The 144,179-nt window shown below is 41.5% G+C and overlaps 1 protein-coding gene and 2 pseudogenes across 1 annotated transcript; 2 read left to right on the forward strand and 1 right to left on the reverse strand.

Moving 5' to 3' along the window:
- Window positions 1-17,322: 17,322 nt before the first annotated feature.
- LOC118641248 (phosphoribosyl pyrophosphate synthase-associated protein 2-like) lies at window positions 17,323-95,626 on the reverse strand. The gene is given in 12 exon segments (XM_036278351.1): window positions 17,323-18,076; window positions 26,059-26,205; window positions 30,148-30,218; window positions 41,211-41,359; window positions 60,640-60,695; window positions 70,233-70,348; window positions 73,041-73,138; window positions 73,140-73,210; window positions 76,943-77,013; window positions 79,655-79,707; window positions 80,572-80,722; window positions 95,499-95,626. Coding segments are annotated over 11 exon segments (1,110 nt in total). The 5' UTR covers window positions 80,691-80,722; window positions 95,499-95,626; the 3' UTR covers window positions 17,323-17,917.
- Window positions 89,198-90,497, forward strand: LOC118641246 (annotated as a pseudogene).
- An 11,617-nt stretch (window positions 95,627-107,243) lies between the features above and the next one.
- Window positions 107,244-108,340, forward strand: LOC118641219 (annotated as a pseudogene).
- The last annotated feature ends 35,839 nt before the right edge of the window (window positions 108,341-144,179 follow it).

Raw genomic sequence — 144,179 nt, forward strand, 5'->3', positions numbered from 1 at the left:
AAGAAAGCCCCCTCTCTAGCCCTCGCTCCAGTGCCAAACAGCTCAGTTCTTCCCTGTATGTCTCTGGCTCCCCTCGAGCTGCCTCCCCTCCAAGCTTAGAGGGAGAGAGTCTGATAAGTTTGTGCCCGGGCCCTTGAGGGAGCTGCCTGGGGCTCCAGCCACCAGCTTCCCTGAGCCTCAGTTCCCGCTGGTTTTTCCAGGCAGAAGTTATGGGGACTTCTCTTCCTGGCACTGGAACCCTGAGCGGGGCACCTGGTGTGGTATGGGGACCCCTCAGTCCTCAGGAAGGACCTTCCAAGCCGAGGGATCCTCCTGATTTTTATCCACCACACGTGGGTGTGGGACCAGCCCGTCACGCTGCCGCCACCACCCCTCGCCTCCTTCCCTCCTACCAGTCTGGATGTGGCTGCTGCTTTAATTCCATGGCTGTAGGACTTCCATTCAGCTTGATTTCAGGCAGTTTTGAATGATGGTTGTTCTGTAGTTTAGTTGTAACTTTGATGTGGTTGTGGGAGGACATGATACCATGTTTACCTACGCCGCCATCTTGACCGGAAGTCTCCCAAAGTACTTTTCTTAGGCACGAACTTCCAACTGTTCCCCACCAGTGCTGACCTGGAAACCACTCTCTTCTCTCCTTTTCCCTAATAAGACCTGCTGACCTCAGCCTAGTTCTCACCGCATCTCACCCAGAAAGCTTCCACCGCCCATTCTGTGCTGTGCACATGCCCCCTCGGAATGCCCCACTCTCCCAGGAACATTGCTCTCCATGGGTGGCACCAGATACTCATATCCACTGGCCCTTGTGCTCCTTGAATAATCCAGGGAAGTGGGTCGCACAAACATCCACATTGTGTGCTTGAGGAAACTGAGGCCAGAGAGATTAAGTAGCGGGCTCCAAGTACATAGAGACAGTTAGGCTAGAGCTCAGCTTTCCAGATGGCCACCACTGTGATTTACCACGTGATCACCAAAGAATCAACTTCAGTTACTGCTCCTGTCCTTGCTATTACTATTACCAAACTATCACCACTAATATTCCAACCACTACTATCACCAACACCATCACAACCAACATGACCACTGAAACCACCTCAACGACCACCACCCCCATCTCTGCTACCATCACCATCACTACTCCCAGCAAAACGACCACCAACGCCAACACCACAATGACCACCACTACTCCTACCACAACCACTAACACAACCACTACCATTACTCCCACCACAACCACCACTCCCACTACTCACGTTGTCACAACCACCACCACTACCACCACCAACACAACTACCACCACTACCACTACCCCCATCACAACTACCACCGCTCCCATCATCACCACTACCACTACTCCCACCACAACCACCACCACCACCACTACTCCCCCCCACTACACTACCACTACCACTACTCCCACCGAAACTACCACCACCACCACTCCCACTACTCACGCTGTCACCACCACCACCACCACAGCTACCATCACTACCACTACTCCCACCACAACCACCACCACTCCCACCACCACCACCATTACTACCAACACAACTACCACCACCACTACTACTACCACAGGACTAGTATGACTAACACCAACACCACTGGCACAACCACCACCACCAGTACCATTAATACCAGCACAACTACCACCACCACCACCACCATTTGTCCTATTATGGAAACAGCATATCAGGGGTTCATTTAGATAGACCTCCCCTGACTTTAGGTACTTGGGACTAAGGACAAGGTAGTTGGTGTGTCTATCTTACCAATCAAAACCCTAAGGCCCAGAAAGCCAAGCAACTTCCTAGGATGCCAGAGCAGGGGACACATCATTCCCCCCTCCCCAGCCCTCACAGTCAGGCCGGGAGCCTGAGGAGATAAGAAGGGATCTTCTTTCTCCTTAGGAGATGAAGACTATAACATGTCAAGGCTCAAGGACACTGGCCTGGGGACCCTTGGTACATGGAGTCTACTTGACCTCTGCAGACCCAAAGCTGGCTGGCCTGCTGTGTGCATCTCCTTGTCAGGAAGTCTGCAGAGACCAGCATTACAAATAAATAGGAGCTCCTCCCCTGTGTGCAGGGCCCTGGGGTTCACTGTGCAATCCAGTTCCCCAAACCCCCGATTCACCCCAGTGAGGCTGTCCCTGCCTGGAGCTGTTGGAGGATGCATGATTGGCATGGCACCTGCATAGCCTTCTGCTTCACTGGATTCTGTGATGTGCTCTAATCATGCCTCTTTCTTATCAAGGGCAAGAGAAACTAGCTCATGAATCGAGCCAGGTGGCAAACACTGATGCCCTAGTGAGCTTGTTAAGAATCAAAGATAGAGGATTCCAAAATAGCGGCGGAGTGAACGGAAGCTACACAGACCGTCTCCCAGAACCAAACTGGAATTACAACTATAACACAGACAAATCAGCGGGAAAAACCAACAGAAAAGCAGCTTGCGAGGACCCTATAACCAGGGACACTGACTCGATCCTGGTAGGCTTGTGAAGGTGCGAGACGGGGGCTGGGAGCCCACGATCACCAGCTCGGCAGCGGCCTTAGCTGGGAGCAGCACCCTCGGGTTACACTCCCAAGCGGCACCACAGTGCAGAGCTGGGACAGAGGCTAAAAAAGGCAGAGCCACTCACCTTCGGCAACAGCAGAGGGAAGGCAGACTGGACTGGAACTGTGTGGGGACACTCAGGATTTGGAGGGCACTCAGAGATTTTGCTGAGATGCTGCGACGCAGGACGGTTGACATATTACTCCTTCCCAAGGCTCTGGGGAGAGGCAGCAGCCCCTCCCTCGGGGATCCAACCCCACTCTGTGGGCCATTGAAGTGCTAATGGAAGCTCATTAACAACCAGCATCTGCCCCACCCTCATAAAATCCCCTTATGCTGAGCACCTGAGGGAGTTTTTCAATCAACTGACAACTCAAAACCCATCAAGTAACCTCAACTGCTAACCTCCAGGCAAAAAGCTAGAGGATAACAGTACCTTTCCTGGGCTAGCAACACTAACCAGGAAAGTAAGACTTGACAGTCATGTTTAACATGGGTCCTCCCTCGCTCATCTAAACACAGGAGAGGGAGCCACAAACAGCAGAACACCAACACCCACAGGGAAAACTTGACAGGCTCCAAAGGACACTGTGATAGCCAAAATGGTGAAACACAGAAACAGAAGCCAAATGAAAGAGCAAGAGACCTCCACCGAAGATGAGATCAATGTGGAGCAGTTAGGCATGTTAACAGAGCTAGAATTCAGAGCCATGATCTTGAGAAAGCTCAACAGCATGAGTAAGGACATAGAGACACTAAAAATAAGCCAACTAGAAATTAAAAACCATCAAGAAGAGATAAAAATGACATATCAGAAATGAAAAACACATTGGAAGGTCCCTGGCCGGTTTGGCTCAGCAGTTAGAGCGTCAGCCTGTGGTCCACAGAGACCCGGGTTCGGTTCCCGCTAAGGGCACGTACCTTGGCTGCAGTTTGTCCCTGGCCCTGGTTGGGTCGTGTGGGTGGCGGCCACTCGATGTGTCCCTTTCACATCGATGTTTCTCTCTCTTCCTCTCTCTCCTTCCTGCTCTATCTGAGTAAAGGGTGGAAAAATGTCCTCGGGTGAGGATAAAAAACATAAAAATAAAAAATAAAAATAAAAACACATTGGAAGGTTTAAAAAGCAGAGTAGAGGAAGTTGAGGACCAGATCAGTGAATTAGAAGACAGGGTAGAAAAAATCAACCAATCAGAAAACCAAAAGGAAAAAATGATTAAAAAACAGGAAGACAGCTTAAGAGAACTGTGGGACAACTGGAAATGTAATAATATTCGCATCATAGGAGTCCCCGAAGAAGAAGAAGAAAACGAACAACGGATAGAGAATATATTCAAAAAAACAGTGACAGAAAACTTTCCTAATTTGGTGAAGGAAGAAGGCATTCAAGTTCAAGAAGCACAGAGAGTCCCAAGTAAGAAGAACCCAAACAGGCCCACACCAAGACACATAGTAATTAAAATGCCAAAAATTAAAGACAAAGAGAGAATCCTAAAAGCAGCAAGAGATAAGCAACAGGTTACCTACAAATGAAACCCCATAAGGCTCTCAGCTGACTTCTCACAAGAAACACTACAGGCCAGAAGGGAATGGCATGAAGTAATCAAGGTCATGAAAAACAAGGACCTGAATACAAGACTACTCTATCCAGCAAGGCCATCATTTAAAATAGAAGGTCAAATAAAGAGCTTCCCAGACAAAAAAAAAAAAAAAAGGTTAACAGACTACATTAGCAAAAAACAAGCACTCCAAGAAATGTTAAAAGGACTGCTGTAATTACCAGGAGAAATGGAAAGAAAAATAGAGCCACACTAAACAAAAATGGCAATAAATAAGTACATATCAAAAATCACCTTAAATGTAAATGGACTGAATGCTCTCATAAAAAGTCACAGAATAGCTGATTGGATAAGAAAGCATGACTCATCTATATGTTGTTTAAAGAGACACACCTCACACAAAATACGCACATAGGTTGAAAGTGAAGGGATGGAAAAATATTTTCCAAGCAAATGGAAAGCAATAAAAAAGCTGGGGTAGCAATACACATATCTGATAAAATAGATTTCAAAATGAAGACCATAACTAGAGACAAAGAAGGCCACTACATAATATTGAAAGGGTCTATCCAACAGGAAGATATAACCTTGATAAGCATATATGCACCCAATATAGGAGCACCAAAATATATTAAAAATCTTCTGGAGGACTTCCAAGGAGAAATTGACAGCAATACAATCATAGCAGGGGACTTCAACACCACGTTGACACCACTGGATAGATCCTCTAGACAAAAAATTAGCAAGGAAACAGAGACTCTAAATGAAGCACTAGACCAAATGGATTTAATAGATATCTACAGAGAATTACACCCCAAAACTACAGAATACACATTCTTCTCAAGTGCACATGGGACATTCTCAAAGATAGACCACAAGTTAGGACACAAACTAAACCTCTACAAGTTCAAGAAGATTGAAATCATATCAAACATCTTCTCAGATCACAATGGCGTGAAACTAGAAATCAATTGCAACAAGAACATGCAAAGACATTTCAACACATGGAGGCTAAATAGCATGTTATTAAACAATGAATGGTTTACCGAGATCAAGGAAGAAATAAAAAACTTCATGAAAAACAATGAAAATGAACACACAACAATACAAAATCTATGGGATGCAGTAAAAGCAGTTCTGAGAGGGAAGTTCATAGCACTACAAGCCTACCTCAAGAAACAAGAAAAATTTCTAATTGACTGTCTGACCTCACAAACTAAAGAATTACGAAGCAAACAAAAAGAAAACCCCAGAGCAAGTAGAAGAGAGGAAATAGTAAAGATTAGAGCAGAAATAAATGACATAGAGACCAAAAAAACAATTCAAAGGATCAATGAAACAAAGAGCTGGTTTTTCGAAAAGATAAACAAGATTGATAGACCCTTAGCTAGACCCACCAAGAAACAGAGAGAACCCAAATACACAAAATCAGAAATGAAAGAGGAGAAGTAACAACCGAAACCACAGAAATACAAAAGATCGTTAACAGCTACTATGAACAACTATATGGCAACAAATTCGACAACCTAAGTGAAATTGACAAATTTCTAGAAGCACATAGTCTCCCAAAACTGGACCCAGAAGAGATAGAAAACTTGAACAGACCAATAACAACTAAGGAAATTGAAGATGTAATCAAGACTCTCCCAGCAAACAAAAGCCCAGGCCCAGATGGCTTCACAGGGAAGTTTTACCGAACATTCAAAAAAGAACTAACACCTATTCTCCACAAACTATTTCAAAATATTCAAGAAAAAGGAAGACTTCCAAACACGTTTTATGAAGCCAGCATAATTCTAATTCCAAAACCAGAAAAGGACACTACAAAGAAAGAAAACTACAGGCCAAAATCCCTGATGAACATAGACGCCAAAATCCTGAACAAAATAATAGCAAATTGGATCCAGCAACACATCAAAAAAATTATTCACCATGACCAAGTGGGATTCATTCCAGGGATGCAAGGCTGGTACAATATTCACAAATCAATAAATGTGATGCACCACATAAACAAAATGAAGAATAAAAACCACATCATCATATCAATAAATGCTGAAAAAGCATTCGACAAAATCCAGCATCCATTTCTGATAAAAACGCTCAGCAACGTGGGAATAGAGGGAACATATCTAGACATAATAAAGCCCATATATGAAAGACCTACAGCCAACATCATACTCAATGGGCAGAAACTAAAAACATTTCCATTAAGAACAGGAACAAGACAGGGATGTCCACTTTCGCCACTCTTATTTAACATTGTACTGGAAGTCTTAGCAACAGCAATCAGACAGGAAGAAAAAATAAAAGGGATCCAAATTGGAAAGGAGGAAGTGAAACTGTCATTATTTGCAGATAATATGATATTATACATAGAAAACCCTAAACACTCCATCAAATATCTACTAGACTTAATAAATGAATTTGGAAAAGTAGCAGGATACAAAATTAACGTCAAGAAATCAACGGCATTCTTATACACCAATGATGAACTCACAGAAAGAGAAACTGAAAAAAAATCCCATTTACATTGCGGCAAAAAAATTAAGATACATAGGAATAAACTTAACCAAAGAAGTAAAGGACCTATTTGCAGAAAACTACAAGACATTGAAAAAAGAAATAGAGGAAGATGTAAAAAAGTGGAAGCACATATCTTGTTCATGGATTGGAAGAATTAACATCATTAAAATGTCCATACTACCCAAAGCAATCTATAGATTTAATGCAATCCCCATCAAAATACCAATGACATATTTCACAGAACTATAACAAATACTTCAAAAGTTCATATGGAACCAAAAAAGTCCCCGAATAGCCACAGTAATTTTGAAAAAGAAGGACAAAGTAGGTGGGATCACAATACCAGATATCAGGTTATACTACAAAGCAACTGTAACCAAAACAGCCTGGTACTGGCACAAGAACAGGCATATAGACCAATGGAACAGAACTGAAAACCCAGAAATGGACCCAAGGCAATATGCTCAATTAATATTTGACAAAGTTGGCAAGAGCATACAGTGGAGTAAAGACAGTCTCTTTAATAAACGGTGCTGGGAAAATTGGACAGCTACATGCAAAAAAAAAAATGAAACTAGACCACCAACTAACACCATACACAAGAACAAACTCAAAATCGATAAAAGACTTAAATGTGACTTATGAATCCATAAAAATCCTAGAAGAAAATGTAGGCAACAAAATTTTAGACATCACATGCAGCAGAATTTTCACGCCTAAGGCAAGAGAAACAAAGGAAAAAATGAACACATGAGACTACATCAAACTAAAAAACTGCTGTACAGCAAAAGAAACAAGCATCAAAATGGAAAGAAAGGGAACCCACTATATGGGAGAGCATAATTACCAATGATACATCAGATAAGGGTTTGATTTCCAAAATATAGAGTGCTCATACAACTCCACAAAAGGAAGACAGATTCCAAATTTAAAAAATGGTCAGAGGGCCTGGACGGTTTGGCTCAGCAATTAGAGTGTGGACCTGCGGATCAGAGAGACCCAGATTTGGTTCCCACTAAGGGCATGTACCTTGCTTGCAATTTGTCCCCAGCCCCGGTTGGGGTCATGTGGGTGGCAACCAGTCGATGTGTCTCTCTCACATCAATGCTTTTCTCTCTCTTTTCCTCCCTCTTTTCCTCCTGCTCTATCTGAAGATAAATGCAAAAATGCCTTCAGGTGAGGATAAAAAAAAAAAGGTCAGAGGACCTAAATAGACACCTCTCCAAACAGGACATACAAATGGCCAAGAGACATATAAAAAAATGCTCAAAGTCACTAATCATCAGAGAGATGCAAATTAAAATGACTATGAGATATCGCCTCATACCTGCCAGAATGGCTGCTATCAACAAATCATCAAACAACAAGTGCTGGCAAGGGTGTGAAGAAAAGAGGACTCTAGTACACTGCTGGTGGGAATGCAAACTGGTGCAGCCACCATGAAAAACAATATGGTGTTTGTTCAAGAAATTGAAAATTGAACTGCCATTTGACCCAGTGATCCCACTTCTAGCAATATATCCTAAGAAGCCTGAAAAACCAGTCAGAAAGAATACATGTACCCCTATGTTTGTAGCAGCACAATTTACAATAACTATGATCTGGAAACAGCCCAAATGTCCATCAGTAGACGAATGGATAAAAAAGCAGTGGTACATATACATAATGGAGTACTATGCAGCTGTAAGAAGGAAAGATCTCTTATCCTTTGAGATGACATGGAGGGACCTGGGATGTATCATGCTAAGTGAAATAAGCCAATCAGAGAAAAACAAATACCACAAAATCTCACTTATTTGTGGAAAATAATGAACAAAAAATGCTGAGGAACAAAATAGGCCCAGAGACATATAAAGGAGTATGGTTCAGACTGACAAACTTCAGAGGAGAGGGTGGAGGGGGAGGGATGAGATAAACCAAAGAACTTATATGCATGTATGTATAACCAATGGACATAGACAACAATGCTTGGGGGATGGGGGGAGGGCAGTGAGGGATAGGGAGGAAGGTCTGGGGGAAAAAAGGAGAAACATCTGTAACAAAAGTAAATTAATTATTAATAAAAAAAAGTAGATAAACATATCCTCGGTGAGAATTTTTAAAAAAGGATTAGGTGGTTTATATAATGACAGAGAGGATGATACACTTTTAAGTGAAAAATGCAAATTGCAGAAAGTATGTATACTTACCCCCCAAACCATGTACAAAAAAAAAAGTGTGTCTAAATGACCACAGTGTTCAGAAGGGTGTGGATGTGCACCAACCTGTTAATAGGGGGGAAGGGGGCTGTGGGGTGGGGAGAGATGAACACTTTCTCCACCAGACCCCAGGGCCACCCCAACCCTTCTTCAGTTCCCTGTCATGGGCCATTTTTTAACTGTGTTCTACCATTGAATAGAGAAGCTCTGCGGAGCACAAGATGTCGGAACAACCTAATAATCTAATCCTTGACATGGTACACCTATTTAAAAGTTACCTTTCAGTGACCTTCATTACTCACAAGATCAAGTGTTATACCTTGGGCCCAGCACCTGCCCAGCTCCATTTCCTGTTGCTCCCAACTTCACACCAACCAGACTGTTATACATCCAACTTCAATGTCCTTCTACTATGTGGTCTACTGGTGAACTTTAGCCACCCTTCAATGCTGTGCTGAGCTGTCATCCTTCTGTGCATCCCTGTACCTGTCTGATTCATGGGCTGTGTCGTTGCATTGCTTGGTAATTGCCTGTGCTCTCATCTGTTCTTTTTCACATCTCTGCAGGATGCCTGGTGACTGAGGGGTCTTCAAATGCCAAGGTCTCTAAGCCTTTAAGTCCCAGAAGCCAATTCTTTTATTTTTAATAGTGATAAAATACACATAACATAAAAGTAACCATTTTAAGTGAACAACTTATTGGTTTTTAGTATATTTACAAGTTTTTATTTATTCCTATTGTTGTAAGTATTATAGATGTCCCCCCTTTTCCCCTCATTCATCCGCTCCTCCCTGCTCCCACTGCCCTCCTGCCTTCCCACACTATTGTCTGTGTCCATTAGTTATGCCTATATGCATATAAGTTCTTCGGTTTAACTCTTCCTGTATCGCCCCCCCCCCCTCTGAGATTGGTCAGTCTAACAACCAATTTGTACTTCTTAATCCCTTCACCTTTTTTGTCCATCCCCTCAATCCCCTTCCATCTGGCAACCAACCAAAAGTTCTCTGTGTCTAAGTCTGCCTCTGTTCTGCTTGTTCATTTGGTTTATAGATTCAATTGCTAATAGATATGTATTTATTGCCATTTTATTGTTCATATTTTTGATGTTCTTCTCCAAGAAGACCCTTCAACATTTCCTATAATACTGGTTGGGTGGTGATGAACTCCTTTAGTTTTTTTCTTGTCTGGGAATATCTTTATATGTCCATAGATTCTAAATGATAGCTTTGCAGGATAGAGCAATCTTGGTTGTAGGTCGTTGCTTTTCATCACTTTGAATATCTCTTGCCCACTCTTTTCTGGCCTGCAAAGTTTCTTTTGATAAATCAGCTGACAGTCTTATGGGAGCTCCCTTGTACATAACTAACTGCTTTTCTCTTGCTGCTTTTAAGATTCTCTCTTTGTCCTTAACCTTTTGCATTTTTATGATGATGTGTCTTGGTGTGGGCCTCTTTAGGTTTGTCTTGTTTGGGACTCTCTGTGTTTCCAGGACTTTTATGTCTATTTCTTTCATCAAGTTAGGGAAGTTTTCTGTCGTTATTTTTTCAAATAGGTTTTCAATTTCTTGCTCTCTCTTTTCTCTGTCTGGCACCCTTATGATGAGAATGTTTGGTACACTTGAAGTTGTCCTGGAGGTTCCTTACACTATGCTTATTTATTTGGATTATTTTTTCTTTTTGCTGTTATGATTGGGTGATTTTGTTTCCTTATATTCCAAATTGATGGTTTGATTCTCAGCTTCACCTACTCTACTGTTAATTCCCTGTAAATTACTTTTTTTTTTTTTTATCCTCACCCGAGGATATTTTTCCATTTTTTGTACAGATAGAGTGGGAGGGAGAGAGAGGAAGGGAGAGAGAGAGAGAGAGAGAGAGAGAAACATCGACGTGAAGGGACACATCAAGTGGCTGCCACCCGCACGACCAACCAGGGCTGGGGACAAACTGCAACCGAAGTACGTGCCCTTAGCGGGAACCGAACCCGGGTCTCTCCGGACCGCAGGCCGACGCTCTAACCGCTGAGCCAAACTGGCCAGGGCTGTAAATTACTTTTTATTTCAGTTAATGCATCCTTCATTTCTGACTGGTCTTTTTTTATGTGCTTGAGGTCATCACTAAGTTCCTTGAGCATCCCTATAACCAGTGTTTTGAACTCTGCATCTCTTAGATTGCTTGTCTCCATTTTGTTTAGTTCTTTTCCTGGAGTTTTGTTCTTTTCTTTCATTTGGGACATGTTTATCTCCTCATTTTGGCTGCCTCCCTGTGTTTGTTTCTATGCGTTAGGTAGAGTTGCTACATTTGTTCTTATGCATTAGGTAGGCTTGGTAGGGTTGCCTATTGTAGTAGTGTCCTGTAGTGTCCTGTAGGGTCCAGTGGCACAGCCTCCCTGATCACCCAGCTGGGTCCTCGAGTCGCACTTCCCCACCATGTGGACTATACGCCCTTCTGCTGTAATTGAGTCTTGATTGCTGTTAGTTCATCAGTGTGAGGGATTTACTCAGGCTGATCAACTGCAAGGACTGGATGTGCCCACTGACCAACCTCTGACAACCTTGGAGGATCAGCTCTGCAAGAGCCCACCACACAGAGCAAGACTCACATCAGCAGGGCTCTGGGACCCACTGAGTGCACACCTTGAGTGTGTCAGTTGTGGAGGTGGTTGGATGGTGGAGCTTTGAAGCGGTCTGAAGCTGTCCATTGGGTGTGCTGGCTCTGGGGCAAGGTCAGCCACTGCCTGTGTTCTACCCAGGGCCATCAGGCATAATCTACAAAGCAATCTGCAGATAGCTTCTGCTTATGCTGGGCTTGGAGATGCCCAGGAAAAGCTAAACTGTCAACCAAGGCCAGCTGCTGCTAGTACTGGGCTTGGGGCCACTTAGTGAGATGTGTGGGTCTTGCTGAGATCAGATGCTGCTTGTTTGAGATTTTAGAAAAATCTGAAGCGTGAGCCCAGACAGGCCATTCCTAGGATAAAGCCACTGGAACCACCTTGGGTGGGTCCCAAAGTTGGGTGGGGCAGAGCCTCAGGAATTCACCAGAGGGGTTGCTGGAGTCCCAGATAGGCCCCTCTCTGCCAGTGATGTGAGGAATGGCTCTGCAAAGGAACAAAGGCCTCAGACAGCAGGTTTGTCCATGAGAAACTGCCTCTCCCACTCTCGCCCCTATGCCAAACAATGCAGTTCTTCCTCATATGTCTCTGGTGCCTTTCAAGCTGCCTCGCCAGAGCCGGAGCCCAGATAGAGTGAGTCAGAGTAAGATTGTGTGCAGGCCCTTTAAGAGGAACTGCCTGGGACTCCAGAAGCCTCAGCCTCCCTCTCTAAAAAAATCAATAAAAACCTATTTAACAAAAAAAAGAAAGAAATTTAAAACAATGCCATTTAAATTAGCACCACAAAGTGAAATACTATAAATCTAACAAAATATGGATGAGATAGATCTATATGAGGAAAAATACAAAACTCTGATGAAAGAAATCAAAGAACTAAATAAATAATTTTTTGGAGAGAGAGGAAGGGAGAGATAGAAACATCAATGTCAAAGAGAAACATCAATCGTCTGCCTCCTCCACGCCCCCCACAGGGGATTGAGCCTGTAACCCGGGCATGTATCCTGACTGGGAATCAAACCAGGAACTTTCAGTCCATCGGATGATGCTCAATTCACTGAGCCACACCAGCCGGGCATTGTTTTAAATTTCAAATTTTACTTCTTCATTGCTGGTATAAAGGAAAGTAATTGACTTATATCCTGCAACTTGCTATAATCACTTCTTGGTTCCAGGAGGTTTTTGGTCTTTTCTTTCACATTTCCCACATAGATGATCATGCCATCTGAGAAAAGGAAGTGTGATTTCTTTGTTCCAAATTTGCATACCTTTTATGTCCTTTTTGTGTCTTATGGCATTAGCTATGATTTCCAGTATGATGTTGAAAAGGAGTGGTAAGAGGGGCCATTTTTGTTTTTTTCCTGATCTTAGAGGGAAAGCTTCTAATTTTTTACCATTATTGTTTGTGAATATTCTTTATTAGGTTGAGGAAGTTTTCTTTCTATTCCTAGTTTTCTGAGTTTTTATCATTAATGGGTGTTGAATTTGTCTATTTCTATATCTATAGATATAATCATGTATTTTTCAGCCTATTAATATCATGGGTTATATTGATTTTCAAAAGTTAAAAAAACCTTGTATACCTGGGATAAATCCCCCTTGGTCACAGTGTATACTTCTTTTTATACATCACTTGTTTCAATTTGCTAATATTTTGATGAGAACTTTTGCCACTTTGTTCATGAGAGACATTGGTCTTTGGTTTTCTTTTCTTGTAATGTTTTTGTCTTGTTTTGGTATTAGAGTAATGCCAGCCTCATAGGATGATTAGAAAGTATTCCCTCTGCTTCTATCCTCTGAAAGAGATTTTAGAAAACTGGTGCAATTCCCTCTGTAAATGTTTGGTAGAATTCACAGAGAACATATCTTGGCCTGGTGCTTTCTGTTTTGAAAGGTTCTTTTTTTTTTATCCTCACCCAAGGACTTTTTTTTTTTTTTGCATTTATCTTCAGATAGAGGAAGGGAGAGAGGGAGAAAGAGAGAGAGAAACATCTACGTGAGAGAGACACATTGGGTGGCTGCCACCCACAAGACTCCAACAGGGGCAGGGATGAACTGTAACTGAGGTACGTGCCCTCAGTGGGAACTGAACCCAGGACTCTCTGGTCCGTGGGCCGATGCTCTAACTGCTGAGCCAAACTGGCCAGGGGGAAAGGTTCTTTTTTAAATAGGCATAGGCCCATTCAGATTGTTTATTTTTTATGTGAGTTTTAGTAGATCGTTTTTCAAGAAATTGGTTCATGCCCTGGCTGGATGGCTCAGTTGGTTGGAGTGTCATCCCATACACCACAAGGTTGTGGGTTTGATTCTTAGGGCACACACTTAGGTTACAGGTTTCAATCCCCATTTGGGGTGTGTATAGGAGGCAACTGATCAATGTTCCTCACATCAATGTTTCTCTCTCTCCCTAAAAATCAATTTAGAAACATCCTCAGGTGAGGATTAAAAAACAGAAATTTGTTCATTAATCTAGGTATCAAATTTGCGGACATACAGTTGTTTATAGTATTCCTTCTTGATAGTTAGTTTCTATGTCCATGGGATCTAGTTATGTCCCCTCTTTTGTTTCTGGTATTAGTCATCTCTCTTGTTTTTATTAGTTAGCCTGGCTAAAGGTGTATTGATTTCATTCATTTTTTTCAAAGAACTAGTTTTTGGTTTCATTGATTTTCTCTACTGAGTTTCTGTTGTCAATTTCATTGATTTCTGCTCTAGTTTTTATTATTTCTTTTCTTCTGCTTACTTTGGATTTAATTTGCTATTCTTTTTCTAGTGCACACTCTCCTTGTCTGTATCTCTGTGATCAGAAGCCACAATCAGCACAGTGACCACTATTTGGAAAACAGACCATTTTTACCTAGTCTGGCTTCCACAAGCATGTGTGGATTGCTCCAGGAACACATGCACTGCTGCCTGCCACTGGGCTGGGCTGAAGAATAAGTATTTGCTGCTTTGCTAAGAGCTCAAATTGACGAAAATTAACCACAATTTACCATTCAAGATTTCTGGAGGTTGCAAACATTTTAAGCGACTCCAGAGTTCCAAGTGTTGTATTAGACGGATTTTGCTACTGCAGTTTTTGTGTAGATGGGGAGTCAGATTTCTGGTGCTTTCTACTCTACCATCTTGCCCCAAGTCCTGTTTGGTTCATTTTTAGTGTTTCTATCTCTTCATTGATATTCTCTATTTCGTGAGACATCATTCTCATGGTTTCCTTTATTTTTGAGCATATTTAAGATAGTTGATTGAAAGTCTTTGTCTAGTAAATTTGACTGGGTTTCCTCAAGGGTGGGCCCAATCTTGTTATTTTACATGACTCAGAATTTTTTGCTGTTGAAAAATGGACATTTTGCAGACTATAATGTGTAAAGTCTGAAAATCAAATTCTCTTCTTTCCCCAGGGTTTATTGCTGCTTATAGTTGTTTATGTTTGTGTGGTGGTTTTTCTGAACTAATTTTGTAAAGTCTGTAATGTTTGTTTGTAGCAATTGAAATCTGTTAACTGAATAGTCAACCAGGGTCATCACAGACTTCCTTAAAAGCCTGAAACCCAAAAAAAGAAAAAATCTCTCTCCTAGCCTACAGATGGTCTGTGTGCGTCTGGGAACAGGCCTTCAGCACCCAGCCAGGCAGTTCACAGCTCTTAGCCCTCACTTCTTGTTTGTGCAGCCTGAAGGTCAGCAAGAGATGTCTTAGTGCTTTCTCATCCGAGTTGGGATATGCCTGAAATGACTGGAAAGAGCATCGTGCTGTGAAGCAGGATGCTTCCGTCTGAATCCTCGCTTCCTGAGTCAGTGTTGGGACTTTGGATATAATAAATTATGAGAACCAAATGAATACCATTCTGGCACACAGTAGTGGCCGAATCAGTGTTCATTTATACATGCATTAATTCCAAGAGCATAGTTCTGACCCACATCTGTCTGCGAGTGGTGACATCATAATCAATCAAAATTAGACACTGTTAGTGTTTTTCTGTTCTAGAAATTTCTAAGCTCAACTCCCCATTTTTCTGGCTGATTAAGTGGAGACAGTAAGTAGTTTGGAGGGTACTTTTCTGGCACAGGAAAAGCCTACAGTACACAAAATTCTGGTAACCCTGATTTTTGTTTTTTTCTGGGAGGGGACCTAGGTGACTGAGGGGCTCAGGTGAGACTTATTTTTCCATGCTGTTTGGCCCTCAGAACCCTGTGCTCCTAACACAGCAAAGCCCAACCTCTTACACTTTCCCTGAAAGGCCTCTATCCTGCACCCCCACCTGAGCACCTTTTCTCCTGCTCCAGCCACAATGGGCTATGTCGTGACACTTACCACATCTCTGAGCCTTTGCTCACGTTATTCCTTCTTCCCATTCTCCACCTATTTTCCTAATCCTTACGTGGAATAGCTGTTTCTTCTCCTTGCACCTTCACTCTCTAAGGCCTGCCGAGTGCCTGGGTCTCAACCCCCACTTCATGGTGGGTTCTTTCAGGTGTTCTTCACATCCCCCCAGAGCCAGCTCTGAGCACACACCCAAGTCTCTGTGGATTTGAAAGGCCCAGAGCCAGTTTTACAAGTTCATCACACAGAAGAAAACATTTTTTTCATTCATTTCTCTTCTATACATTTGACTTTTCTTCATGGAACATGACACATTAAGAAAAACCATGCAGGCCAAACCTCATGGGACACAGCCACTAGAGGAAATTTCCTACTGAATGAGCTCAACAGTAATATGGTGCCAAAAGGGACAAAATATGGGGTTTGAGGAACAAGATCGCAGTCTTGAAGATGTGACACTTGCTGTGAAGCTGCTTCAGCCCACTTCAGAGAACTAATTTCAGAAGGTCCAACAGGCATGGGTTGGCTCCTCTCACCGAAGGTGACACCTGACAACTCAAAGCTCTTCTTCCAAATGTGGCAATTGGTTAGATGATGACAACCTGCTAGTAACATGAGCTGCACTGGCCAAAGCAGCTATCACTAGGATGTTTCCTAAGCTCATCTGTGAAGATCTTGCATTCCCATTTCTAGGAACAGGTTCTCAAAAGCAAGAACACATTTTCAACATGGCCATCTCGATTATTAACTGGATTAGAAAACTTAAAGGGTGTGGAAACCTTTCTCTGCTTGGTTTCCTCAGGAGTGACCCATGCTGGGCCCGCAGGGAGCTGGGCACTGGCAGATGTGATAAGCGAGGAGGGGATCTGCAGACCACCCAGTATTCCAGGCAGCTGCCGCAAGTGGGTCTCGGTGCTCTGCACACAGGGCCCCAGGCTGCTCCAGGGGAAGCTCCCGTCAGTCACACTGCTTTCTGGGGAGTGCCAAGAAACCCCAGCATGGCAAACAGTAAGCGACTAACTTTAACTCTGTGCTAAGTCAACAATTCTATTCCATGTTCTACCATAAACAGGCAGAAAGCAAAAGTTTAAGGCTTTTTGGAAGAAAAAAGTACTATTTTTCTTGGTGACAACATTTTAGTTTTTAGCCCATTAATTGAATGGGACTGCCACGTGACCTTCGTGGACGAACACCCTGCTGTAACTCAGGGGACTTCAGTGTTCCAGTCTGATAAACTAAGGTACAAGTGTTGAGTTCTAAACTCCAGGACAGACAGGCTTACATGCTTGACATTGACAAGAATCATATCACCTGCTCTTTGTGACCCACTCCAGCATCTCATCCCCAATTCTGTTTGGAGAATGGCTGTGCAGTCAAACAAGGAGCACAGCCCCCACCCTCCCCAGTCTTGGATTCAAGTTCCTCTCCTGCCACAGTCAAATGACTGCATGTAGGAATGTGCAGGGTTCTGGACAGGTAGAACGGGGAACATTACATCCCTATGAGGCTCCCATGTCCCCCAAAAGGCTGCCACAGAGAAAACTTCATCAAGGTGATAAACATTTCAACATCCACAGCATGTATATTCAGCTTTCATTTTATTTCAGTTATAAAACAATTGCCAAAACACAAAGTGTAAAAAAATCACAAACACAGTAAGTTTTTATTCCTTCTTTTCTTGCAGAAAATAAATAATGTTCACATATTCCATATGCTTGTCTAGAAAAGCATTTCTAAATATGTCATTTACTGGATTCAACAGTATAGTTTTTTTGGCTTTTTAATTGCAGGTAGCATACAGTAGACCATTGTATTTTATTAATTTTTTTAAGCACTTGGGCTCTAACAATTTTGAAGAAAGGCTGTTTGAGCTTAAAAATCTTATTCCAAGGTATATTTTAAATAGTTAAACTAAAAACAACAAGATCTTAACTTATTTAAGAGGAGAATATAGTTTTTCTTTTATAAAATTTGCCTCAAAACTCACAAACACCCAAATCAAAATAAAAAGTTGATCTATCTTCATAGTAATGAACAAAAAGGAACAAAACATACGAATGGCCCCTGGGAAATGCATCACATCGGGCGTGAGCTCTCACAGTCCTCGTTCCCGTGTCTCCAGTTTGGCCCTTGGGAGTTTTAAAGAAGAGAAGCTCCTCAGTCATCTAAGCCTATGTTTCTGAACAGGTAGGACATGGACTCCCCGTTGTGAATCCGACGGATGGCTTCTGAGAGGATCATGCTGATATCCACAGTTTTAATTTTGGGGCACTGGAGCTTCTGGATTTCATGTGGAATTGTATTGGTAACCACCACCTTTGAATCAAGAGAAAAAAACCAAGAGCATCATAAAACCAAGTAACTTTCTGGTGTGATCTGGAATCTGATACATTCTCAAATCTCCGAAGAGGACAGTGGGTCTACCATAACTTCAACAGTATTTTTAGTCAATGTGAACACTACCTTTGTTTCTTGGAGTAAGATTTGATAAACCTACACCCACTAGAACAGCTATAGGAAAAAGTGAGAAAATAAAAAGTGTTGTCAAGGATGTGGAGAAACTGGAACACTCCTACATTGCTGATAGGAATGGAAAATAGTTCAGCTGTGTTGGAAAACAGTCTGGCAGTTTCTTAAGAGTTTAAACATAGAGTTACCATATGACCTTGCAATTCTACTTCTAGGTATACACCCAAGAGAAATGAAAATATATGTTCCTACAAAAGCTTGTACACAGATGCTCTTAACATGATTCACGATAGTCAGAAAGTAGAACAATCCAAATTTCCATGAAGAGATAAAAATGTGTTCTTTCTATACAATTCAGCAAAACAAAATGAAGTACTGACACCCACTACAACATGGATGAGCATTATGCTAAGTAAAAACGCCAGACAGAAAATGACCAGTCTTGCCCTGGCCGGTTTTGCTCAGCGGTTAGAGCATCGGCCTGTGGTCCGGAGAGACCCGGGTTCAGTTCCCGCTAAGGGCACGTACTTCGGTTGCAGTTTGTCCCCGGCCCTGGTTGGTCGTGCGGGTGGCAGCCACTTGATGTGTCCCTTTCACATCGATGTTTCTCTCTCTCTGTCTCTTCCTCTCTCTTCCTCCCACTCTATCTGTACAAAAAAATGGAAAAATGTCCTCGGATAAGGATAAAAAAAAAAAAGAAAATGACCAGTCTTGTATGATTCCTTTCATATAAAGTGTCCAGATCATGTACATCTACAGAGACAGAAAGTAGATTAAGGAAAGAGGCTCCCAGGGCTGAGTGGACTGAGCAGAAATGGAGAGTGACTGCTAATGAGCAGGAGGTTTTCTAGGAGGGTGAAATGTTCGAAAACTGATGGTGGTGCTGGCTGTACAATTCTCTGAATGTTCTCAATATCACTGAATTATACGTACTTTAAGTGGATGAACTGTACAGGATGTGAATTATATCTCAATAAAGCTGTTATTTTAAAAAGTTAATATTTGATAAAAATGAAAAGGAGAAAAGCCCTTTTCAATAGCTACAACACATGGAAAAAAACAGCTTCTTACCAAAAAAACAAAAACGGGATGGGAATAATTTTTATTATTATTTATCATTTTTATTCCCTTCTTCCAAAATAAAACTGGAGACAGTGCAGAGTAAAGAGCACTCCCAGAGGAGGCTGCTGACCCAGAACAGTGAGAGCCCACTCAGAGCCAGCACCGGGAACACGAAAGCCTGGTCTAGCAGCATCACCCACTCGCCATTTGGCATTTGAGCTTCTTGGTAACTAAACAAAAATGGAAACATAAAAGGTTACATAAGCCTCACTGCCTGTACAAAGAACAGTTCCAGAGGGAAAAGAAATACCTCCCACTGGTATCAAACGGAGCCCACCGCACCCTCCACACAGAATCAGTGTGCAGTGACAGGGGCAGGGCAGAGCCTGCGCTGTGTGCACCGCGGCTCCTGGAGGGTGTTCTCACTAAATAATCACCCTCATGGGCAACGGATTTTCCAAATTTATTCTAACCATTTTTTAAAAAGTAACAGCTTTATTGTGATAGAATTCACATACCATACAATACGCCCACTTTTTAAGGTAGACAAAGAATTTTATCCTGTGCATGCAAATCAAGTACTGCCGCTTCCTCCCATCAGTTTTCTCGCAAGCACTGAAAACCGTGATGCTGTATTCTGGGAACAGCCCCATCTACCATTTAAAGTGTACAGTCCCAGGTTTTTAGAGCATTCAGAGTTGTGTTCAGTATCTCCCCCAAAGGAAGCCCGACACGCACACCTTCACTGCCACTCCTCGTTCCCCCTTTCCCAAGCCCCTGGCACCCACTGGGTACTGCGTCTGTCGATGCCATTCTGGGCACTTCATGTTAACTACTTTCAATTCTAAAAAGGAAACAGAAACAATTCAAATAATCACGTATCAACTCCAAGCACTAACGACTGGCTCCTACTCTGAAGGAAGGGCCATCAGCCTCCTTCCACTCCTCTCAACACCCACCTCCCCTCACTTGCTGATCCTGCCATTGCTTTTACACCGTCCAAAACTTTTATAATTTACTGTTCAACTGTATTTGGTGTGTAAGTTTACATGAAAACCCTTTGCTTCCTAACCCGAGTGAACACAGGAGCCCGGTTTCCTGCGGGTCACTTGCCCGACTCTGCTATGCACACCCATGAGAGGGCTCCCAGGGGCGCAAAGGCACGGCCAGGGCGGCCTCTCCACGGAAGGGCTTCCACTGGTAACTCCCACCTGCCCTGCGGGCTCTCTGCTTTCCCTCCAAAGTCCATTCTGCTCTCAGAGGCCTGGCTCCAGCTCTGCCCTCTCCGCCTGCATCTGCTCTGCCCTTGCTAACTGACCTGCACGAGCACCCGAGAATCCCACCTACTCCATGTGGACAGACCGGTGAGAGATGCCCTGGGCCTGAAGTCTTCTCACTTTACTTAGTGAATTCAGTACTGTTCATTGTGCCTCCTTAAATGCCTCTCATGTCATCTGGGTTCTTAGTCCATTTTGTCCGGCTAAGTGAACAGGCTGGGTTGATCAGAGCCATGCAAGTCTGGCTTTGGTCTGTACTAAGGCATCTTGAGCCCATCCAAGATGATAAACATAGGGCCAGGCTCAGGAGATCTAATGTAAAGAGTAAAGATGTGAAAAAGACACAGAGTAGCTGATTGGATAAGAAAGCATGACTCATCTATATGTTGTTTACAAGAGACCCACCTCACAACAAAAGACTCACATAGATTGAAAGTGAAGGGATGGAAAAAAAATCTTTCAAGCAAATGGAAAAGAAAAAAAAGCTGGCGTAGCAATACTTATATCTGATAAAAATAGACTTCAGAATGAAGGCCATAACTAGAGACAAAGAAGGCCACTACATAATATTGAAAGGATCTATCTAACAGGAAGATATAACCATGATAAACATATATGCAACCAATATAGGAGCACCAAAATATAGTTAAAAAACTATTAGAGGACTTCAAAGGTGAAATCGATAGCAATACAATCATAGCAGGGGACTTCAACACCCCACTCATATCACTGGATAGATCCTCTAGACAAAAAATTAGCAAGGAAACAGAGACTCTAAATGAAGCACTAGACCAAATGGATTTAATAGATATCTACAGAGAACTACACCCCAAAACTACAGAATTCACATTCTTCTCAAGTGCACATGGGACATTCTCAAAGATAGACCACATGTTAGGGCACAAACTAAGTCTCTACAAGTTCAAGAAGACTGAAATTATATCAAGCATCTTCTCAGACCACAATGGCATGAAACTAGAAATCAATTGCAAGAAGAACATACAAAGACATTTGAACACATGGAAGCTAAATAGCATGTTATTAAACAATGAATGGGTCACCGAGGAGATCAAGGAAGAAATCAAAAACTTCCTGGAAATCAATGAAAATGAAGACACAACAACACAAAATCTATGGGATGCAGCGAAAGCAGTTCTGAGAGGGAAGTTCATAGCACTACAGGCCTACCTCAAAAAAGAAGAAAAATCTCTAATAGACTATCTAACCTCACAACTTAAAGAACTAGAGAACAAACAAAAAGAAAACCCCAGAGCAAGTAGAAGGAAGGAAATAGTAAGGATCAGAGCAGAAATAAATGACATAGAGGCCAAAAAAACAATTCAGAGGATCAATAAAACAAAGAGCTGGTTTTTTTCGAAAAGATAAACAAGATTGATGGACCCTTAGCTAGACTCACCAAGAAACAAAGAGAGAGAACCCAAATACATAAAATCAGAAATGAAACAGGAGAGATAACAACTGACACCACAGAAATACAAAAGATCGTTAACAACTACTATGAACAATTATATGGCAACAAATTCGAAAATCTAAGCGAAATGGACAAATTTCTAGAAACACCTAGTCTCCCAAAACTGGATCAGGAAGAGATAGAAAACTTGAACAGACCAATAACAACAGAAGAAATTGAAGATGTAATCAAGACTCTCCCAGCAAACAAAAGCCCAGGCCCAGATGGCTTCACGGGGGAGTTTTACCGAATATTCAAGAAGAACTAATACCCATTCTCCTCAATCTATTTCAAAAAATTCAAGAAGAAGGAAGACTTCCAAACTCGTTTTATGAAGCCAGCATAATTCTAAATCCAAAACCAGAAAAAGACACAATAAAGAAAGAAAACTACAGGCCAATATCCCTGATGAACATAGATGCCAAAATCCTGAACAAAATACTAGCAAATCGAATCCAGCAATACACCAAAAAAATTATCCACGATGACCAAGTGGGATTCATCCCAGGGATGCAAGGCTGGTACAATATTCACAAATCCATAAATGTGATACACCACATAAATAAAATGAAGAATAAAAACCACGTGATAATATCAATAGATGCTGAAAAAGCCTTCGACAAAATCCAGCATCCATTTCTGATAAAAACGCTCAGCAGTGTGGGAATAGAGGGATCATATCTAGACATAATAAAGGCCATATATGAAAGACCTACAGCCAACATCATACTCAATGGGCAAAAACTAAAAGCATTTCCCTTAAGAACAGGAACAAGGCAAGGATGCCCACTTTCGCCACTCCTATTTAACATAGTACTGGAAGTCTTAGCCACAGCAATCAGACAGGAAGAAAAAATAAAAGGGATCCAAATTGGAAAGGAGGAAGTGAAATTGTCATTATTTGCAGATGACATGATACTGGACATAGAAAACCCCAAAGACTCCACCAAAAGTTTACTAGACTTAATAAATGAATTTACCAAAGCAGCAGGATACAAAATTAACGTCAAGAAATCGATGGCATTCTTATACACCAATGATGAACTCACAGAAAAAGAAACTAAGAAAACAATCCCATTTACCATTGCGGCAAAAAAATTAAGATACCTAGAATAAACTTAACCAAAGAAATAAAGGACCTATTCGCAGAAAACTACAGGTCATTGAAAAAGAAATTGAGCAAGATATAAAAAAGTGGAAGCACATACCCTGTTCATGGATTGGGAGAATTAACATCATTAAAATGTCCATATTACTCAAAGCAATATATAGATTCAACGCAATTCCCATCAAAATACCAATGGCATACTTCACAGAATTAGAACAATTACTTCAAAAGTTCACATGGAACCAAAAAAGGCCTCGAATAGCCACAGCAATCTTGAAAAGGAAGAACAAAGTTGGAGGGATCACAATACCAGATTTCAGGTTATACTACAAAGCCACTATAATCAAAACAGCCTGGTACTGGCACAAGAACAGGTATATAGACCAGTGGAACAGAATAGAGAACCCAGAAATGGACCTAAGGCAATATGCTCAATTAATATTTGACAAAGATGGCAAAAGCATAAAGTGGAGTAAGGACTGCCTCTTTAATAAATGGTGCTGGGAAAATTGGACAGCTACTTGCAGAAAAATGAAACTAGACCATCAACTTACACCCTACACGAGAATAAACTCAAAATGGATAAAAGACTTAAATGTAACTCATGAATCCATAAAAATCCTAGAAGAGACTGTGGGCAACAAAATGTCAGACATCATACGCAGCAGAATTTTTACTGACACATCACCTAAGGCAATAGAAACAAAGGAGAAAATGAACACATGGGACTACATCAAACTCAAAAGCTTCTGGGATGTGAGGGCGATCTGGCTGCGACATCTGTCACCCCATTGACGCCAGGGTTGATTCGGCTGATCTGGCTGGCTAGGCGGGTGTCCCCCTCCTCCCTCAACCGATCCATGTTCGTACCTCCCGAAGCTGCGCGCTCGGTCGAAGAGGACGACCTTCCCCCCAGAGGAGAGGACCGGTCTTCGGTCAAGGGTATACGAGTAGCTGCGCTCCCCTGCTAGAACCTCCAAACAAGCTCTCAAAAGCTTCTGCACAGCAAAAGATACAATCATCAAAACGGAAAGGCTACCCACTGTATGGGAGAGCATAATTGCCACTGATATATCAGATAAGGGGTTAATTTCCAATACATATAGAATGCTCATACAACTCCACAAAAGGAAGACAAAGAATCCAATTAAAAAATGGGCAGAGGAACTAAATAGACACCTCTCCAAACAGGACATACAAATGGCTAAGAAACATATGAAGAAATGCTCAGAGAGATGCAAATCAAAACAACAATGAGGTATCGCCTCACACCTGTCAGAATGGCCACCATCAACAAATCATCAAACAACAAGTGTTGGCGAGGGTGTGGAGAAAAGGGGACTCTAGTGCACTGCTGGTGGGAATGCAGACTGGTGCAGCCACTATGGAAAACAATATGGTGTCACCTCAAAAAATTAAAAATTGATCTTCCATTTGACCCAGTGATCCCACTTCTAGGAATATACCCTACGCATAAAACACCAATCAGAAAGAATATATGTGCCCCCATCTTTGTAGCAGCACTATTTACAATCGCTAAGATCTGGAAACAGCCCAAGTGCCCATCAGTAGACGAATGGATCAAAAAGCTGTGGTACATATACACAATGGAGTACTACGCAGCGGTAAGAAAGAAAGATCTCTTATCCTTTGAGACTACATGGAGGGTCCTGGAAAGTATCATCCTAAGTGAAACAAGCCAAACAGAGAAAGACAAGTTTCATATGATCTCACTTATTTGTGGAATATAATGAACATAACAGTTTGAGGAATGGGGTAGTCCCAGAGACGCGGAAGCGGGGTACAGACTGACAATCCCCTAAGGAGTGGGGAGGTGGGGGAAGGATGAATCACAGAACTTATACGCATGTGTGCATGAACAGTGGACATGGACAACAATCTGGGGAAGGGGCAGTGGGAGAGGGGCAGGGGGGAGTCAGTGGGGGAAAAAGGAGAAACATCTGTAACAAAAATTAATCAATAAAAAAAAAAGAGTAAAGATGTAGCAGTTGGGCCCGGCTGGTGTGGCTCAGTAGATTGAGCGCCATCCCATGGACTCAGAGGTCCCCCAGATCAATTCCCGGTCAGGGCACATGCCTGGGTTGTGAGCTCGATCCCTAGTAGAGGGTGTGCAGGAGGCAGCCGATCAATGTTTCTTGCTCACATCGATGTTTCTATCTTTCTCTCCTTTCCTCTCTCTCTAAAAAAAAAAAATCAATAAAAACATATTGAAAAATCAAAACAGATGTGAGACTTGGAAAAGTAAAAGGAGTCTAATTTAAGATTGAATACCCAGGAAGCTACAGGAACAGCACTTCTACTTAACAGATAATAAAAATGTGACTTATATAATCAATATTCCCGTTTCCTGGCTGCCTCTAGAATAAGGGAGGTGCACAAAGCAGGGCCAGTAAACCTGGACAGCCTTCCCTCTGCCACATGGGAGCCAGAGGCAGCTGAGGAAAATCGCCTGCTGGCCTTCCTCTTCCAATTTCATGTCACGGCAGCAGTACTAGGGAGAGAGACGGGCTTTGGTATCAGGCAAACTAAGGTCTGAACCCAAGTGTTCAGCCTACTAACTGTCTGGCTAAAGTCACTTACCTTTCCTGATGCACAATTTCTCCTCTCTAAAAGGGGTGCTGACGTGGCCCTTGCAGAGCTGTGTGCACAGCAGCCGGCAGTGCCAGCACAGACTATGTGCCCCATTTATGAATGTTATTAGAACTACTAACTATTACTACGAGCAAAAGACAGAGGCTTACAGTTAATGAAACACAAACATAACCCACATTTTTAATCCATTCGTAAGTACAGAACAGCTCCTTCTTCACCTCTCTCTGTAACTACAGATCAGGAGGTGCTGGAAGGGCAGGGTAAGGCAGGTATGCCTGACACAGGCTGGCTCTGTTACCTCGTCGATGGCAGATTCTTCAATCAGTCGGGGAGCATCAGAAGATAACAAGCCATGAGTTGCCATCACGAAGATCTTATATGCACCTCTTTCTTTCAGGGTCTCCGCTGCAGCAAGAAAGCTGTCAACATCATCGATAATGTCATCCTGTCAAATTACAGATTAAGCAAAATGTACATGAACACTTTTGTAAAGGGTTTAGACAACCAGGCAAAAGAAAGGGTCTAATTCTATGATAATGAGTTTGCTGTTCCGTTTCAACATGTCCAGACAACTCAGCCAGGGCTGCCCCCACTGCATTCCCTCCAGGCCAGGCACAGCAGGGCTCCCGCAGCCCTGTCCTGTTCAGGCGTCTCTCTCACACGTGGTGCTCCCGGGACTCCACTCTGCATCCCTATGTCCAGACTGGGTGCGCACCATGCAGGTGTACCGTATATATGTTCACTAATTTTTTTAAAAAATATTTTTTAAATACACAGTAGCCCGGCCAGTGTGGCACAGTAGTTGAGTGTCGACCTATGCACCAAGAGGTCGCTGGTTCGATTCCCAGTCAGGGCACATGCCCAGGTTGTGAGCCCAATCCCCAGTGCGGGGCGCGCAGGAGGCAGCCAATCGATGTTCTCTCTCATCAATGTTTCTATCTGTCTCTCCCTCTCCCTTTCTCTCTCTCTAAAATCAATAAAGAAAAAACACACACACAGTAAAACTTAAAAGATGCTTTGAGTCTGGGTGGTTCTTTCTTCTTTTCTTTATTTTCCAAATTTTCTCTACTGGGCACATGGGAAACATGCTTTTTACGTTTTCATAATGCAAAAAACAGTAATTATTAACAATGTACCCTTTCAGAGGTTTCTAATCTATGGATCACAGATTCCCAGTGTGAGGATAACAGAAAAAAAAATATTCAGGCCCCCTGAAACCCTGGTAAACTGCTAAGTGGTAAGAGCACCAGCAGCATCTTTTATTCTAATAATTGGCCTTTGACATCGCTGACACCCTTGCAATTTCCTGGGTGGTAGGGCTGCCTTTTGTTCTAATGAGGAGAATCTGGGTGGGCTCTTGGGTGGCTCCTGGATGGGGCTGGGCACCAGAGTCCAGGCCATGATTAGAAGCTTGGAATTTTCCACCCTGCCCCCCTTCTCCAGAGAGGGGAGAGGCTGGAAATGGAGTTAATGGTCGATCATGCCTATGTGAGGAAGCTGCATGAAAATCCTAAAAGAACGGGGTTCTGGAAGCTTCCAGGATGGAGAACACATCCACACTGAGGGGTGACGCACCCCAACTGCACAAGGACAGAAGCTTCTGTGCTCGGGACCCTCCCAGCCCTCACCCTATGTATCTCTTCACCTGTGTCCTTTATCATATCCTTTAATGAACTTATAAACATAAGTGTTTCCCTGAGTTATGTTAGCTGCTCTAGCAAAGTAATCCAACCAATGAGGGGGTCATGGGAACCTCCAATCTGCAACCAATTGTATAGAAGTTGTGGGTAACCTATTAGTTGTGAACAGCATCTGAAATGGGGTGGGGGCAGTCTCCTGGGACTGAGCCCTTAACCTGTGGGATCTGACACTGTCTCCAGGTAGATAGTGTCTGAGTTAAACTGTAGCAGAGAATTACTCGATGTGGGGAAAAATCTCCACACATCCAGTTACCAGAAGTGAAGTGTTTTATGTGAACAGTAAAGAACATACACAGGAGAGAAACACAGAGGAGGATAACAGATTCTTTCCTATTATACCCAGCCTACCAGTTATTTTAAGTTCATTAGGGTATCAAGCATTGCCTAGGGTTGAATAAATATTCATGTATTTTATATACAGGGTAGGGCAAAAGTAGGTTTTCAGCTATGAGTATGTGAAACACAGAGTTTATTTTTGCATTATTTATTATTGTATTATTTTCCATATGAACTGTAGACCTACTTTTGCCCACCCAGTGTGTATATGTGTGTGTGTACAAAACTCTTCTCAAATATATATTGATATTACTATGATCAAAGTAAAAATATACATACATACATATATATTATTTTAAAAGCACAACTGGGAAAATGGTACAACCACTCTGAAAAATAGTTTGACAGGTTTTTGTAAAACTAAACTTGCAATTACCATGAAACACAACAACTGCACTTTTGGTCATTTATCCCAGAAAAATCAAAACTCTGTTCACACAAAAAAACCATACACACTGCCCTGGCCATTTTGGCTCAGCAGTTAGAGTGTTGGCCTGCGGTCCAGACTGACTTGGGTTGGGTTCCCGCTAAGGGCTCTGGTTGGGTTGTGCGGGTGGCAGCCACTCGATGTGTCCCTTTCATGTTGATGTTTCTGTCTCTCTCTCTCTCTCTCTCTCTCCCCCTTCCACTCTATCTGAACAAAAAATGGAAAAATGTCCTTGGGTGAGGATTAAAAAAACACAAAAAACAAAACCCCATACATACATGTGCAGAGCAGCATTATTTCTAATAGCGAAAAGCTGGCAACATCCAAGTTTCCTTCAACAGGTGAGTGCCTCAACAAGCTGCGGGCTACAGGCAGGGAGAGCTGCTCGGCAAGGAAAGTGCTATCGACAGACAAACCTAGATGCTCTCCAGCAATCCTGCTGAGCAAGAAACGTCCATCTCAAAAGGTTCCATACTGTATATTCCACTGATGAGATTTTCTTGAAATCACGAATATAGAGACAGAGGACACACAAGAGTTAGGGATCAAGTGGGGAGGAGGTGGGTGTAAAAAGGGGTAGAACGAGGGAGCTTTGTGATGAGATAGTTCCGTACCGATTGCAGTGGCGGTTGCACAAAGCTACATGTGTGAGAAGACTGCACATATCTACAGACACATAACCCCGGTGCTGTCTGAAGCAGCTCTATGGAGTGGCGATATAAATTTCTAGATTGTGTTACTATACCACAGTTAAGCAAAAATCAGGAAATTGGGTATATGCAAGACCTCCTTGTTTATTGTTTGTTTTTGAAGTTCCTATGAATCTATACTTACTTCAAAATAAAAAGGTTTACAAATTTTTTAAAATGCAGTTGCAGTAGAAAGGGGAAAAAGTGCTATTGAATTTTGTTACTACAGATTTTGTTAATTAAGAAATTAATTAATAGACAGCTATTACCCTATAGAGTGACGACAGGGATTTTCTAACAAAATAACAAGCACTCCCACTCTGGAGGCATGATAATGGTGCGACCGCTGTGGGAACAGTGTGGCACACCTAGTCAAGTTGGAAGCATGTGCATTTTCAAACTGAACAACTCCACTTGCAGGCTTTCTCCACCGAGAAAGTCTTGCACCAGAAAACAAGTGCAAGAATGTTCAAAGCAGTATTATGTGGGAATAGAAAAAAATGTATGTTCCATGCCCAGAGAACAAATAAGTTGTGTAATAGTTATATCATGACTCACTGTACAGTGAAAAAGAATAATGTGCTACACAAAGAAATCTCAAAAACAGTGAGAACAACAAGTCACAAAGTATACAAACATCATTATATAAACATCAAAACCATACAAAACAAAACAGTATGGTGTTTAGGGACACACATACTCATGGTAGAATAAAAGGACAAGCAAGGGCATGAGTGACAACCTTCAGGGTGGTGGCAACCTCTGGGGGTAAGAGAGGAGAGAGACCAGGGAAAAGCCCCGAGGCCCTGCAAGGGCCCTTACTCGACAAGATTCTGTTTCCAAGCGGAGTAGGGAGTACCCATGTGTTTATTTTATTCTTGTTTAAACTATATAGGCATTAAATGTATTCCTTTTGTACACTGGTTTGCTGAAGTGTGAGAGGATGTGTGTCTTAAATAGTTACAATCAATTTTGTATAATCCTATTTTGATCACAAAACAATTTCTCATGTTATAACAAACAGCTGCACACTATTTAGTTAACAAAGTATTTAACGATTTCTTAATATACTAATGATAACAATTTTCTATTTTTGGACCAACATCAACATTTAGTGCAAGGCAACAACTCAAATGAGATGTACCTGGACATAGCACTAACCCCACACAATTAACAAATATGTTAAAAAATAACATGGTAAATAAAACAATTAATAATGAAAGAAGTTTACATACCACAATGATGGCGATCCTTCCTCCCACATCACCAACAACTGTGATTGGGGGCTTTTCTTTAGGAATCAACACTGGTCAGAATAAAACACATGATCAAAAGTTTCTGTATTAAAAAGCCAAAGCCTTTAAAAAGTCAATGTCTCATGATAAAATGACCCAAGAAAACTAGAAATAGAGGGAACTTCCTTACTGATAAAGGTTAACTATCAAAAACGCAGAGCTAGTATCATATACTTAGTGAGACACTAAAAATGATCCCCTAAGATCAGGAACAACACAAGGATGCCCACTTTCATCATTGCTATTCAACACTGTACTGGATGTGCTAGCCAAAGCAATTACTCACAAAAAAGGAAATAAAAGTATCCAGATGGATAGGAAGAAGTAAAATGATCTCTATTAACAAATGACATGATACTACATATAGAAAATACTATAGAATCTACAAAAAACTATCAAAGCTAATACAAAAATTCACCAAAGTTGCAAGGTACAAGATCCACACACAAAAATCACGTTTCTACACACTAGCAATAAACAATTTGAAGAGGAAATTAAAAAACCAACTCCGTTTGAAAAGCATCATAAAGAATAAAATACCCAGGGATACATTTAACCAAGTAGGTGAAAGACTTGTACACTGAAAACTACAAAACATCATTAAAAGAAATTAAAGAAAAAGACATCCCATGTTTATAGATCAGAAAACTTGATATTAAGATGGCAATGCTTCCTAAAGTGGTCTAGAGAGTCAATGTAACTAACCCCGATCAGAATCCCAACTGCTTCTTTTGCAGAAAAGAACTGATAACAAAATTCACATGGAAATGCAAGAGACCCCCAAAAAGCCAAAATCTTTAAAAAAGGAAAGACTTTTTAAAAAAGGAAAGACTTTTTAAAAAGACTTTTTAAGAAAGGAAAGATTCACACATCCCTATTTTTAAACCTATTACAAAATTTTGTTTTTACTTTTCAATTACAATTGACATTAAGTTTTATTAATCAAAAAACTGTAGTACTGCCACAAAAACAGAGATATATAAATCAATGCAATAGGAATGAGTCTAGAAATAAACCCAAATACCTATGGTCAACTGATCTTTCCCCTAACTTGAGATATAACTGACATATAGCATTGTGTGAGTTTAAGGTGTATAACCTGATGTTTTGATACACATATGATGGCAAAATGATAACCACAAAAAGATTAGTCAACAAATCCATCAATTCTCAAGATTACAATTTTTGTGTGTGTGGTGAGAACATTTTAAATCTACCCTCTTACATAATACAATATTGTTAGTTATAGTCACGATGATGTATCAGATGACCCTCAGAACTTACAATCTTCTAACTGGAAGTTTGTACCCTCCGACCAACATTTCCCCATTTCCTCCATTCCCCGGCCCCTGGCAACTACCATTCTACTTTGTTTTCTATGAGTTTGGCTTTTTTTTTTATGATTTTAGATAAAATCATACAGTATTTGTAATTCTTTGACTTATTTCACTTAGCATAATACACTCAAGGTCCATCTATGTTGTTACAAATGGCAGTATTTCTTTCTTTGTTTATGGATGAATAATATACACATTTTCTTTATCCATCAATGGACACAAATGATTTTTCACAGAGGGTGTCAGGACCTTTCGGTGGGGAAAGAAAAGTCTTTTCAACAAAAGGTACTGGAAAAATTGAACATCCACATGCAAAAGAATGAAGCTGGACTCCTACATTATACCACATGCGACTCAGCTGCACGCACCAGGAGGTCACTGGTTCTATTCTCAGTCGGGGCACATGCCCTGGTTGCGGGCACGATCCCCAGTATGGGCGTGCAGGGGGCAGGCAATCAATGTTTCTCTCTCATGGATGTTTCTCTCTCTCTCCTTCTCCTTCCTCTCTCTGAAATCAATAAAACACACACACATGTACATACACACACACATATATATTTTTTTAGACAGTGGAATTGAACCTGTGACCCTCTGGTCCACAGGCCAACACTCTAATTACTGAGCAAAACTGGCCAGAGCAATACAAACATATTTTAAAAAATCAACTCAAAACAGATCAAAGACCTAAAAATAAGAGCTAAAACTGTGAAACTCTTAAGTAAAAAACCTGGGAGTAAATCTTCATGACGTTGAATTTGGCAATGGATTCTTAGATGTGACACCAAAAGATAAGCGACAAATATGAAAATAAGTAAAATGACCTTGGTAAAAATTTAAGCCTTTGTGCATCAAAGGACATTATCAACAAAGTAAAAAGACAACCTACAGAATGAGAGAGAACATTCGCATATTATGTCTGATAAGAGTCTACTATCTGGAATATATAAAGAATTCTTACGACAATAAAACGACAAACAATCCAATTTAAAAATGGGCAAAGGGCCCTGGCATTTGTGGCTCAGTTGGTTGGGTGGCATCCGTGTACCAAAAGGTTGCTGATTCCATTCTTGGTCTGGGCACATGTCCAGGTTGCAGGCTTGATCCCCTGTATGGGGGTGCAGGAGGCAGCCCACTGATGTGCTCTCGCATCATGTTTCTCTCTTCTCCCTTCCTCTCTCTCTAAAATCAATGAACTATTCTTTTAAAAAAAAAGCGGGGAGGCAAAGGATTCGAATAAACATTTGTCCAAAAAAGAGAAACAAATGAACAAACACACACATGGAAAAACACTCAACATCATTAGCCATTAGGGAAATGCAACATACTACAATGAAGTACTGTATCAAACACACTAGGCTGACAATAAAGACTAACCAGAACTTTAAGTAACACAGCAGTTGGGAAGGTCTATGGGAGGAGCTGGGGCTTATGGAAGTTCTTGCACTCTACATAACTGAGAGAACCCTACAGGAAGCACTCAATATTTATAATAAAGCTCTGTGGTTCTAATTTCCCCTTCCCTTAACTTCCTTTTCCCTTCTAAAAATACCCCTACAACTTGGCAAGCAGGCCAGAGAGTGCACCTGGTTTGCCATGTCTGCATGCACTGAGTTGAAATCCTTTTTTATCTTGAATAAATCCTTTTTGGTGATGAAATACCAGATTGATATTATTTTTCAGTTGACAATGACTAATAAAAAATCAGAAAATCAGTGTTGGTCAGGATGTGGAGAAATTGGAAGCTTTGCATATTGCTGGCAGAAATATAAAATGGTATAGCTGCTATGAAATACAGTTTGGTGGTTCCTCAAAAAGTTAAACATAAAATTATCATATGAGCCAGCAATTCTAATACTCGATATAGATTCTGGGAAAATGAAATTATATGTCTGCAAGAAACCTGTACATGAATGTCCAAAGCAGCATTATAACCAAAAGTTAGAAACAGTCCAAATATCCATCAGTGAATGAATGTATAAACAAACTGTAGCATATCCAAACAATGGAATATTGCCCAGCCAGTGTGGCTCAGTAGATTGAGCGTCATCCCATGGACTGAGAAGTCCCTGTTCAATTCCTGGCCAGGGCACATGCCCAGGTTGCAGGCTTGATCCCCAGTATGGGTGTGTGGGAGGCAGCCGATCAATGTTTCCTTCTCACATCTATGTTTCTCTCACTCTTCTCCAAAAAATCAATAAAAACCCCACACCAATGGAGTGTTATTCAGCCATCAAAAGGTACATGTATCTTTGCACCCTGGTAGGTTTGGCTCAGTGGTTATAGCGTCAGCCCATGGACTAGAGAGTCCCGGGTTCACTTCTCGCTAAGGGCACGTACCTAGGTTGCAGTTTGTCTCCAGCCCCAATTGGGGTCATGTGGGTGGCAACCACTTGATCTGACTCTCTCACATCAATGTTTCTCTCTCTCTCTTCCTCCCTCTCTCCCTCCCACTCTATCTGATGATAAATGCAAAAATGTCCTCGAGGGAGGATTAAAAAAAATAAAAGTAAAAGGTACATGTATCTTTGGATGAACTTCAAAGACATTATGCTAAGTGAAAGAAACCGATTATAAAAGGTCACATACTGTATGATTCCACTTATAGAAAATGTTCAGAATAGGCAAATTTATAGGGGCAGAAAAACAGATTAGTGGTTGCCAGGGCATGGGGGAAGGAGAAATTGTGGGGCTGATTAATAAATGGATAGGAGTGTTCTTCTGGGGTGATAAAAACCTTGAAACTAGAAAGAAATGGCAGTTGTGCAATACTCTGACTGTACTAAATGCCAGTGAACTGTGAACACACACACATATATTTTTAAAACTCATCTTTATTGTTGAATGTATTATAGATACACACATATATTTTTAAAACTCATCTTTATTGTTGAATGTATTATAGATATACCCCTTTATTCCCCATTGACCCCCTCTCCCCACTCCTGCCCCCTTCCTGCCTTCCCCACACTATTGTCGGTGTCCATTGGTTATGCATATGTGCATAGAAGTTCTCTGATTTATCTCATCCCCCCCACCTTCCCTTTGAGGTTCATCAGTCTAACACCCAATTTGAACTTCTTAATTCCTTCATCTTTTTCACCCATCCCTCCAGCCCCTGCCCATCTGGCAAGCAACAAAAAGTACTCTGTATATACGAGTCTGCTTCTGTTCTGCTTGCTCATTTTGTTTGTAGATTCAACTGTTGATAGATATGTACTTATTGCCAATTCATTGTTCATAATTTTGTTCTTCTTCTCCTTCAAGAAGACCCTTCAACATTTCATATAATACTGGTTCGATAGTGATGAACTCCTTTAGCTTTTCCTTGTCTGGGAATATCTTTATATGTCCATAGACTCTAAATGATAGCTTTGCAAGGTGATGTAAGTCGTTGCTTTTCATCACCTTGAATATCTCTTGCCCACTCCTTTCCGGCCTGCAATGTTTCTTTTGAGAAATCAACTGACAGTCTTAAGAGAGCTCCCTTGTAGGTAACTAACTGCTTTTCTTTTAATGCTTTTAAGATTCTCTCTTTGTCTTTAACCTTTGGCATTTTGATAATGATGTGTCTTCATGTGGACCTCTTTGGGTTCATCTTGTTTGGGACTCTCTGTGCTTCCTGGACTTGTGTGTCTATTTCCTTCACCAAGTTAGGGAAGTTTTCTGTCATTTTTTTTCAAATAAGTTTTTAATTTCTTGCTCTCTTCTCCTGGCACCTCTATGATGCAAATGTTGGCACACTTGAAGCTGTCCCAGAGGCTCTTTACATTATCCTCATTTTTTTGGATTCTTTTTTCTTTTTGCTCTTCTGATTGGGTGTTTTATAATTCCTTATATTCCAAATCGACGGTTTGCTTCTTGGCTTTACCTACTCTACTATTGATTCCCTGTAAATTATTCTTTATTTCAGTTAGCACATCCTTCATTCTGACTGGTCCTTTTTTATGTTGTTGATTTTCTCACTAAGTTCCTTAGAGGTCTCCCTAAGTTCCTCGAAGGTCTCACTAAGTTCCTTGTGCAACATTATAACCAGTGTCTTGAACTCTACATCTGATTGACTGCTTATCTCTACTTTGTTTAGTTCTTCTCCTGGAGTTTTGTTCTTTTCTTTCATTTGGGACATGTTTCTTTGTCTCCTCATTTTGGCTGCTTCCCTGTGATTGTTTCTATGTATTAAGTAGAGTTGCTATGTCTCCTAGGCTTTGTAGGGTGGCCTACTGTTATGTGTCCTGTAGGATCCAGTGGCACAACCTCCCTGATCATACCAGCTAGGCCCTTGAGGTGCACCTCTAGTGTGGACTGTACACTCTTCTGTTGTGATTGAGTTTTGACTGCTGTTGGTACATCAATGGGAGGGATTTACTCAGGCTGATCAGCTGCAAGGACTGGCTGTGCCTACTGACCACTGGCCTCTGACCACCTTGGAGGATCAGCTGTGTAGGGGCCCACCACACAGAGCAAGACTTAATTCATCAGGGCTCTGGTACCCACTCAGTCCACTCATGAGTACGTCACTTGTGGAGGTGGTTGGGTGGTGGTGTTTCAATGTGTTCTAAAGCTGTCCACTGGGTGTGCTGGCTCTAGGGCAAGGCCATTGCCTTTGTTCTATCTGGGGACACCTGCAAAAGCTACAAAGTGACCTGCTGATGGCTGCTTCTTGTGCTGGGACTGTAGGTGCTGAGGAAAAGCCAAGTTTTGAACCAAGGCTGGCTGCTTCTAGTGCCAGGCCTGGGGCCACTTAACAACAAGTATGAGGCTTGCTGAGACCAGATGCTGCTTATTTGAGAGGTTTTAGGAAACTCTGAAGCAGGATCCAAGATAGGCCAATCCTATGGTAAAGCCTTTTGAAACAGTTTGGGTGGGCCCAAAAGCTGGGTGAGGCAGGGCCTCAGGGAATCACCAAGACAGGGCAAAACAGTGTGAGCCAGGTTGCTGGAGTCCCAGATATGGCGCCTGTCTCCTAACCCAGGGAAGGGCTCACCAAAGGAACAAAGGCCTCCACCAGCACATCTGTCTGAGAGAAAGCTGCCTCTCCAGCCCTCCTCCAGAGGCCAAACAGCTCAGTTCTTCTCTGTATGTCTCTGGTACCTTTCAAGCTGCCTCCCCTCTGAGCTTAGAGGGAGCATGTCCGAGTAAGTCCATGTGTGGGCCCTTTAAGAGGAAATGCCTTGGGCGCCAGTAGCCTCAGCCTCCCTCAGCCTCAGTTCCCGCTGGTTTTTACAGCCAGAAGTGATGAGGACTTCTCTTCCTGGCACTGGAACCCTGAGCTGGGGTGCCTGGTGTGGGATGGGGATCCCTCACTCCTCAGGGCAGACCTTCTCAGCTGAGGTGTCCTCCTGATTTTTATCTGCCACACGTGGGTGTGGGACAAGCCTGTCTGTGCCTCTGCCCCTCCTACCAGTCTCCATGTGGCTGCTTCTTTAATTTCATAGTTGTAGGACTTCCATTCAGCTCGATTTCAGGTGGTTCTGAATGATGGTTGTGCTGTGGTTTAGGTGTAATTTTGATGTGGTTGTGGGAGGAGGAGATACCACGTTTATCTACTCCACCATCTTGACTGGAAGTCTTGAACTGTGCACTTTTAAATGGTTAATCCTATACTAAGTGACTTTCACTCCAATTTTTTTTTTAAAAGGTCAATGTCATAAAAGAAAAAAGTACAAGGACTGGTTTAGATCAGGGCTTCTCAATCTCAGCACACGGAAACTTTGGGACAGGTAGTGTGCTGTGGGAGCTGTACTGGGAGAGCCAGGAAGCAGCCGAGATTGCAGCTGGGCCTTGTGGACCTTGATTAGCTAAGGCAGGATGTCCTAGCAGCACTCCTGGCCTGTTCTCAAGATGCAAGTAGTGACTCCCGCAATTGTGGAAATAAAAAATGTCTACAGACATTTCCAAATGTCTTCTAGGGGACAAAATCCATACCACTCCCTTCCCAAAGTTCAGAACCAGTGCTCTAGATTAAAAGAGATTAAATACAAGTGACAATTAAATGCAGTATGTGAACCTAGACTGGAGTGGGGAGAGTAGGGACAGAAATGTAAAGCCAAACAAAGCAAGATAAACTCCAAAACCAAAGTCATTTTTTACATTTCCAACACTCCTTTTCCCAGGAACGTGACCCCAATACTGGTGAAAGAGTATAATGCTGTAACTCTTTAGGAAAGCAATTTGACAAGGAGTCATGTAAATAGTCATACCTTTGACTCATCAATCTTACTTTTAGAAACTTATAATGAAATAACCCAAAAATGAAATATAACTGTGGTGTCTCTGAATTAAAAACTAATTCAGTGAATTCAGCACTGATTAGACTTTTTGATCTATAAGAAACCAGAAGATACAAAATAACATTTTAAACCTAATGCTAAATATGAAAATCTTTTGATATAATTAAAATCTAAACATGTAGCCCTGGCCAGTTTTTCCCAGTGGTTAGAGCATTAGTTCAATTCCTGGTCAAGGGCACGTACCTTGGTTGCAGGTTCAATCCCCAGCCCTAATCGGGGTTGTGCAGGAGGCAACCAATTGACGTGTCTCTCTCACATCGATGTTTTTCTCTCCCCCTTCCTCCCTTCCACTCTATCTAAAAAAAAAAATCAATAGAAAAATATTCTCAGGTGAAGATTAACAAACAAAATATATCTCAAAATATGTATTTCAGATGCCATAAGACTAATGCCTTCTTTTTCCTTAATATCTCTATTTGCTATCCATTTAAGCATTATACATAGGATAACAAGCCATCAAATGTAGAAAAACGGTCAACATTTAAGATTTGTGAAATTAACACCTCAATAAATTCAACTAAAAAATTTTTTATAAACCCCGTCAATAGGCTTCCCAAGGATTTACTGATAATGCTACTTGAGTATAAACAATCACCTGGAAATACTGATGATAACATATTACCTTATTTGAACAAGTTTTCCTTTATTGAGTACCAAACCATGTAATGGTAACTTGAACTTAAATAAAAAGGAAATGAGTTTGAACTGAAATTAATTAATTAATTAAAAAATAAAAAACAGCCACTTCAGGGCTTGATGTATTATTGCAGAAGTCGAGGGAAATTGTTAAGAGTTTGTAATACATTTCCGTCCACTGTCACAGGAGGAGAAAATTACAAGTGAATTCACACTTTCTTAAAATGTTTATGTTGGGATTAAATGTACCAAGTCAAAGAAAAAAAATTATTTTTAAATCTATAAAATTAAAATTCTGATATAGTCCCCCTTAAGTCCTCTAGTGTTCACTCCTTGAATCAAATGTAAACACAGACACATTATAATTAAAATCATGAACAAAACAAGCTGAAATATAAACAGCAAATTGAACAGGTAAAGGAAAGTTAAACAGACCTGAGTGATCACCCAGTCGTGTCCCTTCATTTTCAGAGGGAAAAACAGCAGCTCTGTTTCTGTAGTTCAGAAATGACTAGCTAACACCACATTTAAAGAAAGACTGCTCACACATTCCTGAACACAGCCTACAAAACCCCCAAATAACAATGTGTTTTCCTCTGTGCTCAAAGAAATGGCTCATCCCACTAACAGGCCAATGGGCCCTTGTAGAGCTTCCTGAAATAGCCCCTCACTGAGCAGTCAGGGGCTCTGAAAGGGAGGGCCGGCCACAGGCCTGAGCACCCAGCAGCCTTGGAGCACCAGGGCACACACAAATGAGCTCAGTGGTTGGAGCATCAGCCCTAGGACCAATGGGTCCCAGCTTCGATTCCCGCCCCGGTCGAGGTCATGTGGGGAGCAACCAATGGATGTCTTTCTCTCACACCAATGTTTCTCTTTCGTCTCTCTCTACCTCTCCTTCCCTTCCACTTTCTCTAAAAATCAATGGAAAAAATATCCTTGGGTGAGGATCAAAAATAAACAAACAAACAAATAAACAGATGACAAGGTTAAATTAAGGAACTCCCCCAAAAGTCACCTCGTTCACAAGGGCAGGAGGTCGGAATTTGAACCCAGGCTCTCAGGGTCCATATTCCCAGCCCCACAACTCCACTCTGGTGAGTCCCATTAGTGACAGAAACCCAGATTCAGAATCAGCATTTGCTCCGAGTATGTTCACAAGTTTGAGAATTCTTCGTGATTTTAAGCAATAATCTTCTCATTGACTCGTTGCCATTGTTATAGGAAATAAGTCAATACCTATGTAATTTTATTAAAATAAAAGTTATTTCCCTGGCCAGTGTGGCTCAGCAGTTACAATGTCACCCTGTGTACCAAAGGGTCTCAGGTTCGATTTGCAGTCCAGGGCATGTACATGGGTTGCAAGTTCATCCCCAGCCCTGATTGGGGCACGTGCGAGAGGCAACCAATTGTGTCTTTTTCATACTGATGTTTCTCTTCTCTCTCTCTCCTGCTCCCATCCTTTCTCCCTCCCTTCCACTCTCTCTAAAAATTAATGGAAAAAATATCCTCAGGTGAGGATTATAAATAAATAAATAAATAAATAAATAAATAAATAAATAAAAGTGATTAAACTTATTAAAAAACTGTTTAAAAAAGTATTTCAGTTCAGTGTGATAAAAGCTGTAATAGTAACAAAGACTGTGTCCTTGACCAAAGTTTGGTCTGGCTCCTATAAAGGCCTTTTCTCAACCTGGACTAATCCTTGGGCTTTGTTCTCAGGCTGGTACAGCTGAGTTTTAGCAAGAATTCCTGCACTCATTTGATCACCCAGGCCTTCCTTCAGCAAAAATTTTGTTAGGTCAGTTTAGCAAGAATTCCCCCTACCCTTGATGCCTCCCTCCTCTTAGTAATTTATACCCATTGACCTCCCTCCCCTAGCCTACTTCCTGGCTATCAACCCCCACTTGTCCTTGCTATATTCAGAATAGAGCCCAGTTCTACAGTGAGATGTCTTTCCCCTTAATACAACATTTCCTAAATAAAATCTGTTTTTACCACCATAAAAAAAAATTCATCTTTTCTCTTATGAAGACAGACTCAGACCCCTAAGTACTGAATGTAAAGAGGGTAGAAGAAAAGTTTTTCCTTCTCCACAAACTCAATGGAAGAATTTTTTTAATTGAAAAGATGTTATTAAAGCATGAGGCAAGTTTCTTAAAAACAAAAATCAATTCACATGTAAATCTTACATGTGATTTTCATAACGATTTTCATCCTTCCTAGTTTTTTCTGGTCCTTGCACAAAGGTGGATCTACACTCTCGTATTCCGCCTTATTCACATACATTCCTTACATCATCTCGTTTTTCCAGATAGTCTTAATTATTTCAAAGTGCTGCATAATTAGATGTACTGATACAACATAGTTTACTAAGCCCTAAAGGTTTTAGTAAACCATTTAGATTCTTCTAATATTTGGCAATAAGATAACACTACAGTGAATAACATGTGCTTGTGTAAAACTACACAATATATTACTGAATGATGAATGAAGTTCCCTCAAGGGCCACAGCTGAGTCTGAATAGTTTGAGCACACTCGTAGTTTTGCTCTGATCAGACAGACCTCTTCTGAAAGGCTCTGCGGTCCACAGAGCCATCAGAAGTGCACTTGTTACAACCAGGCCAGGAAAGGTATTTTGCCAACTTAAAAAACAAAAAGGGAAGAGGTAATTCACATTTGAAAAAAAATTAAGTCAGCCTTAAAATGAAAGAGGAAAGCAAACAAGAGGGACAGCACACTTACTGGGGATTTCCAGGCTGGGGTGGATGGCAGCCACACTCCTGACCATGGGTGGGGAATGTCGTCCATCCACCAAGTCGGACTCAGCGTCCTGAGCTTCTCCATGAATCACTGCAATACCCAGTCGAAGGCGCTCAGCAAAAGACTGTGCCCTGAGGGAGAGCATGAGACAGTTTAAAAAGCACGCAACACCTGTCTTCTGTTAATGTCGATGGAAGGAACATTAAAAGAACATAAATAAAATGTAGTTTCCCAAAGAATTAATGAAAATTATTTATTATTATTAATTAATAAAATAACCTCAGAGTCTCAGACTGCCGGACAAAGTGTGGAGACCCCATGTGATAAGCACATCTCTCTGGCAATGGGCACCAATGGGTGGGAGCATCTGGCCCTGGTCTGCACTCAGTCAACAGGGTGAGTCTGCATAAATTAACTAACTTCCTTTGAGCCTCAGTTTCCTCACTTGTAACTGCTAATTCCCTACTTTATAGTGAGAACAAACCACATGAGACAAAGTGCATTTAAAACTCAAAGTATTAAGCATCAATTTTTAAGTTGTATTAAGGTATAATTGGTATACAATTAATGGTACATATTTAAACTACATGCTTTCATAAACTCTGACGTGCACATGTATCTGTATAAACATTAGCACAACCAAGGCAGTGAAAGTATTTATCATGACAAACGTTTCCTTGTGCCCCTCTATCATTTCTCCTTCAAGCACCAGGCAACTAACGGATCTCCTGTCACCACAGGGTTCGTAAGTGGAATCGGAGTATGCGGTCCTCTTTTGTTTTACTTCATTCAACATAATGCTTTGAAGACCCATCCACGAAAGACTGTTCATCAAGAGGCCATCCCTTTACATTTCTGAGTAACAGTCCACTGTTTGGGTCTCTCAGTTTGTCCATTTACTTGTTTTTTGTTTGTTTTTTATCCTCACCCGAGGACATTTTTTCATTTTTTGTTCAGATAGAGCGGAGGGAGAGAGAGAGAGAGAAACATCGACGTGAAAGGGACACATCGAGTGGCTGCCACCTGCACGACCCAATCAGGGCCGGGGACAAACTGCAATCCAGGTACATGCCCTTAGTGGGACCCAAAACCGGGTCTCTCTGGACCACAGACTGACGCTCTAACCGCTGAGCCAAACCGGCCAGGGCTGTCCATTTACTTGTTGATGGACTTTTGAGTTGTTTCCAGTTTTGAGCTATTACAAAACTGCAGTGAACATGCATGCACAAATCTCGGTATGGACTCACGTTTTCTTTTCTCTTGGGTAAATGTCTAAGAGTAGAATGGCTGGATAATATGGGAGGCATATGTAACTCCTAAAAAAACAACCAAACTGCCTTCCAAAGTGGCTATACCATGTTTCATTCCCATGAGAGTTCACCAGCACTTGGTGTGGTCAGTCATTTTAATATTATCCATTCTACTGGTGTGTAGTACTCCATTGTGGTTTCCCCTTGGGACAAATGGTGTTGGGCAGTTTTCCATGTGCCTATTTGTCATTCATATATATTCTTTGGTAAAGGTCTGTTTATCTTTTGCCCATTTCTTATTTAGGCTGTCAGTTCTTTTTAAATTTTGAGAAGTCTTTATATATTCTGAATATAAGTCCTTTACCAGAATATATGCTTACGAGTATTTCCTTCCAATCTGGGCCTTCTCCTGTCATTCTCTTCATGTCTTCTGAAGAGCAATTTAAAATTTTGACAACACCTAACTTAATAATCCTTTCCTATGAATTATGCTTTTGGTGTTATATTTATGAAATCTTTGACTACACCAGGATCACAAAGATTTTCTCCTGTGTTTTCCTCTAGAACTTTTACAGTTTTAGGTTTTGCATTTAGGTATTTGATTCATTTTTAGTTGATTTCCATAAGTGATATCAGATATTGCTCATGATTCATTTAATTTTGCACATGAACATCCAATTTTTCCAACACCATTTGTTCAAAAGACTATTCTTTCTTCACAGACTTGCCTTTGTACATGTTGAAAATCAGTATTATAGATACATATGGTCTGTTTTTCTATTTTTATCCCAATAGCTCATATTCATGTCTGCTTTAGCTTTGTAAGAAGTCTTTAATTCAAGTAGTGTTATATCTTCAACTTTGTTCTTTTGCAGTTGTTCTACCTATTCTAGGTTCTTTGCATTTCCATATGAATTTTAAAATCAACCTGTCAATTGCTACAAAAAAACCTGCTGAAATTTTGATTGGGAGGTCTCAATTTGGGTAGAAATGCTATCTTAACATTGAGTCTTTTGATCCATGAACACAGTATCTTCCTCCACTGATTTAGGTCTTTTTCTTGGTAATGTTTTGCATTTTTCAGTATATAAGTCTTAAATTTATCCCTAAGTGTTTCACTCAATTTCATGCTATTTGGTTTTATTTTTCATTTCAATTTCCAACTGTTCATTGCTAGTATATAGAAATACAACTGATATTTTTACTGATTTCATAATCTACAAACTTGCTAAACTGATTTATTAGTCCTAATACCACTTCTGTAGATTTCATCATATTTTTCTACATAAATAATCATGCCACCCACAAATTAGGACTGTTTTACTTCTTCCTTTCCATACTGGATTTCTTTTCTTTCTTTTTACTTCTTTTTTTTAATTGCAGCACTACTATTTGGCATCTCCAGTACAAGGCTGAACAGAAGGAGGGAGAGGAGACAGCCTCACCTTGTTCCTGAATTCAGGAAAGCTTTCAGTCTCACCACTGAGTGGGAGGTTAGCTGTGGGGTTTTCATAGATGGCCTTTATCAGAGGAAGAAGTCCCCTTCTATACTTAGTTTGCATAAAGTTTTTACCAAGAATGTAAACTGAATTTTGTCAAATGCTTTTTGAGTCTACTGAGATAATCAAGTAGTTACATAAGATATAGAATTTGCATAACTTTAAATTCATCCTTTTAAAAAACTCAAAGTAATTTAAAAGAAATTCTCAGAGGGAAATCGCAGTCAGACAAATTACAAGGTACTCTTCACTAGCTCCTGCCCATCCTAATATCATGGAGACTGTCACCAGAGAGATGAGTTCCTCCTTCATGTTCAAGATTGGCTTTGCAGCCTGGCCCATGTGGCTCAGATGGATTGAGCATCGTCCCATGGACCGAGAGGTCCTGGTTCCATTCCTGGTCAGGACACATGCCCAGGTTGTGGGCTTGATCCCCAGTAGGGGGCGTGCAGGAGGCAGCTGATCGATGTTTCTATCTCTTTTTCTCCCTAAAAAAATCAATAAATCCCTGGCCGGTTTGTCTCAGTGGTTAGAGCGTCAGCCTGTAGACAAGAGAGACCAGGCAGGTTCAGTTCCCACTAAGGGCACATATCTCGGTTGCGGTTTGTCGTGGGCTCCTGTTGGGGTCGTGTGGGTGGCAACCAGTCGATGTGTCTCTCTCACATCGGTGTTTCTCTCTCTCTCTCTCTCTCTCTCTCTTCCTCCCCCTCTCCCTCCCACTCTATTTGAAGATAAATGCAAAAATGTCCTCAGGTGAGGAAAAAAAAAATTGGATAAAAACTACTGAAAGAAAAAAGATTGGCTTTGCAAACAAAACTGTTGTCAAAAGAATTAACCTTAGTTACCCACTAAGGAAGTGTTTTCCATCTGGAATCCACAGAGGTCTGCCAATTCCTAGAAGAATGCTGTTTCAATACTACTAGCCTCTACTGAAGGTTTATTGTTAACTCTTCAACAACACAAGTTTGAACTGTGGATCCACTCATATGTGGATTTTTTCCAATAAACACTGTATTTTTTCTTCCTTATGATATTAATAACATTCCTTTCTCTAGCCTATTCTACTTCAAGAATATAGTATATAATACAAATTATATACAAAATATGTTAATCAACTTTATATTATCAATAACCCTTCCAGTCAACAGTAGGCCACTAGTAGTAGTTAAATTTGGGGGAAATCAAAAGTTATACACAGATTTTCAACTGTGCAGATGGTTAGCATTCTTAATCCCTGTGTTGCTCAAGGACCAACTGTACTTTCATGATAAATAAAACCATATGTACACACTGATATTAGTTCTTGGATACTCTGTCATGTAACTTGAATTCCCACCTGATTCCAAAAAGAATCAGGATGATCCCTCTAGGTCACATTGTCTTATACACTAATAGTCTCAGAAGAATTTCAAAGCAACTCAGTTTTGCTACTGGTGGTACAATGATGAGGGTTAATTTCAATTCACATCCTGGGTTAAAACACAACACAGGATCTCAAGAGTTTTATTTCTACTCACTTGTTTCTTATGACCTCTTTTATTCAAAACAACTGCTCACTGTCAAAGAACTCTAAAACCACAGGCTCTACATACTCATCAGTAACTTCAGAATTCTAAAGGAACTAACAACCACCATTCTGTGCAGTGGTGTTTTAATCTGTAAAATCCTTCCCTGTGTTCCTTAATGTTTATTACAACTCTGTAAGATAAGACAGGCAGTGCAGGTGTTAGCCTCATTTCACTGATGAGGAAACAGGTTTGGAGAGACTGCCTGACTGTGGTTCTTACGGTTCTCACAAAGACTGGCTAAGCCCCAAATGGAAGCCCATGTCTATTGACTCCTAGTTTAACTATCTTCCTGCTGCTCTAGGGTGTCTTTTAAATTAACTATGAGTTTTCTAAGGTTAGGTGCTAAATGAAAAACTTGGAAGAATAAGCTAGAAACAATCAGATAAAAAATGGCATGTCCTCCCTGGCCAGTTTGGCTCAGCAGTTAGAGCGTTGGCCCGCAGACCAGAGAGTCCCGCATTCGGTTCCCGCTAAGGGCACGTACCTCGGTTGCAGTTTGTCCCTGGCCCCAGTTGGGGTCATGTGGGTGGCAACCACTCAATGTTTCTCTCTCTCTCTCTCTCTTCCCCTCTTCTCTCCTGCTCTATCTGGAGATAAATGCAAAAATGTTCTCAGGTGAGGCTAGAAGTCTAAGATCAGCGTCCTCCTGGTTTGCAGATGGCCTTCTCCTCATATCCTCAGAAGGCAGAGAACAGAGCCAGAGAGCCAGAGCAAGCTCTCTGTGTCTCTTCTCATCCACAAGGGCTCCACCTTCATGACCTAATTACTTCCCAAAGGCCTCACCTCCTAAATACCACCCACTGGGTAAGATTAGAATTTCAACATATGAACTTTGGTGTGTGTGTGGGGACACAAACAGTCAGTCCACAATAGTAAATAAAACACACAACATAAGCTCCCTGAGGGCATCTTTCTAGGCCAACACAGACTTAGCGCAATAGGTTCTCAATAAATATCTAAATGGATAAATGACTAGCATCCCTGTCACACTAATAAATGCCAAATAAGCTGAGGAAAAGGCTACCACAATGAAAAAAAACTACCATTCATCCATTCATCTCATCAACATATAATATTAGATGTAAAATGCAAATTACAGACATTACAAAAAGCCTACCTATATAGGTGAGTCAAAAGAAAATTCATCATATTCTTCTGGATAAATTTTATCAAAATACATTGTTGCCATGTCTGGTTCCACTAAGATGGAGTCCTCTTCCCACAAAGCACAGCTAAAACCCTGGGTATTATCTATATGAAACACACATAAGAACACTGACGATGAAGAGGAGAAAGCAGGCTGGCAGGGACCTCAGGACTGGAGAAATGACGTGGTGCTGAGTCCTCTGCTTTTTCTTGCATTATTCCAGACTTGCAGCTAGAGAAGCAGGCAACCCAAATATGCCAATGGGTATAGGGCCCGAAAAGAGCCTGCTGTCTCTATCCAAAGGCCCAAGAAAGGAGCAGCCTCGCAAGTCATAAAGCTTGGAGTAAATGACCCACTCCAGGCAAACGTCACAGAATATAAGCCGGCTGCATCCCGCCCCGACAAGAGTAAAAACCAAGTGTAAGGTCTACACTTCCTCCCTTGCCAACCTATAATGATGCACTCCGAGCCCCAATGTCTAAGAGAAGGCCAAGTAGGGAGCTGGGACTTTCATCCCTACTCAGTAGTAATAAGCCCCCACCTGCCAGTGTAGTGGAGCATGAAACCTGGACTTCCTCCCCAAGTCAGCAGGAATGAGATGCCTTTCCCCTTCCCCCACAAGGTGGTGTCAGAGGAGGCTTAGTGGAGTCAGGACTTTCACCAGCTCAGTGGTAACAAGACCACTCCCCTCTTGGTGTTAACGGAATGGAGGACATGTAAAAGATTTATACTTCCACCCACTTCTGACTGTTTTGATCTAATTGTTTTTTTTGTTTGTTTTTTTTTATCCTCACCCGAGGATATTTTTCCATTTTTTGTACAGATAGAGTGGGAGGGAGAAAGAGGAAGGAGAGAGAGAGAGAAACATCGCTGCCACCCGCACGACCAACCAGGGCCGGGGACAAACTGCAACCGAAGTACATGCCCTTAGCGGGAACCGAACCCGGGTCTCTCCGGACCGCAGGCCGACGCTCTAACCGCTCTAACCACTGAGCCAAACTGGCCAGGGCTGTTTTGATCTAATTGTAACCACAAAGTTACAGTAACGAGAACAGGGTGGTACTGGCATACAGACAATAGAATAGAACTGAAGGTCCAGAAATAAATGCAAACATCTACAGCCAACTGATTTTTTTTTTTTAATTTATTCATTATTGATTTTGGAGAGAGAGGAAGAGGGAGGGAAAGAGAGATACAAACATTGATGAGAGAGAACATCAACTCATCACCTCCTGCATGCCCCCCACTGGGGAGAGGACCCACAACTTAGATATATGCTCTGACCAGGAATCAAACCTCTTGGTGCATAGGTTGATGCTCAACCACTGAGCCACACCATCTGGGCTGGCCAACTGATTTTTAACATTAGTGCCAAAGCCATGCAAAGGGGAAAGCACTGGACAACTAAACTGGATACCCTTCGAGATGACATGGAGAGACCTGGAGAGTACTGGGCTAAGCAAAATAAGCCAATCAGAGAAAGACAAGTATCACATGATCTCACTTATTTGTGGAATATAATGAACAAAATAAGCTGTTGAACAAAACAGATCCAGAGACAATGAAGTGGGGAACAGAATGACAAACCTCAGAGGGAAGGGGGGTGGGAAGAGATAAACAAAAGAACTTGCATGTACATATGCAAAACCAATGGACACAGACAACAGTATGGTGAAGGCAGAAGCGGGGCAGGAACTGAGAGAGGAGTGTCAATGGGGAAAAAGGAGGGACAAATGTAAAATTTTCAACAATAAAGAAATTTTTTAAAAATCACATGGAGTTTTTAAAAATAGAGTATGGGAGACAGGGAGAAATGGTGGAGGAGTGAATGGAGCTACACAGACCATCTCCCAGGACCAAACTGTATTTACAACGAAAATAAAGGCAAATCTTCAAGAAGGGGCAACCGAAAGACACCTTGGAGGACCACATAACCAGGGACACCGACTCAATCCTGGTAGGCTTGTGAGGACGCGAGAGGGGGCCGGGAGCCCACGGTCCGCAGCAGCCTGGGCGGGGACCAGGGGACTCTGCGGGAAGTTGCTGCTGCCGCCTTGGCTGCGACCCCACATGAGTCCCTCGAACTCTGCTGCCTGCTAAGCCCTCGGCTGGTGCCACACGGACTGGCATGGACTGGCTGCGACCAGGGGACTCGGCGGGACGCTGCTACCTAGGCTGAGTCCTGCGAACTCTGCGTGCTAAGCACTCAGCTGGTGCCGCACTGACTCGTGGGAACCAGGGGACTCTGCTGGAAGCTGCTGCCACCTCCGCAGTGTCTCACTACCACGGCTCAGTCCTGGAGTCTCTGCGGAGTGCAATGCCCTTGGCTGGCGCCACAGCCGCAGCAGCCCTTGGCTAGAAGCGGCGCCCTCGGGTTAAAAAGTCCCAGGCGGCTCCACGATGCAGCGTCTAGACAGAGGCTAAATTGGCACCAGTCACTAACCTTGGGATCTGGCAGAGGGAAGGCAGACTGGACTGGAACTGTGTGGGGACACTCGGGTTTTGCAGGGTGCTAAGAGCTTTCGCTTAGTGCAGCCACACAGGACTGTGGTCATTTTACTCCTTCCCAGGGCCCTAGGGAGAGGCGGAGGCCCCGCCCTCAGAAATTCAACCCCACCTGGTGGCCATTGAAATGCTAAGTGAGGCTCATTAACAACCAGCAGCTGCCCCACCCTCGGGAAATCCTCTTACACTGAGCACTGGAGGGAGTTTTTCAGGCAACTCAGAAACCAAGGGTCTTCAGATAACCTCTACTAATAGCCTCCAGGCAAAAAAAGCTAGAGGATAACTACCATTCCCTGGGCTAGCAACACTAACCAGAAAAGCTAAGACTTGAAGGTGGTGTTTAAAGTGGGTCCTCCCTGTCTCATCCAAACACAGGAGACGGAGCCACAAACAGCAGAACACCAACACCCACAGGGAAAATTTGGCAGACTCCAAAGCCCACTGTCATAGCCAAAATGGTGAAAAACAGAAACGAAAGCCAAATGAAAGAACAAGAGACCTCTACGGAAGATGAGATAAATGAGGGGCAGTTAAGCAAATTAACAGAACTAGAATTTAGAGACATGAGGTTGAGGAAGCTCAACAGCATGTGTAAGGATATGAGCACCATGAGTAAAGACATAGAAATGTTGAAAATCAACCAGTTGGAAATTAAAAACCAACAGGAAGAAATGAAGAATGACATATCAGAAATGAAAAACACATTGGAAAGTCTAAAAAGCAGAGTAGGGGAAGCTGAGAACCGGATCAGTGAATTAGAAGATAGGCTAGAAAAAATCAACCAATCAGAAAACCAAAAGGAAAAAACGATTAAAAAACAGGAAGACAGCTTAAGAGAACTGTAGGACAACTGGAAACAGAATAATATTCACATCATAGGAGTCCCTGAAGAAGAAGAAAATGAGCAAGAGTTAGAGAATATATTCAAAGAAATAGTGACAGAAAACTTTTCTAATTTGGTGAAGAAAGAAGGCATTCAAGTTCAAGAAGCACAGAGAGCCGGAAGTAAGAAGAACCCAAACAGGCCCACACCAAGACACATAGTAATCAAACTGCCAAAAATTAAAGACAAAGAGAGAATCCTAAAAGCAGCAAGAGATTAGCAACAGGTCACCTACAAAGGAAACCCCATAAGGCTCTCAGCTGACTTCTCACAAAAAACACTACAGGCCAGAAGGGAATGGCATGAAGTAATCAAGTTCATGAAAAACAAGGATATGAATCCAAGACTACTCTACCCAGCAAGGCTATCATTAAAAATAGACGGTCAAATAAAAACCTTCACAGACACACACAAAAAAGCTAAGGGAATACATTAGCACCAAACCAGCACTGCAAGAAATGTTAAAAGGACTGCTGTAATTACCAGGAGAAATGGGAAGAAAAACAGAACCACACTAAACAAAAATGGCAATAAATAAGTACATATCAATAATCACCTTAAATGTAAATGGAATGAATGCTCCCATAAAAAAGACACAGAGTAGCTGATTGGATAAGAAAGCATGACTCATCTATATGTTGTCTGCAAGAGACCCACCTCACAACAAAAGACTCACATAGATTGAAAGTGAAGGGATGGAAAAAAATCTTCCAAGCAAATGAAAAGGGAAAAAAGCTGATATTTAATAAAATAGATTTCAGAATGAACGCCATAATTAGAGACAAAGAAGGCCACTACATAATATTGAAAGGATCTATCCAACAGGAACATATAACCTTGATAAACATATATGCACCCAATATAGGAGCACCAAAATATATTTAAAATCTTCTGGAGGACTTCAAAGGAGAAATTGATAGCAATACAATCATAGCAGGGGACTTCAACACCACGCTGACATCACTGGATAGATCCTCTAGACAAAAAATTAGCAGGGAGAGAGTTTGCTAGAGGACTTCCGGTCAAGATGGCGGCATAGGTAAACGCGGTATTGCGTCCTCCCACAACCACATCAAAGTTACAACTAAACTACAGAACAACCATCATTCAAAACCGCCTGAAATCAACTACGGAATTAAAAAAAGCAGCTACATCCAGACTGGTAGGAGGGGCGGCGGCATGAGGGGTGGCAGCGGGGTGGCACGACGGGCTGGTCCCACAACCAAGTGTGGCGGTTAAAATCAGGAGGCTGCCACGGCTGGGAAGGTCGTTCCTGAGGACTGAGGGGTCCCCGTCCCACACCAGGTGTCCCGCTCAGGATTCCAGTGCCAGGAAGAGAAGTCCCCATCACTTCTGGCTGGAAAAACCAGCGGAAACTGAGGCTCAGGGAAGCTGAAGCGGCTGGAGCCCCAGACAGCTCACTAAAGGGCCCGCGCACGGACTTATCGGACTCTCTCCCTCTGAGCTTGGAGGGGAGGCAGCTCAAGGGGCGCCAGAGACATACAGGGAAGAACTGAGCTGTTTGGCACTGGAGCGAGGGCTGGAGAGGGGGCTTCCTCGGGGACAAATGTGCTGTAAGAGGCCTTTGTTCCTTTGGTGAGCCCTTCCCCGGGGCAGCAGACAGTCTCCATATCTGGGACTCCAGCAACGTGGCTCACACTGGTAGCCCCGCCCTGCTGACTCCCTGAGGCCCGCCCCGCCCCACCCAACTTTCAGGCCCACCCAAGCTGTTGCCACTTGCTTAACCATAGGATTGGCTGGTATTGGATCCTGCTTCAGGTTTTTCCTAAATTCTTTCAAACGAGCAGCATCTGGTCTCAGCGAGCCCCATACCTCTCATTAAGTAATACACTGAAACAAACACAGGGAGGCAGCCAAAATGAGGAGACAAAGAAACAGGTCCCAAATGAAAGAAGAGAACAAAACGCCAATAAAAGGACTAAGCGAAATGGAGATAAGCAACCTCACAGATACTGAGTTCAAAATACTGCTTATAAGGATGCTCAATGAACTTAGTGAGAACCTCAGTGAACTTAGGGAGGGCCTCAGGAGCATAAAAAAGGACCAGTTAGAAATCATGGATACACAGTTAGAATTGAAGGAGGCATTAACTGAAATAAAGAATAATTTACACAGCTTCAATAATGGAGTATGTAAATCCAAGTGTTGTCGCTCACTGTCCTTAGAATCCAACTTATCTTTAAGCTGCCCTAATTAACAACCTCAGAGACAGCAAGATGAACAATGGGGAATGTTATAGAGGGCTTTAGCCCCATAAAAATTAACTAGAGTTTGACCTTCACTGGGAATTTGAAAAGCAACATCCTTCAAGAAAAGGGAGGACAGAAACGGCCCCAAGGCCAGAGTGTCCTGCATGCTCTGTAAAGAAACTGATAGGGAGAAACTGAAGCTCCCTTTACCCCATAAAACTGTAACTGTTCAACATGTGTGTATTGCACCTGACTGACCGCTGATATCTGTCTCGAATTTGTTAGTTTTTAAAACTTGGATAATGGAATGAATAGCAGGACAGATGTATGCTGACCCAGTTCACCCAGTTCCCTTTCGCCTCAGCTCCCTCCCCCCTCCGTTCCCTCCTGCTTATCGCTAACTGCCTCCGCTTCTGTACAAGCAGCTTGCTTGCTCTGCTAAACTCTTGAATGACCCCTGCTCTATATAAGCAACCCTCCCCCTGAGCTCGGGGCTGCAGTTCTCCTCTGTGTAGGTTGGCTGCAGTCCCTGCGCAGGTAATAAAACATCCCCAAAAACTGAAAAATTGAGTCTGAGGGTGGTCGATGTCCTGGGTTACAACACAAGGAGCAAACCATCGATTTGGAATATAAGGAAGCAAAAATCCCCACTCAGAACAGCAAAAAGAAAAAAGAATCCAAAAAAATGAGGATAGTGTAAGGAGCCTCTGGGACAACTTCAAGCGTGCCAACATTCGCATCTTGGGGGTGCCCGAAGGAGAAGAGAGAGAACAAGAAATCGAAAACCTGTTTGAAACAATAATGGCAGAAAACTTTCCTAACTTGGTGAAGGAAACAGACATACAAGTCCAGGCAGCACAGAGAGTCCCAAACAAGATGAACCCCAAGAGGCCCACACCAAGACACATCATCATCAAAATGCAAAAGGTTCAAGACAAAGAGAGAATCTTAAAATCAGCAAGAGAAAGGCAGCTAGTTACCTACAAGGGAGTTCCCATTAGGCTGTCAGCTGATTTCTCAAAAGAAACTTTGCAGGCCAGAAGGGAGTGGCAAGAAATATTCAGACTGATGAAAGCCAAGAACCAACAACCAAAGTTACTCTATCCTGCAAAGCTGTCATTGAGAATCGATGGACATATAAAAACTTTCCCAGACAAGAAAAAGTTAAAGGAGTTCATCACTACCAAACCGTTATTATATGAAATGATGAAGGGTCTTTTTGAAGAAAAAGATAAAATGTATGAACAAACAAAATGGCAATGAATACATATCTATCAACAATGGAATCTACAAACAAAATGAACAGGAAAAACAGAAACATTCTCATAGATACAGAGAACATTTTGTTGGTTGACAGTTGGGAAGGGGGTTGGGGGAATGGGTTAAAAAGGTGAAGGGATTAAGCAACACAAATTCATTGCTAGACTGACAAACCTCAAAGGGAAAGGGGTTGGGGGGGTTGGAAGAAATAAACCAAAGAACTTATATACATAACCAATGGACACAGACAATAGTGTGGGAAAAGGTGGGAGGGGGTCGGGAGTGGGGAGGAGGGGGTCAATGGGGGAAAAATGTGGAATATCTGTAATACATTTTACTTCCAACAATAAAGATTTGAAAAAAAAAAAATTAGCAAGGAAACAGAGACTCTAAATGAAGCACTAGACCAAATGGATTTAATAGATATCTACAGAGAACTACACCCCAAAACTACAGAATTCACATTCTTCTCAAGTGCACATGGAACATTCTCAAAGATAGACCATGTTAGGGCACAAACTAAGTCTCTACAAGTTCAAGAAGATTGAAATCATATCAAGCATCTTCTCAGATCACAATGGCATGAAACTAGAAATCAATTGCAAGAAGAACATACAAAGACATTTGAACACATGGAAGCTAAATAGCATGTTATTAAACAATGAATGGGTCACCGAGGAGATCAAGGAAGAAATCAAAAACTTCCTGGAAATCAAAGAAAATGAAGACACAACAACACAAAATCTATGGGATGCAGCGAAGAGAGTTCTGAGAGGGAAGTTCATATCACTACAGGCCTACCTCAAATAGAAGAAAAATCTCTAATAGACTATCTAACCTCACAACGTAAAGAACTAGAGAGCAAACAAAAAGAAAACCCAGAGCAAATAGAAGGACGGAAATAGTAAAGATCAGAGGAGAAATAAATGACATAGAGACCAAAAAAACAATTCAGAGGATCAATAAAACAAGATTGAGGGACCCTTAGCTAGACTCACCAAGAAACAAACAGAGAGAACCCAAATACACAAAATCAGAAATGAAAGAGGAGAAATAACAACTGATACAACAGAAATACAAAAGCTCGTTAACAACTGCTATGAACAATTATATGGCAACAAATTTGACAATCTAAGCGAAATGGACAAATTTCTAGAAACACATAGTCTCCCAAAACTGGATCAGGAAGAGATAGAAAACTTGAACAGACCAATAACAACAGAAGAAATTGAAGATGTAATCAAGACTCTCCCAGCAAACGAAAGCCCAGGCCCGGATAGCTTCATGGGGGAGTTTTACCGAATATTCGAAGAACTAATACCTATTCTCCTTAAACTATTTCAAAAAATTCAAGAAGAAGGAAGACTTCCAAACTCGTTTTATGAAGCCAGCATAATTCTAAATCCAAAACCAGAAAAAGACACAACAAAAAAAGAAAACTACAGGCCAATATCTCTGATGAACATAGTTGCCAAAATCCTGAACAAAATACTAGCAAATCAGATCCAGCAATACACCAAAAAAATTATACACCATGATCAAGTGGGATTCATCCCAGGGATGCAAGGCTGGTACAATATTCGCAAACCCATAAATGTGATACACCACATAAATAAAATGAAGAATAAAAACCACATGATTGCCCTGGCCAGTTTGGCTCAGCGGTTAGAGCATCGGCCTGCGGTCCGGAGAGACCAGGGTTCGGTTCCCGCTAAGGGCACGTACTTCGGTTGCAGTTTGTCCCCGGCCCTGGTTGGTTGTGCGGATGGCAGCCACTCGATGTGTCCCTTCACATCGATGTTTCTCTCTCTCTCCCCCTTCCTCTCTCTCCCTCCCACTCTATCTGTACAAAAAATGGAAAAATATCCTCGGGTGAGGATAAAAAAAACAAAAAACAAAACCACATGATTATATCAAAAGATGCTGAAAAAGCCTTCGACAAAATCCAGCATCCATTTCTGATAAAAACGCTCAGCAGTGTGGGAATAGAGGGATCATATCTAGACATAATAAAGGCCATATATGAAAGACCTACAGCCAACATCATACTCAATGGGCAAAAACTAAAAGCATTTCCCTTAAGAACAGGAACAAGGCAAGGATGCCCACTTTCACCACTCCTATTTAACATAGTACTGGAAGTCTTAGCCACAACAATCAGACAGGAAGAAAAAACAAAAGGGATCCAAACTGGAAAGGAGGAAGTGAAACTATCATTATTTGCAGATGACATGATACTATACATAGAAAACCCCAAAGATTCCATCAAAAGTTTACTAGACTTAATAAATGAATTTGGCAAAGTAGCAGGATACAAAATTAACGTCAAGAAATCGATGGCATTCTTATAGACAAATGATGAACTCACAGAAAGAGAAACTAAGAAAACAATCCCATTTACCATTGCAGCAAAAAAATTAAGATACCTAGGAATAAACTTAACCAAAGAAATAAAGGACCTATTCGCAGAAAACTACAGGTCATTGGAAAAAGAAATAGAGGAAGATATAAAAAAGTGGAAGCACCTACCCTGTTCATGGATTGGGAGAATTAACATCATTAAAATGTCCATATTACCCAAAGCAATCTATAAATTCAACGCAATCCCCATCAAAATACCAACGGCATACTTCACAGAATTAGAACAATTATTTCAAAAGTTCATATGGAACCAAAAAAGGCCTCGAATAGCCACAGCAATCTTGAAAACGAAGAACAAAGTTGGAGGGATCACAATACCAGATTTAGGTTATACTACAAAGCTACTGTAATCAAAACAGCCTGGTATTGGCACAAGAACAGGCATATAGACCAGTGGAACAGAACAGAGAACCCAGAAATGGACCCAAGGCAATATGCTCAATTAATATTTGACAAAGGTGGCAAGAACATACAGTAGAGTAAGGACAGCCACTTTAATAAATGTTGCTGGGAAAATTGAACAGCTACTTGCAGAAAAATGAAACTATCAACTTACACCCTACATGAGAATAAACTCAAAATGGATAAAAGACTTAAATGTAACTCATGAATCCATAAAAATCCTATAAGAGACTGTAGGCAACAAAATTTCAGACATCATACGCAGCAGAATTTTTACTGACACATCACCTAAGGCAATAGAAACAAAGGAGAAAATGAACACATAGGACTACATCAAACTAAAAAGCTTCTGCACAGCGAAAGATACAATCATCAAAACGGAAAGACTACCCACTGTATGGGAGAGCATAATTGCCAATGATATATCAGATAAGGGGTTAATTTCCAATACATATAGAGTCCTCATACAACTCCACAAAAGGAAGACAAAGAATCCAATTAAAAAATGGTCAGAGGAACTAAACAGACACCTCTCCAAACAGGATATACAAATGGCTAAGAAACATATGAAGAAATGCTCATCATCACTAATCTTCAGAGAGATTCAAATTAAAACAACAATGAGGTATCACCTCACACCTGTCAGAATGGCCTCCATCAACAAATCATCAAACAACAAGTGTTGTCGAGGGTGTGGTGAAAAGGGGACTCTAGTGCACTGCTGGTGGGAATGCAGACTGGTGCTGCCACTGTGGAAAACAATATGGTGTTACCTCAAAAAATTAAAAATTGAACTGCCATTTGACCCAGTGATCCCGCTTCTAGGAATATACCCTAAGAAGCCTAAAACACCAATCAGAAAGAATATATGTACCCCCATGTTTGTAGCAGCAATATTTACAATAGCTAAGATCTTTAAAAAGCCCAAGTGTCCATCAGTAGACGAATGGATAAAAAAGCTGTGGTACATATACACAATGGAGTACTACGCAGCTGTAAGGAAGAAAGATCTCTTATCCTTTGAGACTACATGGTGGGACCTGGAAAGTATCATCATAAGTGAAACAAGCCAAACAGAGAAAGTCAAGTTTCATATGATCTCACTTATTTGTGGAATATAATGAACATAACAGTCAGTCTGAGGAATGGGGTAGTCCCAGAAACGCGGAAGTGGGGTACAGACTGACAATCCCCTAAAGAGGGGGGTGGTGGGGGAGACATAAACCACACAACTTATATGCATGTATGCATGAACAGTGGACATGGACAACAAACTGGGGAAAGGGCAGGGAGGGCGGAGGAGGGGGGAATCAGTGGGGGAGAAAGGAGAAACATCTGTAACAAAAATTAATTAACAAAAAAAACTGTAAAAAAAATAAAAAATAAAAATCACATGGAAAAGAAAGAAGCTAAATGCCTACCTCACTCCATACACAAAAATTAACTCAAAATAGCTCTCCAACCCGCCCTGGCTGGTTTGGCTCAGTAGATAGAGAATGGCCCAGAGGCCAAGGGGGCACATATCTGGGTTGCAGGTTCGATCCTTGGCTTCGGTCGGGATTGTGCATAAGGCAACCAGTCAATGTGTCTCTCTCATATCAATGTGTCTCTCTCTCTCTCTCTCTTTCTCCCTTTTCCTCCCTTCCAGTCTATCTAAAAATCAACGGAAAAATATCCTCGGGTGAGGATTAACAACAACAACAAAAACTCTAAAACCTAAAAATAAGAGCTAAAACTAAACTATTAAGAGAAAACATAGGGGCAAAACTTAACGACCTTGGATGTAGCAGTGCATCCTTAGGTATGATGCCAAAGCACAAGCAACAACAATAAAAAGCTAAATTGGACTTCATAAAAATGAAAGACTTTTGTACATCAGGGGACATTATCAAGAAAGGGAAAAGACAACCTATGGAATGGAGTAAAATATTCGCAAATCACATATTTGATAAGGATCTAGTCCTTAGAATATATAAAGAAGTCCTACAACTCAACAACAAAGTCCTACAACTTAACAACCCAGTTAAAAAATGAGTAAACGACTTGAGTAAACATTTCTCCAAAGATACATTAATAGTCTCAAGCACACAAAAAGATGCTTGACATCATTAATCATTAGGGAAATCCAAATCAAAACTACAATGAGATACCCTTTCACACCCACTAAGATGTTTATAATGAAAAACCAGAGCATAAGGGTTGGTAATAATGTGGAAAAATTAGAACCCTTGTAACATTGTTGGTGAGATTGTAAAATGGAAAAGAGTTTGGTGGTCCCTCAAAAATGTAAACATAGATTTACCAAACCTAGCAATTTTAATCCTAGGTATACATCCACAAGAAATGAAAACATTTGTCAATGTAGAAACCCTACAAACAAATGTTCACAGCAGTACTATTCAAAACAGCCAAAAGGTGGAAAACTCAATGCTCATCAATGGATGAAGAGATAAAATATAATACATCCATACAATGGAATATTATTCAGCTATGAAAAGGGAAATACTAACACATAGATGGCCATCAAAAACATTATGCTAAGTGAAAGAAACCAAATACAAAAGGCCATATACCGCATGGTTCCATTTATATGAAATACCCAGAATAAGCAAATCCAGAGACAGAAAGCAGATTACTGGTTACCAGGGGCTGGAGGGAGATAGGAATGGAGGGTGATTACATAATGAGCACAGGGTGTTTTGTAGTGAGGTGGTGGTTGCACAATATATTTATTTTTTTTGGTACGTGCCCCTAGCAGGAACTGTACCCAGGACTCTAGTCCACAGGCCAATGCTCTAACCGCTGAGCCAAACTGGCCAGGGCGCACAATATTGTGAATACACTAAATGCCAGTGAACTGTATACTTTAAAATGGTTAACTGTATGTTATATTATTTTTACCTTAATTTTTAAAAAGTCTGTACATCAGAGAAAAGCAAATTACTACATTAAAATTAATTCAGACTTTGCACAAAAGTTTGAAAAAGTTGTTTGAAATGTTTATATTCCAAAATGAGTCACAATTTACTATGACTTAATCAAATGGATAATGTGAGACTCTGATGATACAGCTTCTTGAAGGAAGCATGTGTGGGCAGAGGTCGCTCTAAGAACATGGCAGCTTCATGGTTTATCACAAATGCCAACCTAATTAATATACTAAATGTCATCCTTAATCTATAATGGAAAACTACCTATCTCCAATCCTTCTAAATTGGTGGCTCGCTATGTGCAAGCTCTCCTTCATCCTTCAATGATAAGAGTCCATGGGTCCAGCATAGAGGAACCTATGCTTTCTTTCATTCCATAGGACTCACCAATGATCCAGTGAGCAAAGGTATTCAATTGTGGAAAATAATTTTAAAAGTCCTTTTTTAGGAAAAAGACTGTATTCTTTCTTACATTTGATTTTTTCTTTCTTTCTCCAGTGGAGTTGCTTCTCCAGAAAACATTGGTACACAAAGCCCTCTTGGCCGAGACACAACTTTAAGTACTGTATTACCGACTCATCAGTTATTCCAAGTCACATGTGACTCTTGGCACTGCCCCATTTGAATGCCTCAGAGTGTTTTCATTCTGTAAAATGTCACCTTTTAACACATACCAAATACATGACCACTGGGCTGGATACAATTCTGTTAATAACTTATTGAGTTCGCCCTGGCTGGTTTTGCTAAGTGGTTAGAGCTTTGGCCTGCAGACCAAAGAGTCTCGGATTTGATTCCAGTCAAGGGCATGTACCTCGATTGCAGTTTGGTCCTGGCCCTGGTCAGGGTCATGCGGGAGGCAACCAGTCCATGTGTCTCTCTCATGTTGATGTCTCTCTCTCTCTCTCCTTCCCACTCTATCGGAAGATAAATGGAAACATATCCTCAAGTGAGGATTAAAAAAAAAATTTACTGAGTTCAAGGCAGTGAACTACAAAGTATATTTTCTACTATTATAAATGCCAGATTTGAAGATAAACAACAAGCAGACACCAAACTGACAGTGAGGGAAGAGCTAGGCTAGTATTCCCCCAACCTGGATGGCTTTGGTCAAGAAATATGATTGGTGGTCACAGACTGAGGTTGAAAAAAAAGGAACACTAATCATCACTTAATAAATGGAGTCGGCAGAGAATCTTTTAAACTACTAGTCCACAAAGTAAAAATAAGGGACACCAGTGGGAACCACTGAGGCTGAATCCAGAATACCCTGAATCTGATGGAGGATTGATTCCCTAGATGTGGATCAAGGAGTGCTCAGTAGTGAGCACCCACCTACCTCTTGGCTGAGGCTGGAGACTTGGCTACGATCACTGCATTCCTGTAATCCGGGATCTGTGACAGATAAGAGGTCAGGAATTACTGCCATGACACCAAAGGCTATGCACACCAATACCCAACAACCAATAAAAAGGAACAGTGAAAAAAAAAAAAGAATCAATGCATTGGGCTCAAAATGTCATCTGGTCACTTGAAAATTTTCCAAAAAGGGAAAAGTTCAAAATAAATTTCTCCTTTAGAAAAGGAAGAAATGCCTACCTAGGAAAAAATATTATCAAGGTAACAGGCTCACAGATCTCTTTGAAGAAAAAAATTGGGCTCATTGGTGATTAGTTCATTTCTGTGTGCCAACAAATACTGATAATGTGGTGTAATGACATTTTTATAGTTATCATAGTGCTAGGATGTTACCCATCCAATCTGAATCCAAGATACCGTAATTGTCAAAGTCTAAATTTATGTGTCCAAACAAATGACTACTCACCATATCTTAGTCATATATTGAAGAAACCAATTTGTTAAAAGACAATCAGCCCAGTGCTGTTTTATAAGGATATTAAGAGTCCTTAAGAAAATAACTAAGTCCAGATAGTGTGGCTCACTGGTTGAGAGTCGACCCATGCACCAAGAGGTCACTAGTTCGATTCCTGGTCAGGGCACATGCCCAGTTTGTGGGCCCAATCCCCAGTGGGGGGCATGCAGGAAGCGGCTAATCGATGTTCTCTCTCATTGATGTTTATATCTCCCTCTCCCTTCCTCTGTCTCTAAAATCAATAAAGAATGAAAAAAATTTAAAAATTAACTATAATAGTCTGCTCTGGAGTCAGTAAAGTTGAAGACTTGAAGTGATCTGTGCTAATGATAATTATAGTTGAAGACACATCCATTGTCAGCTTCTGAGAGTTTAGAAAACAGCATTGTTTTTAGCCGAGCAGTAGTTTATTTCTGATTTCTTCTTGGCAATATTTTCTATATTTTATGCTCTTAAAATTTAATCACATGATTAAATTATATCATTTCATTCAAATGTATCCTCATTGCTTTTTCTCAAAATTATGCCAGATCAATGAATTTTAATATATGCAGTTAATAATAACTAGCACCTACAATGCCTAGTACATGAGAAGCACTAAGTAATAAATACTTAGTAAACAAACAAAAAACTGATGAATCTGAAGAAGGCTCTGTTATAGATATGTATAGCGTAACCACATGGATCAGATGTCCTACAGAAAAGCCTAATTTTTCCAACACTGTCAGTGAGTAAGGTAGCAAAAAAATTCATATTTAGACACTTTATTTTTGGTGGAAATCTTTCTAAACTGTTTTATATACATCCTTGCCTTATTAAACATTAGCAAACAGCACCAAATCCAGTGAAACAAGAGAGGAAATGGACTCTTTTAATAAAAATAGATCTATTTTCTCCTCAAAAGTTAAAGCAGAAAAACATGCATAAAGAAAGAACAAGTTGTTATAAAAAAAAGAACCAAAAAGAAATCCAGGAGGTGAAAGTGATTATGGTCCAAAAAAGAAACTCAATAGCTGGCTAGCTAGAGACACAGCTAAAGAACAAACCTGCTACATCAAACTAAAAAGCTTCTGCACAGCAAAAGAAACCACCACCAAAATGGAAAGGCAACCTACTGTATGGGAGGGCATCATTGCCAATGGTACATCAGATAAGGGGTTAATTTCATATATATAGAGAGAGAGGGAGAGGGAGAGAGAGAGAGGGAGGAAGGGAGGGAGGGAGAGCGTGCGCTCATACAGCTCAACAAAAGGAAGACAAAGAACCCAATTAAAAAATGGGCAGAGGAACAAAATAGACACCTCTCCAAACAGGACATACAAATGGCTAAGAGACATATGAAGAAATGCTCATCATCACTAATCATCAGAGAGATGCAAATTAAAACAACAATGGGGTATCACCTCACACCTGTCAGAATGGCCACCATCAACAAATCATCAAACAACAAGTGTTGGCGAGGGTGTGGAGAAAAGGGGACTTCAGTACACTGCTGGTGGGAATGCAGACTGGTGCAGCCACTATGGAAAACAATATGGTGTTACCTCAAAAAATTAAAAATTGAACTGCCATTTGACCCAGTGATCCCACTTCTAGGAATATACCCTAAGAAGCCTGAAATACCAATCAGAAAGAATATATGTACCCCCATGTTCATAGCAGCACTATTTACATAATAGCTAAGATCTGGAAACAGCCCAAGTGTCCATCACTAGACGAATGGATAAAAAAGCTGTGGTACATATACACAATGGAGTACTATGCAGCTCTAAGAAAGAAAGATCTCTTATCCTTTGAGACGACATGGAGGGACCTGGAAAGTATTATCCTAAACGAAACAAGCCAAGCAGAAAAAGACAAATACCCCATGATCTCACTTATTTGTGGAATATAATGAACATAACAGTCTGAGGAATAGGGTAGACCCAGAGACATGGAAGTAGAATAAAGACTGACAACCCTCAGAAGAGAGGATGGTGGGGGGTGGGAAGAAATAAAGCACAGAACTTATATGCACGTATGCATAACCAATGGACACGGACAACAAAGCTGGGGACGGGGTGTGGGGGATGGGGAGGAGGGTGTCAATGGGGAAAAAATGGAGAAACATCTGTAACAAAAATAAAATAATAATAAAAAATAATAGTAAAAAATAAAATAAGGAGTTGATGTTCCCCCCCACCCACCCAAAAGAACAAACGTGTGAGACCTGGCCACGGAATTTTCCCACAAGGGACATAAGAACACAAAACTTGGGGGGAGGGGAAAAAAGTTAAACAATATAGAAAATACATCCAAAATTTACACATAACAGTTCCCAAAGGAAAGGGTGGGGGTAGGGGGCAAGAGAAGGGATGAAATACTCAAATTATAGGGGGAAAAAAATTCCCAGAGAATGAAAGGGACCCAATGAATATTTAGTGAGATGAGTGGGAAAAAAGTCCACCCCAGACACATCCTGCTGAAATTCCAAAATCACAGCAAAAAGATAAAACACTATTTTAGATGGGAGAAATTGTCCCTCCATCAAAAAAAAGAAAAAGAAAAAAAAAAAAATCCTATGTGATAAAATGTTCAATCACACTAGAAATCAAGTGAGTAAAAAATTAAAATCAGATAGTGTTTTGTCAATTAAATCAGCAAAATTAAGGCATGAGGAAACAGATAACATCATAATGCACTGCTACTAGGAGTATAAATTAATACAACCCCTTCAGATAACTGTAATTTTTACAATATCTATTAAATACTAAGTTTTCAGAAAATTGCAATTTTTGCAGTGTCTATTTAAAAATTTTAAATGTAGATTCATGGCGGCTTCCCAAAAGATGGCGGCAGGCAGGACCAGAGGGAGAGTGAGTGTGTGAGAGAGTGAACAAGTGCGTGAGAGTGTGTGAGTGGACGTGAAGGTGGACGACCAAACCCGTGCAGTGCAAAGACGCAGAGCAGAAAGTTCCTGTGCTGTGGACAGAGCAGCTGGCTACCTTGGTAAGCGGCCCTTCAGGGTGCTTCTCCCTGCACCGCGGGGAGGTCCCACCATTTTGGAAGATCCCGGGTCTTCCCTGGGAGGAGGCAGAGGGAGCGGCTAGGACCCAGCAACCTGAGCCCACCAGCGCACCTGGCACCATTGGACCAGTGGACACTCTGTGTCAACACAGACCAGTGCACAGTAGTGGAGCTCCCAAGGTGCCTGTTGCAGAAGCCGCGGACAGCCAGGAGCCCAGCACCATCCCCCATAGTAGCACCTGATCTGAGTTGAGATATACCCCCAGCAACAGAGGCTGGGGAGCAGGCAACCATCCCCAGGCAACAGAAGCACAGACCAGCAGCTGAGACCCATCCCCCAAAACTACAGTAAAAGCAGAGCAGGAGTTGAGCCCCACGGGGCAGCAGCACTCCCCAGCCACCAGTTGTGGGACCTGGAGCTCCACAGAGGTCTGTGCGGTTCAGCAGTTTACAAGAGCAGTGGGAAGCCTGAGCCCAAGAGAGACTGGTGCAATCCAGTTGCCCGCCCACGGGACCTGTAGGGTGCAGGGGCACCAGGGAGGCCTGTGCGACCCAGCAGGGACTGTGCAGTCCAGTTACCCATGAGACCTGCAGGGTGCTGAAGCACCAGAGAGGCCTGTGCGACCCAGCAGGGACTGTGTTATCCAATTACCCCCAGGACCTGCGGGGTGCTCAAGCGCAAGAGAGGCCTGTGAGACCTAGCAGGGTCTGTGTCATCTAGTTGCCCTTGGGACCTGCGGGGTGCTGAGGCGCCAGAGAGGCCTGTGCGACCCAGCAGGGACTGTGTTATCCAATTACCCCCAGGACCTGCGGGGTGCTCAAGCGCAAGAGAGGCCTGTGAGACCTAGCGGGGTCTGTGTCATCTAGTTGCCCTTGGGACCTGCGGGGTGCTGAGGCGCCAGAGAGGCCTGTGTGACCCAGCTGCGCACAAGATATGCATAGAGGATGTGAAAATGGAGGCGGAGTGAATAGAAGCTGTGCAGAAGATCTCCCAGGACCAAACGGGAATTACAACTATAATAAAGACAAATCCTTGGAACAAAGCAACAGAAAAGCAGCAGGACAGGACCATATAACCAGAGACACTGGTAGGATCTGCGGAGGTGCGAAAGGGTGGCGGGCTGGGAGCCCAGGGACAGCAGTAGTCTTAGCTGTGAGCAGCGCCTTTGGGGAATAACGACCAAGCCTGCTCCACAGTACAGAGAGCCTGGACAGAGCACTAAAATAGCTGCAGCCACTCACCTGGGGGCTACGGCAGAGGGAGGGCAGACAGGGCTGGAACTCTGTGGGGACACCTGGGGTTTGGAGGGCACTCAGAGTTTTTGCTAAGTTGCGGCCACAAAGGAGAATGGCCATTGTGTTCCTTCCCAGAGCTGTGGGGAAAACCAGCAGCGCCCCCTTTGGAGATTCAGCCTTTCCCAGGTGAGGCAAAGAAATGCAAATTGAGGCTCACTAAGGACCAGCATCTATCCCACCCTCTGGAAATCCTCTTATGCAGAACACCAGTGCTACATTCCAAGTGCGGGGAGGGAGGGGGAAGGGGGAATCAGTGGGGGGAAAAGGAGAAACATCTGTAACAAAAATAAATAAATAAATATTAACCCCTTAAAAAAAAACTTAAATAAAATGAAAGATTTAGTTCTCCACTCACAGTAGGCACATTTCAAAGACTCAACAGTCACTAACCAGGTAGCTAGTGGCCATCCTACTGGACAGCCGATAGAATATTTCCATTATCACAAAAAGTTCTCCTGGATGTCACTGTTCTAAATAAGAAATCATACTATGGTACTGTGTAGCAACTATAAAGAAATAAATAAATCTATGTATCTTAGCACAGAAAGACCCCCAGATGCCAACATGGGAAAGAAAAGAAGGAACAAGTTGCAGAACAACCCAAATAATATGTTAATTTAAAAAAAAAAAAAAAGGACCCAGAGCCCTGGCTGGTTTGGCTCAAGAGCATCGGACCGAGGCAAAGGGTCTCGGGTTCCATTTCTGGTCAAGGGCATGTAGATGGGTTGCAGGTTCAAACCCTGGACCCAGTTGAGGTCATGCTGGAGGCAACCAATTAATGTCCCTCTCTCACATTGATGTTTCTCTCTCTCCCTCCATCCCTTCCACTCTATCTAAAAACCAATGGAAAAATATCCTCAAGTGAGGATTAACAAAAAAAAGGGACCCACAAATCGGTATGTACAACTATGTGTATATAAAAGCAATTTTCAACTTCTGTGCCACAATTTTTTTTTTTTATCCTCACCCGAGGATATTTTTTTCATTTTTTGTTCAGATAGAGTGGGAGGGGGAGAGAGGAAGAGAGAGAAAGAGAGAAACATCCATGTGAAAGGGACACATCGAGTGGCTGCCACCCGCACAACCAACCAGGGCCCGGGACAAACTGTAACCGAGGTACACGCCCTAAGTGGGAACCAAACCCGGGTCTCTCTGGACCGCAGGTCAACACTCTAACCACTGAGCCAAACTGGCCATGGCTGTGCCACAAGAATTTTTCAAACATGCAATACCTGACTATTTGGTCAGGGGCAATGACCTCTTTTCCCTTAGACTGTCAAATAAAAAAATGACAACAGCCAACACAATAGCTGTCCAGTGCGAATGTATCAAAACTATACCTATTGTTTTTTTTGTCAGATTGACAAAAAATATATTTTTAGGTGTGTCACAGAATTTTAGTAATTAGTTTGAGTGTGCCATGAGATAAAAAAGGTTGAAAATTGCTGGTATATAAACAAGGAGGTAAATACAGAGAACGATTTAAGAGGATACAGGACATAAAACAAGCTGGTGACAAGGGCTGCCTCTGAAGAGGGGCCCACAACCAGGCTGGGGGCCCAGGGAAGCTGGTGCTTTACCACTGCTGTCAAAATTGCTATACAATCATACATACATTTCCTTACACTGCCAATGCAATATAAATTTTTACTTTTTTTAAATATGTTGTTACTGATTTCATTTATTTTTTTTCCTCACCCGAGGAAATTTTTCCATTTTTTATTCAGATAGAATAGGAGGGAGAGAGAGAAACATCGACGTGAAAGGGACACCTCGAGTGGCTGCCACCCGCACAACCCAACCAGGGCCGGGGACAAACCGCAACTGAGGTACATGCCCTTAGTGGGAACTGAACTCGGGTCTCTCCGGACTGCAGGCCGATGCTCTAACCGCTAAGCCAAACCGGCCAGGGTGTTGCTACTGATTTTAGAGACAGTGGGTGGGGGAAGGAAAGAAAGAGAAAGAGAAACAGACTGATGTGAGAGAGAAACAGCAATTGGCTGCTTCCTACGTGCCCCCTACTGGGGATCAAGCCCTAAACCCGGCATGTGGCCTGACCAGGAACAGAATCCGTTACCTTTCCGTTCATGGGACAACGCTCAACCCACTGACCCACTCTGGCCGGGATAAGTTTTGATTTTTTTAGAAAAAAATTACTCATCATCAGTCTGACTTCTAAACTCTGTAATAACTTTTCCCTGAATCATTAAGGGAAAACATCATCAGGCCACTTGTAGAACCACAAAGAATCTAACTGCCCTATACTCCACACTCCTTTTCTAATACCCCTCCCTTGTTCCTGGTTCTCCATGTCCTACCATAGCCCATTTCTGTGATATGAGAGTGGCCGGATATAAAGACAATAAGAACATGGGAGGCGGGGTGTAACCCAATCAGAAACAGGATAACTCTAGAAGTTCCTATTTTAAAAATTGATGAGATAGGATGGGATCTCTACATACACAGTCAAAACATATTTGTAGCCCTCCTCTTCACAATTTCCTTAAAACATCCTGATACAGACCAATCAAGTCCTTATACATGCTAAAATGTTGATGAAGCTCAAAAGCATTATTTTAAGTAAAAGAAACCAGTCACAAAAGGTCACATACGGTATGACTCCATTTATATGAACTGTCCAGAATAGGCAAATCCAGAGACAGAAAGCAGATTAGTGGTTGCCAAAGGACAAAGGAAGGGAAGAATGGGGACTGATTACTTAATGAGTATAGGGTATTCTTTTGGAGTAATGAAAATGTTTTAGAACTAGATAGAGGTGATGGATGCACAAGCCAGTGATTGTACTAAAAATAACTAAACTGCTTGTGTTAAAATGGTGAATTTTATATTATGTGAATTTCACCTCGGTTAAAAAGAAAATTTAATATGTTGCTTATCGAGACTCCCTGAAGAAAACTAAAAGATAAGATATAAACTGAGAGACGTGTGAAATAAATACTAACGTATGGCTAGAGTCAAGAATAAAAAAAGAATGCCGATAGCTCACAAAGAAACAAATAGACAAAAGGCATTAAGCACTTTTTCACAGAAGAAAAAAACATTTAAGAGATGTTCAACTTCTTAAATCATCAGCGATATATCCATCAAAATCACAAGATACCATACCACAGCCATTCAACTGGCAAACATTTTAAAATCTGATAATGTAAGTACTGAAGCAAAAATGGACCCCCAGGATCCACTACGGGTGGGAATGTAAGCTGGCATAACTGCTTTGGAAAAATTAAACATTCACACACCACACAGCCTAGCAATTCAACCACAGGTATATAACCAAGATATACTTTTGCTTAAGTACCATAGGACACACATGTAGGAATACTCACAGAAGCATTATCACAACAGCAAAAATCTTATGAATAAATTGTGATAACAGCTGCACAGTAAGTATTTCTCATTAGTCAAATGGATGAACTATGCCCTGGCTCAGTTGGCTGAGGATAGTCCCATCCTCTGGAAGGTTTACAGTTTGATTCCTAGTCAGGGAACATGCATGGGTTGCAGGCTTGATCCCTGGTTTGGGTGTGCAGGAGGCAGCCGATCAATGTTACATTCTCACATCAATGTTTCTCTCTCTATCTCTAAAAATAAACTATTCTTTAAAAAAAAAAAAAATGGATGGCCCTGGTTGATTTGGCTCAGTAGTTAGAGCATCAGTGGAGCAAAAGATCTTGGGTTAAATTCCTGGTCAAGGACACATACTAGGTTTCAGGTTTAATCCCCGGCGCTGGTCTGGTCGTGCGAGAGGCAACCAACTGATGTGTCTCCCTTACATTGTTATTTCCACCCCCACCTCTGAAAATCAGTGTTAAGATATCCTAGGGTGAGGATTAACAAAAAAGAAAAAATGGATGAACTGTGACACACAACAATATGGATGAATCTTACTAATATAACATCAAGTGAAAAATTACCCCAAAATTAGTTTTTTATAAAAATTAAAAATATACTTTTTGTATTTTTGTCTTTAAGTAATATACACTGTATATATCTCTATACATGAATGAGATAAAACCATATAAAAAGAAAATTGGGAGAAAGATGAAACAAGATTCGGGATCACGGTTTACTCAGGTGGGAGGAGGCAGGGGGATGGAACAGACAGAAACCGCATGAGTGATGGTATGTCATTATGATGATTCTGTTTACTTGATGGATGGTAATACTATGGATGCTGACTACTACAGATGAATGGACAAAGAGATAAAGTAGAAAGATGGATACATAAGAGGGCCAGGACCATACATGGACCAATGATGAGAGTGAGTTGTCATGATCACAACTAGTCCAACTGTAGGTACCTAAGGTCCAAAAGAAGAAAAAACAGTTTAGCAAAAGAAATAAAGATTAAGAATTTTAAAATACTGTGAGTTACTTTTTTTTTTTAATTTATTTTTTCCTTTATTGATTTTAGAGAGAGAGGAAGTGAGAGGGAGACAGAGACAGAAACATCAATGACAGAGAACATCGACTGGACGCATCCTGCATGCCTGCCACTGGGGATCAGGCCCACAACCTGGGCAAGTGCCCTGACCAGGAATCGAACCAGCGATCTCTTGGTACATGGCTCAATGCTCAACCACTGAGCCACACCAGCCGGACAGTGAGTTACATTTCTAAAGTAAATAGTACTTTAAGCAGAATTTATAAAGTTTTAATCCTTTATGGACAGCCCAAGTACATCGAGATGTATTTCAACCTTAAACTGAGTGTTAAAATAGTTTGAGCTGGCTTACCTCGTCCTGAATACACTGTAATAAGAAGGGAGATGCTCTGAAATTATCAACAGGAATATTAAAGAAGCCTTGGATTTCCTTCTGGTGAAAATCCATGGCAATAAGATGAATCAGACCTTTGAAAAGAAAGCAGACACAAACACACAAATAGTTTAACAACCAGCTGCACTGGATGAAATGAGTACTCTATCAAATAGGAGACTATATGTTAAATTACTGTTAAAAACTGCTCTCATTAAAAAAATTTATCATCTTTATATCTCAGATATTTCAGTATGAGATCGTGACATAACTATATAGATAGTGGTCTCTGCCCCTGGTTCCTGGCACAGAGCTCCTAACTCCACTGTCATTTCCTAAGTGATAAGAGCACTAGGAGTATCTGTTGTTCTAATGAGGAGACTCTAGGTGGGCTCCAAGATGGGGGCTGGTCACCAGTAAGACAAATCCATGGTTAGAAGCTTGGAATTTTCAAGCCCTTCTCCTCTCTCCAGAGGCGAGAGGGGTTAGAAATGAGAAAATTATTGATTATGCCTACGAGGAAACCTCCATCAAATCCTAATGGCACGAGTTTTGGAGACCTTCCAAGCACTGGGAAGAGTGGCGCACCCTGAGAAGGCACTGAAGCTCCATGCCCCTTAGTCCTACATACCTTGCCCTATACATCTTTTCCATCTGTAGCCTTAATTATAACTTTATAATAAACTGGGAAACAGTAAGTAAACCATTTTCCCAAGTTCGATGAGCTGCTCTAGCAAATTCATGAAACCCGGAAAGAGGACGGTGGGAACTTCAGGTTTAGAGCCACCTGGTCAGAAGCACAGGTGACAACCTAAACCTGCAGTTGGCAGCCGAAGGGTTGGGGGCAGTTCTGGGGGGCTGGGCCCTTAGCCTGTGGGCTCTGACACTATTTCCAGATGGACAGTGTCAGAATTTAGTTAAATTGTAGGACACCCAACTGTCATGGAGAATTGCTAGGTTTAGGAAAAAGCTACACATTAGGTGACCACCCGTGTCAGTGAAGTGCTGTGTGAGCAGTAAAGGAGACATACAGGAGGTAGAGAACTAGAGAACTGGGTTTCCTTACTCAAGAGGGCCAGACTGGGTGGTTTTCCTGACACAGAGATGCATGAATTGCACATCAATTTAAAGTCTTAAAATAGCAAAGGTAACAGTAACATAGAAATGTCTCTGATAATTATATTACAGCAAATTATATCTTGAAGTTTCCTTAATAGGCACGGCAACACCATATAAGACAAATAGTGCCTTAAGATATTAAGGCAAACTGTACAGGCTTGTAATTGGAAAAAATGAGAACCTTTACCAATTGGCTCATTAAAGGATATTTTAAATAATCATTATAAAAGTATTAAAAAAATTCAATTGGAAAAATATTAAAAAGCAAAACTTTCCCAAAAAGTAGAAGAGTAAGCCTAATGTTCTACCCAGGAGCAAGGTTAGACGAGAAGGGCAGAACCTTTCTGGAAGGTTTGGTGAGCCAGCCTGCTCCCTTCAGCCAGCTACCTATCACAGAGTTTTCAATGGGGTATGTTTGTAAGGTTGCTAGGATTTGAGTTTTATCAAATTTTGCTTTATTTTTGCCTTCTTTGAAATGCTACAGTAAAAAATTTAATCTATGGTGTCTGTGTTAAAATGTAGTGATATAAGGACTTTTTATTCTTTTCTGTCTATGTGCCTCCTACAATCTCATGCACACATACACACAATAACAACGGAAGATTATTTAGAAACAAGGGGGAAACACTTAGGACGTTACTGAAAACGCACAACACAAAATAATACACACATTACAAAATATACCAACCTGTCCTGGGAAAGGGAAGAGACTAAAATAAAAGTAGTTGCTGTGTTAAAGCAATTGGTTCAGAATGCCTCTCCCCCGCTCTTTAAAAATGACTTGATATGATTATAATTGGTCATTTCAATATTATTTTTAAGCAAAGAATTTAGGAAGAAAATAAGTTGTTCTCGTTACCTTTGTGTTTTGAGGAGTGGGAAATAGCAGAGAATTCTCTGCACTGTTTTCTCATACATTAGTTAACTTTAAAAGTTGTATCTGCCACCCAGCCGTTGTGGATCAGTGGTTGAGCGTAGACCCATGCACCAAGAGGTCACCAGTTCGATTCCCTCTCTCTCCCTCTCCTCTCGTCTCTCTTTAAATAAATAAAAAAAAAAAAGCTGCATCTGCCCCGGCCAGAGTGGCTCAGTGGTTGGCATTGTCCTGTGCTATGAAAGGTTGCGGGTTCATTTCTTGGTCAGGGCACAAGACTGGGTTGAGGGTTCAATTCCCAGTAGGGGGCATGCAGGAGGCAGCCGATAGATGTTTCAATCTCACATCAAGGTTTTTTTCTCTCTCTAAAAATCAATTCAAAAATCTTTTATTTTATTTATTTATTTTTTAATCCTCACCCGAGGACATTCTTCCATATTTTGTTCAGACAGAGTGGGAGGGAGGAAGAGAGAGAAACATCAACGTGAAAGGGACACATCGAGTGGCTACCACCCACACAACCAACCAGGGCCAGGGACAAACTGCAACCGTGGTAGGTGCCCTTAGCGGGAACCGAACCCAGGTCTCTCTGGACCGCAGGCCGACGACGCTCTAACCACTGAGCCAAACCGGCCAGGGCTCAAAAATCTTTTAAAATAAATAAAATAAAAGCTGTATCACTATTTTTACTCTGTTCAGCTTTCCAATTTAGTCTTAAAAATGCTTTACAATTTCCAGAATAAAAATAAAACTCCCAGGATCCCAATTAATTATCAAACACCTGCCGTTCTTACCAGCTCTGCACATCACTGAAGCCAGCAATTTAGAAACAATGGAGCCTCTTTTTCTCGTCTTGCGCCGTTTGCTGTAAGGGACGTAGGGATGACACCGATGATGCTTTGGCACAAGAGGTCCTACAGGCATATCCCACAGCCAGGAGCTCCATGGAGGTGCTGTTCACGCCCTGGAAACCCAGAGACAGAAATCCCAGCGAGGAACGTAAGACACTGGATAGTATCTCCTGTTCCAACCAAGTGTTAGAAATGTGCTGCTCATGCTCTACCCAGACTTAGGGCTCAAGGCACACAGAGGAAACCAGTAAATCTCTCTCCTCCCTCAGCTCCCCCACGTCCGCTCTCAGCCAACGACCCTACTCCTTTTTTCACTGAGAAAAGACCTTCCACAGGCTTCTACCACGTGCTTTTGTACCCGAGGAGTCTACCTGCCCTCAGCCCTCAGTGAGAGATGAATTTTCCACACCAACGTTACTCTAAAATTAGCCCTCCAAATTACACATTAACCCCATCCTGTCTTGCCTACTGGAATGTATTGATTGCCCCAGCAATTCTCCTTCTTTGCCTCCATCATCAATTAGTTACTACACTCCCAGGCTTATACCCCACCGCCCAGAGCATAAGCATTGCTATTTCTTCCATTACAAACAAGAACTCACGACCACTTGCCCCACTGCCCCATTGCTTTGCTCCCCTGTGCAGGAGGTATCAGCAGAGAGGTCTACACTTGCTGTCTCCAACCCTCTACTCTCATTGTCTCCCGACCACATTCTGATCCAGGTGATCAACGCCTCTGTGTGGCTCAATGACAAGGTCGGTCCTCAGCCCTCCTCTCGCTGGCTCGTCGGCGGCATCACGCACAGCTGCTCACCCTGCTCCCTGCTCCTCTGGGCTCACCTGGCCTCCAGGCCTCCCCTGCTGCCCTGCTCTACTACTGGGTTTCCTTTGCCAGTGTCTCTCCTCCCCAACTTCTAGCCCTAACACTCATTCATCTGTCATCTTCTCCTACTATCTCCCCTCATTCCTCAGGCTTCGCATCCAATTCCACAGCTTTATAAATACTGGAGACTCAAATTTATAGCCCCAGTCCAAGCTCCTCAATCTCAGTCTAACAAATTCAACTGCTACTTGACAATTCCACCTGATTGTGTTAAGACATCTCAAAACTTAACACACTCCAAATTAAACTGCTCTTTGCCCCCAAAAGCCTGCTTTATCATAAAAACTTCTACTATCTCAATTGACGGTAACACTAGTCCCCCAGTTTACTCAGGGCAAAAACCTCAGGGGCATCCTTAACTACTCTCCTGTCCAGAAAGGTACAGCATCCCACTACTCCACTACTGCACTGAGGCCTTGCCACTCTTGCCCCTCAATCAGATGACTAGGACAGCCCACTACCACAGGTCTCCCTATTCCCCACCCCCACAGTCCCTCTGCAGTCCATTCTCCACACAGTATCCATATAGATATTAAAATGAAAGTCAGATCATGCCACTCTGCTCAAGATCCAGAAATGGCTTCCCATTTTGCCCATAGCCCCTTCATGATCTGTTCTTCCCCACTTCCCTGCTGTCCACTCCTACTCCATGCCCCCTCTCAGTCCGGCCATACATAACTTGTCAGTGCTGACTCCTACCAAGGGCCTTCACTCTAGATACTCCTGGCTCTCCTCCTCAGCTGGCCACCTGGTTTACTCCCTCACCTTCTTCCAGGTTTGTCAAATGTTTATTATTTTAAATTTTATTTGTTTTTAAATCCTCACCTGAGGACATTTTTCTATTTATCTTCAGATAGAGTGGGAGGGAGAGAGAGAGAGAAACATCAATGTGAGAGAGACACATTGACTGGTTGCCTCCCACATGACCCCGACCAGGGCCAGGGACAAACCACAACCAAAATATGTGCCCTTGAGTGGAATCGAACCTGCGACTCTGGTCTGCAGGCCAACACTCTAACTGCTGAACCAAACAGGTTAGGGCTGTCAAATATTTACTGTTAATAAGACCTACCCTGTGCACCCTTTCTCCACCGTTTCACCCCACCACTCCCAATTCCTTGCTGTGCTGGTTGTTTTTTCCCATACCACCCATCACCTTCTGACAAACTAAATAACCTACTTATTTATTATGTAACTTGCAAGTTTTAGAATATACAGGGTAGGGCAAAAGTAGGTTTACAGTTGTGAGTATGAGAAACAGTTTATTCCTGTATTATTATCTATTATTGTATTATATTCCATACGAACAACTATAAACCTACTTTTGCCCCACCATATATATTCCATGAGAACGAGGATCTTGATCTCGTTCTAATCTTCAATGCATCTCACACACCTGCAACAGTGACTAGCATATTCAATAATTTGTTAATAAATAAATGAGTAGAAACATCATTTGGGTGAGGGCGTGCTCTGTTACTAGCTAACAGCAGCCTGACATCTGCAGAGTTAAAGCAGGCTTTCAGAGAAGTGTTCCACATGAAAGGGTTAGACCAGAGAAACCACAGTGAGTGTCAACTTACACCGAGGTTCCCAAGCTGTGCTCCCAGGAGCACCATTTTTCTGCTAGTTGGTACAAAGTTTTCCATCACTAAACTTAAATAATGAACTCATCTGAAAAGTCAATGGACAAGATTTTAATTTAAAAATGTTCTTATACTTTTAGTGCCAACTACTATTCTGTACTAAAATAAAGTATATGCTGTATTTGACAATACCAAATCTCAATGTTAACTATCTCATAGTATTTTACAAAGAAGACCATGATGCCCATGCTTTCTGTAACCTAGACAAGAGTAAGAACAGCTGAATTAACACAAACCTACTGCACAGTTTGGAACAATACAAAATGAGACATGTAGAAAATATTAAGGAGATGGTTTTGGTTAGAGGAATAAAAAACAGACAAAAGGCAGGAAAAGATTAAGTGTTAAAATAAAAGAAAATAAATACAAGGACTTGAAAACATGAATTACAAGAGTCATTCTTCTGAAGTCCTGAATTCTAAGTCCAATTTGGCCTTTAGTGACTAATTATCCTCTTGGGTAACATATACAACCTCTGTACATTTATCCAAATGTACTGACACTTGTCTCTGGGGAGATAAAAGTACTGTAAACACCCAGGAGCCAGAAGCAACATAAGTTGTTCTGTGCTCTGCAATTTCCCCACCCCGATGCTGAAGAGTGAGTCCTATTAAGAGCCCGTACTCCAACACAGTAGCCCTCCTCCCATCCTCAGTGTCTCTTTCTGTGATTTATTATCCGAAGTCAACCATGGTAGGAAAATATTAAATGGAAAATTCCAGAAATAAATAATTCATAAGTTTTAAATTGTACACCATTCTGTGTATCATGATGAAATCTCTCACTGTCCCGCTCCATCCCACCTGGGACATTAGTCATCCTTTTGTCCAGCATACCCATGCTATAGATGACATCTGCACATTAGTCCCTTAGTAGCTGTCTTGGTTATCAGATCAGTTACCAGAGACAGAGAGACATACGCACACACCACATTCCCATCACTTAATCACAGTGTATCATTGTAGTCATCCATTTTATTATTGGTTACTATTGTTCATCTCTACTGCGCCTAATTTATAAAATAAACTTATCACAGATATGTATGTGTGTATAGGAAAACCATAGTATGTATTGTATTCAGTACTATCCAAAGTTTCAGGCAGCCACTGGGAGTCTTGAAACATATCCCCATGAATACCTAGGGGACTACTGTATTTGCTTACACATAAAAGTAAGCAGTTAAGTCAGAAAAATAAGCAAAGTAAGACACCAATTTTAAAACTACCTTAATTCTTCCTGTCTAGCCAACTCTAATTCTAAACGCTGATGCAGAAACAGAAACCCAGAAAGCAACAATACTTCTGTTAGATTAGTACTTACTTTGAAACAGTTTGAATGATGAAAACATCTTTTCCCCTCACTGACTCTTGAATTTGTACTCTTGTTTCTGGCAGGAAAAGGAAAAATAATGGGGATGGGTGAAGAAAGTGTACCCTTTATGTTTTTAAAAATACACAAAAAAGTTTCAACCTTTTCCAATGTCACAAAATAGGAAACTGGAATTGTTATAAAACAGATTAGTTTTAGATGCTACAAAAGGATAACAAACATACTGCCATGAGCCACACTCTTTAAACATGATTACAAGATATCTTTAAGACAGAACTACATTTCTGACTTGAAACCAGTAACTGTACCCTCTCACTTCTTGCACATAAGCAGTAAGCACTGTACCTTTATAGGAAATTATATGCTCATTTACTCAACCAGCAACAAGTAAGAATGTATTAGGCACAAAATGTTGTAACAACGTTGTGAGAGTAATGATAAATGAGGTCCAATAGCCTACTCTCAAAAAATTTGTCATCAGCCACAAGAAAACAATTAAACAAACCCAGAACAGAACAAGACAGATTCTTCAAAAACTCAATGTCGCCCGGGCCAGTTTGGCTCAGAGGTTAGAGCGTTGGCCCGCGGACCATTGAATTGCGGGTTCGATTCTGGTCAAGGGCACGTATCTTGGTTGCGATTCATCCCTGGCCCTGGCTGGGGTCGTGTGGGAGGCAGCTATTCGGTGTGTCCCTTTCTCATCGATCTCTCTCTCTCTCTCTCTCTCCCCCTCCCTCCCTCGCTATCTGACCAAAAGTGAAAAAATGTTCTTGGGTAAGGATAAACAACAACAACAACAAAAAACTCAATGTCATGGGAAGAAAAAAAGAAAAGACAAGGAATTGATGAAGACTAGAAGAAACTAAAGAGATATTAGAAATAGAGTACTTGAACCATGAATCCTGGTTTGGGGAAAAAATAAACAAACAAACAAAAATAGCTGTCTTTAGGACAACCAGAGAATTTTAAATATAGATCAGACATTAGATGATTACAGAATTATCAAATAACATTGACAGTGTATTAATGTAAGATAAGGTCCTCACTCTTCAGAGATGCATGACCAAGTATCAGGGTTAAGTATCTCGATGTCTGCAACTTACTTCTACACATACATATTCACACAGCAAATGTTAACTGCTTAATCTAGGTGGTACATATACAGATAGGTGTTCACTGTACTATTTCATTTTTTTATATGTTTGAACATTTTTCATTTAAAATGCTAGAAAAAAAACAAAATACATGTTTAAAAAGGAACATGGTACCATAGAAAGAAAATGAGCTTTAGCGTCAGAAAGATCTAGAACCAAATCTTGTCCCTACTACTTGTGAGACCTCCTATTCAATATCATACCTGAATTTAGTTCAAAATTTGGGAAGGAGTCCCTAAATGCTAGTTCCCACCTTCCTTCACAACAGACACCAAGTATTTTCTCTCCCCTCACTCATAAACCTGGAGGGGAGACCAACCTCCTCCTGAGTCTTCTACCATTAACTCTCCCCTAACCCTCCCCTCCTTACTAGACAAAGGACAATATCCATTCCCTTTAGCAGCATTATCTTCTCCAAACTCTCCCTGTATATTTTCTTCAATTACACTTTTTTCCTACTGAAGCCACATGGGGCAACTTGGAAGACAGGAAAGAGGAAGCAGTAATGGAGAAATAAATGGGGGAAGAGAAAATTTGTGCCTTTTCATCAGTCTATTTTAAGTTCCATAATATGTAAACACTTGACAAAATCCTACAGTGGAAAAGGAGAGGGAACTCATATTTATTGAGTACCTGCTATGTACGAAGAACTGTGTTAGGCACAAATTATCTCACTTAATCACCAAACAGCCCTAATTATTCAGTTTAGAAAGGTTATATAGCCCTGGCCAGTTTGGCTCAGCGGTTAGAGAGTCGGCCTGTGGTCCAGAGAGACCCGGGTTTGGTTCCGGCTAAGGGTGCGTACCTCGGTTGCAGTTTGTCCCCAGCCCTAGTTGGGTCGTGTGGGTGGCAACCACTCGATGTGTCCCTTTCATGTCGATGTTTCTTTCTCTCTCTCCCTCCCACTCTATCTGAACAAAATATGGAAAAAATGTCCTCGGGTGAGGATTAAAAAAAGAAAAAGAAAGGTTATATATAACTTGCCAAGGATAAGCTGTCTGACTCTCAAGCCCATGCAAGCTGCCATCGCCCCTGCTAGAATACAGAAATTACAAAGGTTAAATAATACATGCTTTTTACAACTTGAGATATTTATGCAATGACATAAATCAATTAACAAAAAGCATTTCTTAACATGGTTTCATAAAGTCTGACCCAAGGCCACTCACAGAGGTGAATAACAACAACCAATCAGTGCTGTGGCCAAACAGGTTTACTCATCTTGCCCAAAGTGACAAATCCAACCAACAGAGATACTGTTTCCATTCTCTTGACCAGCTGGTTCATATACCAATGCAGTTTTTATTAAATAAGCTCTAAGAACTGGCATTCAAACTCCCAGATGCGACTTGCTCCAGGGTTCTCTCTCTAGTTGAACTAGTGGGAGCTAAATGCCATTTTTGCCCAGCTTCCTTGCTTGACTTCCTGCTAATGGAACTAACTGGACACTAAGTCTAATTGTTTCAATAGTGGAGGATGAAGGACTGAGCCAGTGTGTCATATTCTGCAAAAAGATCAATGTTACACATGTCAAAGATAGCTCACCTCGGTTAGGTTCCTGGTAAACCTGCACTTTGCCCATTTCCACCCCCAGCCGCCTAGAGAAGAGAAAGGGGGGGAAAAGCTGAAAAGGTAATAGAATAGACTCAACATCTTTACTATTTAGGGATGATTCATAAATTAATAAAAATGAAATAGAGGTATTCATATTACAAAATGTAGAGTTAACATTAAATTGTACTGTCACGCCAATACCTGACCCCTCACCCCCAGCCCATGCCTACCCAGGAAGGTCTATGTAGTCCCGCTCTGCCTGTCTCACTGACCATTTCCTGGAGCTCTACTCCCCACCCACATTCTTGAGATACACCAACAACTCCTGCTGCACAACACAAGGGCTTTGAACCTACTGTTCCCTCTGCCTGGAGGGCTCTGCCCCCAAATCTTCATTCAGCTTAATATATTCAGGTTTTTCAATTCACATATCATGCCCTCAGTTTAAAAGGCACCCGAGCACCCAAGGTAATACAGAATAACCTGTCCCATCATTCCTTTCAGTTTGAAATTATCATGTTTATTTTGTTGACTTGCTACTTGTCTGTAAGAAGGAAGGATTTTCACTGGCTGTTCACTGTTAATCCCCAATATAAAAATCAAGACCTCAAATAACTATAATTATGTTTAACTATAATCTGTAAATTAATTCTGTATAGCATCCACTTCAGTGTTCTTTATACTCAAATATTCTATACATATGAAGGACCTACCACAAACCCTGGCACTCACGAGGCACTCAATAAATGTCTGCTGAATGTATGTATAGAGTGTTAAGATTACAAAAAGGTTAGCCCTTAATATATGCAGATGAACTATCTGTTCTCAAGCTTAACAATCAGCACTAATACAATTATCAAGTTAAATAATCACACAATAAAAATTTTAATTGCATGATTATAACTCACTCTGCAATTTTCTTTGAAAGCTCCATACATGATGAATTAGAACTTGCTGAAAACAACAGCAGACCTCCTTTTGTTATGTTCATCTTGGTTTCTAATTCAGCTGGTGCCACACAAAACATCAAAACCTTCTTGGTTTTCCAATTCTCACAGCCTAGAAGAATATAAAATACATCAAGAATTGCCATATGATATTAAATACAATGGAATGGATTTTTTAAAATAGTAAATAACTTCAGCTGAAGGAAATTAGTTTTCATCATAATGGAGTCTTTTATATTAAATATATATATCTGAACAAATAAAAAGTCCATTTAGATTTTGCAGTTTCAAATCTATGAAAATATGTTATCACATGATTTAATCAGTTTTCATGAACACTGGGAATAAATGATAAACATACAAGAAAGGTGGAGCTGAAGAGCTCAGTGTTTTACAATTTGCTGCTTAAAGTCAATTATGGACAACCTCCTTTTATTCTCTGACAACACAATTCCTCCTGGATTATCACATAGAAAAATGGCAGAGCCATTAGCAAGGACATGGATTGATTGATCCTTAGACAGTAAGTAAATGACCCATCTATGCCCAGCATTTCCTATAATATCTGTTTAGCATAAAACCTCCACCTGGCCTGGCAGCTGCCTCTCAGATGCCCTAAGTCACATCTAAAACTGACCCTGTAATCTGCATTTTCCTCAAGTACAGCACAAGGCTGACTATATATCAACTTTGTAGGCCAGTGAAGTGACCATGCAAATGACAGACAACAGTGACTAAACAGAAAGTCATGAGAGCAGAGGTTCTAACTCACTGGCCATTAGTGTGCCCTCTACCTTCCACTCTCTGGGCTGAATGCAATGCAACAGGAACACTGGAGTAGTCCATGGGGCATGGGGCACCTTCCCAGCATGCCCACTGCAGTTCTGCAGTTTGTTTACTTGGGAAGGCTGGTGGAGATTGAGAAAGGGCTGAAGCCACACAGATCTTGTTATTCTTAAACTTTAATTACACAAGTAATATACAAACATGTTCTTGTGAAAAAACAGAAATATGATAGTTAAGGCTATAATCACCAGCCCCAGTTCCAGGTTCCTTTCCACCCATCTCCCCAGTCCATATTAGTTTGGTATGGACACCATCAGACCTATTTTACACATTCACACAAGACCCCCATAAAATATATGTATAAAAAATACATTTCTAACACATAAAGGCATCATACAAATCTACCTATACTTTGCTTTTTCATTAAACAATAAATTTTGACAATCTAGATTAGAAAATACAGTCCTCATTGTGTCCTTTGTAACTACTGCCAGTATTCTATGGTGCAGATATGCCACATGTTGGAGGTTACTATCCTGAACAGGTCTCCTTCCACCCATGTGCATGTCTCTATAGTAATTGCAAGAAGGAACCACTGGGTCACAGGGATAGTGCAAATTATGGTCCCACCAGGTTATAAGAGTATATTTCCCCACAGAGCGTAACTTTTTTTTTAAAATGTTTTTATTGATTTTTTTAGAGATAGAAATGTCAATGTGAGAAAGAAACATGGATCAGCTGCCTCCTGCACGCCCCCTACTGGGGATCAAGCCCACAACCCTGATATGTGCCCTTGACTGGGAATTGAAATGGGACCTCTCAGTCCACGGGATGATACTCAATCCACTGAGCCACACCAGCTGGGCCAGAGTGCACCTCTTAAGGGACATTCCAAAATGGGAAATACGGGGTATTATAACCAATTCACCTAAAGTCTACAAACACAAACAGACACATATGCACAACTGACCAAAGCCCCAAAGTGACCAAGGTGGTCCACTGGTGTTTGCCATGGAAAACAGCTTTAGGCTCTTGGGTCCCTGCTTTCAAGATGACCAAGAAAAGGAGGAACAGTGGTTGTGCCAAAGAGGGCCGTGGCAACCTGCAGCCTATTCATTGCACCAACTGCACTTGATGCGTGCCCAAGGACAAGGCCACTAAGAGGTTTGTCATTCAATCCCTGGCAACTTTGGCTCAGTAGTTAGAGTGTCGGCCTGCACACTAAAGAGTCACAGGTTCGATTCCTGGTCAAGGGTATGTATTTTAGTTGAGGGTTCGATCCCTGGCCCTTCACAGCAAAGTAGTAAGGAATCATTCTTGTGAAGCCGGAAGGACCAAACTAATACCCCCACCCAATGCAGACCTGCAGGAGCTGCCCAATCCTCCACCAAAGCCCATGTATGGAGCTAAGTCCTTAAGGACTCAAGGAAGTTCTCTGGAAATAATAAAATGGAAATTATACTTTCAAAAAGAAAGAAGAAAATAGCTTTGAAGCAGGATCAGCAAACCACAGCCCACAGGCCAAATGGGGTCCCTCCGAAGATTATTTCTGTAAATGAAATTGTAATGGAATACAGCCACACTCACTGTTTACAAACCATCTATGGATATGATGGAAGAGTTGAATATAGGCTAAAATATTTGTTACCTGGCCCTCTACAGAAGTTTGCTTATCCTTGCTTTACGGCACAGTGTAGGGCAGAGTGTATGTTATAAAGGAAAGAAATAACACATTTAATCATCAATACTCAAGAGTTGGAAGAGATCTTAGGTGTGTTCTCACACCATCTCTCAACCAATATATGTCTGTGTTTAGGAACAGAGGATACAGATCTGGAAAAGGAAACAAAAACCAAATTCATTCTCCTGTACACAGGCTCTAGAGTCCAATATATGTCTGCATGATGTACTACTTCCCCTTAACTCACTGTGCCCTGCATAAGTTACTATCCTTTCTTAGCCTCATAACCTCTCCTAGCCTCAGTTCCTTAATCCACGCAACTAGGAATGGTGACCTTACCAGTCACTGTAAACTAATTTGTGTACATCACTAACACAGTGCCCACACATGTGATATGCTTGGTAAATGGATCAAGATTTAATGAACTACAAAAAAGTACAGTAACATGCGTGAGGTAGCCATCGTTTTACATCCTCCAACCATCAAATACGAAGCTTCTTAAAGTACAACTGTGCTGTGAAGAGGACTTGGAACACTTACAACAAAAGTATCTGAGGGGTAGGAAGAGATCACAGAGGTAGTTCAGCCCAGTTACAGGACTCCTACCAAAGTATCACAGATGCTTGAAAAGCCCCAAGAACCTGATACCACATCCTGAGAGGTCCATCCATTCCCAATGCTTCCTTAGAACACACCAAGATTCCTCTCTCTGCAGCCTCCACCCACTGGGCTTGTCCTTTCCTTGAAGATTTACAGAAAACATCTAATTCCTTTGCCACAGGATAGCACTCACCCTAACTCAAGATGTCTCTCTTGTCTCTTTATATTCTCTTCTTCAGGGTATTTTCTTATCTGAGCCTTTCCTTATCTGTTATGGTTAAATGTCCTTCATCACTCTGACTGTGGTCTCTGAAGTTCCAGTCTTCAGATACTATATTTCCATAACCAAACCTGATCTAATCCACCTTCAAAATGGCACAGGCAGGAAGTCCAACTGGAAATGGTTATCAATAGTCATTTTCTGTGACTATCCATTTCATCTGTTTAAACATAAGGGCTGAAACTAGTTTTAGATCTTTGCCCAGCTGGAAATTAAAGTTGTACTCTGTACCAAGCTTCAAAAACAAAGGAATTTTAAAAACTATCCTCAGAAACATGACAAGCACCAGAATGGGGCTAGCTAAAGTTCATTAAATTGACTTTAGCATGAAACAGACAGTAAAGAAAACACTCCCAGACTTCTGGTTAAGATGGCAACCTACGTAAACTCTGCTGCCCTCCTCCCACAACCACAGCAAAATTACAACTAAATTACAGAACAACCATCATTGAGAACCACCTTAAGACTAACTGAACAGAATTCCTATAACTAAAGATATTTAAAAAAGCCATGTTGGGATGGCAGAAGTGGGTGGAGATGCAGAATGGTAGGTCCCAAACCCACAGTCTGGCGTTTAAGAATCCAGAGGGCACCCTGGCCAGTTTGGCTCAGTGGTTGAGCATCGGCCTGTGGACCAGAGACTCCCAGGTTTGGTTCCCGCCAGGGGCATATACTACAAAAAAAAAAAAAAGAATCCAGAGTGCTATTTTGGCTGTGGAGGTGCCTCCTGAGGAGCAAGGGGTTCCAGACCCACACTGGCACCCCCAGTTTGGGGCATCAGTGTGGGGAAGAGGAGTTACAATAACATGGTTGTGAAAACCAGTGGGGATTGCATCTGAGATGGACAAAGTGCTGCTAGAGAGCAATAAGCTTCTCATAAAGGGTGTGCACACACTCCCTCACACACAACCTCACACACAATCCCACTCTAAGCTCCAGTGCAAGGGCAGCAGTTTGAAAAGCTCCAGGGCCATATGCAGAGAAACTAAACTGACTAACTTCAAGATGGGGACTGGAGGGACAGCTCTCTATGGGGATGAAAGTGCTGGCAGGCACCAAATCTGTGCAAGTGATTAACTAGACTAACACCCACCCTTGGTGATTCCTTGAGACTCCACCCCACCCAAATTACCAGACCAGCCCAAGCCTCTTCCAGCAGCCCCTCCACACAGTGGCCTGCCTCAACTCTCACTGCAGACTTTCCAAAAATCTTTGAAAAGTCCACAAACCCCAAAAAAGCAGCAACAAATCTTGGTGTGCCTTGAAGCACTTGCTGAAGCAGCCCCAAGGCCAGCACAAGCAGCAACAGATCTCAACTTGCATGATAACTTCCATCAAGTGGCCCCAAGCCAAGCATAAGTGGTAGCCTTAACCTTAGCCTGAAATGTATCTTCAACTAAGCAACCACAAGACTGCACAAGTGGCAGCTGGCACAGCTCACATCCTGTTGCCCACTAAGGGTCCCAAGCCCAGCACAAATTGCAGCCAGGCTCAGTTTGCAGCATTCTCCCAAGTGCCTCCAAGCCCAGGATACTTTGTAGCTTCTACCAAGAGCCACCAAGCCCAGCACTAGAGGCAGCTGAAGTGGGCCTGCACAAAGCCCCTCCCAAAATGCTCCAGAATCAACACACTCGGTGGCCAGTTTCAGATCACACTGATGCACCACCCTGCCAAAAACACAAATGACACACCCAAAAGGTGGATTCAGCTGACACCAAAGCCCCACTAAAGCAACTCCCGCCTTCACACAACAACGCATTCACTGGAGTGACAATCAGCCCTCTCAGCCAGTTAGCCGGAGGGTCAATTCCATCCACTCATGTGACAACAGCAACCAAAACTCAACTACCAAAGAAGGGCACATACAACCTACACAGGGGACACCTCTGAAGCTATCAGGGAGACTGCACCATTGGACCCCACAGGACACCCTCTACATAAGGCCACTCTGTCAAGGCTGGGAGACATAGAGGATCTACCTAATACAGAGAAACAAACACAGGAATTCAGCCAAAATGAGGAGACAAAGAATGAAAGAACAGGACAAAACTCCAGAAAAAGAACTAAACAAAATGGAGACAAGCAATCTACCAGATACAGAGTTCAAAACACTGTTTATAAGGATGCTCAATGAACTCAGAAGAATACATGAATCCAGTGAGAACTTTAACAAAGAGATTAAAACACACACACACACACACACTTAAGAAAGGAGATAGAATATTGGTGGAAACACTTTGTAAAGTATGTGATTGTCTCACCACTATGCAGTACACCAGAAACTAATAACAAATAATATTGAATGTAAACTGTAATTGAAAAAAAAGAAGCAGTCAGAAATGAATACAGTAACTGCAATGAAGCATACACTAGAGGGAAACAACAGCAGACTGGATGAAGCAGAGAATCAAATCAGTGATCTGGAAGACAAGGTAGTGGAAAACACCCAATCAAAACAGCAAAAGGAAAAAATAAGGATAGTTTAAGGCACCTCTGGGACAACATCAAGAATATCAAATCATATCATAGGGGTACCAGAAGAAGAGAGAATGCAAAGGATTGAAACCTATTTGAAGAAATAATGACTGAAAACTTTCCTAACGTGGCAAAGACAATAGTCACAAAATAAAGACAAAGAAGCCCACACTAAGACAAATCATAATTAAAATGCCAAAGGTTAAAGACAAAGAGAAAATGTTAAAAGCAGCGAGAGAAAAGCAGTTACTTATGGAGAAGGGAGTTCCCATAAGACTATCAGTTGACTCCAAACAGAAAATGTTCAGGTCAGAATGGATTGACATGAAAAATTCAAAGTGATGACAAGCAAAGACCTACAACCAAGATTACTCTGTCCAGCAAAGCTATCATTTAGAATCAAAAGTGAGATGGAGTCTTACAGACAAGAAGAAGCCAAAGGACTTCATCACCACTAAATTAGTATTAACAAGAAATGTTAATGGGACTTTTTGAAGAAAAGATCAAAACTATGAATAAGAAAATACATTGTAATAAAATTCCCACTGACAAAGGCAAACAGTAAAAGCAGTAGATCAACCAACTATAAAGCTAGTACAAAGGTTTAAGATAAAAATAGAAACACATTGTGTTACAATAATAAATTAAGGGATACACACAGACACATACTCAAAAGAGGTAAAAAAAAAAAAAAAGAGAGAGAGAGAGAGAGAAACATAAACATGGAAAGGTTGAGTAAAAACTATATGATTTTAGAATGTGTTTGAACTTAAGTGACCATCAACTTAAAATAGACTACTCTAAACATAGCTTTGTATATATGAAGCACGAGACAACAAACCAAAGATCTACAAAATATAAACAGGAAATAAAGAGAGTGAAGGCTGGGGGTGGGGGGGTGAAGGAAGGTGAGAGGTTGAGGCAGGGCAGAGGGAGGCAAAGGGGGTAAAATAGGGGACATCTGTAAGAGTCAACAATAAAAATAAAAGAGAAAGAAGCCAACATAACACTATAGTCATCATGACTTACAAGAGAGCAAGAGAATAAGGAATAGAAAAGAACTACAAAGAGCAATCAGAAAACAATGAATAAAATGGCAATTACTACACATCTATCAATAACTTAAAATGGAAATGGATTAAATGCTCCCATCAAAATACAAAAGGTGGCTGAATGGATCAAAAAACAAGACCCATACATATGCTGCCTACAAGAAACCTACTTCAGATCAAGACATACACAGACTGAAAGAAATGTGATCGAAAGGTATTTCAATGGAAATTAGAAAAAAGCTGGATAGCAATATTTATATCAGGCAAAATAGACTAAAATAAGAAAAAGAAAAACTGCAACAAGAGACTGAGAAGACATTTAATAATGATAAAGGTATCAATCCAACAAGAGGATATAACCCTTGTAAACATTTACATACCCAATGTAGGAGAATCTAAATATGTAAGTCAAATGCTGACAGACATAAAGGGAGAGACTGACAGACAATACTACTAGGAGACTTTAACACCCCACTGACATCAATAGATAGATAATACACATAGAGGTCAACAGGAAACAATGGCCTTAAATAAATGACACATGAGACCAGACGGACTTAACTGATATTTTTAGGACATTTCACCCCAAAGCAGCAGAATATACTTTCTTTTCAAGTGCCCAAGGAACATTTCCCAGGATAGATCACATTAAGCCACAAAACACGTCTCAATAAACTTAAGATTTAAATCATATCAAGCATCTTCTCTGATCACAATCATATGAAACTAGAAATCAATTACAAGAAAACTAAAAAACACACAAACACATTGAGGCTAAATAACATGTTACTAACAATAAATGAATTAATGAGATCAATGAAGAACTCAAGATACCTTGAAGCAAATGAAAACAAAAACACAACACAAAAATCTATAAGACACAGCCAAAGCAGTCCTGAAAGGGAAATTCATAGCAATACAGGACAACCTCACGAAACAAGAGTCATCTCAAATAAACAATCTAACCTTACACTGAAAGGAACTAGAAAAAGAAAACAAAGTCTAAAATGAATAGAAGAAAGAAGATAATAAAGATCAGAGCAGAAATAAGTAAGAGTCTAAAAATACAATACAGCCCTGGCCAGGTGGCTCAGTTGGCTGGAATGTCATCCCGTACCCCAAAAAGGTTGTGAGTTCAATTCCCAGTCAGGACACACATGGGAGGCAACCGATCAATGTTTCCTTCTCCCTTTCTCTGTCTCTCTGTCTCTCTCTCCTCCCGCCCTCCCACTTAATTAAAAAATCGTCAGGTGAGAAGTTAAAAATAAATTAAATTAAATAAAAACATGATACAAAAGATCAATACACCAAGAGCTGGTTCTTTGAAAAGATAAACAAAATTGATAATTCTTTAGCCAGATTCATCAAGATAAAAAGATAGCCCAAATAAATAAAATCAGAAATGAAAGAGAAATGTTGACCAGCACCACAGTAATACAAAGGATTATAAGAAAACACTACAATTATATGCCAACAAATTGGACAACCCTGAAGACATGGATCAATTCCTAGAAACATACAATCTTCCAAGACTATTCAGTAAGAAACAGAAAATCTGAATAGACCCATGACTACCAATGAAATAGAATTGGTAATCAAAGAACTCCCAACAGGATCTCTTCTATCAACCACCTAAGAGTCACTCTGTAAGAAGCAACAACCTCTCCTCTTCTCCACCATCCGCTTGGCAGCCACAAGGCAGTAAACATAACTAAGTGCATCTCCATCCACATTGACCATACTGGTGTCCAGATCGGCAATGCTTGCTGGGGGAGCTCTATTGTCTGGAACATGGCACTGAGTCAGATGCCAAGTGACAAGACCATTGGGTGGAGGGGATGGGGGGAAGATAACTCCTTCAACACTTTCTTCAGTGAGAGAGATGTTGGCAAGCATGTGCCCAGGACATATTTGTAGACCTGGAACTCACAGTCATTGAATTTCACACTGGTACCTACTGCCAGTTCTTCCACTCTAAGCAGCTAATCACAGGCAAGAAAGATGCTGTCAATAACTATGCCCATGGGTACTATACCATTGGCAAGGAAATCACTGACCTCATCTTGGACTGAATTTGGCTAACCAGTGCACGCATCTTGGTTTTCCACATCTTTGGTGAGATAACTGGTTCTGGGTTCAATGCCCTGCTGACAAAATGTCTATCTGTTGATTATAGAAAGAAGGTCAAGCTGGAGTTCTCCATTTACCCAGCCCCCAAGGTTTCCACAGCTGTAAGTGAGCCCTACAACTCCATCCTCACCAACCATACTGCCATGGAGCATTCTGATTATGCCTTCATAGTTGACAACAAGGCCATCTATGACATCTATCTTAGAAACTTCGATACTGAATGCCCACCTATACTAACCAGAATAGATTGATAGGTCAAAATGTGTCCTCCATCACTGCCTTCCTCAGATTAGATGGAGCCTTGAATGTTGAACTGACCGAATTCCAGACCAACCTGGTTCCCTATGCCTGCATTCATTTTCCTCTGGCCACATATGCTGCTGTCATCTCTGCTTGGAAAGCCCACCATGAACAGCTTTCTGCAGCAGAGGTCACCAATGTGTGCTTTGAGCCAGTCAGCCACATGGTAAAATATATAACTTGCTGCCTGTTGTACCATGGCAACATGATTTCCAAAGATGTTAATGCTGCCATTGCCACCATCAAGACCATCCAATTTGTGAATTGTTCCCCACTCTTCAAAGTTGGCATTAATTACCAGCCAGCCTCCCACTGTGGTACCTGGTGGAGACCTGGCCAGAGTACAGTGAGCTGTGTGCATGCCGAGCAACACCACAGCTAATGCTGAGGCCTGGGCTCACCTGCACCACAGGTCTGACCTGATGTATGCCAAGCCTGCTGTTGTCCACTGGTACATGGGTGAGGAATGAAGGAAGGAGAGTTTTCTAAGACCCGTAAGGACATGGCTGCCCTTGAGAAGGATTTTAAGGAGAATGGTGTAGACTCTGTTGAAGGAGATTAGGAAGAAAAAGATGAATACTAAAGTTAAAATGTCACAAAGGTGATACTTTTACAGGGAAGCTTATTCTGTTTTAAACACTGAAAAGCTGTTGTAGTCTGATCAGTTAATTTGTATGTAGCAATTGTATGTAAACAATTATCAGTCTATGGTTTAAAATATAATGCTTTGTTACAGACCCAACCTGTCCATTTCTCTGAGGGGTTGAATAAAGTATTCCCTGACTGAAATGGAAAAAATACATACATACATACCAGATGTCTTCACAGGTGAATTTTACCAAACATTCAAAAAAGAACTAATACCTATCCTTCTCAAACTATTAAAAAATCCAAGAGGAGGGAAAGCTCCCAAACTCATTTTATGCAAGGAGCATTACCCTGATACCCAAACCAGACATGACAAAAGAAGAAAATTATAGGCCGATATTTCTGATTAACATAGTTGCAAATATCCTCAATGGATTATCAGCAAACCATATCCAGCAATACATTAAAGGATCATACACCACGATCAAGCGGAATTTATTCCTGGGATGCAAGACAGGTTCAATATCCACAAATCAATTAACATGATACACCACATAAACAAAATGATGGATAAAAATATGATAATGTCAATAGCTCCAGAAAAAGCATTTAAATAAACCCAACATCTATTTATGATCAAAACTCTCAGTGAAGTGTGTACAGAAGGCACATATCTCAACATAATAAAAATGGTATTACAAAACCTCAGCTAACATCACATTCAACATTAAAAAGCTAAAAGCTTTTTCTTTAAGATCAGGAAGAAGACATGGATGTCCACATTCACCACTTTTATTCAATAAAGTATTAAAAGTCCTAGCTACAGCAATCAGACAAAAAGAAATAAAAGGTATCCAAACTGGAAAGAAATAAAACTGTCACTGTTTACTGATGACAAGACACTATTTTGAGAGAACCATAAAGATTCCACCTAAAGACTATTAAAACTAATGAATGAATTCAGTAAAGTAGCAGAATACAAAGTTAATATTCAGAAATCAGTTTCATTTTTATACAGCAATAATAAATTATCAGAAAAAGAAATTAAGAAAACAATCCCATTTACAATTACGTATCAAGAAGAATAAAATATTTAGGAATAAATTTAACAAAGCAGGTAAAAGATTTGTATTGAAAAACTATTAGACATTGAAGGCATTTAAGTAGATACAAATAAATATATACCATGCTCATAGATAGGAAAAATTAACATCATTAAAATTTCCATAACTTCCCAAACCAATGTACAGATTCAATGCAATCCATTTCAAAATACAAATGACCATTCTCACAGAACTAGAACAAATAATCCCAAAATTTACATAAAACCACAAAAGACCCCAAATAGCCACAGTTATACTAAGAAAGAAGAACAAAGTGAGGTATCACATTACCTGATATCAAACTATACAAGGCTACCATTATCAAACATTATGTTACTAGTATAAATACAAACACATAGATCAATGGAATAAAATCAAAAGCCCAGAAATAAAACCCACGCATGTATGGTAAATTAATACATGACAAAGGAGGCAAGAACATACAATGGGATAAAAAGAGAGTATGTTCAATAAATGGTTTTGAAAAAACTGGACACACACATGCAAAACAAATGAAACTAAATCACTTTCTTACATCGTATACATAAATAAACTCAAAATGGTTTAAAGAGTTAAATGTAAGACCTGAAACCAAAAGTCCTACTAACATAGGCAGTAAACTCTCTGACTTCACTGTCAGCAATACATTTTTAGAGATGTCTCCCAGGCAAGGGAAATAAAAGAAAAAATAAACAAATGGGATTATCAAACTAAATTTTTAAACAACTAAAAACCTTCAATACCACAACAGACAACCTACATAAATAAAAGATATTCACCAATGACATATTCAGTAGGGGTTAATACACAAAATATATAAGAAACTTACACCCCCCCAAACAATCCAATTTAAAAAATGGGCAGAGGACCTGAATAGTCCTCCAAAGACAGAATACATATGGCCAATATGAAAAGATGCTCAACATCACTAGTCATCAAAGTGTACATTAAAATGACAATGAGATATCTCCTCACATTTGTCAAAATGGGCTGTCATCAATAAATCAATAAACAACAAGTGTTGGCAAGGATGTGGAGAAAAGGGAACCTTTGTGCACTGTTGGTGAGATTGTAAACTGGTACAGAGACCAGAGAAAACAGTATGGAGGTTCCTCAAAAAATTTAAAAGTCAGAGGGAAAGACAAACACCATATGATTTCACTTATATGTGGAATCTAAAAACCAAAACAAACTCATAGATACAGAGAAGAAACTCATGGTTGCCAGATGAGAAGTTGTTTGGGGGGTGTGTGTGTGAAAAAGGTGAAAAATAGTCACCAGGATAAAGTATAATGTTGGCAAGATAGTCAATAATAATGGGATAACTATGTATGGTGCCAGGTGGGTATATAAATATCTAATCACTTTAGTGTACACCTTAAACTAACATAATATTGTTTGTCAACAGCAATTGAAAAATAAATTTTTTTAAAAAGAATCACACACACACACAAGAGAACACTCCCATTTTTTCTCCCCAATAAACCACAGTTGCTTTTACATTTCCTAAATTTATTTTAGGATATGAGATTTATAACACATATGAAAACCTTTTCAGAGAATCTCAGCACCTTTCAACTAGTAAAACCTATTCCTCTTTGAATGAGATTTGACAATCTGTTAAACAAACCACACTGAAAAACCACTTGCTTTGGATGTGCTATTTCAAAACCACTGATCCATATTTCAGATGAGGAAGGCTCACATTAAAGTGTGTTGCTTGCCCTGGCCGCTTTGGCTCAGTGGTTACAGCGTCAGCCTGTGGACCAGAGAGGCCCAGGTTCGGTTACCGCTAAGGGCACATATGTCAGTTGCAGTTTGTTCCCAGGGCCCCGGATGGGGTCGTGTGGGTGGCAACCAGTCGATGTGTCTCTCTCACATCAATGTCTCTCATTCTCTCTCTCTTCCCCCCTCTCTCCTTCCTGCTGAAAAAATAAATAAATAAAGTGTGTTGCTTTCCCAAAACATCCACTGTGTAAATACCTTCTACCTAAAGACAGCTAGAGTAGGAATGTGAAGCCTTGAGTTTGCCTTCCAAACTTACTTGTTACTAGGCCTTGGGCAGGACACTCGGCCTCATAGGCCTCAGCCTTTTCCTTCTTGCCAAGATAGACAATTGGTAAAAACAGCTTCCCTCACCAGAATTAAATGTCCAGAACAGCAGAGATTTTTTTTTATTTTTTTACTATTTATTCTCTGCTGTATATCCAGTGTCTAGAATAGCACATGGTAGAGGCTCAACAAATGTTTGTGTTATATAACAAATGTCCTTTGAATAAAGCCTGACCTCAGAGTTGCAATGATTAACAAATGGGATTAAAAGTAGTTTGCAAATTAAAAGGCATCATAAAGCATAAAGAATTATTTTTATTAGTGATGTACCTCAAATAAAGTTTGCCTTTTTTGCCCTAGCCAGTTTGGCTCAGCAGTTAGAGCGCTGGCCCTGTGGTAGGCAACCAATGGATGTGTGTTTCACTTCCACGTTCTTCTCTTTTTCTCCCTCCTTTCTACTCTAAAAATCAATGGAAAAAATATCCTCAAGTGAGGATTAACAAAACAAACAAACAAAAATTTACCTTTTGTTGTACCTGTATTAAAGAACATTAGAACTGTAAAACCTAAATGGAATCATCCTCCATGCCTCTGTGAAGCAGGCACTTGGCTCTTCTTTTCAGCAGAACCATTTTCTTATGGTTGACAACATCTCTGAGTGCCCTGAACTCTTACAACTCAATAAAGCAGGCACTAGAACTAGGCCCAGTTTAAACACGGGGAGTGAAGCTTGGAGATGAACCAGGTGACTGGAGGCTGAATGGTCTCTAAGCAGCAGACATGACCCAGTGTCAGCCTGACTTCAGCACAGACAGTTGCACATACAGCAGGCTGCACAGCCTGATCTCCAACCCCACAAAAAATGACTTCACACCCCACCCAATTCTGCATTACAGTTAGTGGAATTGACAAAACACCCAGATTTCTAAAAATGTCTATTGTAAATATGCCTTGTTTGGAAAACAATTTCTCTCAAGTGCCTATGAAAGACCACATGACTTTGATTCAGCATTTCCCATTGGGGAATTTATCCAAGGAAAGAAAGAAAAAGCTATATGCTCAAAATGCCCACTACAAGATTTTTGAGAAGGAATGCGGGACACAGGGAAAGGTTCCATTTTAGGGTAATTAAGGAAAACTAAATATACAATCAATTTTTTTTTTTAATATCCAGGACTATGCAAAAGAGATTCTAAAAGAATAAGAGTAGAATTTTTTTAAAATGTGGATGTAAGGATCCAGGGCAGGGCAGGACAAGAAGGGTACGATTTAGTGGGTTCATGATGCAAGTGAATTATTTTTATTTGTGCATTTAAAAATTTTAAACATCAGAAATCACACTTCATCACCCCCAGATTCCCATTTCATATCTCCTTTTTCCTTACAAATGCTACACACCCAAACTGCACAAACATGAACAGTCTTTATCATCTACGTTGCATATTGGGGGGCACGTTTTAAAGTGCCTATCAGCCACTGGGCAAGTTCTATGAGGAAGAAAAATACCGTTTGGGGCAGAGAAATGTCGGACTAGCGGCCACATGGACATCCGGGCTGTCAGCCTGGGGGTCGCTGACGGCCGGGCTCCAGGGCTGTGTTCTGAGCGGCCCAGCTGCAGGGCCCATAACTAGGGCTCTGCACCCTCTCCCTCCGGCGCCAGGACAGGGGACCCCAGGGCTCGCGCCACACCCGGCCCTGGGCCCAGACTCCAGAGGAGGGAGGAGGGGCGGCGGGGGCGCGAGGTACGGCTCTCCCAGGTGCGCCCACCCAGCTTCCCGCTCGTGGCGCCGGTGCCCCGCAAACGCCCACACCGCCACTCGTCTTGGCCCCGCCCCGCCTACCTGGCCCTGACCCCAAGCCCAGGCCTAGGCGCAGCCTCGGCTGCCGAAGGAAGAAAGGACTGGGTCTCCAAGCGATGTCTCTAAGAGCAAAATGGCGACTTCTTGCGCAAGAATGGCGTCGGCGCCAACAACGAGGCCTGGGGGCGGGGCCGCCGACGGAGCAGGGGGCGGGGCCAGGAGCTGCTTCTGCGGAAGCACCTGGCTGAGGGTGGTGGGCGTGGCCGACCCAGAGAGGTGCGGCTCCATCCAGCTGGAGACTGGAGAGGTGGGTGGGCCTAGCTTCCGGGCCCCAAGAATGCTGGTAGCCCTGGTCAGCTGTGAAGGCAGGAGGTGAGTTTCCAGGAATGTGAGTGTGTACTGAGTATGTGTAGATGACAGATGTCTGGGGTCAAGTTACTGGCCTGTAACCTTGGGAAAAGTCACTTCACCTCTCTGAGCCTCAATTTCCTCATCAGAAAAATAGAGGTGATAGTACCACTCATCTCAAAGGGTTGTGAAGATTAAGTGAATAACATCTGCAAAGTTTTAGCAGTTCCTATCATGCAGTAAATGCTCAGTTATTAGTGTTTGCCTTGTTGCCCTGCTTTTATTATAAAGGAATTGTGTTTGGGTATCCATTGACTGAATTCTTTAAAATTAAGTCTGTTTACCCTTTATTATATTTATAACATGATAATAGCAAGCCCATATGTAACACAATGTATCAGGCCAGGTTCTCATAAGTGCATATCATCTATTAACCATAATGAGTGTGAGGTAGGTATTATCTCCATTTCAGTAGTTGTGGGAATTGAGACACTGACATTAAATAACTTGCCTAGTGACAAAGTAGACTTGAACTTCTTTTTATTTTTCAAAAATATTCTTTTTATTGATGTTACAGAGAGAGAAAGGGAGAGGGAGATATAGTAACAGAATGAAAGAGAACATCAATTGGCCGCCTCCTGCATGCCCCCCACTAGAGATCAGGCCTTCAACCTGGGCATGTGCCCTGACCTGGAATCAAACCAGCAACCTCTTGGTGCATGGGTCGATGCTCAACCACTGAGCGACACCGGCTCAGTGGTTGCACCACTGCCTTCACCAACTTCTGCACTAAGCTAACCCCTGTACTGCACAGCATTTCCAATTTGCTCTTGGATTTTTTCACAAGAGTGAGGCATAAAATAATTTGTCTGTAGTTGCACAGCTAGCTAGACTACTCCAACCTCTTATTTTACAGTATGGAAATACAAACATCTCAATTTTTGAATTATAATATCAATGATACATCATGAAATGGAGTTGTTTGAGACATTTCTTTTGCCAAACAACTTTACAAGGACACACCTCTGCAAAAAGCAAAGCCCAGGAGCCCACTGATATATTCACTTGACAATACTGAATCTTCTCCCAGTGGATATTTGTTGAGTATACTTCACTTCCTCAGCACTTTGATCCAACTCTGGACCCACCCCACCTTCCTGCTTTTACAGGCCTTGGCTGCCTCTTTCCCCACATGTTGACTTGTAACTGGCTAACAAACCAGGGGAGCTCATTCTTCTCAGCTCACGGATTCTCTCTGAGGATAGGCTGCTGAGCCAATGAAGCACGAGATACACTATCTCCTGCTAGAGGCTTCCTCTCCTATGTCTGCTTCAGGAATACCCGGCGGGGGACTCCAGAGAGATACTGATAGAGGAAGGGAGAGCAGGGAATATAACCATCCCCACTGAGTTTGAGCTGAATCTGAAGTCAGTAGACACCGAGACTTTTCAATTATGGGGAGCCAAAAAAAGTCCTCTCCTCCACCCTAGTCTGGATTGGGTTTCTAGCATTTACAGAGAGGCCTGCATGTTCTCTCCCTTGTTACTTCTCGTTCTTTCTCCCCAGTTTGGTCCTCCATCCCTGAACTACAGTGCTTTTGTACATGCTGTTCACGCCTCCAGGAATGCACTGCCTCCTACAGTATTCTCCCCAGTTATCTCCTACTTAAACTACATTTCAGCCAAGTTTTCAGTTTCAAGCCTTTTCCAAACCACTCCTCCCTGCCTGTCCCCCTAAAAACTTTTTCATATGCTTTTTCTTCATTAAGTTTATTATGATTGCTAATTATGTATTTATTTGGATGATTATTTTATAAATATCCCCATAGGCTGTAAGTCCCTGCATGCAAGCCCTTTTTCTGTTCCGATCACTGTTTCCCCAGTACCCAGTATAGTGCTTGGTCCTGGGGAAATAAGAAATGTCTGTAAAATGGGTGACCTCAGAGTTACCCACCTTGGTGAAAAGAAGGTGAGCAGTAGCACAGAATTGTTCAGGCATACCTCGTTTTTGTGTGTGATTTTTTGTGTATGTTTTATTCCAATAGATTTTTCAGAGAGAGAGGAAGGGAGAGGAGGAGAGAGAGAAAGAGAGAAACATCAATGTGAGAGACTTTCAAGCCTTATTATTTAAGAAATGCATTTTGTAAGGCCAGAGCTGCCATAGACAGTGATTCCCCTGATGGATCTGGACTGAAAAACTGTGGCAAGGATTCATCATTCTAGGTGCCATTAAAAAGCATTCCTGAGGCATGGGAAGAGCTCAAAATATCAACATTAACAGGAGTTTGGAAGAAGGTGATTCCAGCCCTCATGGATGACTTTGAGGGGTTCAAGACTTCAGTGGAGGAAATAACAGCAGTGGAGGAAATAGTAAGAGAACTAGCATTATAAGTGGAGCCTGAAGATGTGACTGAATTGCTGCAATATCATGACACAACTTTAACAGATGAGGAATTGCTTCTTGTGGATGGGCAAAGAAAGTGGTTTCTTGAGATGGAATGTACTCCTAGTGAAGATGTGAAAAATTTTGAAATGACAACAAAGGATTTAGAATATAATGTAAACTTAGTTGATATAGCAGTGGCAGACTTCGGGAGAATTGACTTCAATTTTGAAAGAAGCTCTCTGGGAGTAAAATTGCATGCTACTAACAAATAATCCATGAAAGAAAGAGTCAATCAATGAAACAAACTTCATTATTGTCTTATTTTAAGATTTTGCCATCACTCCAGCCTTCAACACATATCACTGTGATCAGTCAGCAGCCATCAACACCAAGGCAAGACCCTCTGCCAGCAAAAATAACAAAAAGATTGCTGAAGGCTTAGATAACGGATAGCAGTTTTTTTTTAGCAATAACATATTTTGTTAATTATGGCATGTACATTATTTTAAATTAGTTTATTTATTTTTGTTACAGATGTTTCTCCTTTTCCCCCCACTGATTCCCTCCTCCTCCTCCGTCCCTGCCCTGTCCCCAGCTTTGTTGTCCATGTCCATTGTTCATGCATACATGCATATAAATTCTGTGGTTTATCTCTCCCACCCACCACCCCCTCTTCTGGGGATTGTCAGTCTGTATCCCACTTCCACGTCTTTGGAACTACCCCATTCCTCAGACTGTTATGTTCACTATATTCCACAAATAAGTGAGATCATATGAAACTTGTCTTTCTCTGTTTGGATAGTTTCGCTTAGGATAATATTTTCCAGGTCCCTCCATGACATCTCAAAGGATAAGAGATCTTTCTTTCTTACAGCTGCATAGTACTCCATGTGTATATGTACCACGGCTTTTTCATCCATTCGTCTACTGATGGACATTTAGTCTGTTTCCAGATCTTAGCTATTGTAAATAGTGCTGTTACGAACATGGGGGTACATATATTCTTTCTGATTGGTGTTTCAGGCTTCTTAGGGTATATTACTAGAAGCGGGATCACTGGGTCAAATGGCAGTTCAATTTCTAATTTTTTGAGCTAACACCATAGTGTTTTCCATAGTGGCTGCACCAGTCTGCATTCCCACCAGCAGTGTACTGAAGTCCCCTTTTCTCCACACCCTTGCCAACACTTGTTTGATGATTTGTTGATGGCGGCCATTCTGACAGGTGTGAGGTGATACTTCATTGTTGTTTTAATTTGCATCTCTCTGATGATTAGTGATGTTGAACATTTCTTCATATGTCTCTTGGCCATTTGTATGTCCTGTTTAAAGAGGTGTTTATTCAACTCCTCTGCCCATTTTTTAATTGGGTTCTTTGTCTTCCTTTTGTTGAGTTGTATGAGCAATCTATATATTTTGGAAATTAACCCCTTATCTGATATATCATTGGCAACGATGCTCTCCAATACAATGGGTTGCCTTTCCATTTTAATGTTTTTTTCTTTTGCTGTGCAGAAGCTTTTTAGTTTGATGTAGTCCCATGTGTTCATTTTTTTTCTTTGTTTCTGTTGCCTTAGGTGATGTATCAGTGAAAATTCTGCTATGTATGATTTCCGAAATTTTGTTGCCTACATTTTCTTCTAGAATTTTTATGGATTCACGGGTCACATTTAAGTTTTTTATCCATTTTGAGTTTATTTTTGTGTATGGTGTCAGTTGATGGTCTAGTTTTATTTTTTTTGCATGTAGCTGTCCAATTTTCCCAACACCATTTATTTATTTTTTTAATTTATTTTTATTGATTAATTTTTGTTACAGATGATTCTCCTTTTTTCCCCCACTGATTCCCCCCTTCTCCTCCCCTCCCTGCCCCTTCCCCAGATTGTTGTCCATGTCCACTGTTCATGCATACATGCGTATAAGTTCTGTGGTTCATCCCTCCCCCACCTCCCCACTCCTTAGGGGATTGTCAGTCTGTACCCCGCTTCTGCGTCTCTGGGACTACCCCGTTCCTCAAACTGTTATGTTCATTATATTCCACAAATAAGTGAGATCATATGAAATTTGTCTTTCTCTGTTTGGCTTGTTTCACTTAGGATGATACTTTCCAGGTCCCTCCATGTAGTCTCAAAGGATAAGAGATCTTTCTTTCTTACCGCTGCGTAGTACTCCATTGTGTATATGTACCACAGCTTTTTGATCCATTCGTCTACTGATGGGCACTTGGGCTATTTCCAGATCTTAGCAATTGTAAATAGTGCTGCTACAAACATGGGGGTACATATATTCTTTCTGATTGGTGTTTTATGCTTCTTAGGGTATATTCCTAGAAGTGGGATCACTGGGTCAAATGGAAGATCAATTTTTAATGTTTTGAGGTGACACCATATTGTTTTCCATAGTGGCTGCACCAGTCTGCATTCCCACCAGCAGTGTACTAGAGTCCCCTTTTCTCCACACCCTCACCAACACTTGTTGTTTGATGATTTGTTGTTGGCGGTTATTCTGACAGGTGTGAGGTGATACTTCATTGTTGATTTGATTTGCATCTCTCTGTTGATTAGCGATGATGAGCATTTCTTCATGTTTCTTAGCCATTTGTATGTCCTGTTTGGAGAGGTGTCTATTTAGTTCTTCTGCCCATTTTTTAATTGGATTCTTTGTCTTCCTTTTGTGGAGTTGTATGAGCACTCTATATGTATTGGAAATTAACCCCTTATCTGATATATCATTGGCAATTATGCTCTCCCATGCAGTGGGTAGCCTTTCCGTTTTGATGATGGTATCTTTTGCTGTGCAGAAGCTTTTGAATTTGATGTAGTCCCATGTGTTCATTTTCTCCTTTGTTTCTATTGCCTTAGGTGATGTGTCAGTAAAAATTCTGCTGCGTATGATGTCTGAGATTTTCCAACACCATTTATTAAAGAGGCTGTCTTTACTCCATTGTATGCTCTTGCCTCTTTTGTCAAACACTAATTGAGCATAATGTCTTGGATCCATTTCTGGGTTCTCTGTTCTGTTCCACTGGTCTATATGCCTGTTCTTGTGCCAGTACCAGGCTGTTTTGATTACAGTCGCTTTGTAGTATAACCTGATATCTAGTATTGTGATCTCACTTACTGTGTCCTGCTTTTTCAAGATTGCTGTGACTATTCGGGGTCTCTTTTTGTTCTGTATGAACTTTTGGAGTATTTGTTCTAGTTCTGTGAAATATGTTGTTGGTATTTTGATGGGGATTGCATTGAATCTATAGATTGCTTTGGGTAGTATGGACAATTTTAATGATGTTAATTCTTCCAATCCTTGAACAAGGTATGTGCTTCCACTTTTTTATATCTTCCTCTATTTCTTTTTTTCAATGTCCTGTAGTTCTCTGCAAATAGGTCCTTTACTTCTTTGGTTAAGTTTGTTCCTAGGTATCTTAATTTTTTTGCCCCAATGGTAAATGGGAATTTTTTTTCAGTTTCTCTTTCTGTGAGTTCATCATTGGTCCATAAGAATGCTGTCGATTTCTTGACGTTAATTTTGTATCCTGCTACTTTGCCAAATTCATTTATTAAGTCTAGTAGTCCTGATGGAGTCTTTAGGGTTTTCTACATATAATATCATGTCATCTGCAAATAATGACATTTTCACTTCCTCCTTTTCAGTTTGGATCGCTTTAATTTTTTTCTTTCTGTCTGATTGCTGTGGCTAAGACTTCCAGTACTATGTTAAATAAGAGAGGCAAAAGTGGGCATCCTTGTCTTGTTCCTGTTCTTAAGGGAAATGCTTTTAGCCCATTGAGTATGATGTTGGCTGTAGGTCTTTTATATATGGCCTTTATTATGTTGAGATATGATCCCTCTATTCCCAGATTGCTGACCGTTTTTATCAGAAATGGGTGCTGGACTTTGTCAAATGCTTTTTCAGCATCTATTGATATGATCATATGGTTTTTATCTTTCATTTTGTTTATGTGGTGTATCACATTTATTGATTTGCGAATATTGTACCAGCGTTGCATCCCTGGGATAAATCACATTTGGTCATGGTGAATGATTTTTTGATGTATTGCTGGATCTGATTTGCTAGTATTTTGTGTAGGATTTTGGCATCTATGTTCATCAGGGATATTGGCTGTAGTTTACTTTCTCTGTATCATTTTCTGGTTTTGGAATTAGAATTATGCTGGTCTCATGAATGAGTTTGGAAGTCTTCCTTCTTCTTGAATTTTTTGTAATAGATTGAGGAGAATGGGTGTTAGTTCTTTTTTGAATGTTCGGTAAAACTTCCCCATGAAGCCATCCGGGCCTGGGCTTTTGTTTGCTGGGAGAGTCTTGATTACATCTTCAATTTCTTTTGTTGTTATTGGTCTGTTCAAGCTTTCTATCTCTTCCTGGTTCAGTTTTGGGAGACTATGTGTTTCTAGAAATTTGTCCATTTTGCTTAGATTGTCAAATTTGTTGCCATATAATTGTTCACAATATTTGTTCATGATCCTTTGTATTTCTGTGGTGTCAGTTATTATTTTTCCTCTTTCATTTCTAATTTTGTGTATTTGGGTTCTCTCTGTTTCTTGATGAGTCTAGCTAAGGATCCATCAATCTTTTTAATCTTTTTAAAGAACCAGCTCTTCGTTCATTGATCCTTTGAATTGTTTTTTGTTTTTTATGGTCTCCATGTCATTTATTTCTGCTCTGATCTTTACTATATCCTTCCTTCCACTTGTTCTGGGGTTTTCTTTTTGTTTGCTTTCTAGTTCTTTAAGTTGTGAGCTTAGATAGTCTGTTAGAAATTCTTCTTGCTTCTTGAATTACACCTGTAGTACTATGGACTTCCCGCTCAGAACTGCTTTCGCTGCATCCCATAGGTTTTGTGTTGTGTGTTTGTTTTCATTGGTTTCCAGGAAGTTTAGAATTTCTTCCTTGATCTCCTCGGTAACCCATTCATTGTTCAATAATATGCTATTTAGCCTCCATGTTTTCAAATGTCTTTGCATGTTCTTGTTGCAGTTGATTTCTAGTTTCATGCCATTGTGATCTGAGATGATGCTTGATATGATTTCAGTCTTCTTGAACTTATAGAGACTTAGTTTGTGCCCTAGCACGTGGTCTATCTTTGAGAATGTTCCATGTGCACTTGAGAAGAATGTGAATTCTGTAGTTTTGGGGTGTAATTCTCTGTAGATATCTATTAAATCCATTTGATCTAGCACTTTATTTAGAGTTTGTGTTTTCTTGTTAATTTTTTGTCTAGAAGATCTATCCAGTGATGTCAACGGGGTATTGAAGTCCCCTGCTATGATTGTATTGCTATTGGTTTCTTCTTTGAAGTCCTCCAAAAGATTTTTAATATATATTGGTGCTCCTATATTGGGTGCATATATGTTTATCAAGGTTATATCTTCCCGTTAGATAGATCCTTGCAATGTTATGTAGTGGCCTTCTTTGTCTCTTGTTTTGGCCTTCATTTTGAAATCTATTTTATGGGATATGAGTATTGCTACCCCAGCTTTTTTTTCTTTCTGCTTGCATGGAAGATTTTTTTCCATCCCTTCACTTTCTACCTATGTGTGTCTTTTTTGTGTGAGGTAGGTCTCTTGTAAACAACATATAGTTGAGTCATGCTTTCTCATCCAATCAGCTACTCTGTGTCTTTTTATTGGAGCATTCAACCCATTTACATTTATGGTGATTATTGACATGTCCTTATTTATTACCATTTTTGTTTAGTGTGGTTATATTTTTCTTTCTATTTCTCCTGCTAATTACAGCAGTCCTTTTAACATCTATTGTAGTGCTGGTTTGGTGCTAATGTATTCCCTTAGCCTTTTTTCTGTCTGGGAAGCTCTTTATTTGACCTTCTATTTTGAATGATAGCCCTGCTGGATAGAGTAGTCTTGGATTCAGATCCTTGTTTTTCATGACCTTGATTACCTCATGCCATTCCCTTCTGGCCTGGAGTGTTTCTGTTGAGAAGTCAGCTGAGAGCCTTATGGGGTTTCCTTTGTAGGTAACCTGTTGCTTCTCTCTTGCTGCTTTTAGGATTCTCTCTTTGTCTTTAATTTTTGGCAGTTTAATTACTATGTGTCTTGGTGTGGGCCTGTTTGGGTTCTTCTTACTTGGGGCTCTCTATGCTTCTTGAACTTGAATGTCTTCTTCCTTTGGCAAATTAGGGAAGTTTTCTGTCACTATTTCTTCAAATATATTCTGTAACCCTTGCTCATTTTCTTCTTTGGGGACTCCTGTGATGTGAATATTATTACGTTTCCAGTTGTTCCATAGTTCTCTTAAGCTGTCTTCCTGTTTTTTAATTGTTTTTTCCTTTTGATTTTCTAATTGGTTGATTTTTTTCTACCCTGTCTTCTAATTGACTGATCCGTTCCTCTGTTTCCTCTACTCTGCTGTTTAGACCTTACAATGTGTTCTTTATTTCTGATATTACATTCTTCATTTCTTTTTGGTGGTTTTTAATTTCCAATTGGTTGATTTTCAACATTTCTATGTCTTTACTCATGGTGCTCATGTCCTTACACATGCTGTTGAGCTTCCTCAAGATCATGGCTCTGAATTCTAGTTCTGTTAACATGCTTAACTGCCCCTCATTTATCTCATCTTCAGTAGAGCTCTCTTGTTTTTTCATTTGGCTTTTGTTTCTGTGTTTTACCATTTTGGCTATCACAGTGGCTTTGGAGCCTGTGAAATTTTCCCTGTGGTTGTTAGTTTTTGGCTCCCTCTCCTGGGTTTGGATGAGCCAGGGAGGTCCCACGTTAAACACCACTGTCAAGTCTTACTTTCCTGGTTAGAGTTGCTAGCCTAGAAATGGTACTGTTATCCTCTAGCTTTTTGCCTCGAGACTATCAGTAGCAGTTACTTAAAGAGCCTTGGGTTCTCAGTTGAATGAGAAACTCCCTCAGGTGTTCAGCATAAGGGGATTTCCCGAGGGTGGGACAGATGCTGGTTGTTAATGAGCCTCAATTTGCATTTCAATGGCCACTGGGTGGGGTTGAATCTCCGAGTGACACGAACCCGCTGCCTCTCCCCAGAGCCTTGGGAAGGAGTAAGATGACCACCATGACTGCAACTCAGCAAAAGCTCTGAGCGCCCTCCAAATCCCGAGTGTCCCCACACAGTTCCAGTCCAGTTCGCCCTCCCTCTGCCGGAGCCCAAGGTGAGTGGCTGTGGCTATTTTAACCTCTGTCCCAGCTCTGCGCTGTGAAGCCGCTTGGGAGTTTAACCTGAGGGCACTGCTCACAGCTATATTGGCTGCTGTCTGTGAGTTCCCAGCCCCCCTCTTGCGCCTTTGTAATCCTACCAGGATCCTGTCAGTGTCCCTGGTTATAATGTCCTCCAAACTGCTTTTCTGTTGCTTTTTCCTGACGATTTGTCTTTATTTTTGTTGTAATTCCAGTTTGGTCTTGGGAGATAGTCTGTGTAGCTTCCATTCACTCCCCCGCCATTTTGGAATCCCTAAACTTTGCTTCTTAAATACCCTGTTAAAATTTTTACTTTGAATAGGTAAATTTTTACATTAATTTGGTAGAATATGCACCATTGCAAGTGTTCCTCTTCCTAGCTGGAATCTTGGTATGTCTATCCATTTACTACGATTTTACTTTATGCCTCTCTGAAAAGTTTGAAGACCCTGCCTTATTCTTGCTAACATCTTAATGCATAGTTCCATTAGTTGATAATGTGGATGGAATTGTACATCATATTTTAATATTATTCCTGATTATTGTTTACATATGATAATAATGAATATTTCGTGAATTCTCACTGAAGTTTAGCTCCTTGTGTTAAGCACTTTATTAACTTAATTTTATTCTCATCTTGACCAATTTTTCACATGAAAAAAAATGGAGTAAAACAGTTCACATAATTTGCCTGAGGTTTCACAGCTAGAAAGCGTCAGAGCTCAGACTTGATTTCCAGTGTTCTGAGATTTCTTTTTATTTCTAATGAAATTTCAGTTGATTGTCTTATGTTTCCCAGTTAGGTCATCATATCAGCAAATAATTTTTCTATTGTCTTTTCAATATTTTTACTTTTCTCCATTGTCCAGTTGCATAATATCAATTTCTTATACTGCATACACCTTTTAAAATATCAAGTGTAGCCCTGGCCAGTTTGGCTCAGCGGTTGAGTGTCGGCCTGCAGACCAGAGAGTCCTGGGTTCGGTTCCCACTAGGGGCACGTACCACAAAATAAATAAATAAAATAAATAAATAAATAAATAAATAAATATCAAGTGTATACAATGTCACAATATAACATATTAATCTTTAATCACTTCCAAAGAAATTATAAGATGATATTATTCAAAATAATAAAATTGAGCCTTGGCTGGTTTGGCTCAGTGGTTAGAGCATCAGCCCACAGACTGATGAGGCACGGGTTTGATTACAGTCAAGGGCACATAACTCGATTGTGATTGGTCCCTGGCCCTGGTTGGGGTCGTGCAGGAGGCAACACTTGATGTGTCCCTTTCACATCGATGTCTCTCTCTCTCTCCCCCCCATCTGAACAACAACAAAATAATAATAATGATGATGATGATAAAAGAATTGATATTATTCCTATTGTATTGGTTCTGCCAGATTATATGTAACTAGAATTACTAAATTGCATTAAAATTTTTCATGTCCTGTTTGTGTCTATTATTACATTACTTCTTACACACAAAAAAAATTTTTTAATTTAGCCTAAGATATTTTTATGCTTAAAAAACAGTTGGTTTTGCCCTGGCCGGTTTGGCTCAGCGGTTAGAGCGTCGGCCTGCGGTCCGGAGAGACCCGGGTTCGGTTCCTGCTAAGGGCATGTACTTCAGTTGCAGTTTGTCCCTGGCCCTGGTTGGTCGTGCGGGTGGCAGCCACTCGATGTGTCCCTTTCATGTCGATGTTTCTCTCTCTCTCTCTCTCCCTCCCACTCTATCTGTACAAAAAATGGAAAAATGTCCTCGGGTGAGGATAAAAAAAAAAAAAAAAGTTGGTTTTGGTTATTCAAATGTCTTTATTCAATTTAGAGCATATAGTAAGTGTCTGTTCATGCTGATATTGCAGAACATTGGGAAAATGGGTAGAGGCAACCAGAATGGAGTATCTGAGTTCCTTCTTTTGGGGCTCTCTAAGAGTCCTGAAGACCAGCACATGCTGTTTGGGATGTTCCTTCTATGTACCTGGTCACAGTGGTGGGAAATATGCTCATAATTCTGGCCATCAGTTTTGTTTCCCGCCTGCACACTCCCATATACTTCTTTCTGGCCAATTTCTTCTTCACTGACCTATTCTTCATCACCAACATAATCCCCAAGATGCTGGTGAAACTTAGTCCCAGAACAAAGCCATCTCCTATGCAGGATGTCTACGTCCTGGTCTCCTTGGTGGCCCTGGACAACCTCATCCTGGCCACGATGGCCTATGACCACTATGTGGCCATCTGCCGCCCCCTCCACTACACCGCGACCATGAGCCCTGACGTCTGTATTTTGCTCCTCTCTTTCTGTTGGGTGATCTCTTTCCTCTAGGGCAGTGGTTCTCAACCTTCCTAATGCCACAATTCCTTAATATTATTCCTCATATTGTGGTGACCCCCAACCATAAAATTATTTTTGTTGCTACTTCATAACTGTAAATTTGCTACTGTTATGTCTTAGGCGACCCCTGTGAAAGGGTTCTTCGCCAAAGGGGTCATGACCCACAGGCTGAGAACCGCTGCTCTATGGTCTTTTCCTCACCCTCCTCATAACCAGGGTGACCTTTTGTGGGTCCTGGAATATCCACTATATCTCCTGTGAAATGTACATCTTGCTGAAGCTCATGTGTTCCAACACCAAAGTCAATCACAAGGTACTGATTGCCACAAGGTCCTTCATCTTCCTCACCCCATTGGGGTCATGATCATGTCTTATGTCTGGATTGCTAGAGCCATCCTCCAAATACCATCAGCCTCTAGCAAGTACAAAGCCTTCTCCACTTTTGTCTCCCATTTGGCTATGGTCACCTTCTGCTATGGGACACTTTCTATGGTGTATCTGAGGACTGTGTACACTTACCCCATGAAGGACTCAGTGACCCCAGTGATGTATGTGGTGGTCACCCAGATGATGAACCCTTTCATCTATAGCCTGAGGAACAAGAGTGTGCATGGGCTTTGGGAAAACTCTTCCTAGGGAAAGCCTTCCCGAGGTTGGCATGATGATAGTTTTGGACAGGACATTAAAGTGAAGACTGGGACTATCCTCTACCATGTGCAGGACATTATCTTGTGGGGGTCACAGGAGTGATTAGGACACAGTTCCAGCTCAGAATTATCTCATATGTCTATGATGAAAATAAAGACATGTATGTGTAACCCAAAGTCCCCCAGGCCTCACCAGCTTTAGCAATAAGTAAAGTCACACTAACACTAATACTAGAAGTTTGTAGAATCAAATCCTTCAACTTGCCTAACCACAAGACCATAGTCCCGCCTCATTCAGATATATGGAGTTGTAGCCTAGGGAGATTGTTGTGTCCTCTAATACCACACATTCATGTTCCTAAGCTCTGGCCTTTCCTAAGGAGTCTGCTGCATATAAGCCATTTACAGAAGACACTTTGTACCACCCCCACTGCAGGTGTCCTGAGTGAGGCCACCTCTTACCTGATGTGCTGCCCGGTGGAGCTCCTTGCTTTAGTACTCACCCACAGTCCTTCTTCATACCACCCCTGTTTTCCAGGCAAAAAGAGCAAACAGATTCCTTTCCTTTGCTCTGGGTAGACTTTTATTCCGTGGGCTCCAAAGCAATATTGCCTCTCTTGAGTTTTTTCTGCATTCTTTTTCTCTGAAAGATGCCAAACTTCTTCCTTGAGAAGTCGTTCTGTCTTATTTCTGTACCTCCTCACCTCCCATGTTTTCTTCATGCTACAACTCCATCCCTCCCTCTAAACAAAGTTCTTGAGCATCTCAACACACAGTCATGAACAAGAGTGGTGGTGAAGTCAATAAAATAAGTAATTGTGAGACAAGCTCACAGGAGGCCTGCATGACAGACTTACAAACTCAGAGACTAAAAGTAACCATGAAGGATGGTCTGAAATAAAAATTTCTTAACTAAAATCGAGTCATGGCAGGTAGTCATGTCCTAGGATACTATCGTCCCTGACGGAGGTCAATTTTCAACTTAACTGAGCTTGTCTATTGTCTTTTTGCATCTAGGAAAATATCCCTTTGGTAATTTCCTTTCTCACTGGATCACTCCAGGCACACCAGGCCAAAGCAGACTACAAAGCACCTTATTGTTGTTACCATGTTAATTGTTGACTGTTAATTATTCTATACCCATGAATGTAAAAAAAAAAAAAAAAAGTGTGTTTATTCATGACTTATTTAATCCTAGAGATTTCCCTGCTTTGCTTTCTCCCACCTCCCTATCACCAATGAATTTCCTTACATATTCTTACATCTTATATATTAACCCCCATACATCTTCTCCTTTGATGCTGATATAGATAATAAGTAGTAAAGCAGCCATTTTCTGGAGCATTTTCTCAATCCCTTGAGATTCTGCTGCCCTGCAATTGTCATCAGTTTGGCTCAAATAAACATAAAAATTCTCTACAGGTTTGAACATTTCTTACTTTAACAAGAGGTTTCTCAGTGATGGATGCAATGTTTTTTTCTCCTGTACACAATACACAAAAGGTTTCTGCAGTTTGGGGTACAGTACCTGCAAATGATTCTAAGACGATTTGACCAACTTGCTTACATTTGATGTTTATGTCAAAGAAGACTCGAGGGTTACTGGGGTTGGAAGGCTTAGCTTGGGGACAAGGGTGTGACATTTTGACTTGGACATGCATTTGAAAGTAGGTTCAGAGCACCTCATGACCACCCAGAAGCTCTCAATATTTTTAAAGCCCAACCCTTCCAGTCCTACAAGGCTCCGTTCCAGGACTGAGCCCAGCCTGCTCCTCCTATACCAATGGCTGCTGGAAGCACATCTCACACTTCTCCTCCTCTCAGGCCTACCCCTCAGCCTCTCAGGCTTTCTTCAGCCTTCTCATCTTCTGAAGTCATGTCTAGAAAACCCACCATGGAAGCCAAAGCAGCAGCCACAGGGCTGCCTTCTCAGTCAAGGTCCCTGGGCTCTGCCACTCTAGCTTCAGCAATATCTCTGTGTCTTGCTCCAGGGGCCGTTATTTATTTATTTATTTATTTATCCTCACCCAAGGACATTTTTCCACCTTTTGTTCAGATAGAGTGGGAGAGAGAGAGAGAGAGAGAGAGAGAGAGAGAGAGAGAGAGAGAAACATCGATGCGAAAGGGACACATCGAATGGCTGCCACCTGGGCTGGGGACAAACTGCAACCGAGGTACGTGACCTTAGTGGGAACCAAACCCAGGTCTCTCTGGACCACAGGCCGATGCTCTAACCACCGAGCAAAACTGGCCAGGCCTCCATGGGCCGTTTTTATTTGAAAGAACATTAATTGATAAACAATGGTTATTTAGACTTCAGTATTTGCCAGAAATTTTCTCAAAATCAAATAAAGTAAGCTTATCCCTGTTAGGAAAACAACCAACAGTATTTGTTGCTGATAATATTACAGCTTTCAAACAAATCTTACAATATTGAAAAATTTGTATCTGCTCAACAGCTTCCCAAAATGCAAGCTAGGTCAATCAGTTTTAATGTCATAGAGAATACAAAATTAATTTGTATGGTATCAGACTCCACATTGCTACTGAACTTTAAGAAACTACAATTTCTTAAGTTTTGATATTGCATCAAAGAAGAACATCCATAATTAACCGAAGAGACTATTAAAATACTCCTCCCTTTTTGTATTATATGTTTGTATAAGGGTATATTTTCTTCCTATACTTCCAACAAAATAAGCTATCACTACAGAATGAAGCTTATATGAGTATCCATATATCTTCTGTTTTCTTTTCTTTTTAAATAAATTTATTTATTTTTGTTACAGATGTTTCTTCTATTTTCCCCCAGACACCTTCCTCCCTATTCCGCCCCCCCCCCCCCAAGCATTGTCTATGTCCATTGGTTACACATACATGCATATAAGTTCTTTGGTTTATCTCAGCCCTCACCCTTGCCCCTCTCCTCTAAAGTTTGTCAATCTGAACCATACCCCTTTCTATGTTATATGAGTACTCTATATATTTTGGAAACTAACCCCTTATCTAATGTATCATTGGCAATTATGCTCTTCTATATACAGTAGTGGGTTCCCTTTCCATTTTGATGGTTGTTTATTTTGCGTGCAGAAGCTTTTTAGTTTGATGTAGTCCCATGTGTTCATTTTTTCCTTTGTTTCTGTTGCCATAGGTGATGTATCAGTGAAAATTCTGCTGCGTATGATATCTGAAATTTTGTTGCCTACATTTTCTTCTATAATTTTTATGAATTCACAAGTCACATTTCAGTCTTTTATCCATTTTGAGTTTATTCTTATATATGGTGTAAGTTGGTGGTCTAGTTTCTTTCTTTTATCTTTTTTCTTTTTTTTTTTTTTTTGCATGTAGCTGTCCAATTTTCCCAACACCATTTATTGAAGAGGTTGTCTTTAATCTATTGTATGTTCTTGCCACCTTTGTCAAATATTAATTGAGCATAATGTCTTGGGTCAATTTCCGGGTTCTCTGTTCTGTTCCATTGATCTATATGCCTGTTCTTGAGTCAGTACCAGTCTGTTCTAATTACAGTGGCTTTGTACTATAATCTGATATTCGGTATTGTGATCCCTCCTACTTTGTTCTTCTTTTCAAGATTGCTGTGGCTATTCAGGGTCTTTTTTGGTTCCATATAAACTTTTGAGCCCTGGCCAGTTTGGCTCAGCGGTTAGAGCGTCAGCCTGCGGTCCGGAGAGACCCGGGTTCAGTTCCCGCTAAGGGCACGTACTTCGGTTGCAGTTTGTCCCCGACCCTGGTTGGTCGTGCGGGTGGCAGCCACTCGATGTGTCCCTTCATGTCGATGTTTCTCTCTCTCCCTTCCTCTCTCTCCCTCCCACTCTATCTGTACAAAAAATGGAAAAATATCCTCGGGTGAGGATTAAACAAAAAAAAACTTTTGAAGTATTTTTTCTAGTTCTGTGAAATATATCGTTGGTATTTTAATGGCGATTGCATTGAATCTATATATTGCTTTGGGTAGTGAATTGTTTTGTTGTTTTTTTAGTTCTGAAGCTTTTGCTCTTATTTATTTATTTATTTATCCTCACCTGAGGACATTTTCACATTTATCTTCAGATAGAGTGGGAGGGAGAGAGGGAGGAAGAGAGAGAGACAAACATTGATGTGGGAGAGACACATTAATTGGTTGCCACCCACACGACCCCAACCGGGGCCGGGGATGAACCACAACCGAGGTATATGCCCTGAGAGGGAATTGAACCCAGGACTCTCTGGTCTATGGGCCAACGTTCTAACTGCTGAGCCAAATTGACCAGGGCATCTTTTTTATTATTTTACTTTAAAAATAAAGTTTCATTTAAAATAAACTTTTGTCAAATATTTGACAATAACTTACAATATTCTAGGCACTAAAGATAAAACAGTGAACATAATGGACTTAATGTGTGCCACAGGATAGCTTAAAGTCTACCAGGGAAGACAGATATCAAACATATCACAAAAATACTATGTAAAGGGATTAAGGATGCTAAGAGAGTATATGACAGGAAAATTTAAGCTACAATTGTTTTTTTAAATGTATCTTTATTGTTGAAAGTATTACAGATGTTTCCCCACTCTATTTTTCTCCCCACTGATCCCCTCCTCCCCAATTCCAACCCCCTGCTTTCCCCACACTATTGTTGTGTCTATTTGTTATACATATATTTTATTTATTTATTTATTTTTAATGTTTATTTATTCATTTTTGTTATAGATGTTTCTCCTTTTTCCCCAATTGACACCCACCTCTCAATTCCCCACCCCTACCCCATTCCCAGCATTGTTGCCTATGTGCCCGTGGTTACTCATACATGCATATAAGTTCTGTGGTTTCCCTCCCCCGCCATGTTCATCTCTTCTGAGGTTTGTCAGTCTGAACCCCACTTCCATGTCTCTGGGTCTGTTTTATCAGCTTGTTTTGTTTATTATATTCCACAATAAGTGAGATCATGTGATATTTGTTTTTCTCTGATTGGCTTGTTTCACTTAGGATAATACCCTGCATGTCTCTGCTTGTCATCTTAAAAAATAAGAGATCTTTCTTTCTTACAGCTGCATAGTATTCCATTGTGTATACTTAACTCAGGGTGTTTTGTTTTGTTTTTATCCACTAATCTATTGATGGACCCTTGGGCTGTTTAGACTGTTGGACACCAGATCTTAGCTATTGTAGAGAGTGCTGCTATGAACAAAGGAGTCCATATATTCTTTGTGATTGGTGTTTCAGGCTTCTCAGGATATATTCATAGAAGTGGGATCACTGGGTTAAATGGCAGATCAAATTTAATTTTTTGAGGAAACACCATATTGTTTTCCATAGTGGCTGCAACAGTCTGCATTCCCTCCAGCAGTGTACTAGAGCTTAATGATCGGTTTTCAAAGTATGCCGTTAGTGTGTTAGTTGTCTTCAATAGTGAATGGTTTGTTTCATCTTTGGATTAAAATTTTTTTTTCTTTATTGATTTTAAAGAGAGAGGAAGGGAGAGGAAGAGAGAGATAGATGGAATCTTTAGGGTTTTCTATGTACAGTATCATGTCATCTGCAAATAATGACAGTTTCACTTTCTCCTTTCCAATTTGGATCCCTTTTATGTTTTCTTTGTGTTAAATTGTTGTGGCTAGGACTTCCAGTACTATGTTAAATAAGAGTGGCAAAAGTGGGCATCTCTGTCTTCTTCTAGTTCTTAAGTGAAATGCTTTCAGTTTTTTCCCACTGAGTATGATGTGGGCTGTAGGTTTTTCATATGTCAAGATATGATTTCTTTATTCCCACATTGCTGAGCGTTTTTATTAGAAATTGGTGCTGAATTTTGTTAAATGTTTTTTCAGCATCTATTGATATGATAATATGATTTTAATCTTTTATTTCGTTTCTGTGGTGTATCACATTTATTGATTTGCGAATATTGTACCAGCCTTGCATCTCTGGGATGACTCCCACTTGGTCATGGTGAATCATTTTTTTAATGTATAACTGGGTCGGGTTTGCTAATATTTTGTTAAGGATTTTAGCATCTATGTTCATCAGGGACATTGGCCTGTAGTTTTCTTTCCTTGTAGTGTCTTTATCTGGTTTTGGAATTAGAGTTATGCTGGTCTCAAAAAATGGGTTTAGAAGTCTTCTTGAATTTTTTTGAATAGTTTGAAGAGAATGGATGTTAGTTCTTCTTTGAATGTTGGGTAAAACTCCCCTGTGAAACTGTCTAGTCCTGGACTTTTGTTTGCTGGGAGTCTTGATAACATCTTCAATTTCTTTAGTTGTTACTGGTCTGTTCACGTTTTCTATCTCTTCAGGGTTCAGTTTTGGGAGACTACGTGTTTGTAGAAATTTGTCCATTTTACTTAGATTGTTCAATTTGTTGCCATACAATCGTTCATAGTATTTGTTAAAGTTCCTTTGTATTTCTATGGTGTCAGTTGTTACTTCTCTTTTGTTTCTGATTTTGATTATTTGGGTCCTCTCTGTTTCTTGGTAAGTCTAGCTAAGACTCCATCAATCTTGTTTATCTTTTCACAGAACCAGCTCTTTGTTTATTGATCTTTTGAATTTTTTTTTTGGGGGGAGGAGGGGGTTCTATGTCATTTATTTCTGCTCTGATTTTTTCCTATTTTTGTTCTTCTACTTGCTCTGGGTTTTTCTTTTTGTTTTCTTTCTAGTTTTTTAAGTTGTGAGGTTAGATAGTCAATTAGATATTTTTCTTGTTTCTTGAAGTTGGTCGGTAGTACTATGAACTTCTCTCTCAGGACTGCTTTCGCTGGGTCCCATAGATTTTGTGTTGTTGTGTGTTCATTTTCATTGGTTTTCAGGAAGTTTTTAATTTCTTCATTTATCTCCTTGGTAACCCATTCATTGTTTAATAACATGCTATTTAGCCTCCATATGTTTGGATGTTTTTGAGTGTTTTTATTTTAATTAATTTCTAATCATGCCATTGTGATCTGAGAAGATGCTTGATATGATTTCAGTCTTCTTGAATTTATAGAGACTTAGTTTGTGTCCTAACATGTTGTCTATTTTTGAGAAAGTCCCGTATGCACTTAAGAAGAAGGTAAATTCTGCTGTTTTGGGGTGTAATTCTCTGTAGATATTATTAAATTCATTTGAACTAGTGCATCATTTAGATTATGTTTCCTTGTTAATTTTTTGCCTAGTGGATCTATCCAGTGATATCAGGGGGGTGTTGAAGTCCCCTGCTATGATTGTATTGCTGTCAATTTCTCCTTTGAAGTCCTCCAGTTTTTAAATATATTTTGGTGCTCCTGTGTTGGGTGCATATATGTTTACCAGGGTTATATCTTCCTGTTGGATAGATCCTTTCAATATTATGTACTGACCTTCTGTGTCTCTAGTTATGGCCTTCATTGTGAAATCTACTTTATCAGATATAAATGCTGTTACCCCAGCTTTTTTTCCCTTTCCATTTGCTTGGAAGATTTTTTTCCATCCCTTCACTTTCAACCTATGTGAGTTTTTCATTGTGAGGTGGTCTCTTGTAAACAACATAAATATGAGTCATGCTTTCTTATCCAATCAGCTACTCTGTCTTTAATTTGGAATGTTCAATTCATTTACATTTAAGGTGATAGTTGATATGTACTTATTTATTGACACTTTTGTTTAGTATGGTTCTGTTTTTCTTCCTATTCTACTAATTACAGCAGTCCTTTTAACATTTTTTTTTGCATTGCTAGTTTGGTGCTAATATATTCCCTTAGCCTTTTCTTATTTGGGAAGCTCTTTATTTGACCTTCTATTTTGAATGATAGCCTTGCTGGATAGAGTAGTCTTGGATTCAGATGCTTGTTTTTCATGACTTTGATTACTTCATGCCATTCTCTTCTGGCCTGTAGTGTTTCTCTTGAGAATTCAGCTGATAGCTTAATGGGTTTTCTTTGTAGGTAACCTGTTGCTTATCTCTTGCTGCCTTTAGGATTCTCTCTTTGTTTTGAATTTTTGACATTTTAATTACTTTGTATCTTGGTGTGGGCCTGTTTGGGTTCTTCTTACTTGGGGCTCTCTGTGCTTCTTGAACTTAAATTCCTTCTTCCTTCAAGTTAAGAACATTTTTCTGTCACTGTTTCTTCAAATATATTCTCTAACCCTTGCTATTTTCTTCTTTTGGAACTCCTATGATGTGGATGCTGTTACATTTCATGTTGTTCCACAGTTTTCTTAGGCTGTCTTCCTGATTTTAAATGTTTGTTTTTTGTGTGTGTGGTTTTCTAATTGGGTGATTTTTTTTCTACCCTCTCTGCTAATTCACTGATCTGGCCCTCAGTTTCTTCTACTCTGCTTATTTCTTCTAATGTGTTCTTTATTTCTGCTATGTCATTCTTCATTTCCAGTTGGTTGGCTTTCAGTGTTTCTATATCTGTACTCATGGTGTTGAGCTCTTTACTCTTGCTGTTGAGCTTCCTCATTCTCATTGCTCTAAACTCTACCTCTGATAACTTGCTTACCTGCATTTCATTTATCTCATCTTCAATAGAGTTCTCTTGTTCTTTCATTTGGAATTTGTTTCTTTTGGCTGTTTCAGTTGGTTTTTGAACCTGCCAAATTTTTCCTGTGGGTGTTGGTGTTCCACTGATCATGGCTCCTCCACTGAGTTTGGATGAGTATTGGAGGACCCACGTTAAACACCACTGTCAAGTCTTACTTTCCTGAGTAGAGTTACAAGCCTAAGAAAGATTCGGTTATTCTGTAGCTTTTTGCCTGGAGGTTATTAGTCTCAGTTACTTGATGAGCCTTTGGTTATAGCCTTCGACTGAATGAAAAGCTCCTTCAGGTTTTCAGGGTAACAGGATTTCCAGAGGGTGGGACAGATGCTGGCTTTTAATGAGCCTCAATTTGCATTTCTCTGGCCTGACCAGGTGGTGGTAAATTCCTGAGGGAGGGGCTGTTGCTTCTTCCTGGGGCTCTGGGAAGGGGCTCTTTGAATGAGATGGCTACTGTCCCATGAGGGAGTGATTCAGCAGAAAACTCCCATTGCCTTCTCACCTCTCCAAGCTCCTGAGTCTCCACACAGTTTCAGTCCAATCTCCCCTCCCTCTGCCAGAGCCCAGTGTGAGTGGCTATCACTGATTTAGTGCTCTGTCCCAGCCCTCTGCACTGTGGAGCAACTTGGAATTTTAACCCTGAGGGAGCTGGTCATGGCTAAAACAGCTGCTGTCTGTGGGCTCCCAGCCTGCCCTCTCTTGCCTCCACTGTTCCTACCAGGTTCGATTTAGTGTTCTTTTTCACCTCCACTGTTCCTACCAGGCTCGATTTAGTGTTCTTTTTCTGTCCCTGGTTACCTAGGTCCTCTCCAGCTGTTTTTCTGTTGTTTTTTCCTGATGATTTGTCTTTATTTTAGTTGTAATTCCAGTTTGGTCCTGGGAGATGGTCTATGTAGTTTTAATTCACTCCACCTCCATTTTGGAGTTCCATCTATCTTCTGTTAAGCCAAATATTTTAAAGATTTGAAAAAAATATATAAAACACTGCCATTCTTCTCACTAAATATTTGTTTTGAAAACTATATTACTTTCCATTGAAAATCCTACTATGGTTGCATGTAATAGTCACATGATTGCCTTTTAAGTGTATTAATAAATAAATATCTTAAATGTCTTTCTAATATGGCAATATTGATAGATACAATGCAGGTAAACAAAAGCTCTTCAGGTTTTGGGGTCCCCCAAATTTTTTAGAGTGTAACTATATCCTGAGACTAATAGTTTGAGAACTGTCTCCTAAAATATAAACATGCTTGAAATGATTCACATCAAAGTTAGGAAAATTATTCCTTTGAGAAAGAGGACAAAATGGGGGAAAGAAATTTGGATAATGCTTTAGTAGTACTGACACAAGAAGGTAACAATATCATTTCATTTTTGTGGGGAGTACTGATATGTCTAAAATTATACAGTGTGTCATTGTACATCTTCAGCGTCTACAGTTTCTATTTTATTCTGTCTTTATTTCTAAAGGGTAAGTATTTAGGGGAGATAAATACTTAAAAGATTCCCTGCCATACATTCACCACAAAGCACAGTGATTGAAGCTCAGTGGGTTTTACTTACATTTTGTACCTTGAACCAAAGGGTCCAGGCCTCAGCTCAAAGCTGCCAAAGACATCTGGGATCCAAGGGCCATAGGAGTCAACCAGAGAGTGGCTCAGAATAAACAGTAAATGCCTGAGAGATGGTCTCATTGATTGACCTGGATGGTACCTGGATGTGTAGCCCAAGGTGCCAAGGACTTTTGGCTAAGGGATGGGAATAGTTCTAAAGCCCTTCTGGGGGTGGTGAGTGACAAGGGTGGTGAAAGCATGTAACTTGGCTGTTAATCACAATGTGTGCAAACACTGAAGCCTATGGCAACAGATAGGACTGATCTGAAGTTGGTCCTTGGGGTCAGGGCTCTGTCTTGAGGCTCCTCCCCTTCTCATTCCATCAACACCCAAGACTTACTCAACTAGGGCCTGTCCTGGGCCCTTTCCATACACCTGACCAAATAGGTAAGCTGATTCCCAGGAGAGTGTGAGGGTTCAGCCTTCTGTTTCTGGTCAGCTGAACAAGAAACCATAGAAGAGAAACACAAGAAAATGAAGAGCATGTGGCATTGGGGCAAAATTATAGGAAATCATGTCACATCCGCACAAAGTAACACTATCCAACAATGAAAACACAGTAGAACCTCTAACACTGGAAAATCTCATACATTTAATATTGAGCAAAAGATGAGACACAGAAAAATATAAAATGTTTCCATTCAAGAAAAGTCTAGAAGTCTGGCAAAACTGCAAAATTTAAGGATGAGTGCTTAGGTAGTAAAATACAAAGAAAACAAAGAAAGAGCCTCATCATAAAGCTCAGATAGTGGTTATGGAAAGAGAGGGGGTGACTATGTCTGGAGGGGAGCTGGCAATGCTCTAGTCACTGACCCGAGTGACAGCCATGAGCTTCAGAGATAATTCACTGGACAGTACACTGTGCTTTGTTTTTTTTTTATTTATTTATTTATTTATTTTTATCCTCACCCGGGGATATTTTTCCATTTTTTGTACAGATAGAGTGGGAGGGAGAGAGAGGAAGGAGAGAGAGAGAGAAACATCGACATGAAGGGACACATCAAGTGGCTGCCACCCGCACGACCAACCAGGGCCGGGGACAAACTGCAACCGAAGTACGTGCCCTTAGCGGGAACCGAACCCAGGTCTCTCCGGACCGCAGGCCGGCGCTCTAACCGCTGAGCCAAACTGGCCAGGGCTGTATTTTTATATATCATTGACCTATACCAAACACAAATAATAAATAACACATAGACCAAAATAGCTATTTGCATTTGCAATAAGGCATAAAAGTAAACTGAAAAATAAATTGCTTTTGGGTGGGGAATTGAATGGGAATAAAGATATGAAAAAATAAGTTAATATATAAAATAGGAGAGGGACCTTAACATCAACAGATTGATGATGTTTATATTCTTGGAGCTGAGGATTATAAATAGCTCAGACTCTGAAACTGAGGCCATGATTATACAGAAGGAAAACTTAAATATAAAAATTAATACATTTGGGCAAATATTTTGACATGGATCAAAATTCAAAAACTGCACCAGGGCATACATAGAAATGAAGGCTCTATTCCCCTGCCAGAAGGCACCCCCACTTGAGGTTTTCTGTGTGTCCTTCCTAGGAGGCTTTTTGTGGGGGTGAGAATGGATTTAATGAAGGAAGCAGAAAGGTCTGATGTTGGTGAAAATGTGGACATGATGGGGAGGAAAAGGCCAGGTGGCACCACGGAGGCTCAGCGCATTGAGGCAGGTCCCAGGGGTGCCCAATACCTGACCAGTTTCCTCGCTCCACCGGGGGACTTCTCAGGGGGGCAGAGAGCAGAAACTAAAACTCCTCAGCTCCTCAGAGGTCTTCAGGCCTCATCCTGAGCTCCTACCTCCAGTTTCCCACACCAGCCTCTCCCCAGGAGGTTGGGACTCCACAGACCCCAGGGCAGGGCCACTGGCTCCTGAGAAGGTGCTTTGCATAGAAGAAGAAAGCTCACTGACGACTTTATAGGAGGTCAGCATCACGGGTGAGGAGGAAACTTTACCCCATCCCCTGCCTGAGGCTCCTTTCATGGCCGTCACCATCACTGAATCTACACACTGGGGTCCTTAGTGGGGCGAAGTGAAGTCAAGAGTTGGCACTAATGTCAAGACTCAGGGGAGTCGACTGAGGGAGCAAGGGCTGGGGACGCACACGCGCAAACCGTCCATCGGGGCAGCTGGTTCTCTGGCCCACAGTCTCCTACCACGTTCTCGTACAGCCAACTCAGCCCTTCTGCCCGCCTCCCTCTCCGGTCCGCAGACGAGCCCTCTCCCCTCATCCCCTCGGGGACCCGGGAGGGGCTGACATGGCTGTAGGACCGTGACCCAGAGCTCCCATGCCTCCCACATCTCCTAAGTAATGGAATATTCTCCGGGGACGTGGCCCACGACGCTGCGGGGAGCACACCTCGTGGAAGGGGAGGGGAGCATCCAGCCCGAGGGCTCTAGAGGCACCAGCTGATGTCACCGCCTCACCGAAGAGGAGCAGTTCGAGCCATCACATCTGGGCTGTTGGGATCTGCCACCTGTCATGATGCGGAAAATGGTTTCAGGCGTTTAAAAATTATGTGAAGTAACAGCTCTCTGCAGACAGAAGTCACCGCAGACGGAATCCCAGCTCTGCCCCCTGGCACTGAGGACTTAGGCATGCCACTGTCTTTGTGTCTCAGTGTCCGCATCTGTACAATGGGCAATGAAGGCGCGGGTCCTGGGTCCGGTGGGGCGACTGAGGGATAACACCTCCGAGCATCCTAGAACCACAGCTGGCACAGAGCAGGCAGACGCTGGCAGTCATTGTCCCTCAAACGCTTTAAGATTCTTATAAATGAGGGGAAACGCAGATGTCGTGCTGTCTGGGATGTGATGTGTGCTCAAGTTCCGCGCCGCGCTGATTTGAGAGAAACTGATCACGGCAGGGCTGGTGTCTGCAGGTCTCCCACGATGCACTTGACCCACGCCGGCCTCATGCCTGCCTTCTCCAAACACTTAGCCATCAGTGGTTTCACAACCAAAAAGTGAAGGAAATGGTGTTGGACACATCTCCCAATCGGGCCCCTCACCAGCGTGGCCGTGAAGTTATCCACGCAAACCTTTCTGCTCCTCTAAGCTCTGAAGGCCACGGCCACACAGGTGCCAAGTACCTGGTGATCGAGTTCACTCATTAACGCGCCTTTAGGGTGAGGTGGGGACCATCTGTTCATTTCAGACGTGATGGGATTGGCTCCTCCCACGGTCCCCGGCTGCCAGGGTGCCTGGGTTAGTGCATGGGGACCCGGGAGAGCTGGGTTCACGGTGGGAGCGCTGAGGCCGAAAACTGGTCCCCACCGATCAACTCACAACTGACAGGGCCTCCGCTCGCTTCCGCTCCTTCCACTGCGAGGGGCAGGGTGGGGGTGCAGAGCTTTCGACGGTGGCCGTGGAGTTTCAGCAGAAACCCCTTTGACAACAGCCAGGTATTGAAATGAAGACTGGCACATGCCTACGACAGGATATGAACCCGAAATACTTAATTTTCCCAGCTGACACTAGTGTCTTACCTGGCTAAAGCCTTCTGAAACCAGCTTACCTGCCCCCACCCCACCCAGCCCCTCGTTGGCGAAGATGCAGAGCTGGGGTGGGTGATGCTTCTGAGTGCTCTCTGAGCACATTGGCAGCTCAGCTGAAAGCATCCTCTGTTCTGTCCTTGCTGAGCACCCCGGTAACTGCTCTCACCTGTGAACCCCAGCAGCCGATCCACCTGCCTGACAACAGCCACACTCGGTGTGCAGGGCAGAGAGGGGTCAGCGGGCAGGGCAAGGGTCAGCCCGCTGGGGGGGGAGGGGGCTGTTTCCTTTGTGTTGGCATACCCCTTTGTGCTGGCTGTCATCCCCGTTCTGTGGCCTGTGACAGGCGGCACACCATCTATTTACTTGCTATTTACTTGCTCTCCTTGAACTAAGAGGGTATTCTCCTCCCCCCCCCCCCCGCCCCCTTAGACCGGGCTGCTGAGAGGGGCCCCTCCCACTGCGGGGCTGTCCTCTGCATCCAGTCCACCTCCTTCTAGATAAGCCACTTTTCTGTTGGAGAGGAAGCAGGCATCAATGTTTCATAAGAGCAGGAAAGTTGTGGATAGCCAAGGGCCTCCTGAGTAAAAGGCTCGGAGGGGGGAGCGTTCTTCCTACACAGTTACCTTCTCCACCTCGTCCTGCCCTGTGAGAAGGCAGAAGTCACCCATGCTAACAGGTCTCGGAATCCCAAAAACCTTCATTTTAATCCTCATTAGTGCCTAAATGAATAATACGGCGACCTTCAGCTTTGCCCTCTGTTATGTGAGGCTGCTTCCTAAAGGCTGCTCCAGTTCTTGAAATTAAGGCCGATGCTGTATGTATTCCACTCAATTCCAGCATTAGCGGTATCCCAAGTGTGGCATTTATGTTCTTCTGCTTCTCGGGTATAAATAAATACCAAAGTAGGAAGACCGGCGCGAACTCAACGAGGAATAATAAACTAAAATAATACGGCATCGATTTTGTTCAGGGTGCCTGAATGCGCTTTTATGATTGTGTATGTTTATAGCTTCTCCCCATAAGAGACATGAATCCTGGGCGGCCGACGAAGACGAGGACGTCAGGACATCCGGGGCGAGGTCCATCCTGACCGCTCCGCACGTCACCGGGTGCTGCGTCCTGCGAGAGGCGTCGCGGGCTGCGGACCTTGTCCAGGAGGACGGCGGGGTCGCTGTCATGCTGGCTGTTCCACAGTGTCAGCCGCTAGGCTGTGCTCGCAGACTTGACTTGGGCTGCTCAAGGGCTGTCTGTGGATGTAACAATTTAATAAAGAAGCAAAGCAAGAAAAAAAAAAGACTCAGCTCTGACCTTGGGTCTCCCTCACTAGCAGGTGACATGCTGAGCCCATTACCCTCTGCATTCCTTCAATGTCACTGTGGGTCATGACACCTGTCTCCCTTCCAAGGCTCCAGTGAGGACACAATGTGAAGATGACAGTGCGGTGACCCTGCCTCCCTTCCTGCACCTTGAGTCACCAGGAAACAGGCCCTGAAGTGACCCCAGACATTTAGAAGAGGGGTTAAGAGTGAGAATTTGAATCAAGCTCTTCTGGGACGATCTCCTGACCTTGCTGTCTGCTAGCCTCAAACACGTGGGAAGATTTCTTAGCCTCTTAACCACTCAATTTTCCCTCCTCAGCATGAGGATAACAGCACCATCGCATCAGGCCATGAAGGTCAAGGAGGAATGGCAGATGGCAGGGATCATGATTCCTGGCACATTTAAGGGCTCATCAACAGCGGGGGAGTTCCTGTCCGCTGTCAGAACAAATATGCAGAACCAATGGGTGATGAGTAAACACAGATAACTCCTTCAGAGCCCCATCCTCTTTATGTCCACAAACCCAGTTTCTATACCAAGTTTCCTGTCCTATAATGATACATCCCATTCAAGTTTAGGACAGGAAAAGGTTCTAGGTGCTGTCTCTTGAGCTTGCATGGGTTTTTACCAGGAAATGCTGAGCACACCTTCTGAAGTGTGTCCCACAAACCTGAGTGGGGCAGTGGTCCAGGCTGAGCCTTATAAAGGGACCAGTCTTCCACTCCTCAAAAAGTTAAGAATAGAGTTGCCACATGACCCAGCAATTCCTTTCCTTTGCAAAAACATACATTTGTGCCCTGGCCTGTTTGCTCAGTGGTTAGAGCGTCAGCCTGTGATCCAGAGAGACCCGGGTTTGGTTCCCGCTAAGGGCACCTACCTCGATTGCAGTTTGTCCCTGGCCCTTGTTGGGTTGTGTGGGTGGCAGCCACTTGATGTGTCCCTTTCACATCGATGTTTCTCTTTCCCTTCCTCTCTCTCCCTCCTACTCTATCTGAACAAAAAAAGGGAAAATGTCCTCAGGTGAGAATAAAAACAAAACAAAACATACATTTCCAAAGATATGTGCACCCCTATGTTCACTGCAGCATTATTCACGGTGGCCAAGACATGGAGACAGCCAGAGTGCCCTGCAATAGAGGACTGGATACAGACGTAGTACAGATATATAAGAAAAGATGAAATGCTGCCATTTGTAACAACATGAACCTTGAGATATTATGCTAAGTGAAATAAGCCAGTCAGAAAAAGCTAAGAACCATATGATTTCACTCACATTGGGACATAAAAACTGAAACTTGTGGACACAAACAACACTGTGGCGGTTGCCAAAGGGAAGGGAGTGGGAGGGTGAAGGGGACCTAAAATATCGTGACAGAAGAAGATCTGACTTTGGGTGGTGGGCACACAGTGCAATATACAGATTTTGTATCATAGAAATCCATACCTGAAATATATGATCCTATTAACTAATGTCACCCTAATGAATTTAATTAAAAATGAAAATAAAACATCAAGGGACCAGTCTTCGCCCAGATGCATAGCACACTCCTCCTCCTCCTCCTCCTCAATGAGGCCTCCTCAGCCCCGGGAACTCTGCACCTGACTCTCGGCCTTTTCCAAGGGCGGTTCTCAGGTCCCAGCCTGCTCTGCCATCTGCAGGAGCAGGGGAAGCAGAGATGGGAGAGGATTCAGGAGCCAAGTCCAATCTCAGCTCTGCCTCCAACGGGGCTGTGTGACTTCACTCCATGGAGGTTCTTTTCTGCAACAAGATGACTGGACCAGACCTTCCTCGTTGCTCTGTTGACTCCTCTGTGACAGCTCTTGTGGAAACACCTCCAAATGTAGCTGAGGACATGACCCTTCCTCTCCTCTGTCTTCTCTTCTCTCTGGACTCACCTGAGTGTCCGGCCCTGGGTTGATGTAGACATACTCTGCACCCCAACCTCAAGGTAGAGTGGGTGTCCCTGCCCAATCCTTTCAGATTCTCCTATTCCCAGGCCTGGGATCCCCACTCACCTTGCCCTGGTGATGAAACCTGCCCCTACCTGGGTCAGGGACTGATCAACCGAAGGTCCCCAACTTCCTCCCACTTGGGGGAATGACCAGTGACCTTCTGGGCACAAGTTTCAGCTCCGCACTTGACCTAGTTGACAGAAGGCCTTGGGTGGTTCCACTTAGCGACATAACAACAGAAAACTTTCTACAAGATCAGTAGAAGATGGTTTTCCTGAGATGCCCACATGTGTGAGACATAGGCATTTCCTGGGTGCTTCAGTATTTCTGTGCCATGAGGGCAGCACTGTCCCATTTCTCTGGCTTTGGATCCAGAGTATTAAGGGAAATAACCAGCTTTAGGATGTTAAATGCTCTCTTTCTTTTGATGTGGTCTAGAATTTGAGTTCCAGAGAGCAGGGATATACAAAGGACAAATAATCTTCAATAATGGAATATCCAAGGATTCCAGTTCCCCTTTCAGCCAACAGTCCCAAATCTGGGACAGATGTTTCTGTTCATTATAAATCTGAGCCTCATTCTGGTCTCCAGTTCCTCTTTCTCTATCATGGGGATGGTCCAAAAAAGCTTCCACTGAAACCCAGAACAGGGCTGCATTTCTCTGCTCACACTCACCATCCTACCCTAACCCCTGCCTGGGACCTTCCCCAGCCCATTTCACCCAGCTCTTGCATTATGGTCTGGTCAGCCCTGGGGGTTTCTTTTTCCCATAAAAGTCCATTAGCATCAGACCACATTATTAAGACGTTATTTTGGCCCTGGCTAGTTTGGCTCAGTGATTAGAGCATCGACCCATGGGCCAAAGAGTCACGGGTCTGATTCTAATCAAGGGCACGTACCCCAGTTGCAGTTCAGTCCCAGGCCCTGGTTGAGGTCATGTGGGAGGTAGCCAGTCAATATGTCTCTCTCACATCGGCGTTTCTCTCTCTCTCTCTCTCTCCCTCCCACACTATCTGAAAATAACTGGAAAAATATATCCTCGGGGAAGGATTTTAAAAAAAGAGGTTGTATTGTCCCCAAGATGCTAACCCTGGCCTTAATGCTGGAGAAGATGAATTCAATGCTGTTAGAACTGTAGGTTGTCCAAGGTGTGTTTGGCTTGGGGCCCTACCTCAGGCTTTATTCTTTTTCAGTGTGGTTGACCCCTACCTTCCCTGCTTCTGCATCCTGTGGTCTTGTTCACAGTGGCCTTCTGTTTTCTTTTCCATCTCCTCTGGGCCCTGACCAGCAAGGGCCCATTCCAGCCTTGGCTCACCCTGTACCTTGTGAGCATCTCAGCCCACCTCCTAGGGAAACACAGTTCCTTCTGTTCCACCTGAACTTGGTCTCACTGGTTCCTCAGTCCTCACCCCATTATCATAACTATCAGATTTCACCCAGTGAACTCAGGAGGTTACTGACCAACAGGCTCACAAAGAGGTTGTTGCCCAGAGAAGCTGCTGGCCCCTGGGTGCTGCTAGCTGCTGTGCATTGCAGAAGCTGGACACTGAAGACACTGAAAAAGTCTGGGACTGGATGTGCTGCCCCTGCTGCAGGAGGCATACCCAAGGCTCAGGCATGTGCCTGTGTTCAAGAGTTTGCCCAGCAAGAAGAAACCAGAAACAAAACTCTGCTCCTGCAGCATGTCTCTTGTGTACTCTACTGCCCAAGCTTAACATGGTACCAGCTGACAAGTGAAACATTTTAATAATTAGATCCATTTCACAGCCCAGGTAGTGAAGGGGAAACTTGGTGCTGAGACTAGCTCAGCAGGTCTTCAGGGTGAGAATAAAGCTAAACAAAAAGTTCTCACAAATCTGTAAGGAAAAGATCAATCACCCAACAGAAAGGAAAGAAATACAGAGAAGCAGAGAGAAAGCAGACGTGAGATAAACAAGAGGCCTGTGGACCTTTGCTGTCCTTCCAGGGGCTCAGCAGCATCCCTGCCTTTGATTCTACAAGACACTCCTGTCTCTTTTTAACAAAGGCTCCTTCCCATCGGCTTGAACAAGCTTGAGCTGGCTTGAAGCCCTGATCAAGAAAGTCATCCTGGTTAACACAAACTGGCAATAAGACATTGAACTAAAATCTTAGATAATGTTTTCATTGCTGGGTCCATGTAAGAGCTTACAATTGTGTGCATCTGTTGGAATTTTAACCTTTCCAGGTTTAGGAAACTTTCTTCCTTGTGGAAAGTTTTATAATTAAAAACGTTAAAATCTGTCCTGGCCCATGTGGTTAGTGTGAGCCCCCACACTGAAGAGTCTTGGGTTCAATTCCTTGTCAAGGGCACATACCTGAGTTGCAGGTTCAATCCCTGGCCCTGGTTAGGGCACATACAGGAGGCAGTTAGTCAATGTGTCTCTCTCACATCGATGCTCCTCTCTCTCTCTGTCACTCTCTCACTTTCTCTCCCTTCCTCTCTCTCTAAAAAACCAATGGGAAAAAAATATCTTTGTGTGAGGGTTAACAAGAAGAAGACAAAACTGAGGGTCCTCCAAACACATCCTCAATGGGTCATGGTATAGCAACTGTCTTAATATTGCCAAGACCCATGTTGCTGCTGGGGTCTGGAAAAAGAAGAAAGTAGATGCAAAGTGAAGCGAGTTGGGGTATGACACAAGGCAGCAGACGTTGCCACCTGCTGGGGTGGCTGGGATGAGGGAACCTGCTGAGAGTTGAGTGGATACCAAGGAGGCAGCAGGGCTTGAAGTTTACACCATTAAGCAAAGGCTGCGAGGCAGACCTCGTAGAGCAGGAGCTGAGGAAGGGGAGAACTGGGTCCAGCCTGAGCCCCATCATTCATGGCAGGGACTTGTGACAAAGCAGGAGCATCTGACTGCCACCAAGCCAAAGGAGCTGAGGGAGGGTTGGTGTTAGACAGACAGGCAGAGAGAACCAAGAGAAAGGGGGCTTCAACCTCCCCCAGCACAGTGAGAGCCTCTCTACTAATGTGAGAAACTTATAAACAACCCAAATGGGCTGGTCCTAGGGTGACCATGCAAATGTGCCTCTCAGGTCTCCAACTGCAAGGGGCGTAGTTGACTAATGCCCCAGTTGCTGCACTCAGAAATCCATCACGGTGTTGGCACTGCCAGGCTTCCCACAGGCTGCTCTCACCCAGTGCCTGGGCGTGGCAGGCAGAGCGACTTTAGGCTCATTCCTTGAGATAGGCAGGACTCCTCCGGGGGTGACTTTGGCTAGGGGACTCCCCAGCAAGCAGCCTTGCTGATTTTTTTAGAACTGGGCTGATCAAAGAGGTCTCCATCCCACCTGGTTCTCCCGTCTCTCCTTCACCGGAGTCAGACCTGCATCACAGACTGAGAGCTCTGCAGCCTTCTCCAGCTCCATCCCCATTTCCTCTCATGGGTCTTTCCTTTAATAAATTCCTTATTCCTGTCTGGTGTCTGCTTCTCAGAACACCCAGACTAACCCTGTGGTCTTTCAGGGGCAGCCCCAAAACGAGAGGCCTCTCCTGCCTCTCTCTCCCCCACCCCAATGTTGGTGTAGAAGTGCAGAGAAGGAGGGGCTTGGGCATGAGTGGGTCCAACCACCTGTCAAAGAAAATCTTCACCAGATGAGTTCAATAGGCAAGGAAGACTGTACTGAAGACTACTGCAATGGGGAGAGAGACTGACCTCAACTCCAAATACAGCAGGAACAAGTGGGAGTTCTAGCCACCAGGCAGGGTGAGGGATTGGATGGGAAATTACTAAGAACTTGGTTAGGTATCAAGGGTGGGAGAAGAGCAACTTGATTGGATATCAAAGGTGATAGATAGGTGGGAAGGATTCTTCATAAACCAGTTTAATAGGATACTTTGCTAAAACTGGGCTGGGCAGGCCTACGACAGGCCAAAGATGATACTTAGTTGAAAAAAGGGCTCACAGGTTAGGTCAAAGAGGGTCCTTGCCACACACACGACCCCGGACCCAACAGGCTAACCTGCCCAGAAGGTTGGTGGGAGGGCTAGAGGGGAATGTGAATGGTTTAAAACAAAGAGGACTGAGCGAACTGAAATGACTCTGTTTGAATAACTGATAGTACTGCACAGTTAGAGGACTGGACTCTAACATAGTTATTGATGACATAGTTATTGATGCTCACTGCCCAGAGGGCAGAGAAGGGTTGGTTGGGGCACAGCTGGAAGCACCCCTGGACACAGCAGGCACTTGAAAAGTTAGGTTGAAGCCAAAACTGAGCTCAGCCCAAGCCACTGCTCAGGAGAGCCTTCCTCATGTGGCAGGTAGAAAAACGGCCCCGAGATGTCTGGTGACTACAAGTTGCTGGGGCTCACAGGTTGCAAGAGTCTGAAGAATGAGCCCCTAACTTGACAGAGTGCCCCATCTAGTCGAGGACACCTGAACAGAGACCTAGGTGAGCTTGCTGAGAATCTGAAGGTAGAGGAACTATAACTGGCCCAGTGGAAGGTAATCATCCTACAGCACCTCCCCACCCAGGTAGGAAGTATTCAACCTCCACAGAGCCGCCATGGAGTCAGTGATCCCCAGCTTCCGGGCACAGGTTTGAACTCAGGAATCAGACAATCCATGAGGTGGAGACAGGCTTGGGTGTTTGTGTAAAGATGCAGCTTCTGCCCTAGCCTGTTTTTCTCAGTGGTTAGAGTGTCGGCCTGTGGACCAAAGGGTCTTGGGTTTGATTCCCAGTCAAGGGCACGTACCTGGGTTGCAGGTTAGATCCCCGGCCCTAATGAGGGTTGTGCAGGAGGCAACCAATTGATGTGTCTCTCTCACATTGATGTTTCTCTCTCCCTCTCTCCATTCCACTCTATCTGAAAAGTAATGGAAAAATATCCTCTGGTGAGGATTTAAAAAAATTTTTTAAAAGATGCAGCTTCGCCCTGGCCGGTTTGGTTCAGCGGTTAGAGCGTCGGCCTGTGGTCCTGAGAGACCCAGGTTCGGTTCCCGCTAAGGGCGCGTACCTCGGTTGCAGTTTGTCCCCGGCCCTGGTCGGTTCTGTGGGTGGCAGCCACTCGATGTGTTCCTTTCACATCGATGTTTCTCTCTCTCTCTCTGTTCCTCTCTCTCCCTCCCACTCTACCTGAACAAAAAATGGAAAAATGTCCTCGGGTGAGGATAAAAAAAAAAAAAAAAAAAAAGATGCAGCTTCATTTGCAGCCATGGAGACTCAACAGATGGAACCCAAAACCCTGAGAAATAGGAAGCCTAAAACCCCGGGCTCAGGTGAAGCATCACATAGTGTGGGTCTGATGACAGCGGCCCAGGACACTCGGGACATGGGTTCCAGGACTGCAGCTCCAAGCTGGGCAGAGAAACCAAAGAGGGATGGAATTCACTTTACCTGGTCCATCCCTGGACATCTGGAACCCCACAGTCTGAAACACACTTCATATTGAGCACAGCATATCCATGTAAACCTGCATCAAATTTAGATTCCAAACTGAAATTTGATTCTGATTCTTTAAATGAAACAGAGATAATAACGCATGCTGTAATGGGTTGTTTGGATGACTGAGAAAATATGGTCAGTTCTGCTGAAATACTTCTTTTGAAAATGGTAACTTGGTCCAATGCAATTGAAATATTAGAAGAAAATATGAGTATAACACAAATTGCATGTTTGAGTATGCAACTTTTCTATGAGAAATACTGGGTGCATTCAGCCAGTTGAATTGAGCTGCATAGGAACACACAAAATCCATATGTACACACCTCAAACATCTACCAGCTTCCTCAGCACACCATGTGTTATGAGCTACACCCATCCACATCTGGTGTTACCACTGTCCATCAAATTTCAGAAAACCTCTCATTCCACTTCTCAATAACTCACAAGTGGCAACCCTTTCAATACCTGCTTCCAGGTCTGTTTCAAAGCAAAAATGCCATATTTGTTGTAGAATTTACATATTTCTTAATTATTTAACATGTGTAAAACTGCATTACCATTTTCACTTGGTAGTAAATGAATTTTTTTTAATCCTCACCCAAGGATATGTCCATTGATTTTAGAGAGAAAGAGAAAGAGAGAGAAACATCGATTGGTTGCCTCCCATACTCATCCAGACCAGGGACTGAACCTACAACCCAGGTATACACCCTTGGCCAAGAATCAAACCCGCGACCCTTCTGTCTGTGACTCTTTGGTCCACAGGCCATCATGGTAACCACTGAGCCAAACCAGCCAGAGCAAAAAAAACTTTTAAAATATACATACTTGCTCAGCCGGTGTGGCTCAGTGGTTGAGCATCAACCCTGTACCAAGAGATTGACAGTTCAATTCCTGGTCAGGTCACATGCCCCAGTTGTGGGCCCAGTCCCCAGTGGGGGTCACGCAGAGGTGGCCAATCGATGTTCTCTCTCATCAATCTTTCTATCTCTCTCTCCCTCTCACTTCCTCTCTTTCTCAAATCAATAAAGAAAAAAATTTTTTTTTAAATAGTGACAGAAAATTTTCCTAACCTGGTGAAGGAAATAGACATACCAGGTCAGGAAGTGCAGAGAGTCCTAAACAAGATGATCTCAAAGAGGCCCACATTAAGACACATAATAATAAAAATGCAAAAAGTTAAAGACAAAGAGAGAATCTTAAAAGTTACAAGACAAAAGCAGTTAGTAACCTACAAGGGACTTCTCATAAGACTGTCAGCTGATTTCTCAACAGAAACTCTGCAGGCCAGAAGGTATTGGCAAGTGATGAAAAGCAAGGACCTACAACCAAGATTACTCTACCCAGCAAAGTTATCATTTAGAATCAAAGGTCAGATAAAGAGCTTCCCAGATGAGAAAAAAGCTAAAGGAATTTATTACCACCAAGCCAGTATTACATGAAATATTAAAGGGGAAGAAGAAAGAAGGAGGAGAAGGGACTTGACTGGTTTTGCTCAGCAGTTGGAGTATGGGCCTGCAGACCACGAAGTCGTGGATTCGATTCCAGTCAAGGACACATACCTCATTTGCAGTTCAGTACCTGGCCCTGGTTGAGGTCATGCAGGAGGCAGCCAGTCAGTGTGTCTCTCTCACATTGATGTTTCTCTCTCTCTCTTCTCCTCACTCTCTATCTGAAGATAAATGGAAAAATATCCTTAGATGAGGATTTTAAAAAAGAAGAGAAGAAATATGAACAATAGAATGGCAATATCAACAGTTGAATCTAGAAAACAAAATAAATGAACAAGCAAAACAGAAATATACTCATAGATACAGAGAACATTTTGACAGTTGCCAGGTGTGGCAGGGATTCAGGAAATGGGTGAAAAAGGTGAATGGATTAAAAAGTGCAAATTGGTTGTTACAGAACAGTCATGGGATGTAAAGTATAGCATAAGAAATACAGTAAATAATATTCTAATACTGTGTATGGTGTTAGAGGGTGCAAGATTTATTGGGATGATCACTTAGTAAGCTATGTATTGTCTAATCACTGGGGTATATACACCTGAAACTAATATTGCATGTCAATTGTAATTGAAAAACTTTTTCAATTATTTTGAATAAATAATATAAACAATAACGAAAGGTCAGGCCCTGGCCCAGACACAAAAGGACGTTTCTCATGAACAGCCAAATTAGATGAAGAAGATATATCTTAAAATAAAGAGGGGTAAAGAGCCAAGAAATGCAAACCACGGTGGAAAATGGACTTGAAAAAATACACCAAGAAGCCCTAACATGTGAATAATGGGCATTCCAGAAGTTACAGATGGGGGCAATAAAGAACTTCCAAATGAGAGACTTGAGTCAGCACATAGGAAGGACCCACCATATGCTAGCCAGCTTTGATTTTTTAAAAGATACACAGTCATGCTTGCAAAATTCCTAAATGTCAAGTGGGGGAGGGTATTGCAAAGGTCTCCTCTGAGCTCAAGGGGAGGCTGGGGAGGAAAACATCGTGGTTCAGGGCAATAAATTGTAAACAAATAACAGGACTCCATCTGGATTGTCAGGACCTGCAGCACTGAGAAGGGTGGGATGCAAATTAACTAAGGGGGAAACAGGAAATGCAGAGAAACAAAAGTCTGCAATGGTAAGAAAGAAAAAGAGGAAACAAAGTATAAAATGTAATAAACATAATGAAATGCTATGAAAAGAATAAAATTAGGTATCAGTTATTTCAAAAGAAAACGAATGGGCTAACTTCCCTACCAAAACAGAGATTATCAAATTGAGTTAGAAAACAAAATCTAGCAACCTCTAAAAGGGACTAAGGCTAAAATAAGAACTATCCATTTACCAAAGGCAAGCAAAAAGAAAGTGATGAATGACATACCTCTACACATTGAAAAGCATTAAACCTTGCACAACAGGAGATGTTTTATAACAGATTCACTCTGTAAGAAGATATGCACCAAGTATCACAGCAGCCAGATACATGAAAAGGAATCTGTTAGAAGTACAAGTTCTTTATTTAAAATAAATAAATAAATAAATAAATAAATAAAAATAATGAAAGGCTTTAATATTCTTTTAGAATTATGACAAATCAAGTTAGCAAAAAGTAAAGACACAGCATTTGAGTAATATAAGAAATTTAAAGTCAACATTCATTTCTTATGTGATAGGCCATTTACAAAAAGATACCTATTTATTGGCCACTGAGAAATCCTAAACTCCCCAAAGCATTCTTTGATCATAATCAAATAACATTCAAAGAAATTATAAAATGACCAAAACCAAATCTTAGAAATCAAGAAACCTCCTAACTCACCCCTAGATCAAAGAGGCAATTATGAATTATCTAGAAAATAATAAAATGTACACTTTAAATGGGACCTATATTCAGATAATATGTGGTCTTAAATACTATTATTTTTTTAAAGACTAAAAATAAGTGAATTATATGACTCAATATAAGAAAATAAACACTATAAACCAAGAAAAGGGTAGGAAGAGTGATTTAATACAGATAAAAGATAAAAATAAATGAAATAAAAAGTAGTGGATAGGATGTTTTCTTTGAAAAAATCAAATAAGCCAACACCTAGCAAGTCTAGTTCAGAAAGAGAAAACAAAAGTGCCACTGTTGGGAATTCAATGAATATTACAGCCACAAAAATGGAAAAGACTGAAAAAAATTATATGATGTGCAAGTCAATGGCAACAAAATGGAAAATCTAAAGGAAATGGATAACTTCCTAGTAAATTTTGGACTACCACAAAACCCTACCATAATCCAAAAATAGGGTCCAAACATTTCAATCCCCTAAAATGCAGGGCTGCATTACCACAAGATTAATGAAATCCAGTATTTTTAAATCTTTGCACGACTTGGCTTCAAGCTAGTACATCCAAGACCCAAAGGTGGTGCTGCCCATCCTTAGGCAGACAGCTGCTCTGCTCTCAGGGCAAAACTTAGGAAGGAAGAAGGGAAGCCTGTGCACCAAGATGTTCAAGACCCTTTGCAAGGCAGGGGTGGCTATACAGCTAGGCAGGGATGGGAAGAAAGGGAGATGAGCCAAGCCCTTCAGGAGCTGGATCCCAGGACAATCTAATGTCGACATGGTGGCCGTCTTCTCCACTGGAAAGCTTCACACTGCTCCATTTGTTGGGTCTTTGCAAAGTGAAAAGTGCTCTTAAACTGCACAAGTCCTGAGTAGGTGGTTACTTCCCAATACCCTCCCATCCCCACTAGCTTTGGTCCACTCATATTTGAGAATGGGAACTAGGCAGGGAACTGGTGCCCATAAACAACAGAATTAATCCAATGGCAGGACATCTTATTAATGAGATTTTACATGACTAATATTTACTTTAAAAGTAAAAGAGAGATCCAAAATGGCCATAGAATTAATAGAAGCTACACAGACTGTCTCCCAGGACCAAACTAGAATTACATCTAAAATAAAAACAAGTCATTGGGTAAAACCAACTGAACAGCAGCTGGAAAGAACCCTTATAACAAGGGACATAAAGAGGACTCCAGCCCTGGCCAGTTTGGCTCAGCAGTTAGAGTGTCAGCCTGGGGTCCAGAGAGACCCCGGTTCAGTTCCCGCTAAGGGTGTGTGCCTCAGTTGCAGTTTTTCCCTGGCCCCGGTTGGTCGTACAGGTGGCAGCCACTCAATGTGTCCCTTTCATGTTGATGTTTCTCTCTCTCTCTCTCTCTCTCTCTCTCTCTCTCTCTCTCTCTCCCTCCCTCCCACTCTACCTGAACAAAGAATGGAAAAATGTCCTCGAGTGAGGATTAAAAAAAAAAGAGGACCCCAAATTGAGATTCATAGGAGCTACAGAGGCATGAGAGGGCTAGCTCGGTGCCCATGGGCAGCAGCTGAGGGATCTTAGGTGTGAGCAGTTCCCTCTGAGACGTCATAGGTTAAAACCCCAACCCGGTTCCCCAGCACAGAGCAGCAGAACAGGGAAAGGCACCCATATAACACCTGGCTGAGAAAATCACAAAAGCAGAGATTCTATAAGGCAGGGAGAGGTACAAGGAACACCGGCATTTCCCTGAAAAGCCAGTGCACCAAATTACAGCTACAGTCACTCATATTGGGCTCGAGCAGAAGGAGGGTGGACTGGACTGGAGCTGTGTGAGGAGATAGTGTAGCTTCCATTCACTCCACCACCATTTTGGAATTTCCTGGGTCTGATTCTTGTCATGGGCACATACCTCTGTTGCAGTTTGTCCCCAGCCCTGGTCTGGTCATGCAGGAGACAACCAATCAATGTGTCTTTCTCACATAGAGTTTCTTTCTCTCTCTCTCTCTCTCCCTCCCTCGCACCCTATCTGATGATATATAGAAAAATATCATTGTTGGAGGTCATGGCGCTCGGGACTGAGCAGTGAAGGCTGAGGCCTGAGTTCCTATCCTGATCCACTCCCCATGGCTTCAGTAGCCGTCTCTGTCAAGTACCCTCATCAGAGCGGTTTTAGCCTAGGGGAGACGCAACTGCACCTCCATTAAGAATTTAACATCACAGAAACCAGAGAAGTGCAACCTTAGGCTCATTAATAGCCAAAGACTACCAGAAAACCAGTAGGCAGAGATGAGACCCTAAAGGCCTTGAGCCTTGGGCCTGACGTGAATCTGGAGACTTAGCTGTGTAGGCTGAACCTAGATCCCTGCACTGAGCCAATAACCCACACTGCAGCAACCACTTTCTTCTTTGTATTTATTTATTTTTGAAATCCTCACCCAAAGGCTCTCAGCTAACTTCTCAACAGAAACACTACAGGCCAGAAGGGAATGGCATGAAGTAATCAAGGTCATGTAAAACAAGGATCTGAATGCAAGACTACTCTATCCAGCAAGGCTGTCATTCAAAATAGAAGGTCAAATAAAGAACTCAGACAAAAAAAAGGCTAAGGGAATACATTAGCACGAAATCAGCACTGCAATAAATGTTAAAAGGACTGCTGTAATTAGTAGAAGAAATAGGAAGGAAAATATAACCAAACTAAACAAAAATAGCAATAAATAAATATATATCAATAATCACTTTAAATGTGAATGGATTGAATGCTCTGATAAAAGACACAAAGTAGCTGATTGCATTAGAAAGCATGAGTCATCTATATGTTGTCTACAAGAGACCTACCTCATAACAAAAGAGACACATGGGTGTAAAGTGAAGGCATGGGAAAAAAATTTTCCAAGCAAACGGAAAGCAAAAAAAAGCTGGGGTAGCAATACTCATATCTGATAAAATAGATTTCAAAATGAAGACCATAACTAGATACAAAGAAGGCCACTACATAATATGGAAAGGATATATTCAACAGGAAGATATAACCTTGTTAAACATATATGCACCCAATACAGGAGCACGAAAATATATTAAAAATCTTCTGGAGGACTTCTAAGGAGAAATTGACAGCAATACAATCATAGCAGGGGACTTCAATACCCCATTGACACCACTGGATAGATCCTCTAGACAAAAAAATTAGGAAAGAAACAGAGATTCTAAATGAAGCACTAGACCAAATGGATTTAATAGATATCTACAGAGAATTACACCCCAATACTACAGAATTCACATTCTTCTCAAGTGCACATGGGACATTCTCAAAGATAGACCACATCTTAGGGCACAAACTAAGTCTCTATAAGTTCAAGAAGACTGAAATCATGTCAAGCACCTTCTCAGATCACAATGGCGTGAAACTAGAAATCAATTGCAACAAAAACATGCAAAGACATTTGAACACATGGAGGCTAAATAGCATGTTATTAAACAATGAATGGGTTACCAAGGAGATCAAGGAAGAAATTAAAAACTTCCTGGAAACCAATGAAAATGAACACACAACAATACAAAATCTATGGGATGCAGCGAAAGCAGTTCTGAGGGGAAAGTTCATAGCACTACAGGCCTACCTCAAGAAACAAGAAAAATCTCTAATAGACTATCTAACCTCACAACTTAAAGAACTAGAGAGCAAACAAAAAAGAAAACCCCAGAGCATGTAGAAGGAAGGAAATAGTAAAGATCAGAGCAGAAATAAATGACATGGAGACCACAAAAACAATTCAAAGAATCAATGAAACAAAGAGCTGGTTTTTCAAAACATAAACAAGATTGATGGACCCTTAGCTAGACTCACAAAGAAACAAAGAGAGAGAACCCAAATACACAAAATCAGAAATGAAAGAGAAGAAGTAACAACTGACACCACAGAAATACAAAAGATCGTTAAAAACTACTATGAACAATTATATGGCAACAAATTTGACAATCTAAGCGAAATGGACAAATTTCTAGAAACACATAGTCTCCCAAAACTGGACTGGGAAGAGATAGAAAACTTAAACAGACCAATAACAACTAAGGAAATTGAAGATGTAATTACGACTCTCCCAGCAAACAAAAGCCCAGGCCCAGATGGCTTCATGGGGGACTTTTACCGAACATTCAAAGAAGAACTAATACCCATTCTCCTCAAACTATTTCAAAAAATTCAAGAAGGAAGACTTCCAAACACCTTTTATGGGGCCAGCATAATTCTAATTCCAAAACCAGAAAAAGACACTACAAAGAAAGAAAACTACAGACCAATATCCCTGATGAACATAGATGCCCAAATCCTGAAGAAAATACTAACAAATTGGATCCAGCAATACATCAACAAAATTATTCACCATGACCAGGTGGGATTCATCCCAGAGACGCAAGGCTGGTACAATATTCACAAATCAATAAATGTGATACACCACATAAATACAACAAGAATAAAAACCATATGATCATATCAATAGATGCTGAAAAAGCATTTGAGAAATTCCAGCAGCCATTTCTGATAAAATCACTCAGCAATCTGGGAATAGAGGTATCATCTCTTGACATAATAAGGACATATATGAAACACCTATAGCCAACATCATACTCAATGGGCAGAAACTAAAAGCATTTCCCTTAAGAACAGGACCAGACAGGGATGCCCACTTTCGCCACTCTTATTTAACATAGTACTGGAAGGCCCTAGCTGGTTTGGCTCAGCGGTTAGAACGTTGGCCTGTGGTCCTGACAGACCTGGGTTTGGTTCCTGCTAAGGGCACATACCTTGGTTGCAGTTTATTTCCAGCCTTGGTTGGATCGTGCGGGTGGCAACCACTCAATGTGTCCCTTTCACGTCAATGTTTCCCTCTCTCTCTCTCTCTACCTCCCACTCTATCTGAACAAAAATAGAAAAAAAATGTCCTTGGGTGAACATAAAGAAAAAAAAAGACAGTACTGGAAGTCTTAGCCACAGCAATCAGAAGTGAAAAAAAAGGGGGGGGGGATCCAAATTGGAAAGGAGGAAGTAAACTGTCATTATTTGCAGGTGACATGATATTATACATAGAAAACCCTACAGAATCCATCAAAAATCTACTAGACTTAATAAATGAATTTAGCAAGGTAGCAGGATACAAAATTAATGTCAAGAAATTGATGGCATTCTTATACACCAATTATGAACTCACAGAAAGAGAAACTGAAAAAACAATTACATTTACCATCGCGGCAAAAAAAATTAAGATACCTTGGAATAAACTTAACCAAACAAATAAAGGACCTATTTGCAGAAAACTATAGGACATTGAAAAAGAAATAGAAGAAGACAAAAAAGGTGGAAGCACATACCTTGTTCATGGATTGGAAGAATTACCATCATTAAAATGTCCATATTACCCAAAGCAATCTATCTATTCAATGCAATCCCCCATCAAAATACCAGTATTTCACAGAACTAGAAAAAATACTTCAAAAGTTCATATGGAACCAAAAAAGACCCTGAATAGCCACAGCAATCGTGAAAAAGAAGGACAAAGTAGATGGGATCACAATACCATATATGAGGTTATACTACAAAGCTACTGCAATCAAAACAGCCTGGTACTGGCACAAGAACAGACATATAGACCAGTGGAACAGAACAAAGAACCCAGAAATGGACCCAAGACATTGTGCTCAATTAATATTTGACAAAAAAGGCAAGAGCAAACAATGGAGTTAAGACAGCCTCTTTAATAAATGGTGCTGGGAAAATTGGAAAGCTACATGCAAAAAAAATGAAACTAGACCATCAACTTATACCATACACAAAAATAAACTCAAAATGGATAAAAGACTAAAATGTGACCCATGAATTCATAAAAATTCTAGAAGAAAATGTAGGCAACAAAATTTCAGACATCATGCACAGCAGAATTTTCACTGATACATCACCTAACGCAACAAAAACAAAACAAAAAAATGAACACATGGGACTACATCAAACTAAAAATCTTCTGCACAGCAAAAGAAACAACCATCAAAATGGAAAGGCAACCCACTGCATGGGAGAGCATCATTGCCAATGATACATCAGATAAGGGATTAATTTCCAAAATATATAGAGTACTCATACAACTGAACAAAAGGAAGACAAAGAACCCAATTAAAAAATGGGCAAAGGAGCTGAATAGACACCTCTCCAAACAAGACATACAAATGGCCAAGAGACATTTGAAGAAATGCTCAACATCACTAATCATCAGAGAGATGCAAGTTAAAACAACAATGAGGTATCACCTCACACCTGTCAGAATGGCCGCCATCAACAAATCATCCAACAAGTGTTGGTGAGGGTGTGGAGAAAAGGGGACTCTAGTGCACTGCTGGTGGGAATGCAGACTGGTGAGTTCATGTTTTCCATGAAAACAATATGGTGTTACCTCAAAATATTAGAAATTGAACTGCCATTTGACCCAGTGATCCAACTTCTAGGAATATACGCTATGAAGCCTAAAACACCAATCAGAAAGAATATATGTACCCCCATGTTCATAGCAGCACTAAGATCTGAAAACAGCCCAAGTGTCCATCAGTAAACGAATGGATAAAAAAGTTGTGGCACATATACACAATGGAGTACTATGCAGCTGTGAGAAAGAAAGATCTCTTATCCTTTGAGACGACATGGAGGGACCTGGAAAGTATTATCCTAAGTGAAACAAGCCAACAGAGAAAGACAAGTATCATATAATCTCACTTATTTGTGGAATATAATAAACATAACAGTCTGAGGAATGGGGTAGTCCCAGAGATGTGGAAGTGGTGTACAGACTGACAATCCCCAGAAGAAGGGGTGGTGGGGGAGAGATAAACCACAGAACTTATATGCATGTGTGCATGAACAAGGACATGGACAACAAAGTTGGGGACAGGATGGGGAGGGAGGGGTAGGCGGAATCAGTGAGGGGAAAAAGAAGAAACATCTGTAACAAAAATAAATAAATTAATTTTATTTAAAAAGTGAAAATAGCCCTGGCCGGTTTGGCTCAGCGGTTAGAGTGTCGGCTTGCGGTCCAGAGAGACCCAGGTTCGGTTCCCGCTAAGGGCATGTATCTCAGTTGCAGTTTGTCCCCGGCCCTGGTAGGGTCATGCCAGTGGCAGCCACTCGATGTGTCCCTTTCACGTCGATGTTTCTCTCTTTCTCTCTTCCTCTCTCTCCCTCCCACTCTATCTGACCAATAAAAAAAAGAAAAAAGAAAAAATGTCCTCAGGTGAGGATAAAAAAAAATGAAAACATATACCATGTTCATGGATTGGAAAAATCAACATCATTAAAATGTCCATATTACCCAAAGCAATCTACAGATTCAATGCAATTCCTTTTAAAGTACCAACAGCATATTTCACAGATCTAGAACAAATACTCCAAAAGATTATATGGAATCATAAAACATCCTAAATAGCCACAGCAGTCTTAGAAGAAGAACTAAGTGGGAGGGATCACAATACCAGATATCAAGTTATACTACAAAGCCATCAAAATCAAAACAGCCTGGTACTGGCACAGGAACAGGCATGTAGATCAGTGGAACAGAAGAGAGAACCCAGATATCGACCCAAGACAGTATGCACATTTAATATTTGACAGAGGAGGCAAGAGCATACAATGGAGAAAACAGTGCTGGGGAAATTGGACAACTACATGCAAAAAAATAAAACTAGACTACCAATTACGCAGTACACAAGAATAAACTCAAAATGGATAAAAGACCTAAATGTCACCCATGAAACCATAAAAATCCTAGAAGAAAATGTAGGCAGAAAAATCTCCTACATCATGTGCAGCACAATTTTCACTAATACATCTCCTAACACAAAGAAACAAAGGAAAAAAGTAATACCTGGGACTACATCAAACTAAAAAGCTTCTGCATGGCAAAAGAAAGCAGCATCACCCTGGCCGGTTTGGCTCAGCTGTTAGAGCGTCAGCCTGCAGTCCAGAGAGACCCAGGTTTGGTTCCTGCTAAGGGCGCATACCTCAGTTGTGGTTTGTCCCCAGCCCTGGTTGGTCGTGCAGCTGGCAGCCACTCGATGTGTCCCTTTCACATCGATGTTTCTCTCTCTCTCTCTCCCTCCCACTCTACCTGAACAAACAATGGAAAACTGTCCTTGGGTGAGAATAAAAAAAAAGAAAGCAGCATCAAATTGAAAGGGAACCCACTCTCTGGGAGAATTTATTTGCCAATGATATATGTATATATGTACACCCAAATGACCAATAAGTATGAAAATGCCCACACATAAGGGCTTAATATATGAAATATATAGAGTACTCATACAACTCAACAAAAGGAAAACAAAGAACCCAATTTAAAAATGGACAGAGGATCTGAATAAACACTTCTCTAAAAAGGGCACTCAAATGGCCAAGAGACATATGAAAAAATGCTAAACATTACTAATCATCAGAGAGATGAAAATTAAAACAACTATGAAATATCACCTCACACCAGCTAGAATGGCTGCCATCAATAAATCATCAAACAACAAGTTTGGTGAGGATGTGGAGATAAGGAGATTCTAGGACACTGAAGGTGGAAATGCAGACTGGTGTAGCCACTATGGAAAACAATATAGGGTTTCCTCAAAAAATTAAAAATTGAACTTGCATTTGACCCAGTGATCCCACTTCTAGAAATATATCCTAAGATGCCTGAAACACCAATCAGAAAAAAATATATGTTCATAGCAGTGCTATTTTATAATAGCTAAGATCTGGAAACAGCCCAAGTGTCCATCAGTAGACAAGTGAATAAAAAAGCAATGGTACATATACACAATGGAATACTAGGCAGTTATAAGAAAGATCTCTTACCCTTTCAGTTTACATGGAGGGACCTGGAGAGTATTGTGCTGAGTGAAATAAGCCAGTCAAAGAAAGACAAGTACCACATGATCTCTATTATTTATGGGATATCATGAACAAAATAAGCTGTCGATCAAAATAGATCCAGAGTCATGGAAGTAGGGAACAAACTGACAAACCTCAGGAGGAAGAGGGGGTGAAGGGGTTGGGAAGAGATAAACCAAAGAGCTTATATACATATATGCATAACCAACTGACACAGACAATAGTTTGAGGAAAGCAAGAGGGGGTGGGAGTGGGGATGAGGGAGTCAACAGAGGAAAAGTGGGGGGAGGGCATTAGTAATACTTTCAACAATAAAGATTTTTTAAAAATTGAATACCAAATATATATAGTATATGTAAGTTCTAACTTATAAAGTTATATATTTACACAGTTAATATACAAATTTAATGTAATTATAGTCAGAATCTCAATGGATTATTATCTTTGAAACTGGATGAAATTATTTAAAATATATATGAGAAAAGAAAATGTCCAAGAATAGCCCAAACAGAAATATTAAAGAGGACAGACCTGTGCTCTGGCTGGTGTGGCTCAGTCGGTTGGGTGTCATCCTGTGCACTGAAGGGTTGCTGGCTTGATAGCTGGTCAGGGCATGTGCCTGGGTTGTGGGATTGATCCCATCAGGGACACACAGGAGGCAGCCAGCCAATTGGTGTTTCTCTCTCCCTCTCCCTTTCTCCCTCTCTAAAACTCAATATAAATATTTTTAAAAGGACAGAGATATGAGACCTGTGAGACCTGCTTTTCTATATATATTAAAACATAAAGCCACTGCAATCAAAACAGTAAGATATAAGCATAAAAGTAAACAGATGTTGAACAGAAGAGAAAATCCAGAAACAGATCCAAATTACCTGAGAAGTATATGATAGAACTGGCATTTTAACTAGTGGAGAAAGCATTTAATAAATGGTTTCAGTAGGGTTGGTCAGGCAGTTGGAAGAAAACAAAGACTTTCTACCTTATACCAAATACAAAAATACATTCTAGATAAATTATAGATTTACATTAAAATATCATTGGCCCTGACTGGGTAGCTCAGTGGGTTGAAGTGTCGTCCCAATACACCAAAGTTGCACATACAAGAAGCAACCAATGAATGCATAAGTAAGTGGAACAACAAATCTCTCTCTCTCTCTCTCTCTCTCTCCTCTCTCTCTAAAATCAGCAAATAAAAGTTTTTAAAATATCTATCATTTAAGAAATCTGGGAGACTAAAAACATATATACCCTGGAGTAGGGCAGACCTTAACAAGCCAGGCTGGAAACGCATAAGA

This window comes from Molossus molossus, unplaced genomic scaffold (genome assembly GCF_014108415.1).
Source record: "Molossus molossus isolate mMolMol1 unplaced genomic scaffold, mMolMol1.p scaffold_m16_p_27, whole genome shotgun sequence".
Taxonomy (NCBI): domain Eukaryota; kingdom Metazoa; phylum Chordata; class Mammalia; order Chiroptera; family Molossidae; genus Molossus; species Molossus molossus.